This window comes from Lolium rigidum, chromosome 4 (assembly GCF_022539505.1).
Source record: "Lolium rigidum isolate FL_2022 chromosome 4, APGP_CSIRO_Lrig_0.1, whole genome shotgun sequence".
NCBI classification, from domain to species: domain Eukaryota; kingdom Viridiplantae; phylum Streptophyta; class Magnoliopsida; order Poales; family Poaceae; genus Lolium; species Lolium rigidum.
In genome coordinates this window covers 260,781,761-260,908,210 of record NC_061511.1, presented here as the reverse complement: position 1 = coordinate 260,908,210, position 126,450 = coordinate 260,781,761, and the positions used below count along the sequence as shown (strand labels likewise).

The window sequence follows — 126,450 nt, the reverse complement described above, 5'->3', positions numbered from 1 at the left end:
ATCAAAGGTCAAATTGACAGTTCTGCAGAGTTCGACTTTGAATAGGATCTGCGTCGGATCTAGAGCCAGCATGTCTTCGTCGGGAACTCGAAGGACAACTTCTTTGAGGACGTCGTCAACCCGTACATGAACGAGCTGAAGATGCACCCCAAGGAATTGCTGCTCGTAGATGGAGAGTTGCATATTGAAGATGTCCGGGGTCCTAAAGGAGAAGGATGTTTGGAGGACAGGATGGAGAAATTAGAACAAGAGGTCTTCAACTACAAGAAGATGGCTGAGCGTGAAGTGGACATCTTCCACAAAATTGTGTCTGAACTTATTGATGGACACCAGAAGGAGACTGCAAAGCTGTGGGACGATATCTTCTCGCTTCACGACACTACCAACAAGCTCCAAGCTCAACTCTATGATGTTCAGAATCAAAATTGTGAGTATGAAAACAGGTTTAAACACATATGTTATGCTTCTAGTTTCAGGATTCCGGAGACCAAGATGTCGTTTGTTAATGGAGAGCCCCTTCCTTGGAAGTCTGATGATGGGAAGAATTCAACACCGCCGAGGGAGTAATTCATCATCGGTATTGGCACCCCCTTTGGTTTGTTCCAAGCTTGGGGGAGTGCCGCGGTATCACATCATCACTATCTTTTACCTTTTTACTATCAAGTAGAGTCATATCATGAGTAGAGAAGTTATCATATAGGATGTGTTGCAGTATGGAAGTATCTCTCTTTTAGTTGGTTATCTATGTATCCCTTGGTGTGAGTTATCGTTATGGAATATTAATGAGAAGTTTTATCATTTACATATTGCACATCTTATTTTAGTTTGCAATCTCTATTATATGATCGATCTTGTTGTTAAGTATTGGTATCACTTTGGGAGCATTGAGTAAATCTATTTGGTTTTTGGCAAACTTAGCATTGGTCAATAGCAACAACACTTGGAGTTTAAGTAGAAAAGAGGAAATACATGTAGATATGTTATTATCTTTCTTTTTTGTTAGCAATGAGCTTAGTATTCTGAAGTTAAAATTATTTGTGCTTACAAGAAGATGCATGATTGTTTCTATCACATGTATACTTGTTTGTTTCCCTCAACTCTTATGCTTGCTAATCAACCTTGCTAGCCAAATACCTGTACTGAGAGGGAATGCTTCTCGTGCATCCGAACTCTTAAACCAAACCTATGCCATCAGTGTCCACCATAACTACCTACTATGTGGTATTTCCCTGCCATTCCAAATAAATACTTCATGTGCTACATTTAAACAATTCAAAAGTTATTACCTCTTATTTGTGTCAATGTTTTATATCTCATGAGGAAGTATGTGGTGTTTTATCTTTCAATCTTGTTGAGCAGCTTTCACTAATGGACTAGTGGCTTCATCCACTTATCCTATAATTTTGCAAAAAGAGCTGGCAACAGGGTTCCCAGCCCCAATTAATTAACTCTCATTAATAATCCTCTTCACATGTTTTGCTCTGATTCATCAGTAAGCAACTTAATTTTGCAATAGATACTCCTCCATGGTATGTGAAATGTTGGAAGGCACCCGAGGATTCGGTTAGCCATGGCTTGAGAAAGCAAAGGTTGGGAGGAGTGTCATCCTTAAATAAACTAAAGTACATGTGTAAACAAAAGAGAAGGGGGTGATCTACCTTGCTGATAGAGATAACGTCCTTCATGGGAGCCGCTCTTTGGAAGTCTGTTTGGCAAGGGGGTTAGAGTACCCACTACCATTTGTTAACAACAACAAACACCTCTCAAAACTTCACTTTTATACTCTCTATATGATTTCAAAACTTAAAAAGCTCTAGCACATGATTTAATCCCTGCTTCCCTCTGCGAAGGGCCTATCTTTTACTTTATGTTGAGTCAGTAAACCTATTTCCCTCTACCTTAAGCAAGCAATTGAGTTGTTTGGATCAAACCATTTATACTGTGATCTACTTAATCATGCCTTTTATTCTTCCTTGTTCAGTACAAGTTTTATCTGAATGAATATAGCTTTGAAGGTTATCGATGATTATGAGGGGATTATTATGATTGAGTATGCAAGTTTTGCTATAAGCTTTAATATAAGAGCGCTGCTCAATAGATAAGTACAATCTGTTAACTGTTCTTTGACCAAGAACGAAGTTTGCCATCACCAATTATGATTTCCTATGCACCCTTATTTTTGATTTCCATTTACTTGTTTCAAGTTGAGTTATATGAGGAAGTTGTTTACTAGAATGTCTTGTGTGAATTAATAAATGTGATGCTTCTTGTCCGTATTTTATTTATCGACTCTTCACTCCATAAACATGTGGTCTTGTTTACTGAGTTCAGTTTCGCTTGGGGACAAGCGAGGTCTAAGCTTGGGGGGAGTTGATACGTCCATTTTGCATCACTATTTTATATCATAATTTGCTGTTATTCATTGATATATTTCATATTTATAGATGATAATTATGTTATTTCATCTATTTTGCATGTTTCATGATTATTGGAGAATCGCGCACCGGAGTCAGGATTCTGCTGGAAAAAGCACCGTCAGAATGCTATATTTTGGAAGATCAACAATTGACGGAAATTACATGGAAAATCTTATTTTTCCAGAAGACGGAGATAGCCAAAAGGAGGAGCCGAGGAGGGCCGCCATGGCCCCCCCATAGGCCGGCGCGGGCCCAGGCCTGGCCGCGCCGCCTTGTGGGGAGGGGGCCCACAGCCCCCTCTGGCCTCCTCTCCTTCGCGTACTTCTTCGTCCCGAAAACCTAAGCTCCAGAGGATAGTCGCGAAGAGTCACAGCCGCCTCTGCGGGGCGGAAAACACCGAGAGAGAAAAGAGCTCTCCGGCAGGCTGAAATCCGCCGGGAAATTCCCTCCCGGAGGGGAAATCGACGCCATCGTCACCGTCATCGAGCTGGACATCATTGGGATCATCATCACCATCATCTCCATCATCATCACCGCCATCTCCACCGCTGCACCTCGTCACCGCTGTAACATCTAGGGTTGAATCTTGATAGTTTGATAGGGGAAACTCTCCCGGTATTGATTACTACTTGTTATTGATGCTATTGAGTGAAACCATTGAACCAAGGTTTATGTTTAGATTGTTATTCATCATCATATCACCTCTGATCATGTTCCATATGATGTCTCGTGAGTAGTTCGTTTAGTTCTTGAGGACATGGGTGAAGTCTAAATGTTAGTAGTGAATTATGTTGGGTAATATTCAATGTTATGATATTTAAGTTGTGGTGTTATTCTTCTAGTGGTGTCATGTGAACGTCGACTACATGATACTTCACCTTTATGGGCCTAGGGGAATACATCTTGTGTTCGTTTGCTAATTGTGGGGTTGCCGGAGTGACAGAAACCTGAACCCCGTTGGTATATCGATGCAGGAGGGATAGCAGGATCTCAGAGTTTAAGGCTGTGGTTAGATTTATCTTAATTACTTTCTTGTATTTGCGGATGCTTGCAAGGGGTATAATCACAAATATGTATTAGTCATAGGAAGGACGGTGCATTAGCATAGATTCACCCACACAACACTTATCAAAACAATGAAGATTAATCAGCTATATGAAGCGAAAGCACTAGACTAAATTCCCGTGTGTCCTCAAGAACGTTTGGTCATTATAAGTAAACAAACCGGCTTGTCTTTTGTGCTAAAAGAGATTGAGCCACTCGCTGTAATTATTACTCTCGCATTTTACTTACTTGTATTTTATTCATCTGCTATATCAAAACCCCCTGAATACTTGTCTGTGAGTATTTACAGTGAATCCTTCATCGAAACTGCTTGTCAACAACTTCTGCTCCTCGTTGGGTTCGACACTCTTATTTATCGAAAGTACTACGATACACCTCCTATACTTGTGGGTCATCAGCGGAACACCGAGTTTCTACCGGGGAGACGGCTGGAACTTCGACGCTCCGCAGTCGAAACGTTCATCCAATCTGACGCTATTTAACGCTAGATTTGGTCGTGGGAAGCGCCAACGGCTGAGAGATGCTCTGAGCCTACATAATCTTCTCCGGTACTATTTCCGTGTAAATTGCTGGGCAGTTTTTTCCGGCCCACTTCCTTCTATTTTCACGCCAGGACCCAGCGGATCGTGAACCCAGCGAACCAACCCAAAACCTCGCCTCCGCCGCACAATGTCGCCCCCGCCGCCGGTCTTGATGGACGAGCTCGTTGAGGAGGTCCTCCGCCGCCTTCCGCCGCACGATCCCGCCTGCCTCGCCCGCGCCTCCGCTGTCTGCAAGCCGTGGCGCCGCATCCTGGCCGCCCCGCGCTTTCGCCGCAGCTACCGCGAGTTCCACGGAACACCTCCCGTCCTAGGCTTCTTCAAAGAAACCGCCGGCTTCGTCCCGGGCCCCGCCCTCTTCCCCGCCTCGCACCACCATCTCCTCTGGAACGCCTGCTTGGACTGCCGCCACGGCCGCGCCCTTTTCGCCACCTATACCAGTACCAGGTACTACAAAAAAGTGCCCTCGGGCTTCACCGTGTTGGACCCTCTGACGGGTCGCCGGCACCGCATGCCCTTCCCGGCGGGCGGCGGGCTCCGGTTCAGCGCGGCGGTGCTCTGCGCCAGCGCCGCACAAGGCTGCGACCACCACGGCTGCTGCGACGAAGAAGGCCATTTCCTCGTGATCTTCGTATCCGCCGGTGATCTCGACGGAGCCACATCAGCCCGGGTGTACTCATCGGAGACCGGCGCATGGAGCGACCTCGTCTTTATCACTGAACCCAATTTCATGTATGGCTTCCATCACATACATGTGCCTAGTGTCCTTGCGGACGATGCGGTCTACTTCAACAGCCAACACATAGTGAAGTACCAGCTTGGCACGCGCCGCCTGTCGATGCTCGAGAAGCCAGCTGCTGGCGACAAGGGGGCACTCGTGGTGGCAGAAGATGGTGTGCTAGGGTTTGCTGCCATGGTGGATGACACAAATTTGGCCATGTGGTCGAGGGACACCGCTAGACCAGAGGGAGCCGCCGTGGGATGGGCGAAGCTCCGGGTAATCAATCTTAAGAGGCTGCTCCCTTATGGTGCCCTCTTTGCCCCAACACTTCTGTCTGCAATTAGTCGGCGTACATTGCTGAGTGGTGTCGTGGAGGGCAGCCAAGTCGTTTTCGTGAGCACGCTTCGGGGTTGCTACATGCTTGACCTCAAGTCAGGAGGAGCCAGGATGGTATCCTGTGCATACTATGAAAAAATATTTCCCTACACGAGATTCTACATCCCAGGTAAACTTGCTTGCACTAGTAAACATGCGCGCAATGCGCGTCTCAACCAATATAGATTACAAAAACACACTACCTATTCTAAATGGTCATCAACAAATTCATAGATTTCTCAAAAGACACCATGTAGAACTTAGTCCTCAGCTCCATATTTCCCATAATACTGCAAACTAATATAAAATAAGTTAAACTATGAGCATGCTCATAATTATGGATACATTCATTATTTCATTATCTTACAAAACCATAAAGCAGTACTAACTTCCATACATTCATTGGCTCTCCAAACTTTCATACACCCATTATTACTCATGTGCCATAACCTGGTGATGTCTTCCGTAAAGCTATGCACCTTCGTTGTATCTCAGAAACCCTCCAAGGATCAATACACTGGTTACGTATCAAGTAGGTAAGAATTGTTAATACCTCATCTTAAAAATAAACACCAATGTCTTTAATAGACGCTACAGGCAGTAGGGAGCTAATATAAGTACATAACCATCAGATCTCCATGTCTTGCAACTCATGAATCAGCTCATGTCCTTGAGCTATGTCAAAAATACAATTATTGAAATGGTAATAAACACACAGTAAGTAGTCTTTCACATGGCGGAACCTTGAAATTGCTACACAAATGGGACGGGAACACCTAAAAGAAAAAAATTAAGAAGACAAACAAATAAGCTGATTAGGAAAAAAAATGTATACTGCAAGGTAACAATAGTAGTTTTGGATACTTTAGTTAAGCTACAAGGAAGTGCATCACTGAGGCTCAGTAGCAAATAAAAAAATGCATAAGCACATTTCTAAAGTAGCTTCAATACCCAAATGAAGGAACTGCTAGGTCCCGAGCTAGTGCAGTAGCACCACCACTGATATGCAGTTACCTGAGAAATACAACCCATTTATTTGAGGTCATGCATCAGGATGTTGGATATATAAGAAACAATGTATTTCTGCTGATGAAAAATCACAGGTACCTACTAATAAAGACACTACATTAATAGACATAAGTGACAAGCTGAGTTTGGATGTAAATATCAACTATGATTTAAGCTCTGAACCCAGCTTTCTTTCAATTCATATTTTGAAGATTCAAACAAGTCATGTGAAAAAACCTCAAGGAAGATAGATCTGCCTAAGCAGCTATCTTGGGTCACCTAAAAATACTCAATTAAAACCAGAAACATGGAGAACATCAAATACAAAATCGTATGTAACCAACCTAGAACTGCAATGTCAGTGGTTATGAATGGGTAATGCCAGAAGTACAAAATTATGACTCAGAATGACTGGGTAATTAACAAAGACAAACACATATGTAACCAACCTGGAAGGCTGGAACTGCAATGTCAGAGCTGCAAGTTTTAGGACACGGAGCATCATGTAGATATTCATAGTCACTTAGCACCCTTTAGAGTAAAAGCCAGCAGTTGTTCATCCTGCAATCAATCAAGTTGTGTGTAAAAGCCAAACCTAGTCCTAGAAAACAAAAAACTCAAAAGAAAACTAAGGTAGCTCTCGAAGTCATTCAGGGGGCCAAGAGGGAGGATCTCCTCATCTCCATCCATACCTAACCTCACTTTTGTTGCAAAGAACGACAGCTGATCACCTCTAATGCAAAGGCAAAGGCAACTAATCTTAAGAATGCCTCTGATGGTATGGCAATTCCACGACAATACCAGTATCACCACGCATTCCTTGCAAGGCATCAGCGAATTGGCAGCAGCAAAAGCCTGATGTGTTTCTTCCACTGTTACTATCGAGTACTATATGACTCCGGTACTAATCATGTCAAGTAGGCGGTATAGCCCGCCATTAAAAACGTTGCAGCCCCTGCTCAAACCTTTGCCTGAATCATAAGTGAAAAGAGGATATCAAATGCAAATTGAGAAATAAAATAAAACTCAATATGGAATTAAATCTACCCACAGTAGCACAATTATAAGGGCAACAAAAATTGTAGGGCATTCCTGAAAACTTGTCTTACTGCGCACAGTTCATCCTCCTTCATGGATTCACAGGGCACGATTAGGCAGAGCCCAAACTCAGTGGTGGCGATTATGTCAGAGAAGGGATTCGCGACACCGAAGAGCGATGAATCACGCTCTAGCAACGCGGCGCCGGACTGCGGGATCCGTCATCATCTTCCTCTTCCAGAAGGAACCAGTTGATGTAGCGGCGCTCTCCAACAGATCCCAGCGGCTCGCAACTCGGTGGCGGCGGTCGAGGCGGGTCCAAGGGCCAACTACGCTGCAACAATTGGGCAGAATTGCGAATTGGCGGCGCAAGACTGCAGAATTGTAGGAAGGGATGGACAGGAGGTTCACCTGGTGCGATGCGAGGCAGAGTAGGGCGCTGACACGCATGGAGGCGGCGACACGGGGTGAAAATCTTGGCACGCCGTGGAAGGAAGATGGCGGCATGGTCAGGGCACAATGGCGGCGGGCGGCTTGGTTTTTTTTTCTTTGCGACAGGTTGTGTTGTGCGGCAGGGACATAGGGTGGGGGGTATGCGGGTGCGGAAATTTGGGTCGATGGTGGGGAGAACAAAGCTATATGGAGCGTTCGATGTATTTGATAGACGGCTGAGATCTCATTTTCCTACACAACTTCGTGCCTTTATAAGTAGTAGAGATACATAATCAATCATGTACAAAATGTACAATCCTTTTTTGACAATTTGTCAGTGGCACTTAGCAACATGAAATGAAATATGGCACTTGGCTACTATCCATGCGCATGACATATTACCGTCTAGTAGTTTTTAAATCCTTCATTTTTGCAGCAATGGAAGCAGCTTGCACGGGCCAGGAGCAATGAAGGTTCGTTTGAGGTGTTTGGCAAGCTCGAGTTGCTGGAGCAAGTGCTGCTGTATCACTTAGTGGGGACCCGATAGCAGTGATGCGGTACATGGCACAAGCGTTTGCTCTTGATTCGTGAGACTACTTTCGGTCTAATTTTATGGAACTTTGTTTGATAAGTCGTTGCTTCCGTATTTGCAATTTATAGACTTTTTAGTCAGTTTGTAACGGACAGTCCGTGATAGAAGTCTCACAAAAATGTTGGGTCCATTTTGGTTAGGCTGCCGGGGACATGATCACTTGACAGCCGCAAATGTTGTGACCGAAGTGACAGGTGTGAGGCGAGCCAGCCGTCTTAGCTTGATAAAGAATCAAATCAGAGTATGCTGCATAGTTATTTTTTCTTAAGCAAGTGAAGGAAGTGCGAAATCAGCAATACATACGAGTAGCAACAGTATCACTTATTTTGCTGAATATGCATAAGAAGGCCCGGTCTCTGAACACACAAAATGATTGACTCGTAGCATCTGATATGTATGAGCCGGTATACAATATAAGTGATCAGAAAAATATTACGGTACACTACAGGAATCGACGTAGACGCCGACGGCCGGCTGCCCTCGGCGTAGCCAAGCCTGGCCCTCGGCGTAGGCTACGCCGACGGCAGCCCTCGGCGTACCTCGTCGGCGTCCAGGTCCCTCGGCGTAGCCCGGCCTGCCCTCGGCGTAGAGGTAGCCGTCGGCGTCCTCGCTCCATGCCGACGGGGAAGAAGACCCTCGGCGTCGTTGCCGTCGGCGTCTGGCCACGGCGCGCCGTCGCCGTTAACGGAGGTGATCCAGACGCCGACGGCTTTCCCCTCGGCGTAGCCACGCCATCTGGGGGCCGTGGGGCGACGTGGCCAGACGCGAGGCTGCCACGTTTGGCGTCTACGCCGACGGCCGGGCCCTCGGCGTCTGCATGGCCCATGCAGTGGACACGCGGCACACGCGGGCGCGGCTGCCAGGTGAGGCCATACGCCGACGGCAAGGCCCTCGGCATAGAGCAGCTCCTCCTGGCGACGGGCGGGACACGTGGCGCGCGCTGGTGCGGCGGTATACGCCGAGGGCAACCCCCTCGGCATAGCCTCGACCATATGGTCATGCCAGGGGCCTATGCCGACGGCAACCCCCTCGGCATATGGCCTACCATTTGGTTTTCCCGATTTAAATTGGGTTCCAATTCATCTAAATTCAGTTCAGCAGGTCCAATACATCCAAATACATCGAAATTCATCCAAATTCACCATAATTCACATAAATAGCATGAAATCCACATAGTAGCATACAAATACATCCAAATTCATCCATAACTCAAGCCGATGCCTGCACACTGGGCATGGCCACTTACCAGCTGTACACCATCCACATGTTAGGGCGTACCCGGGCATATCATGCATGGTATACTGCAACCAAACTCTCATGCAGAAGTTTGTCTTCGATGCTCGGTCGTACGTCAATGTCCCGTGGTGCCAAGAGTGGTTCAAATCTTCCACAATCGGCTGCATGTAGACACTCAAATTCTTCCCCGGGTAATGAGGGCCCGGAATGATCAGCGACGGAAACATGGTCTTCCTCGTCATTAGGACTCCGGGAGGGAGATTGAGCGGAATAACAAACACGGGCCAGCAACTGTAATTGGCAGTGGACATACCATATGGATTGAAGTCATCTGTTGCCATCGCAATTCTGACATTCCGAGCCTCGGCTGCCTTAAGGCGGTGTTTTGTATCGAAGTTCTTCCATGCCGTACCATCGGATGGATGTCCCATCTTCAACTTCTTGTTTTCGTCCACGAATCTCTTCCCATACTTGTGCCACGTCATCTGTTTGGCTGTCTCCTCGTGCATGTAAAGCCGCTGGATTCTTTTTATGAATGGGAGATATCGAAGAATCGACTTTGCGGTGCTTGACTGCCTCACCTGACCATCCTTTCCCGTTACCTCTTCATACCTAGACTGCTTACAGATGGGACAGTACTTGTCCTCCGCATACTGTCTCCAAAATAGAACGCAGCCTTTCGGACAACAGTCTATCCTTTGATAATCCATGTTGAGGTCCTTCATAATTCTCCTCGTCGCGTGCAGGCTTTGAGGCATACAATGATCTTTGGGCAACATGTTACCAGTTGTTTTCAGACTTGCTTCAAAGCCCTCACGGGTGGTGTTGTACCGGGTCTTGTCGGCTAGACATTGGGAGATGGCATCGAGCTGAGAAATCGCGGCGCCCTCGTACAGAGGCCTCTTAGCCGCGGCAATCATATCATAGAAGGCCTTCGCGGTTGGCTCTGGTTCCTCCGGCTCGCGGCGCTCCGGCTTCGGCGGCGCCTCCGGTTCGCGCGGCGAATCCGGGACATCGGCATGGACGAGATCATCTAGAAAGTCTCTAACTCCATCGTACGCATTGCCATTGAGCCGCTGCCGCATCACCTCACCTCCGTCACGTTCGCGCTCATCAAAGTCGATTTCCGTGACGTACCCATGCATATACCCATATTGCGTAAGGTGTCTATACATTTCATCCTTCCCACGACGTTGACGCTTCACGCAGCGAACACAGGGGCAAAGTGCCCGAACCAGCCCCTTTGTACCACGCGCTAACTCATTCACTAGAAAATGGGTCTTCCTTGTCCACTCATCTGTTTTCTCAGCCGCACTAACACGCTCATTGTACATCCATCCATTATCAGCCATCCTCTCGCTTTATTGGGAGCCAAACCACGTACATAGCATTTATATCAAATAGGAAATTAAATGCATCATATTTTTATTTATTTTACCGGGCGAAACGCATGCATCAACCTACATCTCTACTAGGTGGGCTCCTAGCACCCGCCGGATCCGTAGTTGGCTACGTTCTCCATGCTCTACCCCGGTCCAAGTCAGAATTTCGGCAGTACCTCCCCGCTGCTCTCCCGATACACGTCTCGGCAAAAAGCCGAGAGGATGTGCATCCGGAGAACAACAGGGAGGCGCCGCCGAAATCCCGACTCGGACCGGAGTAGAACATGGAAAACGTAGACAACTACGCATCCGCCGACTGTCCCGTAAATGCCGCAAGCGTTACGGTTCAAAATATGCGGACCACTAATGCATATTTATCCGCGTAACGCTCGCGGACGGGAAGTGACACCTAGGTTACGCAACTGGACTTGGAAAATGAATCTAGTGACATAAGAAAATGCGGAGAAGAAGTTGGAAATTTAGCTCACCCTCGGCTGAAGAGGAAGTAGTCCAACAACGGAGTGTCGATGTCGGCGAACGTCGAGAAGCGCGTCAAAGATCCGGGATCGTCACGCCGGGGTGCTCATGACGAGGCGGTCACCACATGGCCTATTACAAATTCACATTATTAGAACAAATTCACATTTGCATTTCTATTTCCATTATTAAACAAATTCATTTCTATTTCTATTACACATTTCCATTTCATTTCTATTTCTTTCCAATTTTCAAATCAATTTCAATTTCAATTTCTATTTCTTTCAATTTCAATTTCAATTTCAATTACTATTTCTTTCTTTCTATTTCAAATCAATTACACATTTCAATTACTATTTTCTTACACATTTCAATTTCAACAACTAAAACCAATACACAAATTAAAAAAAAAATCTTACCGTGGGCGGGGGCGCGAGGAGGAGGCCGGCCAGGGAGCTCGGTGGGCGGGGGCGCGAGGAGGAGGCCGTCCAGGGGACGGCGGGCGGGGGCGTGAGGAGGAGGAGAGCGGCACGAGGGGGCGCGTGGAGGCGGAGGAGGGCGGCGCGAGCAGGCCGGGCCGGGGAGGAGGGCGGCAAGGGGAGATGGCGACGGGGAAGGAGGGCGGCGGAGGAGGGCGGCGAGGGCAGGAGTGAGGTGGAGGAGGGCGGCGGGCAGGCGGGAGGCGGCGGCGGAGGGCGGCGGGAGGCGGCGGCGGGCAGGCGGGAGCTCGGGCTCGGGGAGGGCGCGTGGAGGTTAGGGTTAGGTGCTGGTCGAGCCAGACCAGCACATAACGTCCCGGCCGACCGTCCCTATGCCGAGGGCCAGGCATATGCCGAGGGCAGCCCTCGGCATAGCCCCTTTTTTCATTTTTCAATTTTTTTTGTATTTAAATTTTATTAATGTCAATTATATTTATTAAATTATATATTTCCATGCAAATTTGTTTTAATCTTCTACATTCTCAAGCTATGCGTATAAATATTTTTACCATATCTTAACTTAATATTCCCCCTGTAGACGAAACCCTAATCCGGAGCCCCGCAGATCTACCCCTTTGACCGACCTCCGATGATAGCTGACCCATGGACTTTTCTCTTCCCTTGTGTTGTGTTAGGTCATCGGAACATGTAGTATCAATAGTTACCCTATCGGCGCATCAATATTCCCACCGGTGGAAGAAACCCTAATCTGGGAGCCCCGCAGATCTACCCCTTTGACCGACCTCCGATGATAGCCGACCCATGGACTTTTCTCTTCCCTTGTGTTGTGTTAGGTCATCGGAACATGTAGTATCAATAGTTACCCTATCGGCGCATCAATATTCCCACCGGTGGAAGAAACCCTAATCCGGGAGCCCCGCGATCTACCCTTTGACTGCATCCCATCGGGGGTCCCCCGGTGGGCATATGCCTCCACTTGAGCTTGGTTAGGTCATAGGTACATGTGGAAACAAGGATCATCCCATATGATCTCAAGTTTCTCTCCGGTTCAACTCCGAGGGAGTTCCCCCCTATACATGCAGAATCTGCCTAAGTGTAGGAACCCCCGTCCGAGAAGCCGGACATACCTGGGGGTAGCCTTGGATATAGAACCATCTCAAATCACTTTTGTGCATTCCATGTGGACACACACAAGTTTTGGGGCCATTCCCTAGATCCGATGCTCGATTTCCGACGAAACCCTAGTTCTGTTGACCGCGCGGTCTACCCCTTTGACTGCATCCCATCGGGGCTCCCCCGGTGGGCATATGCCTCCATTTGAGCTTGGTTAGGTCATAGGTACATTTGGAAACAAGGATCATCACATATGATCTCAAGTTTCTCTCCGGTTCACCTCCGAGGGAGTTCCCCCCTATACATGCAGAATCTGCCTAAGTGTAGTAACCCCCTGTCCGAGAAGCCGGACACACCTGGGGGGGTAGCCTTGGATATAAAACCATCTCAAATCACTTTTGTGCATTCCATGTGGACACACACAAGTTTTGGGGCTATTCCCTAGATCTGATGCTCGATTTCCGATGAAACCCTAGTTCTGTTGACCGCGCGGTCTACCCCTTTGACTGCATCCCATCGGGGGTCCCCGGTGGGAATATGCCTCCATTTGAGCTTGGTTAGGTCATAGGTACATGTGGAAACAAGGATCATCCCATATGATCTCAAGTTTCTCTCCGGTTCAACTCCGAGGGAGTTCCCCCTATACATGCGAATCCGCCTAAGTGTAGGAACCCCTCGTCCGAGAAGCCGGACACACTCGGGGGTAGCCTTGGATATAGAACCATCTCAAATCACTTTTGTGCATTCCATGTGGACACACACAAGTTTTGGGGCCATTCCCTAGATCCGATGCTCGATTTCCGATGAAACCCTAGTTCCGTTGACCGCGCGGTCTACCCCTTTGATCGCATCCCATCGGGTCCCCCGGTGGGCATATGCCTCCACTTGACCTTGGTTAGGTCATAGGTACATGTGGAAACAAGGATCATCACATATGATCTCAAGTTTCTCTCCGGTTCAACTCCGAGGGAGTTCCCCCCTATACATGCAGAATCTGCCTAAGTGTAGTAACCCCTCGTCCGAGAAGCCGGACACACCCGGGGGTAGCCTTGGATATAAAACCATCTCAAATCACTTTTGTGCATTCCATGTGGACACACACAAGTTTTGGGGCCATTCCCTAGATCCGATGCTCGATTTCCGACGAAACCCTAGTTCTGTTGACCGCGCGGTCTACCCCTTTGACTGCATCCCATCGGGGCTCCCCCGGTGGGCATATGCCTCCATTTGAGCTTGGTTAGGTAATAGGTACATTTGGAAACAAGGATCATCACATATGATCTCAAGTTTCTCTCCGGTTCACCTCCGAGGGAGTTCCCCCCGATACATGCAGAATCTGCCTAAGTGTAGGAACCCCCTGTCCGAGAAGCCGGACACACCTGGGGGGTAGCCTTGGATATAGAACCATCTCAAATCACTTTTGTGCATTTCATGTGGACACACACAAGTTTTGGGGCCATTCCCTAGATCCGATGCTCGATTTCCGATGAAACCCTAGTTCTGTTGACCGCGCGGTCTACCCCTTTGACTGCATCCCATCGGGGGTCCCCCGGTGGGCATATGCCTCCACTTGACCTTGGTTAGGTCATAGGTACATGTGGAAACAAGGATCATCACATATGATCTCAAGTTTCTCTCCGGTTCAACTCCGAGGGAGTTCCCCCCTATACATGCAGAATCTGCCTAAGTGTAGTAACCCCCTGTCCGAGAAGCCGGACACACTCGGGGGTAGCCTTGGATATAAAACCATCTCAAATCACTTTTGTGCATTCCATGTGGACACACACAAGTTCTCGGCGCCATTCCCTAGATCCGATGCTCGATTTCCGATGAAACCCTAGTTCCGTTGACCGCGCGGTCTACCCCTTTGATCGCATCCCATCGGGGTCCCTCGGTGGGCATATGCCTCCATTTGAGCTTGGTTAGGTCATAGGTAGATGGTAAAACAAGGATCATCCCATATGATCTCAAGTTTCTCTCCGGTTCAACTCCGAGGGAGTTCCCCCTATACATGCGAGATCCGCCTAAGTGTAGGAACCCCTGTCCGAGAAGCCGGACACACCTGGGGGGTAGCCTTGGATATAGAACCATCTCAAATCACTTTTGTGCATTCCATGTGGACACACACAAGTTTTGGGGCCATTCCCTTGATCTGATGCTCGATTTCCGATGAAACCCTTGTTCTGTTGACCGCGCGGTCTACCCCTTTGATCGCATCCCATCGGGGTCCCCCGGTGGGCATATGCCTCCATTTGAGCTTGGTTAGGTCATAGGTACATGTGGAAACATTTAGGATCATCACATATGATCCCAAGTTTCTCTCCGGTTCAACTCCGAGGGAGTTCCCCCCTATACACGCAGAATCTGCCTAAGTGTAGGAACCCCTGTCCGAGAAGCCGGACACACCCGGGGGTAGCCTTGGATATAGAACCATCTCAAATCACTTTTGTGCATTCCATGTGGACACACACAAGTTTTGGGGCCATTCCCTTGATCTGATGCTCGATTTCCGATGAAACCCTTGTTCTGTTGACCGCGCGGTCTACCCCTTTGATCGCATCCCATCGGGGTCCTCCGGTGGGCATATGCCTCCATTTGAGCTTGGTTAGGTCATAGGTACATGGTAAAACAAGGATCATCCCATATGATCTCAAGTTTCTCTCCGGTTCAACTCCGAGGGAGTTCCCCCTATACATGCGAATCCGCCTAAGTGTAGGAACCCCCTGTCCGAGAAGCCGGACACACCCGGGGGTAGCCTTGGATATAGAACCATCTCAAATCACTTTTGTGCATTCCATGTGGACACACACAAGTTTTGGGGCCATTCCCTTGATCTGATGCTCGATTTCCGATGAAACCCTTGTTCTGTTGACCGCGCGGTCTACCCCTTTGATCGCATCCCATCGGGGTCCCCGGTGGGCATATGCCTCCATTTGAGCTTGGTTAGGTCATAGGTACATGGTAAAACAAGGATCATCCCATATGATCTCAAGTTTCTCTCCGGTTCAACTCCGAGGAGTTCCCCCTATACATGCGGAATCCGCCTAAGTGTAGGAACCCCCGTCCGAGAAGCCGGACACACCTCGGGGGTAGCCTTGGATATAGAACCATCTCAAATCACTTTTGTGCATTCCATGTGGACACACACAAGTTTTGGGGCCATTCCCTTGATCCGATGCTCGATTTCCGATGAAACCCTAGTTCTGTTGACCGCGCGGTCTACCCCTTTGACTGCATCCCATCGGGGGTCCCCCGGTGGGCATATGCCTCCATTTGAGCTTGGTTAGGTCATAGGTACATGGTAAAACAAGTATCATCCCATATGATCTCAAGTTTCTCTCCGGTTCAACTCCGAGGGAGTTCCCCCCTATACATGCGAGTACTGCCTAAGTGTAGGAACCCCCTGTCCGAGAAGCCGGACACACCTGGGGGGGTAGCCTTGGATATAGAACCATCTCAAATCACTTTTGTGCATTCCATGTGGACACACACAAGTTTTGGGGCCATTCCCTTGATCCGATGCTCGATTTCCGATGAAACCCTAGTTCTGTTGACCGCGCGGTCTACCCCTTTGACTGCATCCCATCGGGGTCCCCTGGCGGGCATATGCCTCCATTTGAGCTTGGTTAGGTCATAGGTACATGTGGAAACAAGGATCATCATATATTATCTCAAGTTTCTCTCCGGTTCACCTCCGAGAGAGTTCCCCCTATACATGCATAATCTCGCCTAAGTGTAGTAACCCCCGTCCGAGAAGCCGACACACACAGGGGGTAGCCTTGGATATAAAACCATCTCAAATCACTTTTGTGCATTCCATGTGGACACACACAAGTTCTGGGGCCATTCCCTAGATCCGATGCTCGATTTTCGATGAAACCCTAGTTCTGTTGACCGCGCGGTCTACCCCTTTGATCGCATCCCATCGGGGTCCCCGGTGGGCATATGCCTCCATTTGAGCTTGGTTAGGTCATAGGTACATGTGGAAACAAGGATCATCCCATATGATCTCAAGTTTCTCTCCGGTTCACCTCCGAGGAGTTCCCCTCTATACATGCGGAATCTGCCTAAGTGTAGGACCCCCCTGTCCGAGAAGCCGGACACACCTGGGGGGGTAGCCTTGGATATAAAACCATCTCAAATCACTTTTGTGCATTCCATGTGGACACACACAAGTTTTGGGGCCCTTCCCTAGATCCGATGCTCGATTTCCGAAGAAACCCTAGTTCTGTTGACCGCGCGGTCTACCCCTTTGACTGCATCCCATCGGGGGTCCCCCGGTGGGCATATGCCTCCATTTGAGCTTGGTTAGGTCATAGGTACATGTGGAAACAAGGATCATCCCATATGGGCATATGCAAGTTTTCCAGCGATTCCGACGCTCCGATGGTCTGTATCTTGGAAAACCCTAGGGCGGGGACCCCGCAGATCTACCTCTATAGCTTTCTCCGTGCGAGGGTTTACCAATGGACTTTTTTACTTGTTTTCTTTGTTTAGGACATATGTACATGTAAACCATAGGTTGGGCATACTTTACCATGAAATAGGCTCCGTTTGAGCCGTGGCGGGAGTTTCCACATACAGATCCTAGGGCGGGACCCCGCGATCTACCCCTAGGGTAAGGGTTAGGGTTATAGTTAGGGTTAGCAATGTATGTGGAAACCCTAGGGTTAGGGTTAGAGTTAGAGTTAGGGTTAGAGTTAGCGTTAGCAATGTATGTGGAAACCCTAGGGTTAGGGTTAGGGCTAGAGTTAGGGTTAGGGTTAGAGTTAGGGTTAGGGTTAGAGTTAGGGTTAGGGAATTCTTAAAAAATAGAACCATTTTTTACATAATGCATACTAGTAAATAAATAATAGAAACATAATATAAAGTAATATGAGAGAGAGAAAAAAGAAAAAAAAAATCTATATGCCGAGGGTGGCCGTCGGCATAGGGTGGCCATGCCCTATGCCGAGGGTAGCCCTCGGCGTCTATCTGACGCCGTGAGAGGGCGGTGACGGTGCGGGTGCGAGGGGAGGTGATGGAGACCTCTACGCCGAGGGCCAGGTAGACGCCGACGGCGGCCCTCGGCGTAGGAGCCTATACGCCGACGGTACCTAGACGCCGACGGTCGGCTTCCGGCGCTGCCCTGGCGAGGCCGTACGCCGACGGCCCCGATAAAATGCCCTCGGCGTAGGGTTTGGCCGTCGGCGTCTAGGCCCATTCCTGTAGTGGTAGTTCATATGAAAAAGTAATTGACTCATGTAATGAGAAAACTAGGAAGCATTGGCTTTGTTTGCCTGGAAAACTTAAGGACGAAAATTTAGGTTTTTTCTATAAGAATTCATCTATTATATTATAATTATTTGGTACAATACATACTCAGTTCTTGCTACTAATTGAAGTATATTGTGGTCCCTATAACTTCAGAACACACAGATATGCCTAACTTCAGAAAACACAGATACATGCCTGGAAAACAAAGTCTGAACTCTATGCCAGAGTGACACACAATCAAGGAGATTATACTCTACTGATGTAGCTGAAACAAAGTAAAAGAATGCTAGTACTATTCACCAGTTCAAAAAGGAAAACCTATACAACCAATCGAGCTTTGACTGAAGAACCGAGAATTCAGGAGAGTAAGTCATAACTGTTTGTAACGAATGCTCATGGATTAGTATAAGATCAGAAAATAAAATTGCTTTTTCTTCAAAGATATACAAAGAACAAACATGAACCAAATAATAGGGCCACCTGTCCGCTCTTACATAATCCAAAAATCCAAATATGGCAAAAAAACACGATCAATTAATTTGAGCCCGATAACAAATTGGTAATATGACAATCGACTCCGAGTTTGTACTACATACAGTGCTACCTCCTCTTGGTGCTTCAGGAGGTCATATAAAAGGCCAGTGGTGTTTTAGAAGCCCGTAAATCTGAATGAACTATAAATCATTCTTAACTCGTCACCACCTCCACTCTACTTAAAATATATAAGTTCCTCATGGAATCGACTGGATATACCTTGCTGGAGCAGGATAGAAACAATAGATCGCAGTACAGTAGAGTAAGAAGAAGCCACACATAACGGAGAAGAAGATAATGCATAAAAGAATTCCACCTGACAAAATGACATGGCAATATGTAAAATTCAATGGAAGCTTGTTGGGCACCTCGGCAACTAATTGTATTAAGAGATTGCTCTGCTGCATTTTCTGAAGCTGCAAACTCATCAATTGAATTGTCATATTCGAAACTGCAAGAAATTTGCATGTCATGCTGAACCATCTTGCGATTTCAGTGAAGTTTGGAAGAGAAAACATAGCAGATATTAGTGGAAATCAAGTGACCTAAGAATAGTAATGCCTGAACTGTAAAAGAAGAGCAGAGCAAAACGAATAATAGGTCCATCCGTGGAAGGCTACAACTTTCGCTGCCGCTTAAGCGCTACCCAACGGACGGGCACCAGCTCCCTCATGGCCCTGCGCTCCCTCCGCACCTGCAGGTCTTCAATGGCAGATTCGTCGCCGTCATCAGATGGCGCCCACGCTGATGAGCAGAAAAAGAAGGAGGAGAACAAAGGGAAGACAACTAACCACCTTCACTGAAATCACCCAGCAGCAGGTTTACCTGTGGGGAGGTGGCGGCCACCGCCCACCAGTAGCCCAAAACGGGTCGATCAAGGTTCAGATGGTCACTCGTTGCTATTATAGATAGATTAGTGTAAAATGCCTATCTAAACTTAGCAATCCCAACAGCAGTAACATCACCAAAATCATGCAAAAATCCTATGAAGTTTGTAAAATTGTTGATCATGCAAATGTTTTTACATATTTTACCGATGTAGATGTTTACATTCCACGGGAATATGCCATATGCTGATCATGCCAATTTTCATCTTACATTTTTTACATATCTGTTTACATTCCATAGGGATATGTCATAAGCTTCAAAACAAAGTATCATCATGTGATGCAACCAACATCGCCAAAGGTGTTGTATATTCCACAGGAAGTATCATCATGTGATGCCCACACACAGTTTGCCAAACCCTTCTTAGGCCAGGTACTATGCAATATTCCAGAACTCAACCAGAGCTGCCCATGCAAGGGAACTAGTAAATGACATTCAATATTAGAAGAGTAGACCATCACATCAGGATGACAAATTACACGAGAAAATCTGCAAGAAAGTGGACAATACAACCTATTGCCCTATGTTTAGTAGCATCAGCAACAGGCAGAAAGTGGATAATACAACCTACCGCTCTATGTTTAGTAGCATCAGCAACAGGCTGACTACTAAAAGTACAACTGCAGCTAAGTCAACAACAGGCTGACGATTGGTACAAATACACACATTGAGTCACCAATGGTGAAACAATATGACCCAGCATCTTTAAGGTGGTAGATTACATCAGTCCATCCTAGTGCTCCAGGGAACAGTTCATTTGAAGATTCCATTTGCTGTTTTACGAAGGATGTCTTGGATCTGTTCGACACAACATAAGCAAACAGATTATGGGCAGTATTTGTGTACATAAATGGTACAGGAAATAATACAAGAGTATGCGGAAAAAAAGTCAGCAGAAGAATTACTTGTTTCGATGATAGACCTATATTTCCCAAGTCCGAAAGCTGCCAAAACACGTTATCTTAGAAGTTGACAAATACAACTTATACAAGTGACTTTTCGCCGTCAGGATTAAGCATTTCTCACTACAGAAATCTTACAGATTTGAATGGTCTGGGCGAATCCTCCCGGAGCTCAAGAATGTACTCTGCTCTCTTTTCACCAATACCCTGAAGAAGTGAGAACATTAGTAGGAAAAAGAAAAGGCTGCTATACCATCTATAAGATTATTCTGAAAAGCAAGGATCATACTTTCAGCTGCTGTAGCTCTTCCCTGCATCCATGGTAGGCAAAGTACATAATTAGAAATGATGAAACATGCCGAAACTGTTTAACATAAGGGAATCACACTACTCAACGTAACCATAAAAGCTTGGAGAGTTTGAACTTACTTGTTCGCAACATTTAATAACTCAAGGTATTGTTGAATAAGAGATTCCTGTGTAAGATAGAGACATTTAGAGATCTGTGATGAACTAAAATAGGTTGCTGATGTACAAAATATGAGGAAAATCATGCAGACCTTCAGGTTAGATCCCAGTGCATTAAATTTGTCAAGAGGTGTACCACCTGGAATCTTCTCAACCATATGACATTCTCCTATTGGAGTTTTCGGTTCCACAGAAGGAGGGCAACTGACATCATCAGCTGTCTGCTGCTTGAGAGTCATCACGTTGGAAGAAATGGGGGAGAGCACTTTCCTAATGGGCGATTCAGACCTGTCCTCAATGCAAGGAGCCAACGAAGGAGGGGCCACTGCAAAAAAACATTTTATACGGCTCAGAGTATTATTGAAACATAGATCAAGTTCCAAACACAGAAGTAAATTGCAAGTAGATTGCAGTTACTTTCTTTTGAATAGCGTGTTTTACTTTCTGCTTATTGGCTTACTGATATTTGTACATTCAGAATCTAATAGAAAATATATACTTTTATGCATTTTTCAAACAACATACCCTTCTTAATTGTCTTTACTTCATCTCTTGGGCTCGGTCTTGGTGTGTTTTTGGCTGGAGTATGGACTCCTAAATCGAAAAGCACCCTGTGTAACAGAAAATAAAATAGTTAAAATCTCGGTATAATTGCGATATGTTCTATGTCAACTTGTAGAGTGCAATTGGAGACACTTACTTTTTAATTTTGCCACCATCTCGGTCCATTGCTTTAGCCCTACTAGAAACCAGGGCAGATTTTGGTAGTTTCATATGGCTCATGGAAGAAGGAGTCTTGCATCCAGTTGGGGAGAAAAGCCCATTCGTTCTTTGGATGCTCCTGGTTTTCCCCTTAGATTCCAGCCACACTTGCAATTTAGCTTCCATGTCAACCTTTACTTTTGGAGTTTGCTCCTTGCTTGCGGAAGACATGTTGGTCAGCATATGGCCTGAACGAGCAGCCAGACTCAGTGTTTGGACTGCCTCCTGGTATTCCACCGGATTCTGAAACAAACAGAAGGCTATGAGCAGGGGTCTACTCCGTGTGATGAGAAGGCTGCAGCTGAAACTCACCAGACATGCTATCATCACAGCACGGCTATTGCCTCCTAGCGAGTCTTGTAGTATGCGGGTCAATTTACTCTCCCTATAAGGCACCCGCGGCTCGTTCTTCTTCAGAGCTGAAATGACATTCGACAGGGCAAACAGCGAAGAGTTAATTTTGGAGCTTTCTTGCAGGCGGATCCCTTCATTGTACGTCCTTCTGTTGTCCTCATTCCCTGAAATGAATAACCAACACAGCATGGTCTTAAGCTGGAAATGCGAAGCCTTTACAGGTGATGTGCACATCATTACAGGGAGCCATACCAGCCAGGTCAATGAGGTTTAGCTTCCCTTTGACAGTATCATTACTGATCCGGATGGAGAGCACAGCGTGGCTCCTACTTGAAACATCGTTCAGGCCTGTGTGTGCAACCTTCCTCCTCTGCACACCTATCGAGTAGACTTCCTGAAACTCCTCCATGGACCGCACAGGGACCTTAATAAACCATGAAAAAACAGCAGTAAGTGCACCGCAGAAGCTACGTTCTAGCAAACAGATTGACCAATCCGAGCAGATTACCCATGCCAAGCCCTTGAGCTGCAGGTTGCCATCCTTGTCATCCAAGGCCATTATCTCCTTCGCCTTGGGCTCGAGCAGGTCGTAGCACCGCTCCAGGTACACCTCGTAGTAGGAGATCTCCACGGAGCACCACGTGCCGGTGCAGCGCGCCAGGACGGTCGACACCGACAAGGGGATGAGCCCCGGCAGGTCCTCGCTGCCCTGCACACACAGCGACAGCAAGGTTTCAGAAACAGGTTGGCAACCCAGCTGCTAGTGTGACATTTCGTCGAGCAGGTAGTGGGTGGGACGTGGAGAGAGGATTGGACACCTGCATCGTGTAGGTCTTGCCGCTGCCGGTTGCCCCGTAGGCGAACACGGTGGCGTTCGTCCCCTCGAAGATGCCCGGGATCAGGGCGCTGACCTCCTGGTCAAATATGTCGGGGACCTGGTCGTCTTTGCCGAAGTATGCATCCACCTTGTAACACTCGTTTCGACTGCAGGGTTCAGCATAGATCGAGTCATGAAACGAGCAAGCAAAAGAGAGAGGTCGAGTAAATCATCACTACTTTTTCAAAATTAAATCAGCATTAGTATGGAAGAACGGCCTGTAATTGACTCTGAAACAAGCTAGTACAGTAAGAGGTAGTGGAATCTTAAGTAAGGTGGCATCTGTTGAAGGGAGCTACGAAATTGGGGGAGATGTCGGTAATTGTTCGATTAGCATAGGAAGAGCTCCGCGGGGTCGAGAGGTGGGTACCTGGTGTGCTGGTCCTTGAGCTGGACGGTGACCTCGCCGCCGGGGCGGCTGCCGATGAGGGAGATGCAGGGCGCCGCCGCCGAGCTGGCCTCCGACGGGAGGGGTGGGCGCACCCGCAGCACGACACGCACCGACTGCAGGGAAGATGCGGAGGAGGCGCCGGCGGTTGCGGCTGTGGCGGTCGTCATTGGAGCGAGGTTGAGGGGTCGGATCCGGTGGCGAGGGGAGTAGATCGGGAGGGCGCGAGGTGTTTGGTCGCTCCGGTCCGGTGTGGTGGGGAAGACGGCGAGTGGTGACCGTTGTGAAGCGGCCGGGCAGGTTGTTCGAATTTGAACACGGGAAGCGGTGACATGTGGTGGTGATCAAGACGTGGGCACGGAATTTGAGCTCTGGGCTTGTCCGAGGGTCAGGATCTGCTCGTCTCCTAGTGCATCTCCAGCGGCGCGATGCATTTCCAACGTCCGAAATGTTCATTTGCGTCGCGCGGTGGACGCGGGATAGACCGTTTTTGTCCGCGCGTCCGTTTGCACCTGGGAGTGGCTCCAGCGGCTGTTTGTATCAATTTATGAAATTTTCAAACAACAAAATAAGAAAATCAACGAAGTCATAATTATTACATTTAAATTTTAAAAAGTCTACATGAAAATAAGATAGTATTTCTCTAGGCATGATCTTCATAGCCAGCCAATGTCTACTGATGCTCAATCAGATCCGTCTTTAGCCGTTTGCACACGTTCTCGTCAGTGATTTCTACATTGATATTTAGATACTCCTGCCAAGATGAAGCCCCATGGAGTGGCGCAACTAGCTCACCTTGAAAGTCCCAGTGGTTCTCATTGCGGCCATCAGGACGCTCGTTCTCAACGATCATGTTGTGCATGATCACGCAACATGTCATTACCTCATGCATGGTCTTTAGGGACCATGTTCTTGCTGGGTGACGGACAATTGCCCACCGAGCTTGGAGCACACCAAATCCGCGCTCCACATCTTTCCTGCAAGCCTCTTGCATCTTGGCAAACCTTCTCGTCTTCTCGGAGTTTGGATTACGGACAGTCTTCACCAATGTGGCCCGGTCGGGGTAGATGCCATCAGCAAGATAATATGGCTTGTCATATGCATTTCCGTTGATCTCATAGCTCACACGGGGAGCTTTGCCTTGCATGAGCCTGTTGAAAACCGGTGATCGGTGCAACACATTGATGTCATTGTTGGAACCGGCCATGCCAAAGAACGAATGCCAAATCCATAAATCTTGAGATATGACAGCTTCAAGAATGACAGTTTTTCCCTCCTCATGCCCGCTGTATGCACCATGCCATCCAAATGGACAATTTTTCCACTCCCAGTGCATACAATCTATGCTGCCAATCATTCCTGGGAACCCTCTAGACTCGTTGATAGACAGGAGCCGCCTTGTATCCTCAACAGTTGGCTCCCTACAGTAATGCTCTCCGAACACGGCAATCACGGCTCGGCAAAACCTGTACATGGCCTCAAGGCAGGTGCTCTCACCCATTCGAAGATACTCATCGAATATATCCGCAACCATTCCATATGAGAGCATGCGAATAGCCGCGAAGCATTTTTGGTAGGAGGTGAAGCCTAGCGCACGTGTTGCATCGGGCCTGCATTGGAAGTAGCGGTCGTAGTTTCTGACGCCCCGTAGAATGACCAAGAACAGGTCCCTTGACATACTGTATCGGCGCCGGAACATTTTTTCCGGGAAGATCGGATTGGTGAGGTGGAAGTAGTCCTTGTGGAGGCGGGCCTGCCCTTCCACTCGTTGCGCGGCAGTTTTTGGAGCGCCCCTTCACAGAGCCCCGGTGTTGCGGCCCCGGGTTAGAGGTGAACTCGTGGATCATGGAGGTCGCAGTAGTTGCCAATGTCCGCGTCGACTCATCGGACTCCTCGTCGGAAGAGGAGTCGACGACCTCTGCGCGGAACTTGTCCAACATCTGCCACATGTCCATCTGCGTGGGTACAAACTGCGGATCAATGGCCGCGCACAAAAGCGCCGTAAACACGAGTAAGAAACCTACCGACGCAATTGACCGAACAGGTCGTGGGCGGCGCAGAAGGGCGGCGCAACCGGGAGCGTTTCGCCCGAAAACAGCCGGCAGGTACGTGGCGGAGCCAAGCCCGAGTACGACCCTGCTCTCCCGCGCGGCGAGAACGGAGCCGACGGCGACTTCTGCGGTGCTGCGGCGGGACGGCGGCGGGTGGGGTTGGGGTGGTGGCGTCGCACTAGGGCAGCAAAGACGGGGAAAAAGAAGCAAATCGAAGCGGTCGATTTCGCTGTCCCTGACATGCGGGACCGGGTAAGAAATGGAGGACGCTCGGCGCGACCGCCGAGCGTCCGCGGAGACACAAACCTGGCGCATATTTGGGCCAGGTTTGCGTCTCCGCGGACGGTCCGGTCACTTTGCGTCGCCCCGCTGGAGCAGGCCCTAGACGCATTTCCGGTCACGGCGGACGAAAACGGTCGCTGAGCGTCCGTTTCCGTCGCGCCGCTGGAGATCCAGACTTGGTTCACCTAAATACGGAGTAGTTTTTTCTTATACTCTAAATTATTTATGGTCCTTTTCAAAACTTTAAAAGTTCTGCTCCGTATGACCGTATAGTCACCGCATGTTTAATGTATAGTTTGAGTCACTAGATTTAGCAATTGTTAGCCCCTATGGATCAAAAACATCTAAGACATGCTAGATTGTTTGGCTACTTTATCTAGGTTGCGCCATTTTAGATAGCTGCACCCGACAAAAACTTGGCAAACTGAATGGTGTGTCATGTACACCAGTTAAGCCATCTTACATGGCGTGGATCGTAGAATTTTAAAGTTTTGGGAAGGGCCATAAGTGGTTTAGAGTTTGCAAAAGGGCTATTTAGGTAAAAAAAAAACTCTTCGATCCTAGGTCGTGTCCAGCAATAGATAAAATCACTCATGTCTATTCCAAGGCGTGAAGTGGGAGAGAGGGGATGTGATGATTGAGGTTTTGAATAAGACAGTGTTGGTATAAATATGGTGACGGTTTTCCGCTGATAAATTTAATAACTATATTCTTCTTGTTGTTATTATAACCTACTGAACTTTATATTGATTAATAATACTCCCTCCATCCATAACTAGATGCCAATGATTTATTTAAATTCGGATGTATCTATACACTAAATCGTGTCTTGATACATTCAAATTTAGACAAACTTTTAGCATCTATTTATGGACAGAGGTATTAATATTTTATAATAGGAGAGGCTCTTCACCTCCATGGCTTTTGCAGCCAACTGATATGGTCGGTCCAGATTAGCATCACCAATACTAGCTACTCCCACCGATCCATAATATATGTTGGACATTTATACTAAGTTAGTATAATTTTTATACTTCCTTCGTCTAAAAATAGGTGTTTCAATTTTTTTGAGATACAGATGTATCTATAACTAAAATGTATCTATAGTGAGACATCTATTTTTAGATGGAGGGACTACTAATTTTTTGATACTTGCTAGTTGCTATAGATCAGAGGGAGTACTTGCATTATTTCTCCTGACAACACTGATCCATGTGTAATTCTCTTATTATATTATGTATTTATGTCCATGGTACGTGTACAGTTATTTGCTTGTAAATTATGCCCTCCTTCACTTCTTGTATTGCTCTCTTACTCATCCTATTTTCTTTTGGATATTTTAGCTTGCAAAAAAAAGTTGTACCAATGTTGTGACGAATATAAGGAAATTGAATTTCAGGTTCTACATTCATTTTATTGACTTGGTATGATCATGACATAAATGAAAAATAGGTACGATTTTATCTAGGCTATTTACCGTGTTAGTTACTAACAATTTTCCGTATCAGTATTTTTTTAAGGAGCTGCAACCGGAAGAGATAAAGACATAGCAAGTGGTGAATATTTTGCGGTCTAGGACCTGAAAGTTGATCACCACTTCTTTTTTTGAGATGAGTTGATCACCACTTGGTCTGTCCCGAAACATACAGTCTCAAAACAAAAAGACGCATGAGTATGTGTTTTGGCAATTTATTTCCGCCGCATCAGTTACTAGATTATAGTACTAGCATGATAATTGTATTAATAACGATCAATTACGATGATAGTACTACATAGTTACGACTTACGAGACAACTTTTTATATGATTTTAGTCATTGCGATATTATGTATGACAAGAAAGCAAACTATTCAAGTGTTATCACTTGTGTTGTTACTTAATTATTATGGTTCTTAATTTTCTCTTTATAGCAACAGCTGTGCTTCATGTGTTGGTCTTCAGTCCACAAAGTTCTTGTAGGAGGTTTTGGGCGTAAGATGCTGATACTTGTTTGTTTGTTTATTTGTTTGTTTGTGGTGTATAAGTTCTGCCTATGGTTATGTAACAGGCTATTCTTTTTTTTTTTCTGAGCACTAATAAGTTCAGTATATATAATTCGTCCAACAGGTGGTTTTTAGCCTAGTCGTCAGCTGTTTGTCGGCCCAAAATCCAACAAAGATCTTTTTAAACGAAAGTGAAAGCCAAGGAGCAAGTAAAAAGGTGACCAATGAATCAAAGTGAAAGGCAATTGACTTCCGTACTGATACACACCCATCTCGTCTTTACCATTCCTAGCTCTCTTTTTCATAGAAGAGTTAGATCTTGTGGCGTCGATCCTGTGTTTTCATTTTAGAATCCTTCCCTTTGTCACCTAGTCTTGCTACCAAAAAAAGGAGGACCCGAATGGGCGTCGTGCCGAAGTTCAGAATCTCGTTGGTCGTTGGCTCGTTGCTGTTCTGCAGACGATTCTTTCTTGCAGACAAAGATGAGAAACGGAACATGCGGCATCGGCGACAGCGTACGGCCACGGAGAGAAGACTCGCCAAACCGAGCAGCACCCGACCTCCACATGAGCGTCTTCTTGCTCCGATCGGCAGCTCAGCTGGGGCGGCGTATAATTGGAGTTGGAGGACAGCCATGGAGGAGAGGACACTACAAGATTTTAATGCGACGAGATCGGCCACTCTGGTCTTGTCTCCCACTTATTTCTTGCTCGCTTCTTGTTTTACCACAGCACGCGTGTCAGAATTTAGCCGGGCAGCGTACCCATCTTGTGTTGAGTTCCTTGCTTGGCCAAACATGGCCACGCCGTTAGAGTACCAAGGAGTAACGACATGTACATTAGTAGAAATCTCAATAAGAGGTTTTCGAGAGGGCCAGGTTATAAAGGAGGGAGAAGCTGCAAACCATGAAAATGAGCATCCTCTCTATGTACTAGACGTCATAACTGATGACAATGACGGGAGGAACAATAACAGTGAAGTTGAGGGCCTACCACTGGTGATCCCTCGACCATGGCCGAGCAGCTTGACAGTGATGGCCTGATGGGTATCAAGAGACAGACTGAGATTGGAAGGAAATAAAACCATAGGCTCAGGGAGGAGTATGACCGGGCGCAGTAAGTACAATTATATTTGCAGGAGAAGCTTGACATAACATACCATGTGACACGTCGAAAATAGCAATCCGATCGACGACAATGAGCTTAGTTAGGTAGTAATGTAACATATAGGCTAACTAGATTTGCATTTTTTTATATTTTGTGCAAGACTTTTATATCCGAAATTGATGAGAACACTCCTATATATACACCAGGTGAAATTATTAAACTGTATGTATGAAAATATAGTAGAATCCACATCATTTTATGTTTTTATGTTCATCAGTGATTAGTATATCAAATGTTATTTAAATACCAAGTATACAGCCACATGTTATTAGCTTATTGTTGAGCCCATTGTTACTTCTAACTTCTAAGGCACATTTAGCCACGAAGAAACTAGTAAAGAATCATGTCAACGGTTCAATTTGTATTCCAAAAGTTCCAACAAATTGCTTACCTAGTCATACACTGGAAACCGCTATAAAAGATATTTATTTGGTCTTGTGCTTTAGAGATCTTTGAAATAAATACATATATAGTATATAGTTTATGGGATCCATAGAAGATAATTTAGTAAGGAGGAACTTTTAAAAATGCATTTGAACTTAACACTACACAAACTTATTTGATGATAAGAATTATAAAAGTATGACAAAGAACACAATAGGTACCATCTAGCGACATTGCTATGTGTTTAACTATGTCAAATAAGTATAGAAAAATATGCTTGTTAATATGTAGCATGCAAAACATAATTTCTAAAAAGTATAAAACTTCAATACAAATTGTAATTATCTCAGTTTTTCAAGGAAGCTCATTTTGCTGCAATCATCTCTAGTTCCAAAGCACACATATAATGGATGGGTCACCTGAAACCCTCAGCGCATGTGGGGCTCATCTTCGTAGTGATAAAGTCGTTCACGCGGTCGCTTTTGTTATTGGACAACATCTAGGTTTCCAGTACGTGGTGGTGGATGAAAGTCTAGCTAACCACTCGACCTATATTCCACGATGATGTATGTCGGAAACAACCATATCGAAAGATCGGAGGCATCTTGTTCACGGCAAATAAGACACTTTCAGTGGCTCAAAGTGGCTTAGAAGACGTCATATCGTTGTTTTTTTTGGATTTTCTAAATGCTAGCTTCTTTTGGTTTGCTTCACCCGACGAAAGAGAAAGGTGAAGGAAATGCCAGTTGGATGGCTCTGTGCCCACGGTCTAGAACCTACAAATACTTATCGAATATGGAGTTAAACTTTTTATTCTCTATATATATGTATTATTTGTATATTTCTTTTATCTTTAACATTAAAAAGATACACAACAACGCCTAGTTTGCTCTGATGTTAAACTAAGAATTGTTGGAGTCTAGTCGTGGGTCCACCCCTCAAACTGATTTTGCTTCATTCTTGTTTGCTTTGTCTTATCTTGGTATTATTTGTCAAAGAAAAGAAAAAGTATCTCATACATACAGTGGAGAAAGATGACACATCCGGAGGTGGTGTTTTGCCTCCCATGTGCATATACACCTATTATTAAAAATGCATAAAATAAAATTTTAAAATGTCAAAATATTGTAAAAAGTCGCATGTACATCCGAATATACTATGTTCACACGCAAGTTTCCGAGAAAAGGGAAAATTTCTTCCACCTATGTAAAAAATACCAAAAAATGTCTCGTTAATAATCATGTTGAAGTATCGGAATATCATTTTACATGGGACACAAAAAATTATCATTCTTTCCAAAAACTTGTATGCAAACATAGAATGATAGGAAGTGCATGCGATTTTTTTTCTAAATATCTCAATATTTTAAAACATATTTTCAAACGATGGGTTTATATGAACCTGGGAGCCAAATTGGATTTCCGAACACATCATACTTAATAAGAATCAATCACGTTTTCCCTTTGTTTATCTTCTTGTTTACCAATCATTCTATGTGTCACTGTTAAGATAACACAATTAAATAGTCGGCCGGACATCTAGCCGCCATCTTCATTCTCCCTATTACATAAGTTGGTTCGCCCTTCTCCGTCTGGCCTCGTTGGCGTCGGGAGGGGTGGGGAACCCGATCTATGAGTTGAGTTTTTAATAAAAATAGTTGTTTTCAAGAGAATAAGTTAAGGTTTGGGTAGCCGTCTTCGTTCCGCCTCTGCATCAATGGATATGGCATCATATACAATAAATGATCTTCGCCCCTTCGTTCGACAAAGAGATCTCCTTCTCGACGTCAATGATGATGTTGAAAGATTAAAGTTTCATAGGTATGATCTTTTAGGTCTTGTTTTACAGGTTTTGGAATTTCTATCAAGGTTGTCGAGAGGAGGATGGTCCTCTCAATTTTTTCTTGGATGCTACTTCTTCGACAATGGTGTCCGTACAATCGTCTCCCCAATGACGTTGAAAACAAGGCAGTTCAGTTCCGATTAGTGTTGGTACTCCTGCCGATGTTGTTTGGTTACTTTAATGGTTGTGCACGCGCACGTAGTATTGGCATTTTAGCTCATAAAATTATGGTAGAACCTTCACTGATATCTACAAGTTTTTGGTTTGGTTTCTATGTTTAGTTGTTGTCACAAAAGTACAAGATTGTGTTATGAAAGAAAAAAAATCTTTAAAAACCTCAAAGATTTGCTAGTTTCTTTTAACCTTTATTTTGTAATCGGTGTAGACAACTCTTGTATCTCTAACATGTATTATCTGCTACTATACATATATAATATATGGCATTGATTGCTAAAAGAAAGATAGCACCACTACATGTCTTCTCCCCACGTGTCATGTTTGTTTCTCCTCATTGTTTACATCATTGCTTCTTCCGCCTCTCCAACCTGTTTCCCTTCATCCTCTTTCGACTCCACCATCTCTCCTCCTTCTCCTCCGGCCACCATTAGCATTGGTGATGTCAAGTTAGGACAATGAAACACTCCGATCAAGAATTCCGCTAAGCCTGACACAAAATTCATCACCCTTTCGTCTGACGCCCTTCCTAGTTGTTGTCACCGTCGATTCATCGTCGCCTTCCCCTTCGCTCCCTCGTATTCATCCAATCTTCATTTTCTCCCTCGGCTCCTCCTCGCACTGCTGCAACTACTACTAATGTGATAAGGTCCGAGCATTTGATTCCTATGGCTCCTTTGATTCATAGGATTTTCAACTCACCTCTCGTCCTCACGCAGCATCATCTACTAGTAATTCGATAATTTCCGAGCGAGGTTTGACTCCTAGGTATCCTTTAATTCATTGGATTTCAAGGATTTATGTAGGATTGAAACTCTCGTGAAAATTTTCATTCAGCAGCAGTTTGATTCATCTGATTATATCCCAAAAAAATCATGTGGCAGTCTTGTAGTGTAAATTTCATAAGAAAAAATAAGGTTAGACACAATAGAAAAATCTTTCACCACAAAAAAACCCTCTTCTCACATGATTCAAATAGACATAGAGCATTTTAATCCTAAGGAATTTCTCTTCCTACATGTTTCCTATCCTACGAATCAAGTAGCACTAAGACGTGTCGGTATGATGCGCTCCCCGTTGTTGCCATTGTCAATTCATCGGTGTCTCCACCTTGCTGCCTCATATTCATCCAATCCTCATTTCACCCTCTCCCAGCTCCTCCTCGCTCATCTGCATCTACTACTGATCCGGCAATGTCTAAGCATTTGATTTCGAGGGCTCTTTTGATTCATAGGATTTTCAAAAGATTTATATATGATTGAAATCCTATTTTTTCCTTGAGAAGCAGTTTAATTCATAGGATTATATCCTATATAAACCTTGCAGTGCAAATTTATTGAAAAATAACATAAGATTAGACCTCATTAAAAATTCCTTCACCACAATAAAAAAAAAATCGCTCCTTGTAGAATTCAACTAGACATGACATACAATCATATTGGTTCATATGGTAGGAATCAAAGAGCACGACATTTTGCAGCGATGCAGCGAGATCCGAGGGCTTGAGAAAGATCCTGAGATGCATAGCATAGCTAGGTGGTTCTTAATGATTTTGGGGGCGTCGTGGGTGGCCCATGAAGTGCAGCTCATCGCTCAACAACTTAAATATCGATCGTGTCGTGTCACTGAACTGTTCAGTGTCCTGCATGCCCAACTAACTTTAACTGCTACGATGATCATGATTCATGAGGACACACATGCATCTGTCCTGCTGGGTGTAGGGTGTTTAGTATTGCACTAGCGAAACTGACAGTCCATCCACGATCCGAGCTCCTTGTCAAAACTTGTACTCCTTAGTACAAATTGTTCTTGCCGTATGTTAATGTACTCTTAGTAGGTCTTAGTCCCCCTCCTAGTGCTCTGGATTATTCGCAATTTTCATCATTCCAGGTCTAAACAGGACTAGCGTCTGAATTTACCTTGGCCAGCACCACATGTGGACACGAAGCAGAGTACTGGAGTAGACTACAGTCTCACTCCTGACGTGTGAAAACAGAGCATATATTCTTCTTGGCTACCTACCAATACACACGAGAATGAGATGAGATGGCTACCTCCCGCGTAAACAGATATGCAGCAACCACTTTCTCTCCGACTCTGTACCCTTCACTTTCCTCTCAGGAATATGGAATTCTGGATAACTCCTACCTCCGACAACAGAGTTCTCAGAAAGGAAGAATGGAGAAAGCAATATGTAGTTAGCATTCCTATACAAAATTCCGCTGTTATTCAGCGGAATAATGAGCGCATGGAGGAAAAAGGACAGTGAAGATGCAGCAATTTCCAAAAACCTGTACAGTACAACAGCTGTAGCAGCAAGTGATGTACAATGCTACATGAAAATGACACAGAACAGACCATGGCTTCATCGATGAAGGATTATTTCAGGGGCAGGATAGAGTATACTAAAAAAATGTAAGATCCCCATGGGAAAATGTTCCTTTTGGGAAAATCTATGCTTAATTTGCTGAAAGTTTCTGCTCAACATATAGAGATCTATACCCAAGTCCGATCTATACAGCTCCCCAGCAGAGGAGGGAGACACCGACAGTGAAACAAACTAATTGAACCGAAAAAGAATCAAGACTTCTTTGCAAATTGATCGCGAGCCAACTATAGTACCTGCACTGCAGAAATGGATCGAGCTCGCCGGAGGATCATTGCGCCGCCGCGGTCCGGGACTGCAAGGTGATGCTCCTCTGGCTTGGCATGGCGAGCATGGCGGTGTGATCCAAGAAGTCCTTGAGCTCCACCACGGCCTGCAGTATCCTCCGGAGGTCGTCGGCGCGCACGAAGCCCACGGCGCCCAGCCGGCGCACGGCGTAGACGTAGATGGTGAGGCACCCTTTCCTGAACTTGAACCTGGCCATCTCGCTCCCGGACAGCCCGCGGATTAGCTTCTTGTTGACGTCGCCGAGCGGGATCATGGCCGGCCAGAGCTGGTCCACGGCGCACTTCATGGCCTCAGACTCGAAGACAAAGAGCACCACCTTGGACTTCTTGGTGCCCAGGCCGAGCGTGAGCGTGTGCCACGCCTGGTGCGCCAGGATGGTGAAGCTGGTGGGCATGTAGGCGGTGGTGGACGGGAACGGCAGGCTCTGCAGCTCGCTCAGGTACGACGGCGGGATGTCCAGCAGCCGGAGCAGCTCCAACGGCGACGCGCGCCGCACCGTGAACGACTTGACGATGAACTGCCCGCCGAAACGGATGCCCTTCACGTCCACGCACGGCTTGAAGCTTGCCGACTCCCCCGTCGCGGCCTTGTCCTTCTTCTCCTTATCTTTCTCCTTGTGCTTGTGCTTGTGCTTCTTCTTCTCCTCTGCCATGGCGATGGCGTGCTGCTCCTTTCCTTTCCCCTGCTGCTCCCGATGCTGCTGCTGATGCTGCTGGAGTGAGCCGTGCTGCTAGGGAAAAGGCCGTAATGACGAGCCCCACCACCACCTCCCTTCCCTCCGCCTCCTGCTGGTACCATACCGCAAAGTTTCTTAGTCAGTCAGAGCGAAGGACCATCCACTACACCATTATTAAGGACGAGCTTAATTATCAATTTCTCAGTCCCCTCGGTTAGGCAGAGAACACGGAGGCATTGTCGGCAGCCGATGCCCCCACCTCGTCATATAAAACCATCTTTTAGCTTTGAACGAGTTTGTTAGTATGATTCTTCAAGTACGCGCACGCATACTTTGGCCCATGTGTAGTAATTAGTGTATACTTCTCTCCCTGATGCTCTTTAGTGCAGCCACCATAGCAACAAAACCTAAAGATGAAACTGCTGTGTGCCCGCTTAAAAAGTGGCACATGATCATAGGCTCTGCTAAAGGACACCGAGTAGTTTCAGACCAAATAATGAGACCCTGTTGGTGCCCATTCGTAAAATCTGGTTCCACTTTTGGAATATTTAATTTGTACTGGATGCTCATGATGATTGATGGAGAAGTATAAAACTAGGAATAATTAAGTAAGAAGATCAATCTAGAGCAACCAACGGGAGAATCCGATCATAACTATAACTTGCAAACATGTTACGTACCCGTCGACAGTTGATCCTGAAAGAAACCAATGATCCTTGGTGAGGTGCCTCGAGGAGAAGAAGCAACAATCCTGAGAGGATCAGGGCGAGCAGGTTACTTGAAACTTCCTTTGTGCTTTTCCAGTGATCCAGTCACGGCAACTAGGAAAGCGAGTCCTCTTGAAGGTCTGTGGCCTGTCGGAGACTGATCAGGTGAGGATCTTGACAAATAAAAGGCTATCGACCACAGATGGCACTTCCCACACTTACAAGTATGGTAAGCTTAAAGGCGAATCCATGGAAGAATTATGACAACAGCGACGGAGCAACAGCTAACATCGCTGTCAGTAGAGCTCACTGAAAACTGATACTGTACAGAAAACCCTAATCTCCAACTGATTTGTTCTGTTTTGTATATGTGTCTCTTCTGGACATAGTATCCTGTTTATGTAATACTCCTACTTTCCATTAGTGGATTGGCATATAGATTTTGTGTTTAAGGCAGAATGGTTGCCCTTCATTTCTTTAAGAGAGGCCAGATTGACATATAGATCCAAACAAAGGTCTTGCCTAGTTCAAATTTAAGTGGCTAAGAGACTAAAACAGCATAATTTGTTGATGGTGAGTTCTAGTGTATCTGGCAGAAATGCAGACAGAAAAGGTTTTTTTTTTCTTTTTTCGAGGAATTACAGAAAAGGTTTAACTTATTGACATTTCCAACTTGAATGTTACTGCAGTGGATGACACCCTTTCAGTTTTTTGAAACGAAAAAGATTTTCAGTCGGCTTAGATCACAGAGTGGAGTACTGGGGTGAGGAGACCTAACTCGCATCTGGTGGTTGATATTAAGCCAAGTAGCACATCTCAAAAGTACAGCTGGACAATGATTTTCCAGCGCAACAACCAGTCGTAACATATAAATGCACAGTCTAGATCAATCCTCACTGATGTGCAGTACTGTAGTTCGACATCAATATGTCTGGAAGCCCATGATTTGAAAGCCCAACAGCTATGCTCAGCTCAACTATATGGATAGCAGAGTAGACATCAAAAATGGAGCTGCCATGTCTAGTAGTAGAATGCAAGAAAGTTGTCGGGATTAAGCCGAGAGAATTATGTTACCAACTAAAAGGATGAGCATTAAGATATTTTCACCTTCTGAATTAGGTACGGCTGGAAGTCTTAAAGCACCCCTTGGGAGAGTCTGCATAAACGAAGTTAAAAAAAAAACGTAAAAACAAGTATGCAAAGATACAGAAAATTTAGACACAATGCATATCCTGAAAGTGTCTATTATGTTCCTGGAAAATAACGGCAGTGCTGAACATGTTTAATTGAAATTCAGTGTTATGGCAGAAGAACTGAGAGAACCTTGTAAACACTTTGTTGAGCGCAGAATGTATATTTGTACACAACTAAAGAAAAAATAAGCCCAAGAACAAAGTCACTCAACACAGATCAGATTGCAGTACAGCAGAATTGGGACATTTAAACAGTCACAGAAGAAAAAAAGATAGAGAAAGCACATGACACCTTATTTTTTTGCAGCAACAACACAACTATAACACAAGGCAACAAACAAATATAAACAGCCAAATTTTAGTCTGCTAGGCAATAGGAGCTGTCTCTTTCACCACAAAAGAACATACTTTGCTAAGTTCAGGCAAGCATGCCGCACGAACAGTGCTAACATGCCAGCTCAAATCAAGCCATGAATTCATGCACTGCACCGGACTCGATTCTGACAGCAACACTCCATCCACTGAAAGACACTTAACCCAAAGATGATTTATCCAAAATTGACCCCGAAATGGTGGTTTGGGAAATCAGAGCATCGACGATCCTGCAGCGGAACTATACATGGTAAACATGCTATGATTGCAGCTGCCAAGCAGACGCAATTTCTAACCATGGAAAACAAGCAGAAATACAGCTACAGAAGTCAACCAATGAGCACGAGGAAGCAACGACCACGAGAAGCAAGCTAGAGAGACAAATGATTCAGCAACTGCTGTATCAGAATCGGAGGGGGTACGAGCGAGCGATACCTCCAAGCTTCGTATCAGACGGACCAGGAGGGGTCGTGGGGGAATTCCTCCGAACGCCTGGGCTGCATCTCAAAGCAAGCAAGGAGCCCCGATCACCCGTCCATGGACGACACGCCGCTCTTCAGCACTGGATCGCAAACCTGAAATCGCTGCAAGAAAATTTGAGGATTAGAAGAGAGAAGCTTTCGCGTCGGTGCGAGTCGCTCTTCTCTTCGGTTTGGATGACGACGGCCACCGTGACCGAAGCGCAGAGCCACCGCAGCGCGCGACCGACCGAGCAAGCTACAGGTCAAACCGAGGAGAATGCGACAGGGCTGGCTGGGGTCACCTGAGGAATTCAACGATAAACTCCAAGGCGACCGCCCGCCGCATTGGTGGCCTTGGCGAAGAGACGCGACGCGGCGGTCGGGCTCGGTGCCGGGTGTGATCCCTCGCGCGCCGCCGGTGACACCGCGCCGCACCGGCGCGTCTCCGTCCGTCCGTCCACGGACGCGGAGGGAAGCCTGGTGCGTTTGGGCCGGCCGGTTGGTGGTGGTCCTCGGGCCGTAGCCCGTAGAGGAGAAGGCCACGGGCTTGCGGTTGTGTGTGGGCCTGGACACAAAGAATTGTGTTGACGTCCACCTTGTTGTTTTTTAATTGAGAGACCACCTTGTATTTTTGTAAGATTAATTTCCATCTGTAACCACTTGCAAGTTGCAACAGACTGGGACTGCGAGATGATGCACAAATTGGTTAGCACCATGACCAAGTCGCAGCTTAACGACGCGACAGGAGTTGTTTCACTTGAAACGGCAAAGCGGCACCTAAGGAACAAAAATGTGCACTATGCCCGGGCTACTACGAGGAAATTGCGGAAACAACCACGTATTGCTGCGGTCGTTGCACAAAACATTCACTTCATTTTTATTTTTTTGCATTATGATGAACTATTGGTGTATTATATGTTGCACAGAGGTCTAAATATGTAATTAAGCTACTTAACTGTAATTTAGTGATGATATCCGCTATTATAATTTAGTGTGAGTTTCCAAACTTTTGAAAATAATATGAAAATATTCCGGTAACTGAAATAATATAAACTAACTAATGTGTGATAATTCAAAACAATTTTTATGTCCAACCATAATTTAGTGATTTTTCTGACCTTTTAAAAACAAATTGAAAAGATCCAACTCTTAAAATAATACTCTCTCCTCCCAAAATACAAGGTAATTAAGGATTACTCAAGAGTCAATATTTTATAAGTTTGACCAAGTTTATACACAAAAATATGAACAATTACAATACTGAATTAATATCAATAGATTCACCATAAAGTATATACTTTGTTAATGTGTCCATTCAATATTGTAGACGTAGATATTTTTTTCCTAAATACTTAGTCAAACTTAGTAAGATTTGATTTTTGACTAGTCCTTAGACGCCTTAGATTTTGGGAAGGAGGGACTACAGAATAACAAATCTGGAAAAGTTTTGTACTTACACGCATGGGTGTGGGTGTTTATTCCTAGAGATTCCCGCTCGTCTTAGTAGATGAAAAAATTCCTATATTTCTTCTCATTTTATCTGAATCTCATAGCAAAACGCACGGTGAGATAAACACCCACACCTATACCGGCATGTAACTACAAAAGTATTTCCCTGAAAAGAATTGTACATGCAGCTTGAAAGTTCTGTCACTTTTTGTGAGACTCGGACCATTTTGATGAAAATTTTGAACTTTGCAAAAATTGTAGTAATCGAAATGATATGTTCTCTACATAATCTTGGAAGAAATGATACAATTTGAAATAAAAAAACTAGTATTAGTGGTCCCCATCGTCCGATTTGCTCTTAAACAACTTCATCATAAATTTGGTCGTACACACGTATAGTTGGTGGTCTTTATGTAAAACATGTGAAGTGAGTTTTTTGTGGAACGAGGACATCAACAAGTGGTGGTTTGCGCAATTTTATTGGCTAATAACAAATAAACAAATGGAAAAGATATATTCCCCCATATCCATAGTAAGTATGAGAGTTGTAGTTTAATTTAGCCTAAATCTGAATTAAATACCCGATATTTATTATGGATCGAAGGGAGTGGTATTTTTTTTTGGCTCCGGCGCTCCTTTTAGTTTGATAAAATTGAAATTTATACTTACATGTATAAAACAATCCTAGAATTATAAAACAATGATTTATCCTACAATAATGCAAATTTGCAGCGTTAAATTCTTTGATTTCTATGCTACACTTTTTTTTAAAAAGTTTCTTAAGTTTTAAAGTTTCGCAAGATGTGCACTATTCACTGTACATATGCTTACATCCATTTTTCTTAGAACACAAAGTATATTAAATTGGTATTTTACACATTTGTAACTTGTAAGATATGCTATTTTGAGCACATCTAATTTTCTTTCACTCTCTCCCTTTCATAATAGTTATCGCTGATTTGGACGTATCTAAATACGTTTCGTGTACATCTGAATCATCAACAGCTAATATGTATTGGAGAGAGTGTCATTTTTCAATAAATATCCAGATTCGGCAAATATAGGGATTATTAGAGCTCACGAGCCAGAAAAGACCTCCACGAAACAAAAAAATATAGTAAATTGAGACCTGTCAATTTCATACTAACTCTGTGACTCTGTGCGAAAAATATAGTAGATTTTTTCGCTGGTTTATTTTTTTGCCTAAATGTGCGACAAATATTTAGGATGGAGAGCGAAATTTGCAAAGACTAAATACTGTTTAGATATATCCAAATCTGAGAAACATTGTTAATGGGGAATATATATTCAGTTACAATTTCTTGAGATCGAGATTCGAGTGTCAGCGCCACAAAGCATGAGAGAGTCGCTTTAATCGCAGAGTATGAGGATTACATCTACAGTAGTGAAAATAGCTTCAGCTGCCACAGCAGACATCGCTGATTAGTTTCGCCAAGTTTTACCTCGACCTTGACGAACGCACGTAGGCATGTCGTGAGCGATGACGAACCCTGTCGCGTCAAAACAAACAGGACGGGAACTACGTGCAAGATTAGACAAACTAATCTTCCAAAATTACCGCAGCCGAGGCGGCATCGACCGTCGAGTGAAACCTAACCGCCGCAGTGAATCGGACGGCGTGGAGCGAGCCGCGAACGATCGGACGGGCCCGACGGGAGGAGGAAGCCGTTAGGGGTTTCAAACCTGGTCCGTGCCCGTAACGGTAACCAGCCACCTAAAACCGCATCCGCGTCGGTCGCTACCTGTCCACCAACCAAAGTATACCGAACCAAACCCGCGGGCGGGCGCTGGCTGCCTCGGATCGGATCCGACCCGAAAATTCCCTTTTCCCACGTCGCTTTCCTTTTGTTCCTTCGTTCGCGTCGATCCGTTTCGTTTCCGGATCACGCCGCGTCGTCTTTTCTGCTTTCTCAACACTTCACGTCCCGGTCCCTCGCGTTCCTCCTAATTGCTAACTTTAGGGGGTCCTCTCCGAGCTAACAGATATTCCGTGTACGTGTAGTACCTCTGAATAACTACCAACACGTCACGATACCTACGTGTGTGAGCGTGGCAGTTTTTTCTTTGGTTCATCGGAGAAACACTAGCTGCACACAAAAAAAAAATCTGCAAAGTAAAATAAGATAACTAAGAATCTAAAAAAACGTCTATACCTGAGTTAGATTAATTATAATGAAAGTAACTAAGGTAGTAACATAGTGCTACATACATTGTCAACTAGGAAAACTGATAACATGTCATGACATTAAATAAAGAAAAGGATGGTTGTGGTAAGCTATGTTACCATAACATCATAATTTTCAATGTAGAATGAGTCTAGAAGCTAATTAGTACACTTATGCATGATACTACCATCTAAGTTACTATGCACTAAGAAGGTAGTAACATAGCTTAGTTTTATAAGCATGACGCTACTCTAAGTTATTCCCTACTATGACTAGTCTTACAGACTCGGCACAAACGCGACACATGAGCCACAATGGCACACGGCCCAGTCGTTTTATGTCTCTAGTTACCGAGGCAATCACCCACACATTTCGAGCGTTGCACCAAATCTAGGGCAGCCACCTCACATAACAACTAGATCGATCGAAGTCGAGTCCGTCGGGTCGTCGAACTCGCTGCCAGCAAACCATGTCAGGTCATGGTCATGCCACATAGGACCGACGCAACATAGTATACCGAGGTCGCCGCCTCGATGTACAACCATCATCTGGGGCCGCTTCCGTCATCCACTTCCCTAGACCAGATATCCCACCGTCGAGCCGTCACGAACCCACCACACCATGAGAGTATAAGAACTCCAATGAGACGCCTCCACGAAGCTAGCGCCGTGTTCTGCTGCTCACTACTCGCTCCCGTGGAGCTTAGTTTTTCACTTGAGGCTTCTTGGACCACTCGCTACGGCCCGAATCGAAACCACACAAGGACACAAATACGAAGGAGAATGATGCCCGAAGACGATGCCCTCGTTGGCACCGACCAAAGTTCGTGCAGAGTTTTCGACCGGGGCTTGATCTGGCCCTGTAGCCACAGGAACAACAAACCAAGCCGAGCGGCTTCGTCGTCGTCCACCGAACTTAGACACCGCCGCACATCTCCACTCGCCATCCACGTCCACCACGCACTAACGCTCCTCCCGGCCACCAGCAGGTCAACACCATGGCGACAATAGTTCACTTCCTCTATCTTATTTATCTTTCGATGAAAGATGCCCTAAAGTCAGATATACACATACCTAAGAGCACCAAAGTTGAGCATTGATGTAAATCACATACTAGCATTATGGATTCCCACATTACGAAGCCATACTATCTTCCAACTGAAATTGGAGTAGCTACTCTCTCCGAGAAAAAAAAATGGTGTGCTGTCGCGCTAACCAACCACAAACCCTACAGCCCAGCATGGCAGTAATTCACCGGAAATCCAGGGACCGTTATGAAATATCTCCCCATCCAGGGCGTAAATGATTCCCGTCTCCTGTTCGTCTCGTCGCCCACCTTTCCTTCAACGGGCGAGGTTTTTTGAAAGACGCCTCCTTTCTTCCTTCCTCCCTCCCCCTTCGTCTCCCCCTCCCCAGGCAGCACACAAACCCCAACCCCCGCCACGCCACGCCACGGTTACCCCCAAAGCTCGCTCCTTTGCTGCCCCCGATCCGCCTAGGGTTCCGCCCCGCCCCTCCCTCCGCGCCATCCCCGCCCGCCCCGATCCTCCCGATCCCCCCACCGATCTGGGGGGTTACAACCGGTCCGTCCGCGGAGGCGGCGGCGCCCCTTCCGTTTCTGCTCTCTTCCACACGTTTCCCTCGGGGGTTCCTGATTTGATGTTCTTTCTGTCGTTCTTGTTGTTGCCCTGGCGGTTTCAGGCGGCGGCGGCGGCGCAGTGGATGACGTGGCGATGGTGATGGGCGCGATGGCGGCGGCGGTCAAGGTGGAGGAGCGGGACGGGGGGCGCGCGGAGGACCGGCTCACTCTGGCCTCGCCGACCCCGTCGTCCGCGTCCGAGGGCGGCAGCTACGGCGCGCTCGCAAGGATGTCCCCTTTCGGGTTCGGGTCCAGCCCGGCCGAGGCCATGTCCGGTCGTAGGTACTCCTCCTCCTCCTCCTCTGTCCAACTGTCCGATACTCTGCTGTTCGGTGTACTAGCTAGTGGTTGCCTACCTGACCGGGTTGGGGTTGTGGCTCGGATAGATTCTTTTGGGGTGTTTTTAGTTAGCAGATGCAATTGGGTCGGATTGCGAAATGGTGCACCAGGTCGGTTAAATTTGCCATCTTTGGACGCCTACCAACTGTAGAAAACGTGGACCTTGTGTAGCCGTACTTTGCACTGAATTGGGAAAACGAGCTCGGTTTTTCTGTCTAGAAACTCGCTGTGTTGAGATCAGCTGAACTGAAACATGAGGTGGGTGTGGCTTAGTGAATGGCTATTCAGCGGAAACTGCAATTTCGTTCAGTACCACTACATTTCACGAGGTTTCACTGTTTTAGTGGCTATCCTCTGCTCGGTTTGGATGTTACAAGGCATTACTTCGTAATTCTGCTTTAGATGAAATATTTCGTGCTTAGTTAATTTTCTAGCTGTTGGGAGGAAATTGCTTGGAAATGAAATCGTTCTGAGGCCCCATTGGTGGAAGTGTGCTGGTTGGCTTGCTCAGTTGCCAGTTAGTATGATGGTGCATTGGATAATCTTGTTTACATACTGTTGGCTTAGAAATCAGCGTGAAACTTGCTTTCTCAGTGACCCTCGAAATGAGTGAAAGCGGCGATTTATATTGGTTGTAATGGCCGTGTTTTTCATTGCTTACTGCCTGTAGCTTGCTCTATGCTGTGCTCAATCACCATGGTCTCATAAAGAGAGACATTCTTGTGGAATGGTTATCATATTCGGTGTGTAGACAAATTGTTCCTCTTCTAGAAGATAAAGAAATAGTTCTTTGTTGTCTGCTATGTTCCTGATGTCTTACTCTGCAAGCATGTATGATTTGGTTTCTTTGCACTTAACTTGCTATATATTTCCCATAAATTTGGTGTCACGGAAATATGCGTTTGTAGATAAATAGTTTTTAATAAGGTTTTTTAGTGGTGCATGCTGCTAAAAGTTAGAATTCGGTAGCTCAAACATAATTCCAAACTAATGTAACTATTGATATTTTTTGGGGAGCACTGGGATATGTCAATTTTGGTTTATCATGATGACTATTCGGAAGACAAAGTTTCACCCAGGAGAAACCCCGTTTGAGTTAATTTGTGGTTATATAAACATGTGCTATCAATGAAGGTGGAATAGGCTGATGGGGGCTTTACAAAAAGCTGTCTGACACTTGTGGCATAGTTCAAACAGTCGAAATTTGATGGCTGTGCTTGGTTCATCAGTTGCATGCCTAATCCTAGAAAAAAATCTATTTTTGAAGCTTAGCATGTATACGATGGTAATTTCCTTGAAGAAAATTCATACTAATATATTCAACTAATTATAGGTTTTCTCATGGCCCTGTAGTGATAAGTCATTCCATGCTCATGTGATGTGTTTAATGAGAGAAAAACAGCAGTCATTTTTGAGATTTGAGAAATCCGTGTCACGGAAACTTGCTCACTTGCCCATCTTTTAACCGGAAACTTTGCACTGGAGTATTATTTATGTCGATGATGAAATCTTACATATATCAGGCGAACAAGTGGCCCTGTAAGAAGAGCTAAGGGTGGCTGGACACCGCAAGAGGTTAGAATTTACTCTTTCTAAATAGCTCACTCCTACTTCATTTCCTATCTATTCAGTGTATCTGTAATACAACCGTCAATTGTTAAACTGTTTGATATCTTCCATCTGATATTGTTTTTGGGGTCTTTCGTATTTTTACCTAGCTTTTCTTATTTTGGCTGCAGGATGAGACGTTGCGAAATGCGGTTAATGCTTTCAAGGGTAAAAATTGGAAGAAGATAGGTAGGCTTCTTGTTTGTGCTTTGCATCCTTTTCTCAATGTTCATCTAGCAACTCCAAAAACTAAGGGTTAATAACCATTAACCCTATGGTTTTATTTTATCTTGCAATGAATGTACCTATGAATTATGTGATTGGTGGAACATAGCCTTTTGCACCTTCTGATTGGAGATGTTAATAAGAGACTACAAAACTTTTGATTAATCTTTGATTTTGAAAACAGATGGTAATGCCATCCTTATATGGTCGAACACCTACCCTAGCATGAATATATGCATAAAACCAACTGGGTACTTTGTCTCTAACTTACTAATTTATATTATCTCCTTACTGACATTACTTGCTGATGGACTTGTTCCTCTTTTAACCACATGCCATAGGAGAGAGTCCTCATTGTTTGTTAAAGAAATGTAAAGATGATAGCTAGGAATATATAAGTACTTTGTCTCTAACTTACTAATTTGTATTATCTCCTTACTGACATAACTTGCTGATGGACCTGTTCCTCTTTTAACCACATGCCATAGGAGAGAGTCCTCATTGTTTTGTGTGAAAGAAATGGAAAGATGATGGCTAGGAATATATAAGTAGGCATGAAGCAGGAAATACGTGCAGTAAGGTCTCTCTTGGAAGTTTGCTGAGGAATAGGCTCCTTGACTGTGAATCTAGTAAAGTATTATTAATATACATTAAGAATGTGTCGCATCACCCTTGCTTCGTAGCCTTACTTTGGTCCTTTCCATGTGGAATAATTTTGAAGTTGCACAGGGTTTTTTTTCTTCACGAAAACACAATAGACCTTTGAGTTTTTTTTTGTTACAGTCCTCCTATGAGGTGCGTTACAAACAAGAAACCTGAAATTAATGCACATCCCAATTTGTCAGCAGGACATTTGCAAATCCAAATTATGCTGCCTTAAATGCTGAGGAGCAGTGTAGCATCGTAGATTGTCAGTTATCTTATTTGATATGATCAAAAGGGGACAGTTTGATGAGGATTTATGTGAATATATTTCTTCCTAGATTTATTATATTTGGTTTTGATGGGGTTGAGAGTGAAAGGCATGTTCATTTAAAAAAAATGTAGTCCTAATATATTGAATGTTCGAGGTAGAACTCATGTTGGACCCTATAGAAATCCTAAGACTAAAAGTTAGCATGGGTATATTTCTTGCTTACTTTTGGAAACTGTAAAATATATGTTTAAAAGTGTCATAATCTCATAGAAGAATTTTTGTGTATATGTTTGCAGCTGAATCTTTCCCTGATAGGACAGAAGTACAATGTCTACACAGATGGCAAAAAGTTCTTGACCCTGAACTTATAAAAGGACCTTGGACCCAAGAGGTTCGGCAAATTTTGTTGTTTGTTCTCCCACCAAATCGAAGTCTGCATATTATATGTTATATTATGTGCATTCATTGAGTTCATTTACAGGAAGATGATGCCATTATCCAGAAGGTAAAGGAGCTTGGGGCAACAAAATGGTCCATTATAGCAAGATCACTACATGGTCGTATTGGTAAACAATGCCGAGAGAGGTATTCACCTAATGATGTACCATGTATGATTGTGTAATCAACAAACTATTCATGCAATGCACTCTCATATTCATAGGCCTCGTAATTAGTTACTTTTTTATTTCCTTGTTTAAGATAAATTTTGTAAAATATTGAAAAAATGTTTCTTCCTATACTTCTGAGAGACTGAAACTGGATGTTACTTACTGAGGTTACTGGCTATATTGAGCTGCATTTAGAAACCTTACACATGTGAAGTTCATTTTCTTATTTGGTCCCAGAAATAATCGAAACTCCAGTTCTCAGCGACAAGGGTTCAGATTTTCGTTTATATGCAGGACCCTTAACTAAAGGGTGAACAAGTCATTTAGCAGTTCATAAGATCTTGCTAGTTCAGATTGTTCCCGGGTGTCTAGAGAATGTCCCACAAACATAAAACCTAGTTCCTGCCCACAATACAAGAGCTAATCCCAAAAGGTCCTATCCTCTGATCCTCAAAATCCACTAGTCCAGCTGTGAGCAGCACTCCTGTGCAACTGCATCCTGGGAGCACAGCTGATCTCTTGTCTGACATCCTCTTTTCTGGTTGTTTTAGGTTTTACTTAACATTTTTTATTTTATTTTTGTGAGTAGTGTATGTTTGACTTATCTTCTGGTGTCTTTGACTCTGTGTACTCTGACATAGCCATGATTTTCTGTTGTCGGCTTGTCGCATTGAGCAAATAAGGGATGTTGTGATTTGCCGATGGCCGCTGCAAAGTCAGACTTTCTCAGTTTGAAGCATACTTGAAATGTGAATGGTGTTTCTTAGATCCAAACTTAGATATTTCATAGGTTTAAGTACAACATCAGAAACATCAATGTTTTTTATACATGAGTAAATTTAATTAGAACATTGTTAGTTTGTTACTTAGTTCTGACAAACAACTCTTAGTCATTGGGATAGGTTGAGCTATTAGTTGAATATTATTTACATATTTAATATTTGTAATCGTAGTTAAGTTTCTTGCATACTTGATTTGTTTTATTTGTAAGTTTGCCAGAATAAAGTACATAGCATAACATGCAGCTAACTTTACTTTTGATGCTGCTCATATAATTTAGATGGCATAATCATCTGGATCCGCAAATAAAGAAGGAAGCTTGGACTGTTGAGGAGGAGCGTGTGCTTGTGAAGGCCCATCGTTTGCATGGTAATAAGTGGGCAGAAATTGCAAAACTTCTTCCTGGAAGGTACCAAGTCACAGCATCCTTTATTCCTTCCTCTTGGAAAATATGTTGTTCGTGCATATAATTTATACCTAATCCTTTTGCTTGTCAATTTGATAATATGTGTATAATGTCCAGTAAGAGAAATGCAGCAAGCTCTGTGAATCAACTTGCTGGAACAATAAACTTAGTATGTTTGCATGTTTTTGGCTGCAGCTTGTTCCTCTCGGGGACTACTGTTAGGATTTCTCTTCTGTCTTACCTCACCAACTATAATTTTAGTCAAAGTTTTGTTTGGATTTGGACAGTTTTGAGTCCTTTTGAAGTTTTGGGCTTATTAAGATTGCAGAAATTAGAAAATGGAATAGAAAAAACACATGATTTGGATGTCTTGTACTATAGATTCTTACAGAATCTCCAATGCAGGATTTTTTGCACAAGTTATCTATATACGCATTTATTTATCCTCTTTATTTGAGGGTGCATACCTCTTGTGCTTACCTTGTTATACCAGTTATACTAGTCTGAGCATTTTCTTAATAAGTTGGAATTGTGAATTTTCACCATATACAGGATTTAACCTGTACCTGATATAGTGGTAGACAGTTAGTGGTTCTGCCACTTGCTATTCTGAGCAAACATTGTGGGTTGTGCTGTTTGTGGTTAGATTATTAAGGAGTAAATTTTCCAATATAAGTATGGAAAAATGGAAATACGTGCCGTTTCCTCGAGTATTTGAAATGGACATATGCTTGATTCCCTGTAGTACAGCTTGTGAATGTATTACCGTACTTGTTATTATGCGATGGTCTCAGGCACCAAGAGTTCTTATTTTTCGTTAGTAGAAATTACCTCATTGAATCAAAGAACCGTAACTGCACAACTATTTATATTTTACCTTGTACTGATTTAAGTTTGTTCATCCCTCCAGGACAGATAACTCAATAAAAAACCATTGGAACAGTTCAGTGAAAAAAAGGCTAGATGACTATAATACCGGGGCTGCCCTTCCAGCTCCAGTACATGTCATTCATAATGATGTGAAACAGGTAGCAAGGTTGCTACCTTCTGATAACCATATTGATTTGAATAAAGAACCAGATATCAGTTTGCGAGACCGCTCGGTAATAGTTGGTCACTCTGACCCTACCCATAGTCCGCAGGTATGCAGTCTCAAAAATATCAAGGGCTGCTCAGATTTTCTCTCTCTTTCCCTGCCAACTGCTGAACCAGTAACTTCACGTGAGTCATCAGTAGCTGATGATTCCGCTGCTGCGTTAGCAATAATGGGGCTGAAAATGGTTTCTGGTCACGACAAGGACATGGAGCTAAACTTTGTTTCTGAGAAGGGTCTGGAAATGAATTTATTAAATGAGAAGGTCCTCGAGACTGATCACCTAACAAATAAATTGGAACATTCAGGACCAGCTAAGTCAGAAGGTGGAAGAGCCTTCTTTGGCTCTCTTTGTTATCAGATCCCTATGCTAGAAGATACGGACCTTGTTCATTCCCCAGTTTTCTCAAAATATTATGGACCGGAACACCATGAGGATAAATTTCAGACACCCAGTGGTTATGCTACTCCCTCTCCCACGAATAAAATAAAATCAGATCAGCTAAGCGTTGAGTCAATATTGAAAAGTGCCGCTGAAAAATTCCCAGGCACTCCTTCAATACTAAGGAGAAAAAGAAGGGAGAAACCAACACCTGCGCAAGATGGTGACTTCAAGATTGATATGAACAGTGATACTTTCGACACTCCGCTAGGAATATGCAGTACAGATAGCCCACATTCATATAAAACTGCAGCATTTTTGTCCTTGGGCCATCTTGATGACCAACGGCTGCCTGCTGTTTTGGGGAAGTTTGATGTTTCCCCTGCATATCGACCAAGGTCCAAAAGAATGGCTGTCTTGAAAACTATCGAGAAGCATCTAGATTTCTCGTCTGATGCAATGGATATTTGCGATACTGCCGAGATTATGAAATCTGCTTGCCTGAATTCTGAAAGCATCAATGCCAGCACAGATATTTCAAGCATGCAAAATAAGAAAATGGAGGGGCATATTATCGGATTGGAGACTTTAACCAGTGATTTTGCTCATACAACAAAGTTAGATGCAATCTAATTCTGCTGTGCTCAGGTATGGTAGCATTGTGTAATGTCTTTTAGTTGTGCACTTGTGCATTTACTACATATCTGAACGGGAATAAACAGTCAGCCTCATATTTTATGCATGGAAGTCCTTGAAATGATTTGATCATATGGCCTAACATTTATTCCCCTTTCAGAAACAGTTGACAGTCTACCGAAGAGGTCAAGAACACCCCATGCGTCTCAACTGACTGTTGTTCCTAGACTCTCATAGACAGCATTGACCAGAGAAACACAATCTTGCAGTTTTGTTGATCTATCGGGTAGAAGAATCATTTACCTCGCCATCTCTCCTTGGTGGGGTGTATATTCTAGTGATGCCTTTTGCGACAGGAAAAATATGGCTACTTGCATTATGTGAGCTCACAACTGTATTTCAGCCTTAGAAGGAGCTCAAATATATATAAAAAACCATAGCTTTATAGACTTACAGTTCAGTAAGATTCCTTATAGTGCCATTCAACATTCCTTAGACTCTCTGCCGGTGTGCTCTACAGCGACTAGTAATTATCTCTTCTCATTTTGTAACTCTCACGGCTTTGGGTTGGAATTTATAGTAGAAATGACATGTGCCTGCTCTCCTTTTTTGGTGATGAATGTGCATGCCTACTCGCTTTTTTTCTTGATGAATGTTTGCATTCTTACTTGAAGCTAACGAGATGTGAAATGCTACAAAGCTGGTATTGGCTGTCATTTCTTATAAGTTTGTACCAACGAGTTGCTGGATGCTACAGTTGTTCCTGATAATATCGATAGCCACTGAGGGTGACAGCTGTTCTAGATTTCTAGTCTTGGAATGCCACCATCAAATTTGTCATCACATAGTTCATAGTTTGCTCAATTTAGCAGCCATGCATACCTGGCCTAATGTCGCGTTTGGCACTTAATATGCTGTATACGTCGAGAAAATAAGTGAAGAAGAAACCAGATGTTTTCTTGTTAAAAAAAGGAACATTCTCGTCCAAAAAAAACTAAGATATTTAGAGATTATACGTTCAAGCTCTTAGTGTGATTGTAATGTTCTCAAAACAAAGAGAAGTAGTTTCGCGAAAGAGAAAAAACCAAAAAAAGCTCTGCCCTTCCATCTCTTGGATAGATAGAGAGGGAGGGCAGAGGCCTTTGGTGTCCCGTTCAGTCAAGAATTGGGGCTTCACAATTACTAGCCAATATTTATCTCATGCCTTTCCTCGTTCATGGTTCGATATTCTGGTGTCCTAGGCGTAGAGGAACCACACCAATCCATCCCGAATTTGGTGGTTAAACTCTACTGCGGTGACGATACTGTAGGGGAGGTCCTGCGGCAAAATAGCTCGATGCCAGAATGATAAAAAGCTTAACACCTCTTATTTTACTTTTTCACTATTTTGAAATACGAAAAAGATCCAAATATAAAATGCAAAGGTCGTCTTATTCAAAACCTCAATCATCACATCCCCTCTCTCCCACTTCACGCCTTGGAACGCGCTGTTTTTATAGAGAGAAAGGCGCTTTCCATCTTCTTAACCCGAAATGAAGGGGTACCCCGGGAAGAGATCCAGTGGAGACGGGTGGGCCTGTAGCTCAGAGGATTAGAGCACGTGGCTACGAACCACGGTGTCGGGGGTTCGAATCCCTCCTCGCCCACAGCCTTCCAAAGGGGGAAGGGCCTTTACTTTCCCCTGAGGAAATCATGATCGGGATAGCGGACGTAAAGCTATTGAACTTAGGTATGCTCTTTCCTTTTGTCGAAGTGGAATCGTAGAGCACAATGTGATACGATGAGATAGAATGCAATAGAAATAGAAATAAGGATAGCGAACGGGTTACCTACTCCTAAGGGTCAAAGCAAGCCCTTTAATTCAATTCTTTATATTCAATTCTTTATTCTTACATTAAAGAATGAATCAAATCTCCCCAAGTAGGATTCGAACCTACGACCAGTCGGTTAACAGCCGACCGCTCTACCACTGAGCTACTGAGGAACAAGGGGGGATTCGACCTCTTAGAGTTCAACTCCCGTTCTCAACCCATGAACAATATGAGTCCGAAGCTTCTTTCGTAACTCCCAGAATTTCTTCGTAGTGGCTCCGTTCCATGCCTCATTTCATAGGGAAGCCAAAAGTGGCTCTATTTCATTCTATTTCACTTCCTAGCACTTCCTATCATTTAATATCCATCCCTTTGGTCTTATTGACATAAGAGATGTCATTTATAGTCTATCTCTTTCTATATATGGAAAGTCAAGAAATTCTCATCGAAACATCGAGAAATTGTGCATATAGAAAACTCTAAAGAAAGAAAAAAGGAGACCCATGCCATGATTTTAAAATCTTTTCTATTTAGTAGTCTAAGTTTCTCGATGAGGATAATTAATTCGGTCGTTGTGGTCGGACTCTATTATGGATTTATGACCACATTCTCCATAGGTCCCTCTTAGATCTTCTTTCTCCAATCTTGGATTAGGGAAGAAGGAGATATTCGCGACTACTGGTGGGGTTTCATTATGGGGCAGCTCATGATCTTCATATCGATCTATTATCCACCTCTGTATCTATTCTTTCTTAGCTAAACGGGTGGAGGATCCACCCAGAGTGCCTGTAGGAAGGCCTTTTGCCTCAGTGACGAAGAAGCAGCTCCTTGCCAAAACGGTTAAATATTCCTGAGTTCCTCACCAATAAGGTTAAACTATTATGTATAATTAATGTAACATTTCTTCTAAATTATAACTTATGTAATACCTTCATCGTTATATGCCATGTTTAACATTCCTTTAAGTCCTTTTTTCAATCATACATTATTTTGCTTCTCTCTCAAAACAGGTGTTCACCATGATTTACAAATAAAACCACAACGGCAAAAATGCTAAAAGTGACGACACCGCAATGAGATTGAAAAGAATCAGAGCTCACGCGGGACGGCACCGTCGCTGAGATTGTGGCGGTCAAGGGTTTTCAAGAGTGGAGAGGGTACTCACAACGACGCCTTCAAGAGGATTAGGACAACTGCAAAAAATGCCTCGTGTGTCCAACCGTGTAGCAAAGGATGCGTGCAAGCAGGGTTAAGCCCACACATATGTAGTGGCTGACAATAGCGCTTTGCCGCCCGTACCGTCTAGAATGGAGCACCTCTGGGCGTTGAGTAAATCTATTGATAGTGGGGCATAACGATGTAAAATAAATCTCTTCTCACCATCCCCGTAGTGTACGAGACAAATGTATGCATTTCGATTATGGTTGTATTATATGGTTACGATTCTACCGGATATGTCTTTTTGGTTCCGTCTAAAATATATTTTACGGTATAGGCGCTTATGACCTCCCCCATTCATGCCTTGCGTTTTACACGTGCGCCAATGCTTTTCAAAGGAGCTTAGTCCCTCCGTCCTAAGATAAGTGACCGTGTGGATTTTCCAAGACAAATCATCAAGTGGAGATAAAATTGCATTGGAAAGATGCAAACCAATATCTCTGTCATCTTTAATTGTTTCACCTCTCATGAGCTAAGCCCATGTAAAAAAAAAAATATAACATGTTCTAAAAAATATAGGATTGATTTCCGTGCGATGAGAGAGACATAATTTTTACTACTATAAAGTGCGTTGAAAAGATAGAAGTACACTTCTTTATGGATAAAGTTTGAGGCTAAGAGCATCCATAGTGTTGCTAAAAGCTAAATATACCATGTAATGAAAAATGGCTTTGATGACAAATGGTTAGGTTTACCACATCGTATAAATTGCCAAAAGAATTAATGTTCTCTCTCATGGCCCACAACAAAGAGAGACTAAAGAGAGGAAAAAATTTGGCGGTAGGAGCACCTACTTGCTCCCACACCATTATATTTGGCTATGGCAATACCCTCTACAATCACTAGTGGAGAACAGATCTATAGTCCTATAGTCGCGGGCTGTAAGCGCCTTTTGTCGTGGGCGGCGACCCGCGACAACGGAGGTGGGACAAAAGGTCCACCCTTTTGTCGCGGGTCAGTTACCACCCGCGACATATACTTCAACACGTGGCGGACGCGGGCGCCCGGGGGCATACCCTTTTGTCGCGGGTCGTAACATCACCCGCGACAAAAAGGTCTCTACGTGGCGCACGCAGAACGCTGCTGCTTTAGGGTTTGAGGGGTGCAGCCCCCCCCCCCCCCCACCACCCCGCCACCGGCACCTGAAAGGACACAGATGTCGCCTAGAGGGGGGGTGAATAGGCGATTTAAAACTTTTACGAGATGGGCTTAACAAATGCGGAATAAAACTAGCGTTTACTTTGTCAAGCCCAAAGCCTATATACTATGGTTCACCTATGTGCACCAACAACTTATTCTAAGCAATGGTTCACCTATGTGCACCAACAACTTATGCTAAGCAATACAAGCAAGTATGTGATAGCAAGATATATATAACTTCAAGCACGATGGCTATCACAAGGTGAAGTGCATAAGTAAAGAGCTCGGGTATAGAGATAACCGAGGCACGCGGGAGACGATGATTTATCCCGGAGTTCACACTCTTGCGAGTGCTAATCTCCGGTGGAGAGGTGCGGTTGCTTAGTGCTCCCGAACGCCACAAGAGGCTCACCTTGAGGTGTGGTTGCTCGATGCACACCAACGCCACAAAGGCCTCACCCCAAGATGCGGTACTCACACCACACACCGAACGCCACGAAGGCGCCTCACCTAAATCTCCGGTGACCCTCGCCACAAAGGCCTAGGTCACGGTTCCACTAAGGGATTTCCTTCGAGGCGGAAACCGGGCCTTACACAAAGATTGGGGCACACATCCACAACTTAATTGGAGGCTCCCAACAAATCGCCACAAAGGCCTAGAATCCGTCTAGGGTTCCAAGAACCCAAGAGTAACAACTTTCTTGCTTTCACTTCCACGAATCACCGTGGAGAACTCAAACCGATGCACCAAATGCAATGGCAAGAACACCACAAAGATGCTCAAGTACTTCTCTCTCAAATTCCAACAAAGCTACAAAAGCTATTGAGGGAATAAGAGAGGAAGAACAAATAGGAGGAGGAACACCAAATTTCTCCAAGATCTAGATCTAGTGGATTCCCCTCACAAAGAGAGGGATTTGATTGGTGAAGATGTAGATCTATATCTCCTCTATCTTTCTCTCAAATAGATGCAAGATTCATGGGAGGGAGAGGGAGATAGCAAGCTCAAAGAAGGTCAACAATGGGGGCAAAAACGAGCTCAAACGGTTGGGGAACATTGGGGAAGAAGACCCCCTTAAATAGGAAATCTGCCCGTTATGCACAAAACTCGTGAAAACCGGAACTTCCGGTCATTTGGGGCGGAACTTCCGCCCCCCCGGAAGTACCGGCCAACTTCCGGGTGAAGTCGGGCGTCCCCGGAATGCTTACAGTATAGTTTCTGCGTGCAGATTCGTCATTTCCGGAAGTTCACCGGAAGTAGGGCGGAAGTTCCGGCCACCGGAACTTCCAGCCAACTTCCGGCCAGGAAATGGCTTCACGGAAACTTGAATAACTTTTGCATCCGGACTCCGATTTTGATGATCTTGGGCTCGTTTCAAAGCTAGTAAAAAGCTCTACAAGATCATGCAGGGAACCATCATAGTCCAGTGAGGTAGGATATAAATAAATGATGAAAGGTTTGACCTATCTAAAAAAGACATACCGGTAAAACCTCCAACCTCGAAAATGCAACAACTTGAGTTAGGAAACTCGGATTTAGGTGAAACCAATTTTGTTGTAAAGAAGATGACAAGAGCTACCCCACAAAGAGTGAAAAGCTTAATAACAAGTGGGGTAGGTTTTTCTATGTATTTTAGAGTGAAACCTCTCAATACGAGAAACCGAGAAAAACTCCAATATCGAAAACGCAACAAGTGATTCATGCGGAATCCGTTTTCGATGAACTAGAGCTTGCTATGGAAATAACCACAAGCTCTAAATCACCACATGGATAAGATCCAAATAACAAACAAGAAATATGATGCAAGGATGCAAAGGTTTGAGCTCTCTCCGAACGATGCGATCGAGTTACTCACTCGAGAGCCCTCTTGATAGTACGGCAACTAAACTATAAACCGGTCTCCAACTACACCATGAGACCGGTAAGAAAGAAACCCTATCAAGAGCAAACCTTAACCTTGCGCGTTCCTCTTGAGCTTGATGAAGACGATCTTGATCACAACAAGATGGAACGCCTTTCTTCATTGTGCTTGCTTGATGAAGTCTTGTGGATTGCTCCCCCATAATCCACCATGGGAGAGCTTCTTCTTCGGCACATCTTCACATATCCATGATCACCATATGGATGGCAAGCTTCAAGCAAATGATCTATTAGAGATGGCTCATCTTGAACTTGCACTTAATTTCTTCATTCTTCATCATGTTGATGTCTTGAAGTTAACTTTGAGGGCTCACTTCATCTTCATCTTCAAGACATACTTGATACTTGATATCCTTCATCAATTTCTTCTTAATGCAACCTTGAAGCCAACATATGGTTCAAGCATTGCCTATGGACAACTCCTACAAATATAACTCAATGCAAACATTAGTCCATAGGGATTGTCATTAATTACCAAAACCACACATGGGGGCTCCATGCACTTTCAATCTCCCCCATTTTGGTAATTGATGACAATCTCTTTGAGAGGGTTTATATAAGGAATTGAAGTAACAAACAAGTTGAATATATAGAGCAAACTCCCCCATAATATATGCATGTGTGAATGATCTTGACTTTCATTGCATATATTGGCATTCAAAGCCTAGTGGAGTTTCCTCTAAATATTCAACTATGCAAAGCAACAAGATGCAATGAAATAAAGGCACATGCTTAAGCACAAAGCAAAGACATAACCAAATTCCCTTAAACCCTCCAAACTTCTCCCCCATTGGCACCAATTGCCGAAATGGGTGAAAAATTTAGAAGGCCAATATAGTGAGAGTTCCTCCATAGCGTGTGCATTTCTCATAATTTGAGTGGAATCAAATGCACATATCCCATGACGAATATTCGGAAGGAAACACACTATGGATAGGATCAAAGATTGCAAAAAGATAAGAAAGTCAAGAGGCCTCAACAAATGAAGCAAGCAACCAAATGAACCAAAAAAGATACCAAAAGAAAGATAGATATTATGATAAGGTCAAGAAGATTGATCTAAATAATATGAGGAAGCTCCCCAAGGTTTGTGCACAAAACTAGAAAATTTGAGTTTGGAGTATAAAGTGCACAAACATGGAATCATCACTCCCATAATATCATTCAAAACAAAAGATACCAAGTGAATCAAACTCTAATGATCACCACAAAATAGTGCCTTAAATAAAATGAGGAAGCTCCCCAAGGTACATGCATAAATTAAAATGTTGCATTTGAATGCAGTATGCATAACATGGAATCCTCACTCCCTCATTACCATTTAAAGCACAAACATTTGCAATAGATCATAGATAGAAAATTAAGCTTAACACTTGCAACAAACAAATGGTTGAGCAACAAGTAAGAGGCACCATAATAAAAGGCTCAACCAAGAGGATATGTGAAAGGCATGATAAAGCATATTATAAGACTATTACAAGGATGAGCAAAAAGCATCATCATAGTCTTCAATGAATTATATTGCTTAGCATGACCAATCAACACGCAACAAATAAATAAGATATCGAATGGAGATGTATCATCTCTTATGTGTATAAGTTTCTCTAAGTGAGCAATATCACAAAGATATTTATCCACAAAGAAACATGCACACACAAAATAGATACACAAGAAATATAGCATGATATCCAAGACAAAGTCATGCAATATACCAATAAGAATTTTTGCTTAATAGCATGGCCAAAGGCTCAATTTTATCTTATGGTACATTCATGAACTTCAACCATAAACACATAAAATACATCACAAATATCCACAAGGGATAGAAGATAGTTGGGATGCTTTGAGAAAGGCAACAAGTATCACAAACGAGGATACTAAAAGAAATAACTCAATTTGCACTTTCATCGATATTGCACATGTGAGAGGCTTGAGGAATTGATATGCAATAAAATTGCTAGATAGGCATAGATGCGATGGGTGAATCATGATCATGATTTTATATACTTCCCAACATATGTGCTCATCTCAAATTACTCACATTCGCAATAAAGAGGTTTCGTTAAGATTTTAGCAAGAAGCACAACATTTGCAAATGAAGAGATTCATGCCAAGATGCAACCACATGGTTGGATGCTAGAAAAATATGCATGAGAAGATACTTGTTACCGAGATAGCATTGGTGAGGATGTAGTAGATATGTGTTCGTTGACCATCCTAGCTTGCCTCATGTTACCATTGAGTCACCACTTCTCTCCAAGAGTGAGACAAGCATCCAATGCATATCCATTGTACCTAACACAAAGGTAAGTACAAAAAGGTCCCCAAACTAATTGGGTTCAAAGTAGTTAGACACACTACAACATATAGGACAAACTCCACAATTCTATGTGCATATAGATATGAAAATGAATTTCATGCACATCTTAGCCAAATTAGGATTTGATGGAGTTTACCCTATATATTGGATCAAAGAAAGTAACACATGCCATAAGATATACATATATTAAATATGCATGCACAATACTTTCAAGAACCAAAGGAAGATACAATTTGGACAAAACACTAAATAAATCAAGAGACAATGGTTGCCCAAATTATATCAAAGAAGCAAATCAACACAAGATTGACTCCAAAGAATTATCTCATTATAAGAAGCTAATTAAACCTAAACACAAAGGAATGAGATAACCAACTCCCAAGAGAGCAAGGTTCCAACAAATAAACCAAACCCTCGAAACTTTTTATGATGGCACAAAGTACCAAAAAGAAAATTTATGTCTCCAAAAACCAAATTTTTGATAATGATTAAGAGAAGTTTAAGCATTATAACAAATATAGGAGAGCTCCCCCAAGATTAGTGCATTATCTAGGATTTAGAATATGGATACAAAATGCACAAAACTAGGATCATCACGCTACCTATATCTACTAAAAATGCTAAGAAAGTTTGAATAGACAAATTAGATCCATAAGATGCAAGGAAGACACATGGGAGTCAAAGCACAACACATTCATGGAAATAAATAAGACAATTTAAACACAAGAGCCAATGTAAATATGATCAATAAATTTCTACCTCATAATTTGCCAATTGTCCTAGGACAAGAGGTATTAGGAAATATTTCCCGGTGGTAGTTTGTAAGTATATGTAAGATCATATTTACACCAAATAAAGCATATGGTAAAAGATAAGAGTTAACCATCATGCAAAGAGAGTTTCTTGATAGCTTCAAGTAGTCATACCAACATGCAAAGAAATTAATAGTATTCATACCAACATGCAAAGCAATTAATAGTATTCATACCAACATGCAAAGCAATTAATAGTATTCATACCAACATGCAAAGCAATTAATAGTATGACTTTAAGCACATGGTTTTCCAAAAATGTATTGAGGGACACATTGTGAAAAACCATGCCAAGAAAAACTTTCACAAATAAGATCCACAAAGATATTAGCAATGAAGCCATTTAAGCAAATTGGAACTTGTTTGAGAAAACATGTCACATACGAGAGATAATTTACAATATAAATTCTATGTGACACAACCTCAAATGTTCACATTTCCTAGGCTTGTAATATGCACAAAGCTTATTACTCCCCCATAATGTGATAAATAATATATTTTCACAAGAGGCAAGTAAGATCCAACTAGAGATATTAATGGACATTGGAATTTGAATTTCTCATGAAGATGACATACCACATAGAGACTAGATAATCTTGCAATATCAATTCTAAGTGATATTCCTCATGTACACACATTGTTAGGATCATGAAATTCCCAAAGGAATATCACTCCCCCAAAACGGGATAGTCCATTAATCTCTCATAAGAGCCATATAAGATACAACAAGATGCAAAGAGGCTCCAACACAAACACAAGTACACGGTGTGCAACCCAACATACATAGACTTGATTTCTCAAGAAAAGCAAGTAGGAAGCACAACATATACAAACACATGCTAGGAACAAAACTAACACATGCAAAGGGGCGAGTAACTTTCAATCTAAGTGAGTTGAGAACATGTTACCGCAAGAAGGAACATTGAATACATGATAGAAGCAAGATAACCAAAAGACTTGGCTTGAGATAATATAAATGATGAAGATCCCTTAATTCTTCATGATGTAGCCAAGTCTCCAATGCCCTCCAACAAGCACCTATTGATCAAATTTTTGATTGTTGGTCCCCAACTAAGTTGGGTCCTAAGAGGTTAGTCACAATAGGCTTGGCAACCCAAATGGTTCTTTTCTTGACACCACTTTGAGCACCAACATATTTGGCAAACACATTGCCACCCTCATCCTTACGAAGAGAATAAACATCATCAATGGTGATAGAGTTGGATGAGGTACCAATAGTGCACAAGGAGGAGATGTGGCCCTTCTCACGACATATGTAGCATGTTCTTTTCTTCTCCTTCTTCTCACTAGGTTTCTCCACAATGGGAGCATTGGCTTGTTTCTTCTTGGGAAGTGGCATTTTTTCAACTTGAGGTTGAATATGAGTTTGAGCTTGAGGCCGCTTCCCTTTTTGCTTCTTCTTCAAAGGGCAAGATCTAACATGGTGCCCTTCAATATTGCACTTGAAGCAAACAATCTTGGTCGGGTATTTGACTTGTACTTGGCCCTTCTTCTTGTTGTTGTTCTTGGACTTGTTCTTGTTGTTGGATTTGAATCCAAGTCCACTCTTGTCATTGGGGGATTGTTGCATACTCAACATCGTGTCAAGTTTGCATTTCCCTTCATGACCCTTTACCAAGTCATTCTTCAAAGAAGTGACTTGGGCCTTGAGCTCTTTGATTTCCTCTACATGGTTAGTAACAACACAAGTACTAGAGGAAGTAGAATCTTCATTGTTAGAGCAACAAGGCAAGGAAGATAATTCATCACAAGATTTAGCAATATTATGAGTGGATGAATTACTAGGACTAGCACATGGCAATATAGCATTTTGAGTAGTAGTGCTAGTATCCACATGAGGCTCACAAGGTGTTGCCTTTGACATGATAGCCTCATGAGCTAACTTTAGCCTATCATGAGAGGCTAGAAGATCCTCATGGGAGCTAGAAAGCTTTTCATGATTTTCTTCCAATTTCCCATAATTGCAAGTTAGCAAATCAAGTTGATCCCTTAGCTCAACATTCTCCTTCAATATAGATGCTTCACAAGAAGTAGAGTTAGTAGCATAAGCATCATCACAAGACATACCAAGAATAGAGGGTAACATAGCATGCTCTTTTAAATATGAAGCTTGTAGTTGCTCATATGACTTGGTGAGGATAGAGTGTTCGCTCTCCAAGGCCTTGTGGGCCTTGTCTAGATCATCTAGATCCTTAACAAGTTTATCATGACCAACACCAACTTTGGACTTTTCATTTTTAAGCAATTTTAATTTAGCTTTAGCATGGTCTCTTTCTTTAGTGAGTTTAGCAAATATTTCATTTTGAGACACCTCAAGGGTTTCAAGTTGCTCCTCAAGAGAGGCTATGGTCTCTTGTTCTTCTTCAAGGTCATTCTTTAATGATGCTACATCATCGGCATACTCTCGTTCAAGAGCACCCTTTTTATCAATGGTGTTCTCATGCATCCAAATAAGTTTTTGGCTCTCAATAGCGGTAGTCAAGATTTCAAAGAAGTGAGTGCTAGCAATTTTATCTTTGCAAATAACCTTGAATACGCTCTCACCCTTATCGCGTAGAGAGACAACCCAATCCTCTTCTTCATATTCATCCTCATCCTTATCACCACGGGACATATTAGGTTCCATGGTAGGAGGTACCGTGGAACCCTTGGCCATAAGGCATATATGAGGACCGTGAGATAAAGATGAGGAGTTACTTGAGGCTCCTTTCAAGATCTTGTCTTGACCAATAGAATCTTTAGTTTCCTCTACATTGTTAGACACACAACAACTAGAGGAAATAGAATCATTTTTATCATGGTCACAAGACAAATCAAGCATATCATTATGAGATTTATTCAAGCAACTTACACATGATATGCAAGGACTATCAACACAAGCATGTAAATCATTTCTAGTGCTAGATGTGTTTAAGTCCAAAGATGAAGCATTGCAATGAGATAGAGATGAAGAATCATCAATAGTAAGCTCAATATCAACATTACAATTTTCATCACCACTCACCATATCATTACCTTGTGTCTTACCACACTTTGGTGAAGTGGATGAAGATGAGAACTCATCACGGCCGGAAGTGGAAGCAATACAATCATCCTCAATAATATTGGACACATCATATTTGTCTTGAAGCTTTGTCCATAATTCATGAGCGCTCCCAAAAGGCATGATTGAAGAAGTAACTACATTGCTCACAACAATGGAAAACACATGAGAAGCAAGAGCATCGAGGCAAGAGTTTTTCTCCTCCTCAAGAGATAAATTTTGAGGATCCTTAGGAGAAGAAAAACCCATGTCAAGAAATCGCTCCATGTCCGGGGACATACGCCGCAAAATATTAAGCACATAAATTTTCCATAGAACATAATTTGTGCCATCAAATATAACCAAGTTATTGTGCGCTAATCCCCTAACCGACATCTTTACTCTCAAGGCGGTGAAGCCTAAGAATGAGAGACCTTGCTCTGATACCAATTGAAAGGACACAAATGTCGCCTAGAGGGGGGGGTTGAATAGGCGATTTAAAACTTTTACGAGATGGGCTTAACAAATGCGGAATAAAACTAGCGTTTACTTTGTCAAGCCCAAAGCCTATATACTATGGTTCACCTATGTGCACCAACAACTTATTCTAAGCAATGGTTCACCTATGTGCACCAACAACTTATGCTAAGCAATACAAGCAAGTATGTGATAGCAAGATATATATAACTTCAAGCACGATGGCTATCACAAGGTAAAGTGCATAAGTAAAGAGCTCGGGTATAGAGATAACCGAGGCACGCGGGAGACGATGATTTATCCCGGAGTTCACACTCTTGCGAGTGCTAATCTCCGTGGAGAGGTGCGGTTGCTTAGTGCTCCCGAACGCCACAAGAGGCTCACCTTGAGGTGTGGTTGCTCGATGCACACCAACGCCACAAAGGCCTCACCCCAAGATGTGGTACTCACACCACACACCGAACGCCACGAAGGCGCCTCACCTAAATCTCCGGTGACCCTCGCCACAAAGGCCTAGGTCACGGTTCCACTAAGGGATTTCCTTCGAGGCGGAAACCGGGCCTTACACAAAGATTGGGGCACACATCCACAACTTAATTGGAGGCTCCCAACAAATCGCCACAAAGGCCTAGAATCCGTCTAGGGTTCCAAGAACCCAAGAGTAACAACTTTCTTGCTTTCACTTCCACGAATCACCGTGGAGAACTCAAACCGATGCACCAAATGCAATGGCAAGAACACCACAAAGATGCTCAAGTACTTCTCTCTCAAATTCCAACAAAGCTACAAAAGCTATTGAGGGAATAAGAGAGGAAGAACAAATAGGAGGAGGAACACCAAATTTCTCCAAGATCTAGATCTAGTGGATTCCCCTCACAAAGAGAGGGATTTGATTGGTGAAGATGTAGATCTATATCTCCTCTATCTTTCTCTCAAATAGATGCAAGATTCATGGGAGGGAGAGGGAGATAGCAAGCTCAAAGAAGGTCAACAATGGGGGCAAAAACGAGCTCAAACGGTTGGGGAACATTGGGGAAGAAGACCCCCTTAAATAGGGCAAGAGAAATCTGCCCGTTATGCACAAAACTCGTGAAAACCGGAACTTCCGGTCATTTGGGGCGGAACTTCCGCCCCCCGGAAGTACCGGCCAACTTCCGGGTGAAGTCGGGCGTCCCCGGAATGCTTACAGTATAGTTTCTGCGTGCAGATTCGTCATTTCCGGAAGTTCACCGGAAGTAGGGCGGAAGTTCCGGCCACCGGAACTTCCGGCCAACTTCCGGCCAGGAAATGGCTTCACGGAAACTTGAATAACTTTTGCATCCGGACTCCGATTTTGATGATCTTGGGCTCGTTTCAAAGCTAGTAAAAAGCTCTACAAGATCATGCAGGGAACCATCATAGTCCAGTGAGGTAGGATATAAATAAATGATGAAAGGTTTGACCTATCTAAAAAAGACATACCGGTAAAACCTCCAACCTCGAAAATGCAACAACTTGAGTTAGGAAACTCGGATTTAGGTGAAACCAATTTTGTTGTAAAGAAGATGACAAGAGCTACCCCACAAAGAGTGAAAAGCTTAATAACAAGTGGGGTAGGTTTTTCTATGTATTTTAGAGTGAAACCTCTCAATACGAGAAACCGAGAAAAACTCCAATATCGAAAACGCAACAAGTGATTCATGCGGAATCCGTTTTCGATGAACTAGAGCTTGCTATGGAAATAACCACAAGCTCTAAATCACCACATGGATAAGATCCAAATAACAAACAAGAAATATGATGCAAGGATGCAAAGGTTTGAGCTCTCTCCGAACGATGCGATCGAGTTACTCACTCGAGAGCCCTCTTGATAGTACGGCAACTAAACTATAAACCGGTCTCCAACTACACCATGAGACCGGTAAGAAAGAAACCCTATCAAGAGCAAACCTTAACCTTGCGCGTTCCTCTTGAGCTTGATGAAGACGATCTTGATCACAACAAGATGGAACGCCTTTCTTCATTGTGCTTGCTTGATGAAGTCTTGTGGATTGCTCCCCCATAATCCACCATGGGAGAGCTTCTTCTTCGGCACATCTTCACATATCCATGATCACCATATGGATGGCAAGCTTCAAGCAAATGATCTATTAGAGATGGCTCATCTTGAACTTGCACTTAATTTCTTCATTCTTCATCATGTTGATGTCTTGAAGTTAACTTTGAGGGCTCACTTCATCTTCATCTTCAAGACATACTTGATACTTGATATCCTTCATCAATTTCTTCTTAATGCAACCTTGAAGCCAACATATGGTTCAAGCATTGCCTATGGACAACTCGTACAAATATAACTCAATGCAAACATTAGTCCATAGGGATTGTCATTAATTACCAAAACCACACATGGGGGCTCCATGCACTTTCAGCACCGCCCCTGGTTTGTTTTATTTTTTCTTTTTAAAATAAAAGTTGCATACTTTTATAAGCTACTACAAGTTGTACACGTTCATTTATTATATATAGATCGAGCAAACAAATATTAAAAGCAAAAGTCTATTCGTAGATTCCCCTTACACATATACATGGAGCTTACTACTACCGGGACAAAAGCCCGTCGTCTATTCGAACTAATACATATACATGGAGCTCCCTACTACCGACGCCTCTTTGGACTAAACCGGCCGTTGTCATCTATTACTTTTGTTAATAGAAATCTCGCCAGTTCCTCCGTAATTCCTAGTATGTGTTCCTGTGGTTGGAGGTTCTCCCGCATGTAGTTGACCTATATAGGAAAATGAGATGAATATGATTATATCAATCTTGATAACGAAATATTGACGATAATAAATTAAAGTTGTGAATGTTATTGCTTACGTTGAATGTATTATCGTTGTGCTTCTCAGTGGTTAACATGCGAATGGATTCGCAAACGTAGTATCCACATAGATTCATCCCCTGTGGCTGCTGGGCGCACGGTACAATAGTAAATGTTAGCTGTTCTGCGAAGTGCTCACCCGTAATAATCTCCTTGAAAGATTTCCAAACCCTGCCAGGCAAAAGAATGATAGAATGAATGGATGATTAATTGATATCTCACGAAAGATATAGCGCGACAATGATTGAAATTACGTCTGGAGAATCTCCTGCAAGTCGCGGAACCCGTCCAGGCCTCTATTCAATGGGTCGCTTACTTCAACAATTCCCTTATCAACTTTAATGTTTAGCAGAATCCAGTGGAAACTGCACATGTTTATATAGACGTCATGAATTAGACTTAACATCGAGTAAGAAAAACGGAATGTGCACAATAGATCAGTAAAACTCTCACATGTAGTTGTAAGGAAAGAGTATCGAATCACAGAAGCTTTGCTCCGCTATAAACCTCGTTAGGTTTTCCACCGTTTCTTCGATTTTATTCTTTACGGTTTCATGATGTACTTTATCTGGGTCAACAAACCCAACATTGTACACGTTATTACGGCTGCATTCAACCATCTTTAGTCTGCATAAGAGAACACATATGATATAATGAGTATATGCAATGAACAGGAACAACTGAATGAACATGAACTTATATGTAGTTAACAACTTACAAGCAGTAGCAACTCATGAGAGATTTGTCGAGGGCGTCTAAATTGAATAACTGCTAGAGTTCATTCATCTCCATATGGATCTGCTCCCTTCGGAAGTAATAATCTCCTGGGATATCCGCCACGATGAAACTTGTGTTCTCCTTGCAAGCATTAAGGTACCACTGATGCAAATTCCTCATATGCGTTGGCAGTTTATGCAGCCTCTCTTTGCTGACCAACTCGGCCCCGTAGACAAATGTAGGAGTTGTATAAGCAATGGGTAATACAGCATCTGCGGCATTCAGCAAATCCTCCACGGTACATCCACAAGTCAGCCGCTAGCTTTGCAGCTTCTTCCATATTGATACCACCATGTTCCCGGTACACCTTGGGAACAGCTAAGACTTTGAGTGGTGGGATCAATTGTTTGGCCTTGTTGTCCGAGCTGGGAAACTTCCTTTCCTTTTCCGCTCGCCGTCGCTTGCTTGGCCTTGAGGGGTGCACTTATTGAACTTGATTTCTTCCCGGCTACACTTCTTGCTGATGATTTGCTCGTGCTAGCACTATCCTTCTTCTTACCAGCACTATCCTTATTCTTACTAGCACTATCCTTCTTGTCCTAAATTACCTTCGCAAGTGTGCGTGTATAGTCATCCTTCTTCTCGTGTAAGTCATATTGCGATGGTGTGTTCAAAAAACTAAGAGCATATGCTTTTTGCTTCTCTGTGTATGGTGCTGGGGCCTTGGGTTTCTCCTTATGAAAATGTTCATAATTGTGTTTCTTGACAGCGGCCTCAGTTTCCTCTTCGGTAGTATCGTAAGCAGGGGGGGAACCTCTTGGTAGGGGCGACATTTTGCGGACATGACTCTTCACACGCTTCCGCTTGGGTGCATTCCGAGTCTTAGTGGGCGCTGCAGGCGGCAGCGCAGGAGATGGAGATGGACTAGGGATGTGGTGGTCAAAGTCATGGGGTGATGGTGGCGACATGTGATCAGTCGGAGGAGGTGATGGTGGCCTTCGATCATTTGGAGGAGGTGATGGTGACCTGGTGGGACGACTAGTAGAGGTTGCCATGCCTGGAAGCTTGATGTTTTTCCTTTCCCAAAGAATGATTTCTCCTAGTACGTTTCCGAGTGTATCCCAGCCATCACCTCCAGCGATTACGAGCTCCAATGACTCCCACGTCGGTACAACTGTATCCACCCCGACACGAGCATAGCCAGCTGGAATCTCATTGCCATGCCATGTTGTCGTTGCCGGGTTGCTTTGGGCCTTGGATAAGCACTGACATCATAATGAACTTCCGCTTCATGCACAACCAAGGAGGAATGTTGTAGATACATAGAGTCACGGGCCAGGTGCTGTGACTGCAGCTCTGCTCCCCAAAAGGATTCATGTCATCTGTACTTAGACCAAACCATAAGTTCCTTGCCTCACCTGCAAAATTCGGGAACTCTCTCCCGATGTTTCTCCACTGCCGACCATCAGCGGGGTGCCTCAACATCGCGTCTTTCTTACGTTCTTCCATGTGCCATCGCAACAACTTGGCATGCTCTTTGTTTCTGAACAAACGTTTCAACCGTGGTATTATGGGAGCATGCCACATCACCTTCGCAGAACCCTCTTCCTGGGTGGCTCGCCCTCAACATCACCAGGGTCATATTTTCTAATCTTATACCGCAATGCACCGCATATCGGGCATTTATTCAAATTCTCGTACTTCTCACCGCGGTAGAGGATACAGTCATTAATGCATGCATGCATGCATCTTCTGCACATCTAATCCTAGAGGGCAGACAAGCTTCTTTGCTTCATACGTACTGACGGACAATTCGTTATTTCTTGGAAACAACTTCTTTAATATTATCATCAATTTTTTCAAATCCCGAGTCAGTCACACCGACCTCTGCCTTCCATTTCAGCAATTCCAATATGCTACCCAGCTTTCTCTGCCCATCTTCACAACCTGGGTACAACAATTTGTGGTGGTCCTCTAACATCTTGTCGAACTGCAACATCTCCTTATCCGTGCCACGCTCTCTTCTTGCATCAGAAATGACCCGACGAAGATCATCATCAACAGGATCATCTGGTGCCTGCTCTTCACCTCCTTCTTCTTCATTGTCTTCCATTGCGGTATCATCGCATTTAGAGAACATAGATCGGTACTGGTCATCGTTATCTTCTTCTACATCGCTATCTTCCATCATAACCCCTTCTCCGTGCTTGGTCCAAACATTATAGCTGGACATGAATCCAAACCGAAGCAGGTGGCTCTTAATGTCTCTTGAGCAAGAGTAATCCTTCTCGTTCTTACATTTCAGACATGGACAACACATAAAACCTTGCTTCGACTTGTTGGCCTCGGCCACAAGCAGGAAAGAATTCACGCCCTCTCTGAAAGCGGGAGCACATCGGTTACCGTACATCCATGGATGACTCATCTGCATCATAAGTACAATTATGTATCAGATGCAATCACCTTGCTAAAATTAGTATTGTATGAATTATGTATACGAGAAAATAGTTGCTAACCTTTTAGGATCAAAAGGAGAAGAAATCTTATCAAATAAAATCAAGTGACATCCCTCACAAACATTTCATCAAACACCTCTTGTGCACATGAAGAAAAAAAGGTAGCATAACCCCCACCTTTCACCACCAAGAAAAAAAAATGTAGGGAGGTGGGGGGGGGGGGGGCTGGCCGTGTATATATATAGGCATGACCATTTTGTCGCGGCGTATTACGACCCACGACAAAAAGGGTGCCAGCAGGAGGCGCCAAACCTCAGACCCCTTTTGTCGCGGGTTGTGATATGGCCCGCGACAAAAGGGCGCGACAAAAGGCCCGGCCCGCTCCAAAGGGTTTCGGGGCGATGTGGCCACGCCATTTGTCGCGGGTGCAGTCACGCCCGCGACAAAAGGCTCCCACGAAAGCCCTATTTTCCACTAGTGAATATATGGTAGGAACCAATACCAAAAGCCAAACACAAGATTTGAAACCTCTATGTAGTATACACTGTGGCTACCATAAATGTCCACTTACTTGAGGAGGGAGGGATTAGTATGGAATGAACATAAGTACATAACTGATCTTATTGCAAAATCAGTGTCTTCATAGATTTATTAGAGAGAAAGCTACTCAGTGCGTTACGTCCGTAAGCGCCCACCAAATATTTCCACCAGGTTGTAGCTCACAAAACATAATTGAGCTGCCCGGAGCACCGACCTGCCGGTCTCCGGGACGACACATATATAACCGGCGGGTACGTCGTCTCGTTCGGACAATCAGACACTCCGAGAGCAGCCATGGCTTTGCGATTGCGAGGGTCTCTTTCTCCTTCTCCTGAGCCGTCAATTTGCCCCAACCATCGTGGGAGCATCCTTTGACGGCAAGCGCGCGTGACCAGGGCCGGCGAGTGAAGTGTCCACGTCGACCGCTCTTTTCTTCATGCGGGAACTGCATGCGCATGCAGGATGCTGGCTTCTCGTGGGTTTATGAGAGTAAGTGAAAAGGTTCGTTTGCACCATGCACCCAAGCATGATCTTTTTTTAGATGCTCCCAAGCATGATCTAGCAACGAAAAGGATGCTTCACGTACCAGCTGCCGATCATGCGTGCATGGCCAGTGTACGTACACTGATCGATCAACATGTTAGAATAATAATTCCAAAAAATAGAGATGGCGCAAAGTGTAGACTACTCTTTACCCAAAATAAAACACTTCATCCTTTCTGAATATTTTCTCTCAATGGAACCGGTTTCTTTCTGGCCTTCCAGATGTGCAGAAAACACCAACCCTTATCAAGGAATTTATGACAAGTGCATAACAAAACCATGGATCTACCAAATGCACAGATTATTTAATTTTCTGTTGCAGTAATATTTCTCTTGTGAAATATCAATATGTTTTCAAGTCTTCTGTATGAGATCAAGTGGCGGAGCTTGACGGGGAACACCAATCATGCTTACACTTTGCGTAACATTTAAACATTTAGCATAAATATTAGAGATGTCTTTAAGCATTTTTTTTGGAGTAGGGGGGCCATGGCCCCCTTGCCCGCTCCGCCACTGTGAAGAAGGGACCCTTAGTGTCGTGCAGGGCCGGCTCTATCTTTCGCGTGGCCCTTGGGCGAGCTGATGAAAGAGGCCATAAGACTAACATATATATATGTACGCATACAACTGTATATAGATATTTATGTGCCTAGTTTTACTTGCAAAATATTGAAAATTAACATCCAACCATACACTTATAGTCTGAGATGTCTATAAATAATTGTTAAATACTAAGCAATGTCCTATAATGATAGGAAGACAAAATAGAGTAGCAAAATATAACAAGTAGTATTTCCTGCTAGTTTTATTACCTCAAATAAAACCAAATTCCAATGAATCCATTGATAATAATGCTTTAGTTCTGGGATCATCTATAGATAAAAGAGAATGATCTTGCTCATCACCATTCGGAGCATCAGGCGAAGCCTGCAAATTATCAGCTGCACTGTCATCATTGACATCAACATCAAGATATGCATTTGAATTCAACAAATTATAGTTAGTAAGTTACATTACAAAAATAGATACTAGTTACTTACTGTCATCCAAAGGCTACACATTGACCTCATGATCTGTACTTAAACCGTTGGTCATCATCTTTTTCACGACGTGATTCTTCCGTTTGATTATTGTCATGGGCATCAACACTACTTGCTGCCGAAAAATATCTATTTAAAGCACCACTTTGTGATTCGATAAGTTGATTCACTCTTTTTTTTCATTCCTTTTCAAACTACCCAATTTATGTTTCCGTTTTGGCATTGGAACACCTAATATTATGAAGAAATTTAATAAATCTCTCACAATATTTACAAAGGATGATACGAAGGAATTACCTGCGACGGATCACACAAATTATAATTTGTAAACAAATAAGATAGAGAAGGCAGGCCCTGGGAGCGGATCATTGGAAGGAATTACGTAAACAGTAAGAAGCATGAGAAATCAATAGTGGAAGAAAAAGATCTGCAAGGCCTCGCGCTGGCGATCTGGGAACTTGGAGTCCAGGCGTCCATCGACTGGGCAAGGGCGCGAGGCGTCGGCGAGCGAGGTTCTTCTCCCTGGCTTTTCTCTTCACGTTTCGCTGGGATCATAGGCCATTGGCCCTTTTATTTTTTTCTGCATGAATGCATAGAGGACTGAGGACAAATGCGTTGAGGGGCCCCCTCCAGACGGTGGCCCATGGGCGTTGCCCATGGTCGCCTATAGCCAAAGCCGGCCCTGGTGTCGTGTCTCACTAGGTCCCACAAAATCCATGGACCAGCCTTGTTGATGAAGTATGATATGAATTAAAAGAAATATATGGGTTTTCCCACTCCACTAAAGCCGATGTTCTTCAAGACAAAGTTGATCATATGGGGTGAAAATGTGTCATTTGCATCATGGAACGAAGGACAGATGTTGTTTTTCCTTGTAGTTTTAGGCATTTGGTAAGAGAATTCGCCATAGTGTGTAGTTCCACTTTTGCTTTCTTACATCTTACTTTTATTTCGTAATGATGTTATCTAATTGGTCCTATCTTGTATAGAGTATGCGTAACAAATGTGCATAAACTCTAAGGCTTCCATCAGATAAATGTCCTATATGCAAACAACCTGCTGAGAAGCTAGTAGAGGTAAGCAAGACTGACCTGGTATGTTGTTGTTGCATTCTGTTGTTTGATGTACATAATCCTTCTTAGTAAAACCAGTCGTCAAAATATGTAGTTATATTGATGACCAGGGTCTAGTAATGAATGGTAACACTATTATCTGTCGATGTTTTTGGCAGTTCTCTACGCATAACTATTAGTGCGGGCATGGTTTGTTGAAACCAAAAGTTGTCGAAGTTTTATAACATGACATTTACTGAGAGTTTTTTTATAGTATGTGGCATTTTGGAGCTCAGGTTACATATAGCCCTTTTTTTCTAAAAATCGAAAATGGCATTTCATAATATTAAAAATTATGAACAAAAATTCTAGAGGTAGACAATGGTGTACTATATCATTGTGCATTTCATAATAGTATTTTGGGCTATGCACAATTCAAAAAATCGTGGGTCTGAAATAGTGAGCAGTACAAAATATGAAACCTCCAACATTTATCAGAATTTCTCATTTTTGTGTAGCCTAGAATACAACGTATTTCATCCTGAGATTTTTGCACAGTGGTAGAGCGCATCATTGGCCACACCTAGAATTTTTTGATACTTTTTAACACTTCAAATATTGAATTTGAATTTTGAAAAGAAAACAAGAGCCATGTAACTCAGGGTACATTTGGGGTTTCCGAATTTACTAGTGCTAGGATAGATAGTAATGATTCAAATCAACCGACCACCATTTATTTTGTGGGTATCTGTTTCCTATGATCTGTTTAGGTGTTATTCTTCATATCTCTCACTGATTTTTTTTATTTAACTAAATAGTTTGACTTTTTAATTACAAACCTGCCAAGCGTTTGGCCAACTGGTTCTTACAATGATTCATATACTAGATATGCAAGAAAACAAATATATCTTGTTTAGGGGTCGAAGAACACCAATTATGCTTTAAACTTTGAGTTATAATTAAAAATTTAGCATAGGGCCCACACAATATATGGACCAACCCTGATGCGACATGCCTTAGATTCTAGGAGGACTATAACGAGTCCACATTGTGAGATGGCCAGCTGGTCATGGCGATAATATGGCCATCTGGTCGGGCACATAATGAGGTTTCACTTTTCTTACTCGATTCAGGAAAAAAATCAATTGGTTGTGACCTAACAAAACCGTTTAATTTTTTTATTCAACTAACCAAGTTAACTTACATGTTAAGTTAAAAAAATGCATGAAAATGGTCAAGTTAATTTGAACAAGTAGTTTGAGTAGGCACCTTGTAAACGTGGTTGGATCTGCATGTCAAGGAGGCACATCAATATTAAGTTATCAGTCGGGTGATATTGCACGCTAACATGCTAAGTCTCGAACTATAGTCCCTCCTTCGAAATTTATAAGGCTCTCACTTGTTTTTAGGTTGTTAACAAGAGCAGACACCTCCTGAAAAGCATGCATATTACTTCTTAGTGGACGAAGCTGTATCATCCGCCCAAAATATTGAGTGAAGCAAGTAGATATAGTATAACCACCAATAGTAGAGCTAATTGTACTCCAAATATAGACAGTTGTAGAGCACTAAAAACAGATGATTTATGGCTTCATCAGTGGGAGACAACTTGCATGTATAGTTCTCAGCCCAATTCATTTTCTTCATGTTATCTTAAGTGAAAATAGTATTATTCCAGATCATCCATAGCTGCATTGGAGTTTCTTTTCCTTTAGGCTGCTTAATTAATAAAACTACGTGCCATTTTCCTTTCTTTGTTTTGCTTTATTGTTTTGCAGATTGTGTAATTGGTGGCGGTTTCTTTAATGAAAAATAGCGAGGGGGCTTGTTGTTTTATTAAAAAGTTTTCTTATTGCTTTATTAAAAAGTTGTCTTCCATTGATACAAGGTCATTAAGGATAGATAACCAACCTGAGGTTGGGTGGTTAGGAGGGTGGTTGTACCCCCAGCCCACCAGAGTTCAAACACCAGGTTTAACATATGTGTTTCTCATAAAGGCGGAATATTCATTCAGTGGGAGGCGACGTTCCCGTCGACAACGAGGCGTCAGTGGTGACTTCGTCAATTTCAAGATCCAATCCACCGGCTCAGTCTTCCGGAGGTGCTCATAGGGGTAGGGTGTGCGTGTATGAGTTTATAGGGATGGGTGTATACGAGTGTATGTGAGCATCTACGTTTGTAATGTGTTTCTCAAAAAAGGTCATTAAGGATAGACCCAGTGGCGGTACTTCACCACTGGGCCAAGCTAGTCCTTCATACTAGGTCATTAGTTGGTTGAAATTTTTGAATAACGTCCAAACCATCCTCATCTCCATGTAAGTCCCGTATGTAAATAACATTTTTTTAACTGCACATCAAAGAGTCCAATTCAGACTCACCAGTGTACAATTTTAGATGTCTGAAAAGGGGTTTGTTAACATATGCACACACTGCTTTCCTAATGAAGTATGTAATCGGACTTTTATGCGGACAATATTTCCTAGAGAAAGAAATCTAGACTTTATTTATTAAGCATATATTCTGGATACATACGAGATACCAAAACGCACACTCGAGCTTTCAGTTACAAGAAGCCCGGCAAATTAAGAAAATTCCTCATAACACTGACAAACACGGCCAATCGCCTGCGAAATCAATTAGAAGGGAAAAAACACATCACTATAGGAAAGAAATCATCCCGACCAACTCGCTGGACACGGGCGCGAGAGCAAACACGATCAAAGCGCAGTTAAAGGTTGTTGTGGATAACAATGTCAGGCGGAGGCAATGAAACAACCAATTCAATCTTCTTGGTACCAGTGGTTCTTGATTTTCACGTCTAGCATTTTGGGAGATCCGCCGGCGGCGGCGGGAGCTTCTGCTCCGGACGGTTGCCGTCCAGCACCAGCCACGCCATCTTCAGTCCCCAGCTCATGTGCACCTCCAAGTGGCAATGCATGAACCACACACCTGCAAGAATGCGAAACCAGGTCATATATGAGAATTCCGTCAATGGCGCGCATGCATATCGATGTGTGGAATCATGGCAGGGGAAGCACTGAAGCAGCAAACCTGGGTTGTCGGCGCGGAAGCGGATGGCGACCCAGCCGCCGGCGGGGACGCCGACGGTGTTGCGCTCGACGGGGTCAACGAGGTTGAACCTGGCCGGGTCGCTCGCCGGGTCGTAGTTCCCAAACCCCTGGCCAACGACGAAGAAGTTGAAGCCGTGCAGGTGCAGCGGGTGGCTCTCGGCGCCGATGATGCTCGTGTCCTGCATCACCAGCTCCACGGCGGCGCCGAACGGCAGCACCAACGCCCTGGTCCCGTTCATCACGTTCGTGTTGTTGGGCGGCGTGCCAGTGTAGTTGAACGGGTTCGCCGGGGCGAAGGGGAAGTTTGAGGCGTACACGCCGCCGGACATCCCCGTGTAGTGCGACTGCAGCAGCGCCGTGGTGGGGAGCACGAAGGAGACGTTGTTGATGGACGCCGCGAACCGGGCCGTCCCATTGGGGCCCTGGCACGTGCTCCCGTTGACGGGAACGCCGGCAGCGCATGGGTGCGTGCCGAGCCCGACGGTGAAGAAGAACTCCCGGTCCACGGTTAATGGTACCGCCGCCGGGTACGCGGCGCTCGCCAGGCTGCGCAGCTTCGCGGTGTAGTTGGACACGGCGCTCGTGTCGTTGATCTGGGGCAGCGTGGGCGTGAAGATAGGCAGGTTCTTGTTTAAGGTGGGGCTGGAGGGATCGTGCTCGTACTCGAGCACGCCGGCGACCGTGGAGTTGTCGAACGTGCCTGGGCGCGTGGTGCTATAGGGCCGGGCCAACATGTAGTACCTGGCGCCGGGATAGGTGGGCTTGGCGGTGAGGAGCACGTTGCTGGTCTGGCCGGGCGCGATGAGGAGGCTGTCGACGGCGAAGGGCTTGACGTAGAGCGCGTCCACGTCGACGACGGTGAGCGTGTGGTTGGCGACGGCAAAGAAGAGCTCGTCGTTGAGTGCGGCGTTGATGAGCCGGAGCATGTACGTCTTCCCGGGCCTCACCCTCAGCGTGAACGCGTCCTCCTTCTTCCCGGCGCAGCCGCCGTAGAGCGGGCCGGGGAGGCCGTTGATGGTGAAGGCGTCGGAGACGTTGGGCGCGCCGCCGGAGAGGAGCGCCTGGGCGATCACCGCCTCGGTGTCGTTCCGCCACCACTCGCCGAAGATGACGGGCAGCTCGTGGTCGGGCGTCGGGAACGGGTAGGGCACGCCGGCGGGCGGCAGGATGACGATGGGGCCGTGCACGGTGGCGCGGAGCCAGGAGACGTGCGCGTGCCACCACAGCGTGCCGCGCTGCCCGGCGATCTGGAACCGGTAGACGTAGCTCTGGCCGGGCTGGATGGGGCACTGCGTGATGTACGCTGGGCCGTCGTACCAGCCGCTGAGCAGCTGCCGGACGCCGTGCCAGTGGATGCTCATGTTGTAGGGGGAGTTGTTGACCACGTTGACCTCTACGTGGTCGCCCTCCCGGGCGAACAGGGTGGGGCCTGGGTACTGCCCGTTCACCGTCACGATGCTCTTCGTGCTGCACAGCTTCGTCACGCTCGTCATTTGCACCTGACATCAGTGCATCGTACATGGTAAACTCAGTTAGTTGGATGCATGCCCCGCGATTCTGCTGCAGTGTAATGTTTTATTCGTTTTCATTATGTTATAGTCTAGATCACACTGAAACACGATGGAACTCGAAGGCGCGCACGTGACCAAACGATGTGGCATGAATCTTAACATCGACATACAGAGGTACCATGCACGAAAGAAAAACATTTCTCTTCACTGCGAAAAGATTCACTGATCTAATGATAATTATCCATAGCAGTAAAACCCAATTACTCGCATGCATGGAGCTAGCTGCCCATATATACATATACTGTGTTCCCTAAAAAAATATATATATATACTATATTTGTAGAAGTATTGTTCAGTTTTGCCATGAATGAAGAAAGTGGTGTTTGTTCCGTGCACGGGACCTCCCATGTATGAAATCATTAGGATTTGTTGCATAAAAAACCTTAATAAAATTTAGTAAAATTTTGTCACGGATCTCGAAGTATAAAACAAACAAAGTGGATTCGATGGTACAAACATGTATGAGATGTCCCGTGCACGGAACATATGCAAATCTCCAGAAATAATACTACTACCCCTCCGTTTTATATTTCTTATCGGAATTGTAGTTTAAATTTAAACTAAACCACCGCAAGAATTATGGGAAGGGGGAGTACGTACTACAAGTATATGCATGACACACTTACATCGAAATGGTACTTCCTCGTGACAGCCTTGGCTCCGGGCACCGCCGTCGCGCACAGCACCAGAGCCGCCGCCATGAGGAGAGAGCACCGGAGAACAGACATTGCTACCTTGATTTCCTTGCTGATCTCCGTGTGCTTGGTGATCGCAATGGAGGCGCTCGAGTTCTGTATATATACAGGAGATCAGAGATTCATCCGTCCACAAGATGAGTGGGGCCGACGCAACCTTTACAATCCAAGGTCCCTGTTCTGTTTGGTTACTTTCAGTCGGTTTGGTGTCCGGGTAGCTAGGTTGTGTGTGTGTGTTGGATACTTGGCTGATGGATATGATGATGAGCATGCATGCACGCGGCGGTCGCCTCCACGTCGCGGTTCGCTAGCTGGAATTAGATGAAACTGTTTTTTGGCAGTAGATGGATAGACTTGTAGCTTTGGAGTGTGGCGAAATTAAAGTCAACCTGATGGGGCTGCACTGTTCCATATATATTGTGCCATTGTGTAGATCAAGACCACTCTTCATTTTCGTTCCTTAATACCCAATACACATTATTCTTCCTGAAGAGGAAATAAACTGGCCGAACATTGTGGTAAGTGGTTGCTCGAAAATAACACCCCTACATTGTGTGAGGGTTTTTTTTTTTTTTTTTTAGAACACATTGTGTGAGGGTTGGACCTACTCCAGGATGAAAACACGTGATCTGGCTATAATGGTTAGAGCATCTCCAACATATGAAGTAAATTATACATCATATGATGCATTATACATCACCTATGTTTTTGTTGTTTTCAGATTTTTACATCATCAAACTTTGTCCTTAAAACTCAAATGATGTAAAATATATCACCTTTTCTCTAAAGTTGCTCCACCAGATGATGTATTATACCTTAGCTACAACACTTCAAATATTATTTTTTAACTTTGACATATTTAAATGAAATTTAAACTTTGACAACTTAATTAAATATCCATAGCTCGACAGAGTCACACATATACTTCATACATCCATAGATCGATACAAGACACAATTCGACACTGAACACTCGACACTTCCACAGTAGACACTAGACACTCGACGCTAGTCCTAGAAACCATCATCCTCTTCTGATGATTGCCCGCCGACCTTGCGGACGAGATCATCCCACCATCCGATGTCCATCTCCGTGCTCGAATCGGCGGCGGTAATCGAGGACGATGTATCGGCCATCGACGGGGCGGTAGTAGATGGCGTCGAGGATGGCGCAGAGGCTGCTGCACCGGCGGCCGCCGCGGCTTGCTGCGCGTAGTACTCCAGCTCCGCAGAGACCTACTCCACACGTAGTATCATAGTTCTCATTAGTGTTCTCTATAAGTTTGGCCAAACTCAACATTGTTTCACTTTAGGAGAAAATTTATACGCCTTATTTTATGCAACGGAGGTATTCTTTTGAAACTTTGAAATTCCCTTTCTTAATTTTCTTTTGAAAATCCGGGCTACATGTAGCCCTTGCTCTGTTTGCCTGCCCTCGTACTGAATAATAGTTTGGTAATATTATTTTCTTTATACTTGGTTAAACTTCAAGAAAAACTTGACTTTGACCAAAACTAATACGTGCTACACCTTGGCATAGATAGAGTGAGCACTAGTAGTACATTGCAGATTAACATGGTTGTTTAAGACAAATTGATAGAGAGGTATTAACAGATTCACTATCACTTTTAGCTGGGCGTCGACCTAACCCCATCGAAAACATGTTAAAATAACAGTGGTTGCATCGTCGACCCCTTTTTTGATGTTCTCATCACACACTGCACCACACAAAACACACATACTTTTGAGAGAGGAGAGGAGGCAACCTAAAGCTTAGGCAAGCTAGCTGAGCTGAGCTCTATCCAAGCCCCAACTTACATGGCAAGCGACTGCACGCGAGCAAATCAAAAGGAGCTTGGTGAGACATGGACGTGACCAAGCTAGAGATGGACCAAGGAGGTTGGCAATGGCAATATGTGTTCATCTGTTGCTGCCTTCGCTGGTCCTGTGACTGCAGCTTCGAGCTTTTGTTGTGTGTGTTACAAACAAACATCCTCGGTTCTGAAGCTGCAACTGAGACACGGGAGCTAGTTTGGTCGATGGATCCTGCGTTTTCCTCTTCTTCAAAGGCTCCAACGCACGCGGACAGGCGTAGAAGGGGATGGCTGAACCAACCATGTTTGCTTGGCCTGCTTGAGTTGCTGCTTTGCTTGCTTTCTCGCTCTGCCTTGTCTTCCCTTGCCTTTTCATTCAGCGTGTGTACGTGCATGGAATGGATGTAGAGTAGATGCATTCTAATCAGGTTCAGATAGCATCACTCAGTAGTCTTTGCATTCGCTTCATAGGTATCTCGAACTTCTGTCTATTTCCTGTTTGGTGGCAGATCTTATCCACCAACTCTTTCTAGAGAACACATACTACCTCCGTCTAAAAATAATTGTTTTAACTTTTTTCAGATACGGGTGTATCTACAACTAAAATGTATCAATATCTATACAGAACTAGGACAATTATTCTTACACGAGGTTAGTAGAACCCTATATATGTATATGTCGAGCAAGTTAGAACTACCGGATATATCCTGCCCATGCCTGGCAATACGGTTAGGTCTCCCTGATCAAAAGGCTATGATTAGAGAATCTCATCTCCAATCATGGCATTCCCGCTAGTCCGACCGTAACATCGGATTGCGCTTATGAGGGGCATCGGCACCAACAACCGCGTATGGGGAACGTCTCTGCCTGGTCGACAATATTTGAAATTAGATGGAAATTAAAATTACATTCAAATTTTGTTATACATTGAATAAAATTTGACTACAATTTAAACTAAACTAAACCCTAAAATACCTGCTGTTAGTCGGTGGGAGAGATAGGCCAGCCTAGCCGTCCTCATGGCGCTTCATGGCCCGTGCCCTCCTCTTGGCTCTATCTATAGACGTGTGTGCCCCCCTCTCCGTCTCTAGGTGGGCGGCGAAATCGCTGGTGTGGGGGCGCTTCTTTGCGTTGCTTCGCCTCGCCCCGTTCCTCCATGCCTTCGACCACCTGTGCATCAAGGCCGTTGGTGTGGGCGGTGCTTCCCTGCACCACCGACTCGACATTGCCACGTGCGCCCAACTGCATTCCTCATGCTGGCGACTTGTTGAGCATCGCAAGGCAGTGGCCTAAGAGACACACTCAACGTTGAGGTCAATGATCCCTTGCTGCTCGGCGGCAATAAGCAGCCGAGCGGCCTCCTCCGTTGGTGCCCTCTGGTCGGAGAAGTCCATGACAGAATTGCCACCGAGCGGCCTCCTCCGTTGGCGTTCTCTGACAAGAGAAGTCCATGACGGAATCCACCAGGGCTCGGGCACGGTTCCTCTCCTAGAGCGCCTTCGTGTAGGGGGCGAGCGTCGGCGCCTGCTTCGGCCCATCAGACCACTGAGCTTCCTTCTCCTTGTTGAACTCGTCGTAGTCGAACAAATCATCGTCCGAAGGTGGTGGGCTCTCCTCCGACAACAGGGGGGGTCTGTTGCAGAGGTGGGACACGAGGGCCCAGTATCACGTAGGTGGTTGGAAGGCGGCGAGACATGTTGCGGGCGAGAGGCAGAGAATGACGAGGTGGAAGGTGGATTGGCTCCTCGCGTGGTGGCCGAGCTTTATAGCTGGAGCACAGGCAAGAAATGGTGGGAAGGAGCGATAGTGGGCATTTACGTCACCGTGTGGGGAAGACATAGCGGTGACGTGTGAGAAAGATGAAACGGCGACGAGACGTCTTGCCTACCTCCCAGTGAACCATCGACACCATTAATATGTACGATGAGCAGCCGTGTGCCTATGGCAGGGTTGGCCCGCCTATCGGTATCTGACGTGCCGTCGGCAACAACTTGTGTTCGGCACACCGAGGAGGCCCCCTATGGGTCGGGTAATCTGAAGCCGCTGGACTCTCTTTGCGGTTGCGCCGGACCCAAGCGGCCAACGGGGCCTCCACCTATTCTCTAATTCACCCGATACGAAGAAATCAAAACTGGATAATGAAATGTTTTACTTATCATACTAAGACAACCATTTTGTTTCTTATCCCGGGCTTAGTTATGAGATGACAGTACATGATAGTAATACTGATTTAAGGACATGGTTTCAGTAGGCGAGGGTGGGGGAGAAGCAAGCCAAACATGTTTGGGGGGCACGCCAGTTTCTATCCATTTGAATTTCATTATCGTAATAGGTTTTAGATGTTTCAATATAGATTAGATACAAATCAAAATGAACGTACACACTAAAACGTTTTTAGATATTAACAAGAAAAGAAAAACTAAAAGATGCCCTCTGCTTCTAGAATAAATTGATTGATCCAGCTTCGTTTCTTTCAAAGGAGGTAGCACGTCACATGTTCCAACTCTCTTGTACGCCAGTCTCGTCAGAAGACGAAATCTTTGATAAAATCATGAGGAAATACAGGATTCGTCAAAAACGTTTGGTGGGTGCCACGATACAAGCTTCAGAGCACGAACCTCGACCAGCAGCTCACTGTAATGAACAACAGGGCCACGCCAGCCGCGGAAAGCCTACTGCATTCCTTAACAGCTACTAAAGCCGGCATGGCCGATTAAACAACGAGGGCACTGATTTATACAGTTTTTCTTATGCTGCTGTAACAACAAAACAAGATTATCTATCGGATGAGCGCGTGCCATGTACAGCTGTAAGCTTTTTCAGCGAAATCACGTCGGCACAACGACGTCGGGGAGCGCAGGCGACCCATCATCATCAGGCACCTCGGCGTCCTTCGCGGGCTCTTCTGGGCTCTTGCCTTCTTCATCCAGGAACCCCTGCTTGAAGAGATCATAGTTTGTTAGCTCCGCCGCCTTGAAGGGGCGGTCTCCTAGTACCCTGGTCAGGTCGTCCTGGTGGAGGACCTCCTTCTCCAGCAGCAACTCTGCGATTTGGGCTACTTCCGCCTTCTTCTCCGTCAACAGCTCGACGGTTCTTTTGTAGGCCTTGGCAACCCATTCCCTCACCTCGGTATCGATGATGGATGCTGTCTGGTTGCTGTAAGGCTTGTTCATTTCGAAGCCATCCTCCCTCTGGGGGAAGGATAGAAGACCAACCTTCTCGCTGAAACCATATACAGCAACTTGCGCGTACGTCATTTTTGTAACTTTCTCCAGGTCGTTCTGAGCACCAGTCGAGATTCTTCCAATCAAAACCTGAAGAAAAAAGCACAAGGGCATTTCCATTAGTGTACTTTCACAGGTAATATTGTGCATAAAACACAGCCATTCTTTGAATAAATAGATAAAAAAGATAACACAGTGTGATGCATTAGCTTGATGCAGAGGACATTTATTTTTCCATACAGACATGTTTTTTGCAGTAACTAAGTAATAACCTTAGATTACACATCCATCTTTAAAAAGAAGCCCTGACACTGGTGGCAACTAACTTGACTCAATATCTCTTATGCTAGTAGAACAAATGTCCATATACTACGTAAAATGATGTATGTCAAGGAACTCATGATAACAGATAATTAAATGAACACATACAAATATCAATTTGCATCTCTTGATTGGATTCATTTTTGCTGCATTTTCTGTTAAGTATTCTGATTTACCTAGGCTAACAAAGCTTGCTGCCATAGTGTAGCAATGTTGTTCATATATTCACCAATCCACTAACCTAACAAACCAAAAGTACTGTCTTGTAACGTTTCAGATGCAGCAACTAAGACCGATTTTTCGTCTTTTCAAAGGCAAAATGAGACCAAGGATTCTAGTCAGAAGCCACATATTCATTAAACTTAATCAGTGGAGCTAAATTGTATAAGTTTTGGATATGTCAACGAATCTTAGCCCATTTAATAAAAAGCTCCACCACTAATAATAGTAAAAGGTGTAAAAGGTGTACCTCCTCCGCAGCTCGGCCACCTAGTGTCATGCATGTCATATCGAAAAGCTGCTCCTTTGTCATTAGAAGATTTTCATTTGGGACATATTGTGCAAAGCCTAAAGCAGCTGTACCACGAGGAACAATTGTAACTTTCAGAAGAGGCTCTGCATGTTCCAAAAACCATCCAGCAACAGCATGCCCAGCTTCATGGTAAGCAACAGTACGGCGCTCCAGTTTGCTAATTACCTGCAATTGAGTGGCATACAGATACCATAATCAACATCTAAGGAAGGTGACCCAACTTTGTCGCAAAATGGAGTATAAGGCATACTACATGCATGTAGAATTGCAGGTCTGCTTATTTCTCTCTTAACCTTGTTTATCTAGTTCTCCCTCCAAAACAGTTACTTATGACAACCTACAGACAATGAAGTCTCGTATTTCCAGAGCACTTACTCGAGGTCCGATGGAAATCGAGCTAAAATTGTCTTTCCATGTTTTGTTTCTCAGCCCACCAAGAGCATAATTTTCATTGTACCCAGTCAACATAAACTATAATAAAGAGCATCATATCTGCTCACTTGGAACAATTATAAAACTCACAGAGTAATGCATGAATTCTCCCTCACAAGAAAATGTTTAAATCAGTCGTTTTAGAACTTTCTGAGATTGCATGTCACTTTGTAAAGATTACTACTATTGCTAGTAAATTGGCATAATTGTATCTCTACCCTGTGAGTTTGCTTTCATTGGTTGCAATGGAACATGGGCTGCTGCCCCTATGGGCGGAAAATATTAAATTGTTGTATGGCCACATTACCTTGTTTTTCTTCTCCAAACCACCAATAATCCTGTCGATTGCAGATTCAAAATGCTGCATTGTAATCTGGGTTTCATCGGTTCTTGCAGCAATCAAAGCGGCTTCATTACATACATTAGCAATGTCAGCTCCAGCAAACCCAGGTGTCAAAGCAGCTAGCCTCTGCGAGTAAAATGTTGGTTCCTGGTCCAATTTAAGCTTTGTAAGATATATGCGGAATATCTGGTCACGGCCCTTTATATCTGGTTTGTCAATTGTTATCTGACGATCAAACCTTCCAGGCCTTAGCAGTGCCTTGTCAAGGATGTCAGGCCTATTTGTACCAGCGAGAACAACAACACCAGCGGTGGTACCAAATCCATCCATCTCTACAAGCAGCTGGTTCAAAGTACTTTCACGCTCATCATTTGAACCAGAAAAACCTCCACGGCCTCTCGCGCGACCAATTGCATCGATCTCATCAATAAATACGATACTGGGTGCACACTGACGAGCTTCTTGGAATAAGTTTCTCACCCTGGATGGTCCAACACCTACAAACATTTCCATGAAGTCGGAACCGGAAATTGACATGAAGGGCACACCAGACTCTCCTGCTGTAGCTTTAGCAAGTAGTGTCTTTCCAGTTCCAGGAGGACCTACAAGCAGTGCACCTTTGGGTATCTTAGCTCCCAACTCTTCATACTTCTTGGGATTTTTCAGAAAATGCACAAACTCCATTATTTCTTGTTTAGCTTCATCGCAGCCAGCTACATCCTTGAAATACACCTGGAGCAACAGAAAAGCAGTTGTCAGCAAGATACAGCCAATAACATACTACCTCCATTTCAAGGAATAAGGCGTCCTCGTTTTACGAGCTTTTTGTTTGACCAAGAATTACTTCAAATAGATAAGGATTATTTGTATGAAATTAATATCATTAAAAAGTACTTTTCAATACGAATCCAACGATACTAATTACATATAATATAATCAAGATTTTGTTGTTCAATTTTTATGGTCAAAGTTCATCTTGGAATGCGCGTGCGCCTTATTCCTTGAAACGGAGGTAGTATAAGCCAAGCTAATGCTCCTGCAAATCTAAACAATGGCAACTATTGGAGCTCCAGAATTAGGTTCAGTGGACGTAAATATTTTGGTTGCCTCTTGTGGAATTTAGAAAGGAACATTGAAGAAATGGCGGCACGGAACAAGAAGGAACTAACCTTATTTTTTGTATTTTTGTCCATCTTTGTCACTGTTGCTTTTCCAATGTTAAAAATACCACGGCTACCCTTCCCCCCAGGACCACCTCCAATATTAAATCCACTCTGCATCCTTTTCCCCATAAAATATAGCAGTCCAACAAGGAATGCTGTTGGGGCAAATCTCATGATTTCTTGGAACCAGTTTACTTCAGCAACATAAGTTACTGGAACATAATCATGTGAATCTATACCCAGAGTTTCCTGGGCTTCCTCTAACTTCTCTTCAAACGAATCAACACTTCCAATATTGAAGAAATACTTGTATTTGCCAGGAACTTGTCTGCCTGGAGCATCACTGGTCGCAATATCGGTAGTTTTTTGGCCTTCAACATTCGCCTGTGGTGTGCTCCTGACGTAGACCTTTGCCACTGTTTTGTTTGTAACAACAATGCGCTCAACTAAGCCAGGTTCTAGTAATTTGTTCTTGAATTCTTGGAAGCTTATCTGCAGAAGTGACAAGCGATGTTTTTCATAAACATTGAACTAAAGAAAATGCACCAGCCATACATTCAAAGCAAAAAAACATATTTAAACCAGACAACAATACCAAGTTACAATTAATAAAAACTAACACTAGTTCTGAAGATTGCATTAACGTTCAAAGGTAAGAATAAAAAACTACAGGTACACGCCACAGGGTAGAAAATTCAACACACCAGGTATTGCGTAAATATGTATGCAAGGGAGAAATAATTAGAGTAATAACTTCTCACTGGACTATATTGATCAAATATCAACTACTCTGCAAAATAGCATATCATCTCTACATCTTTTTGTACACGTTATAAGATTAGGTACTCCATTTGTATCAGCGCCTGATATCTGCTATCTGGTGTAGGCATAACATTAGTTAAATCATCTAAAGAGAAAGCACAGGTATTTTCTCTGCCATTAGCCAAACCCATGAGAAGACCACATGACGATAAACACGATCTCAATGTCTGCTCTGCTACTTTTCATGCTTAACTAATCTTCGATTTTAGATTGTAAGTGACAGGGCAAGTACATCATGCAGAGGTCCTTATGGAAGCAATAAGGTTGTTTTATCTTTCTGGAGTTCTCACGGCAGAGCAATGATTTAAGGATTCAACAAATCAAGCAAAGATATTTGACAAGAGAACAAAAACTTGGCAGAATTCTTGGCACCAGAGTAAACATACTAGTAGTAGCATTTAAAAACACTCCCAACGACGGTCAATTTGCCAGGAAGGGAATGAAAATTACCTCCTTCTGGTCTGATGAGCCAGGAGACAAGGATGAGAGCATGAGGCCTAGAAGCAGTAGAGGTCCAAGGACATTCTGTATTTGCTTCCAAGTACCGTCCTGGAAGCTCCACTGATCGTCCGTATTGGATTCCTCTGCACACACAGAATTGCAATTTCATCACTCTTTCGGTGGGTAGCGCTTGAACTGGCAAGTTAAACTGCAATCTCACACGGTTGTGACCAATCCACTGCCCAGTCGAGTTGTACAAACTATTGATTCATAGCGCGACGGAATTGTGGTATAGTTGTTCGTCTTATTGTTCACACATGGTCACTAAGCCCCATGGATATACTAGCTAGTGTGTGAAAGTGATACTCTACTGAGATCGCGACGCAATCACCGAACAAAGCATGGAAAAGATGGGCGACTTACGCTTGGAATCCTTGTTGCTCCCTTCCCCTTTGGGCGCCTCCTTCTTCCCCTTGGGGTAATAGTTCTCGTAATCTGAAAATCACAAAATAAAAAAGAACAAATCTTTCGGCGTGAGGGGGAGCCTAGCTGAAGTGACAGAGAAATCAAGGCGTGGTGATGGCGCGCTTACTCTTCTTGGAGCCGCTGGAGAAGAGCCTGCGGAACTGCGGGCTGGCGAGGAGGTACCTCCAGTCCGAGGTCCTCGAGGCGGAGCCGGCGGCGGCGGGGCTCCCCAGCGAGGCCGTCAGGTACCCGCGGACGAAGCCCAGCGTCCCGGCATCCCCGCCGTGGGCCGGCGGGAGCGGCGGCGCGGGCGGCGCCCGGAGCCCGCCGAGGGAGAAACCCTAAAGAACGGCACAGAGGAAAAAAAAAGTCAGACCTTGGGAGTCGGTGGGCCGATACAAGCGGGGGATACGGGGAGAGGGGGCTTGCCTGGCGGTGGCGGGAGGAGCGGGCGGAGCGGCCGACGGCGCGGGCGAGGGTGGAGAGGCTCATGGCTGTGGCGGCGGCGCCGTGCGCATGGGACGGAGGGGCAGGCGGGATCCGGGCGGGAGACTGTGCGTGCGGCCGGGACGAGGGGCACGAGATGCGTGATGTGTCCTCCTTTTCTTGTTCTGGTTCCGGTGGCTGGCGTGCGTAGGAGGTCGGTGAGGAGGAGGAGGCGCCGCGGCGGCGAGGAGGGTGAAAGGCGTAGCCTTTTTTACCGAGAGGGGAGGAAGAGAGAAACGAGATGCGGCTGGCTGCGGTTTCGACGCGCTCACGGGATCGCCGGTGGTTAGTGAGGGCTTTTTCTTCGGATAAGATCGAGTTTACCAGCCCGGCCCGAGCTGTTTCCTCCCATCGTGGGTGACGTGGAATAGAGGGGTCCGGCTCGAGATGAACCAAGATGGAATATAGTCGGAAATTCATCGTTAATATTTGTCAAAAAAAACCATCAATCTATTAACAAGCATCAACACAAAGATCTCTAAAAGTTAAAAAGAATTATCAATGGATTTTTGGACCACCTAGCGAAGACTACATTGGAGCGAGTCGAAGGCGCGCTGCCGTCCTCAACGGAGGGAATTGGCAAAATTTACCCTAGTAGAGCTTCTTCTACTAGACAGACGGTAAGTCATAGTGCTAACGTTCCAGAAGACGAACGCAATAGACATCCGGTAAGTCATCAACAAGGATGAAAATCATATATCCAAAGAGACATGCATGCAACCACACCAACTAGCGCGAACACCGACCGGGTCTCAGTAGATCCGTCAGGAAGACAACTCCACACGCCCTCCACCGGCGGTAGGCGCACCGCCGTAACGGGGATATGGCAGGAAAGACTTTGTTCTAACTTCAGGACGTAGCCACCGCATCACCATCGCGAAGAGACACTTCAAATACCTTAAAAGAATATCTGAAACCTCCCGTCGGTGAGAGGTCGTAGTCCGCCGCACCTCCAAGACTCCAAGGCTATCGAAGACGAGGTGGACTAGCGGCGGAGCCAACGAGAGGGACGAAACCCTAGATTGGTTTCTCTGGGTACTGATTCTGCTAGCGGAAATAACATTATAAAATTTCAACAAAAAAAATCGAACAAATACTTTGTGCGCACATCAAGTTTCGCCAAAAAATAATATTGTTTATGTCATGTATAAAAAATGTCACGTAAAAGCTTTTCTATCATCGAACTTCGTCTTTTCTATGCACGACATAAATAATACAGATTTTTGTGAAACACATTTGCGAACATATAGAACGTCGAGATATATGCGCGAATTTTTTTGTCTATATTATTAAACATTTTAGAATTCCTTTAAAGGCCATTTTCAGAATTTAGGAGCTCCTAGGTGCCAAAACGTTTCGTCCTAATATTCTTACTTCGTTTCATATTAGTTGTTGCTGATTTAACGGAGAAAGCAGTTCGTTTTATAGCTCTGTTTTGTGAATTGTGATTCCGTTCGATAGTCGGTGATTAATTTCTCTTCGCCCTTGCAAAAAGGGAACCGGGTGAGAACTGAGAGGTGGAAACAGAATATCAGCTCAGCTTGGTGCCCCAGTGACCAGCTTCTTCTAAAACTTCTCCGTTTCCTGCTATGGAGTACGAGAGGCGGTGTGAGCAAGAGCGTGTCAGGTCATGGTCCAAGAAGGCCAATTCACTCGCGAAAACGAAATGCCGGCATCCGAATAAAGATGTTGTTATTAATCAGTGTTCTCCTATGCTGACACGAGATATCCGTCTTGTTTCCCAAGAAAGGATGATGCTTGATCAACTTCCACATTGTTTTCCTTCGTATAGCAATACAAGTCAAACAATGATCGATCTCGGTTGCCAGAGCGATGCGGCGAAGGTAGCAAAGCAGTGACGTCCGGGTCAGACGCTAACTGAAACTGGAGCCGCACACCACACATGACACAACATCTGATGACTGATGCGAAGCGAGCAGCTCCACCATGCCTTCCCGCTTTGCCTCCTTCAGACAGTCCTTTTTTTATGTACGTAGTGCCTTTCAGCTCTAAAACTCAGCCAGGACTCGGGAAAATCTTTCTTAGAATCTCAATATGGAGCATTTAATAATTTCTTCCTCCCCGTTGCTTTCAATGTTGCGCGAGTTTTAGCAAAAATCTGAGTCACCGACGAACAGGCAGGTGCCAAACGCCAAGATTTCCGGAAACAGCCAAGTTGTCGTTTCGTACACGAACAAACAGGAGCAGGCACTACACAAGAGTTCAATGTTGTAGAACGATAGAGAGGGAGAGAGATTGGCGGAATATGTTGGATATATTATTGAGCCTCATGTGCGAGTATATATAGGCGTACAGAGATCATTTTGGAGTGCAAGACAAGACACGAGATCTATCTCTGTCCTAGACTACCTAAACCGTACGTATACTCTAACACTCCCCCACAGTCGTAGCGGGAGCGTCGTAAACAACATGAACGACGTGGACGGTCAGACTGAAGATAAACTGAAGTGGACTCCAGAAGGCTGACACTCCCCCGCAGTCGTAGCGGGAGCGTCGTGCATGGCGTCGCGTCGCGGATGCTTGGACTGTAGAAGAAGCCGATGTGCTCATGCGAGGTGATAGCCCTTTGTGCCGATGCCGAGGTAGCCGAGAGCGTGTGGGTGTTGCAACTTTGGTCGGGGTAGCCGCACGAGGGGGGGTGCCGTGGTCGATGTTGTGGTCGGGTGCCGGTTTTGAGGTAGCCGCACATGAAGCCGCAAGCGCATAGTGCGCAAGGAGAGTGACGGAGACACGTCGAGGCAGTCGTGGAGGTTGTCGATGCCGAAGTCGATGCAATCCGAGCCGTCGAGGACGAGGTGATGCCCTAGTTTTGCCAGAACTAGGCGCACGTCGGGGACGAAGGCATACTCCGGTTTTGCCAGAACCGAGTGCGCAAAGACGAAGTCGGCGACGCGGTCGAGGCAGTCGTATAAGAGTCGATGCCGATGAAGACGTTGTCGAAGCCGATGAAGACGAGGCGCTGGCCCGAGCTTGCCAGGCTCGGGGACGCGCGTCGGGGACGAAGGCACGCGTCGGTGTTGCCAATACCGGGGGTGCGAGGGAAGGGACCATCATGGACCATGCGCCAGTGTCAGGAGCAGAGGAGGCCTCCAGAGCGGTGGTGAGACGCAGAGCGGCGAAGCGGGAGAGGTGCCGATGCAGTCCGCGGTTGTCGATGACGCTGGCGACGAGGTCGTGGTGGACGGAGACGTAGAAGGCGGCGGTCGCAGCAGCGGCCTGGAGTGGTCATGCTTGACGCCTAGATGGGCGTGGAGGTGGCCATGCAGGTTACCTGTGGAGGCGCGGCAGCGGTACTCGAAGCAGGCGAGGAAGAACCCGGCGGCGTGACGAAGACCATGCGCGGACGGAGGCGACCCGCGCCGAAGGGGTGGCGCTGTGGTGGCCTCGGACGTTGGTGCGCGGGGGACGGCGAAGGTGACTGTGTGCGGCGACGCCACGGCCCGAGGGGGCGGCGTAGCTGTAGAGCGCGAGTCGGTGCAGCGGCGGGACGCCACTAGCGACGTACACGCCTCGGAAGGCGCGTAGTTGGCTAGCGGCGTGGACCAAAAGGCGGCGGCGCTACGGCCCGAAGGGGCGACGCAGCGGCAACCCGATGCTCGATCGGTGGTAGGCGCGTGCTCGGGGACGTGATTGGCGTAGACGTGCGCGCGATCGGTTGATCAGACCGACGGCAGCTGTGTACGCGCCATGGCAAGGACGACGCGCAGATCAGAGTCGATGCGGCGTTGTCGTTGATGTCCCGGGCGATGACGACCAGCGATGGAGACTGCGCGGGCGAGACAGCCTGCTGCGTCGCACATAGGCGTCCCGTGTGTGACGCGTGCGGCCGCGCGGTTGATGAAGATGGCCGGTGCAGTCGACGCCGAGGTTGGAGTAGAGGCGCGTGGTGACGACGGCGGTGGGCGACTCAATCCGATCTATGATCGGCAAAACCAAAAAAGAAAACGCCGGTCGAGCGACCGGCGGAGCAAAAAGAAAACCAATCTACGGATTGGAAAAAAAAAGACTTGAGGGCAGCGGATCAACGGATCGGCGGACGAACCCTCATACGGGTTGCGCGGCCCCCGGAGTAGATCATGGAGATCGACCTCCCCGGGGGCGGCGCAGCACGAAAGCTTGGGCGGCGGCTAGGTTAGGATCGGCGCCGCTCTGATACCATGTAGAATGATAGAGAGGGAGAGAGATTGGCGGAGTATGTTGGATGTATTATTGAGCCTAATGGACGAGTATATATAGGCGTACAAGGATCATCTTGGAGTGCAAGACAAGACACGAGATCTATCTATATCCTAGACTAGCTAAACCGTACGTATACTCTAACAAAAAAAATTCGATAAAGGAAATATATTAATAGTATACTCTAACAAATGCAAGAGATCATTCAATTCCAGCGCAAAAATGGCAAAATGGTGAAAAGCACAACGTAATTGGCGTGAGACTTTGTTGCAGACTAACTCAACGAAGACTGAGCATAATTTGCTAACTAAAGGCTTCACTCCTGCGCAAAATTTGCGAGTTTGCAAGAGTGAGTCTTTTTCTTTGAAAATCATGAGCCACCGTCCTTTTAAATTTGCATTTTGGGATGGTATAACTCTATGATTTCAAGTTAGTATTTCCATATAAAAATACTGAGCATAATTTGCATGTGATCTTTTGAAACAAGGCGATAGATTTCTCGTTTTCGTTAATTAAGGAGGAGTTAAAAAGCAAGTGCCTAGGACATGTCATACCTGTGATTGCTCTATCCTCCTTGATCATGCTTGTGTCATGGGAAATACTATGAAAAGACCAGGATCAAAAACACTATGAAAAGAGTGCAATGCAAGAGATCATTCCATCCCTCTCATCCGATGGCCGAGAACACAGCAATGAGGGACTATATGACACTTCAAACCATACGTATCGATCACTGACTTACTCCCATTTTCACAATAACCTATTTTTTGTCATTTATTTATTAGAATCATATGTGTCTTTTTTTTTGCAATCAATAACATATATATTTGTAGTAGCAAACAGTACATGGTACATATACATGAACTATATCCAGCGATTACAAGCAGAGTCATTGCTTCATCAACAACTGGAGCTTCATCTTCAGTGGCTTGATAGCCTCCAAGTTGTTGCCACTAAATCTGGCCTTGATGATGTCCCCCGTTAAATTGACCCTCCAAGTAAGGCAGGAAGTCGGGGGCCCGCCTTGCAGTAGAAAAAGGTCTTCAATCCTCCACCTTCTTGGGGAGGTGCGGCGTAGGATACTCGGCGTTGGGTCGCCGTTGGAAGGAGATGGTGCCACACTGGAGGAATTTCCCATTTGTCTTCTACCCTTATTCCTTGCAGCAGAAGAAGTAACGAGAGACAGAGGGGGGCGATATATGGCAAGGCAACTCTCGTGGGCAGTGGTGAACATGGCAACATGGAAGATTGAGTTGAGTTCATGTCGTGAGGCCGCAGATGGAAGTAGCTCAGAAATTCCCGAAGAAATTTGGTTTCTAGGAGGCGTGAATCCACGGTCCATCCAAACCATGAAGAAGATGTATTCACCCGGATGGGAATTAGGGAGCATTGCAGGCACGCGCAACCCGCCGACGGACTCCTCCGCCAAAACACCATACACAACGAAGTCTTCGAGGAAGAGCCTGCCGACAGTGGAGCACGAGAAGTTGGAGCTCGTAACCCACTCCTTCTTGGCCTTGCCGGCCACGGCTTTCGGAGCCAATGGTGATGGTTGTAGGCAGAGATGGATAGAGGAAGAAAAGAATTGGACTTTTTTTTTGAGGTGAAAAAGAAGTGAACTTTGGCGAAGCTTACCAATGGCGATTGTGGCATAAGCGAGGAACAAGAAGAGACTGCGGGTGAAATGACTAGGGCTAAAACTCTCTAGTCATTTCCTCGTCTAATATAATGAAGAGGAAAATCACAGGATTCACTACCTCAACTAATCTATCGAGGCGTATTCGCATGGTGCTGCTTACGAGAAGCCTGCGGTGGAACCGATCTGATGCGAGAAAACACAAATCCCTAACGCAGTTATTTCTGACGGCTTTTATTTGTCGCATCAACGCAAGCAACGAAAATGTGTGTGCCTCAGCGTTTAAAACCGCCAGAGCCCGCCAACGGTGTTGTAGTGCGTGTGCATGTTGTCAACTTGTTATGAACTCAACTTGCAAGACACATTTATCCACGGTTCAATTTATACTCTATAAGTTTTCATGATATGTAACTAATTATACACTAGAACCTACTCTATAAGTTTTCATGATATGTAACTAATTATACACTAGAACCACCGCAAAGATACTTGTTTAACGTTAGGATTTCTATTATAATATTGTAGGTTATTATAATATATACTAAACAAACATACATACACAAAAATACAAATGTATTCACTACATAGTTTATGCAACTCTGAAAAATAATTTAATGAAAACGTCCATTGCAACCTAGAATTTAAAACTAGCATGAGCAAAGTTTGAAGCTATATACATAACAATTATTATAACAAATAAAACACTACAGTTAAGTAGTGTGAAACATCCTTATGTTGTCAACTGTGCGATCTAATAAAGATGTACTCATTAAGAATATGATATGATATATGTTTAAGAAAAGTATAAAAGTTTAATACAAAATATATTTATTTTTATTTGCCTTGAGTCAAAATTTATTTTGGAACCGGCTTTTACCGTAGTGTGGACTGGCTCCAGGTCTGACCGTCTATTTGAGGATGTGAGGCGGAGAAAAATACGAGCTTCACGTTGAGATTGTCCATGACTGTCTTCCATAGGTAGCTCATGCGGTTCCCTTCTTGATATGTCGTATGGATGATTTATCTAAAAAAGATTTGCGGGATGTAAATCATCCGTTCTACGTGAGATAAAATGCCCCATTATCGAGAATTTATCGGCAGAAATGGATATTAAGTCTGTGTCTGTGTTTAGTGGAAGGCAAACCTAAGACAAAGTCAGTGCCAATGCCTGACTAAGCTGGTCGTGGAATTGGTAAAGAAGTGTAAAGTCGTTCAAGATTAAATTTGGACTTAGCTTGTATGCATGTAATGCACAAATGGACAAAGCGGTCGTGAGAGCATGCACACACTGACTTCTCACACATCCAAAATGATCCACCAATCTAACTTCATGAGATTCTCGTGAAATAAAAGTCGAAAGACACTAAAAGTGTTGTCATTAGCAACAAATTCCATGTCAGCTCAAGGTCCAACTGTTGTTTCTCCTAAAAGAAAACGAAACCTGGAAATTCTTCTAGACAACAAGATACCAACATGTGAAGAAGACATCCATTAATTAATGAGTGTCCGATGCTCTTGCGACTCCAAAGGATTCATCTTGTTTCGCAAGAAAGGACTGCTGCTTATTCATCTCCAACTTGGTTCTACTCGCAAAACAAAGACAGATCTTTGTTGGTTGGTTGGCATGAGTTGAACGGGTGCGTCAGGAAGCAAGATAGCGAAGCAGTGTCGTCACCAGGAACTGCAGCCATACATGGGCACCATCCATCCATGCCTCCTTAATTGGGACGAACATAGTTGACGTGCCTGATTTTCTGTCCGTACGTACCTTTGGACCATCTTTGCCGTTTTCGAACACTTGTGAGTTGTGATGGACGGGGACCATGTAAACCTTCTTCCTCTCCCACCTGTTGTTTTCAGTGTGAATAGATTCAGCAGAATCTCGGTCACGCGACGAAAGGTTGGCCCTCTTTGTTCTTGTTTTCGTACACGACAGAGATCAAGGCACGTCACTACAACGCAAAGGTTTTTGTATAAACAGGGTTTGCAGTTTTGCACAAAAGCATCTCTACCATACACCCATTCGGGCCAAAACTGAAAAATAACTGTAAATTTACTGTACCAGATCGAAAACGAGTTCCACGTAGATATGACAAAAAAGTCCAGCCCTGATTTTTTTTTTTGTAGCAACCCCTGTCGCGGCTCCATATGTTGGATATACTTAGACCCGCAGATACGGTTTGGTGTTTTCCCATCGCGTCGAAAATCACCCGCCGGAAATCACCCCCACCTAAACTTTTAGCTCGGCTCTACGCGGAACCCTCACGGTGCCACCACCGCCTCCAGCCCTAGATATCGCACTCTCCTGTCTCGCCGCTCCACCGAGAAGCGCACCCACTACCAGCACCTTCGTTCCCCGTCGCTAGAGCCGAGGCGCACTTGCTATTTCATCTTCTAGCGCAGCCGACCGCCGCCGCCACAGATTCCGGTGGAAGTGGCAGCGGAGCCTGCACTCGGGTCGTAATGTCTCTTTTCTAGGCCTCTCTGATCCCTTCGTCTATGGCCCTCGTTCGTGCCCTCGGCCTGTGCGGCTCCTTCCGCCCTCACTACGCTCGGCTCTCTGCTCTCGTTCGTCTGCCTTGCCGCCACTCGAAGGTATGATTCCGCCCGTACTTTCGATTTTATTTCATTTAGCTACGATTTGTTGATATATCGGGCCGATTCGTGGAAATAGATGATTTTGTGGAGCGAATCGTGGAGTTCGGTGAGGAGCCGTGTGTCCTCTTTGCGAAGAAAATGATCTGTTTCTTCGGAGAAAGTATCTCCGAGCTCCGAATGAGGAGGACACCAAGCTGATGATGGCTATGAATAAGGCAAGTGGCTGGCCAAAGATGCTTGGAAGCATCGATTGTATGCACTGGACGTGGAAGAACTGCCCGACACCTATAACCATTGTGCTTGAAGCAGTGGCCTCGTGATATGTTGATTTAGCATGCATGCTTTCTTTGGCTTTCCTGGATCTTTAAACGATATCAATGCTCTGCAAAGATCACCTCTTTTTGATAAGCTTGTCAACAGCGAGGCACCGGCTTGCAACTTTGCCGTTAATGGCCATCAATATACAATGGGGTATTATCTAACACACGGGATCTATCCAAAATGGTTCACATTTGTGAAAACCATCGCCAAGCCCGCAACCAAAATGGAAGATCACTTTGCAAAAATGCAAGAAGCATCTCGGAAGGACATAGAGAGAGCCTTCGGTGTTTTGCAAGCTAGGTTTACAATTGTTCGAGGGCCGGCTAAATTTTGGGATAAGAAGATCCTTCATGATATCATCACTGTCTGCGTGATCATGCACAATAATATCATCGAGGATGAGAGGGATATGGATATCACTTTTGAATTTGACAATGTCGATAGTCGTGTCAAACCTACCAGAAATCCTAATCGGATCAAAGCATTCCTTGAGACATACAAGGAAATTGAGGACAACAAGAAGCATATGCAGCCGCGAGATAATTTTGTGAAGCATCCTGGGAAGTGTTTGGCCGCAAATTTAGTTTTCCTTATTCCGTTCTTAATTTATGTGAACATGTTGTTTTCTCCTATTTGAACCATTCATTTGTTTGTTTAATTATTTGATTTGAAAAATTATTGTAATTTGGATGATGTTTGTATTGTGTGATGTTGGAACAATAATCTTATATAACTAAGAAGTTCATCCCCACTAACATATTTCTCTAAGCATCCTCCCGTCCACATCATCTCACATGCAACCTCAGATATATCTAACCCAAAGCCAGCCGATGGGAGAAGAGATGGTTTACAATAACTGATATTTAAGCCTTCCATGTATTCTTAAGCCGCACCATCAACAGTGTGTATTATTTTCTCCTCCACTCTTCTGCACTCGGGTGTGCCCTCTCCTCTTCTTCTTCCACAAACACATCATTAATTTTCATGTGTCCTTCCAGAGATGCCTCCTTTCGTCTCCCGGGCTATCATGTCTATATGAATCGAGTTCTACACAAGCTGACTCCTCGCAGATGAAAACTGCCAAGGCAGTGGCGTTCTTCTTCAATCTTTTATTGGTTCTGCTGCTCCTCCAGCTGATCTCCTATCCCTCCACCGGATTCCACCGTCATGCCACCGCACTACAGCCCTGTGATGTCCTACTAAGCTTTAGCCACGTCCAGACGTCCTCCCAGCAGAAGCCTCGATCAGTCGATGGTTGCGCTAGAACAACATGGCTGCAACTTTACCAGCCCACAGGACCTGGAATTTCAATCACATCAGGAGGTTTCCTTGAAGATCACCATCCCTTGCGGGCACTACTATCGTATTGGAACTGCAGATATCGAAACCATCTGAGTACTTATTGTGATTTCCTAAATACTTTTAAATTTAAATAATTACAACTGCAGAAATCAAAGTCATCTTCGTGTAGTACCTTCCCATGTGACATCTAGATTTCTCCTCTTTTGTCCATCGTTTCCGTGCATTTTCTTTTGATTCCTTTGGCGCTACTCGCTGCATCTTTCAAGTCCAAGGCCTCCCTTTTGTTTGTGATTGATTCCTGCCAGTTCTTTTGCTACACTAAATTTGTTACAGCTTTCCACCAATTTTGATTTTGAGCAATTACTTTGAAAAACTCTTGCAGGAACAAAGAAAGATCTGTTTACACTACTGGGGTTAATGTTAGAATAGACAAACTGTATACGTACCGTATACGTATAGGACTCTTGTAATTGTACCCATATATAATGAGAAGAACCATACCCGACGAGGCACGTCGGGACGCACACATCTTACGTTCCTTACGATTCTTTCATGGTATCAGACGCCGCGACCTGACCTAGGGTTCTCGCGCCGCTGTCTTCCGCTTCCGCAGCTCGTCGCTGCCATGATGGCGTCCGGATCGTCCGCCGACTCCACGGCTTCGACGTCCGCTTCTTCCGCGGGGCTCTCCGTCCCGCCCGCGGCCTCGGTCGCCGGATCGCTCGCGGCATCCACTCTGAGCGCCGGCCCTGGCGCGGTTCCGCCGGGTGCGCTCCAGCCGGGCGCGGTTCCGCCAGGTGCGCTCCCAATCGCGGCCCCCGTGGCCTCATCTGCTGGCGCGATCCCGCCGATCCCGTCCGTGCAGATCCTGCCGCTCCCGTCCGGCACGGACGTGACTCCGTCAGCTTCCACCACGATGGCTGCAATTCTATCAGATGCATCGATCGCGGTATTCAGATTCCCTGGCCGCGTCCATGCAGCATATGGAAGGGTTTGGTACATACCCTGGGTACAACAACTACCCACAGATGGCCGGGCTTGGCACGTACCCTCTAGCGCTCGGGTTTCCACGGCCGCCGCTGCTGCCTCACGCCGGCACGCCGTCGCTGCCGTATACTGGCACCATGCCCTACAGCACGCCGCCCGGTTTTCGGCCTCAGCCGCAGCAGCCGCCATCTTACGGCGCCGGACCGTTCAACAACCATGCGTTTCCCAACATTGTCACCATCGCGTCGGCTATCACCATCAAGCTCACTAGCGATAACTACATGTTTTGGCATGCTCAGGTTGGTCCGCTGCTCCGCAGCCATATGTTGATGGGCTATGTTGATGGATCCTTCGTCTGCCTCGACCCTCATGTCGTCGTCAGCCACGCCGGCGGTCTACACCAACAGCCGAACCCGGCGCACCAGCACTGGATTCAGCAGGACCAGGCAATCCTCTCGGGTTTCGTCTCTTCGATGACGGAGGGTGTCTTGGGTATGATCATGTTCGCCGGTACTTCTCGCGAGGCTTGGGAGACCTTGAGTGACGCTTTTGCGTCGACATCTATTGCTCGTGCCTCGGCCCTCCGGCAAGAGATGGCTGACTTGAAGAAGGACAACAAGACCATCAATGTCTACTTCCATCAGATGAAGGCCCTCTCGGACTCATTGACCAGTATTGGGATGCCTCTCCGCGATGATGAGTTTATCTCTTCTCTCCTCGCCGGCCTCGGTGAAGAGTATGATGCCCTGTTCGAGGTGGTCAATGCTCGTACCACTCCTATGCAGATTCGCGACCTGTTTTCGCAGCTTCAGAGCTGCGAGCAGCGCAAGCTGGCGCAACGCCGCACTCACGGAGGTGCTGCTCACTATCCGGCGGCGCACGCTGCTGCCTCCACTCCCGCCGGACCTGTCGCTGCATGGACTGCTCGTGGCAGCCCCCGACCCTCTGCCCCACCGCCAAGGACGGCGCCCCCTCCCGCGGCTCCTAAGCCGACTGCTAGGCGTGGCAGTGTCGTCTGTCAGCTCTGTGGAGTCCCTCGTCACACTGCTTCTCGGTGCTACAAGCGGTTTAACCGTGACTTTCTCGGCATCGGCAATGATGGGCGCGACACCGAGAAGCAACTCTCCATGGCGATGACTGCTTCCCATGGATCCTCCTCTGGCGCTCCTCAGGTTGCAGACCCGGCATGGTATGCAGACTCTAGCGCCACTCATCACATTACTCATGAGTTGGACAAGCTTACCTCTCGTGAGCCCTACCACGGCACCGACCAGGTTCACACAGCCAATGGTTCAGGTATGCGCATTCATAATATTGGTCATGCTATTTGACCTACTCCATCCTCTAGGTCTCTAGCCCTTAATCGTGTCCATGTTCCTAAAGCAACCCGTAATTTGTTATCTATGAGTAAACTTTCATCTGATAATAATGTATTCATTGAACTTCATCCTCATGATCTTTTTGTTAAGGACCGGGACACGCGGGCACCCATTCTTAGAGGTCGTTGCAGTGGTGGTCTCTATGAGATTAAAGCTCCTATCATCAAGCAAGCACTTAGCAGCGTCAAGGTGTCTCGTGATATGTGGCATCGTCGTCTAGGACATCCAGCATTACAAGTCGTTCAACATGTTCTTCGTAGTCATGAATTACCATCCCTCCATGAGTCCAATAAGATTGAGTCAGTTTGTGATGCACCGTCGGCAAGGGAAGAGTCATCGGTTACCCTTCTCCTTGTCTACTCGTGTAACAAAGTTTCCATTAGAGATTATTTATTCCGATGTATGGGGTCCTGCCCAAACCTCTCGTTAGTGGACATCGTTTTTATGTCAGTTTTGTTGATGCTTATAGTCGTTTCACTTGGCTCTACTTACTTAAGCGTAAATCTGATGTCTATGACGTGTTTCTTCATTTTCAGAATCATGTTGAACGCCTGTTAAGTCGCAAGATTATTCATGTCCAAACTGACTGGGGGGGTGAGTATGAGAAACTTCACCCCTTCTTTCATAATTTGGGTATCTCACACCATGTGTCTTGTCCTCACACTCACCAACAAAATGGCACTGCCGAGCGTAAGCACCGTCACATTGTTGAGACCGGTCTTACCTTGCTTGCTCATGGGTCTGTCCCCTTATGCTACTGGAGTGATGCTTTTGCTACTGCCTGTTTTCTCATCAACAGGCTTCCTAGTCGCACAATCGATATGAAAACTCCTCTTGAGCGTCTTCTCAAGGAAACACCGGACTACACCTTTTTTAAGGTGTTTGGTTGTGCTTGTTGGCCTCATCTTCGACCATATAATGATCATAAACTTGAGTTTCGATCTAAGAAGTGTGTGTTTTTGGGCTATAGTTCTCTTCATAAAGGATACAAATGTCTCCATGTTCCCTCCAATCGAGTCTATATATCTAGAGATGTCATCTTTGACGAGAATGTTTTTTCCTTTTGCTAACTTGCCCAACTCACATACCCTACCACCTATATCGGAGTCGTCTTTACTTTCAGCTGACCAATTTATGGATGATGCATATGCCTCGCCGTTGCTTGCTAACCATGGTGTAGGTACTAGACGAGGAGGTCGACTGGAAATTTTAATCCCGCACGCGCCGCCACGGGACGTCGATCAACATGCCCCTATTATGCATGGCTTGCTGCCAATGCATGGCTCGTCCTCGGGCTGCGTGCAGCCATGCACTCCAGCCGCTCCAGCCAGCCTCGCCTCGGGCTGCGTTGAGCTATGCAGTGGCTCGGCTGGAGCCTCAGCCGGCTCCGCCTCGGGCTCCGTGCATGCATGCGAGCACATGCACATGCCCGCACCTGGTCTGGCTCCTGCTGCTCCTGGCAGGCCCGTGCATGCTCCTTCCTCCCTGGACGAGACGGGGAACCTGCATGCGACGCGCCCGGCCGCAGACGCGACGCACACGCCAGCGCGTGCTCCTGGCGCGGTCGTTTCTGCCGGGCCGCTGGATGCGACGCGCACGCCCGCGCGTGCTACTGCTGACACCAACAACACTGTTGATGATGGCCTGCTGTCCCCTGCTGCTCCGACGTCTGTGTCCCCTGTCTCCCAGACAGTGACACCGCCTGTCTCCTCGCCTGCGACAACTACTTCCTTGCCAGAAATTGCACCGCCCGTTTCGTCTGCTGCTCCTGTTCCTCCGCCGACTGGCCCTGTGACACGCCTGCGTCGAGGTATTCAACATCCTAAGCAGCGCACTGACGGTACAGTTGCTTGGAATTGTATTTTTCAGGCTTATTCTGCGTCGAAGCATACTCAGGAACCCCGGGATTATAAAGAAGCTATGCGTATTCCGCACTAGCGTGATGCTATGGAGGCGGAGTTTTCAGCTCTACAGGATACTGGCACTTGGCGACTGGTCCCTCCTGTTCCTGGTGTTAATTTGATTGATTCCAGGTGGATTTTTAAGGTCAAACTTCATGTTGATGGCTCTATTGAGAGGTACAAGGCTCGTTTAGTTGCTAAGGGATATAAACAACGTTATGGTCTGGACTATGATGAGACTTTCAGCCCTGTGGTGAAACCTGCTACCATTCGGTTATTACTTGGTATGGCTCTCTCTCACCGCTGGTACCTTCGCCAGCTTGACATTCAGAAAATGCCTTTCTTCATGGCTTTCTCGATGAGGAGGTTTACATGAGGCAACCTCCTGGCTTTGTTGATTCTGCTCGACCGGATCATTACTGTCGACTGATCAAATCACTATATGGACTGAAGCAGGCACCTCGTGCTTGGCATGCTCGTCTCAGTTCAGTTCTTGGCTCCTTGGGTTTCTCCCCGTCAGTGGCAGATACGTCCTTGTTCATTCTTCGTCGCCCGGATGTGACTATCTTTTTGCTGGTCTATGTTGATGATATCATTGTTCTCAGCTCATTGGAAGGTGCTATTCCCAGCTGATTGGCAAGCTTCGGTCTGAGTTTTCTGTGAAGGATCTTGGTGCTCTCCATTATTTCCTGGGTATTGAAGTCTCATCACCTTCCGCTGGTCACCTTCTGCTTCAACAGCGTAAGTATGCTTTGGAGCTTCTTGCGCGCGCTGGTATGTTGAAGTGTGCTCCTGTGACTACTCCTATGGCATCTTCTGAACGTCTGTGCAGCTCGGATGGTGATGTCCTTTCCCCTGATGAGGCCACTCAGTACCGCAGTATTGTTGGAGGTCTTCAGTATCTCACCGTGACACGACCAGACTTATCTTTTGTGGTCAACAAGGTCTGCCAATTCCTTCATGAGCCTCGTACACCTCATTGGTCTGCTGTCAAGCGGATCCTTCGCTATGTGAGTCACACTATTCATTGTGGCTTGCATTTTCGGTCCTCTTCCTCCACACTACTGTCGGCTTTCTCTGATGCTGACTGGGCTGGCAATATGGATGATCGGCGATCCACGGGGGGATATGTTATATTCTATGGAGGAAATCTGATCGACTGGAGTGCACGGAAACAGTCTACTGTCTCGAGATCGAGCACTGAGTCTGAGTATAAAGCTCTTGCTGATGCTACAGCTGAGCTTGTTTGGGTCCAATCCTTATTGAGAGAGCTTGGTGTGATCCAACATCGACCTCCAGTCTTGTGGTATGACAACATTGGTGCAACTTATTTGTCATCCAATCCAGTTTTTTATGCGAGGACGAAGCATATTGAGGTGAATTTTCACTTTGTTCGTGAGCGTGTGTCTCGGAAGCAACTTCAGATTCGGTTTATCTCGTCTAAGGATCAAGTTGCTGATATCTTTACTAAACCACTCCCTTTACCTTTGTATGAGCATTGTAAGCGCAATCTCAATCTTTCATTAGTTGAGATTGACGGAGGGTGTTAGAATAGACAAACTGTATACGTACCGTATACATATAGGACTCTTGTAATTGTACCCATATATAATGAGAAGAACCCTACCCGACGAGGCACGTCGGGACGCACACATCTAACGTTCCTTACGATTCTTTCAGTTAAAAGCTGTTCCGTAATTTGCTACACTAAAACTTGCGTTCGGCTGCTGAAGACGACGCAGTAGGTGACACTGAATCTTATTCATGTGCAGCAAGGAACCCATGGTTACCCCCTTTCCCAACACAATCCTTGAAAATTCTAAGGCCATGTATGGATTCTAGGCCCCGACAATTTCTGGTAAGGAAAGGATGAACATCAACTGATCAGTTTGCATAACGGTGTCGAGTTCTTTTTCATGGATTGCCAGAATTGCAGTGAACTTTTGCTAGAAGTACGTGGATAGTTTTGCTCTAGGTGCTTACCATTGTTTATGTTTATGTTCCTACTCTTTTAATTCTAGCGCACTTAAACAAATGAATTGGTACTCATGACAATTTCTGTTCTTAATGCAGATATGAAGATTGATTTTCATCGAGAGTGCGTATAGCACAATAACTCTTAACTTTCTGTAGTAATAATATGTGTGTAACCTTTTACTTTTCTTTCAAGCAAGAGGTTAAGTCCTGGCTTCTAACGAGTCGAGGGATATACCGAATTCCAATTGTCAGCATGTTTATATACTTAATTATGTACGTGGTCTCAGATTACTTATATATTGTACAACTGCATTTAGCAATAAACTTATTCACAGAATTTACTTTTGTGCCATATTTATAATTACATGAATATACAATTATCACTACTTCGTCTTTTGATTGTATATCTTTAGCACAAATAACTATTTTATCTATGTTTAAGATTAAAAGTTTCCGCAGCAAGACGCGGGGCATCATCTAGTAATTTTAATTTGTATTACTATATACTAAGGTTAAATATACAAAAAAAAACCCAGCAAAACCCTGTTTTGTGATGCCCGACGATTCGGCGGAACGGACCGGGCATACTCGAAACCGTAAAAAGTTATTCCAATTTACGGTAATGGTATGCGAGATATGTTTTACGACGACACTTTGAGCATTAAAAAAACCGATGCAGTTAACCGCATCCGCGTTATGCTGTTCGGTCAGATGTGGTATCTGCTAGAGATGCTCTTATTAGATTTGGCATATTGCAGATTGAATGCAACGGTACACGAGTGGCTGTCTCCATGCTTGTAAGCGTTGGAGGGCGAGAGGACTGTGCTTCAGGGCTCCTAGCGCGAATACGTTTTCGACTGCGTGGCAAAGTTTATGTTAAAATAGTGTGCTTGATGATTGTGAGGAGGCTGGTGATCAGTGTTCCACAATGATCTTCTTGCCAAGTGAGGGCGGTAGCATGAGTTGACTTCGTTCTCTGGTGGTGCTCCTGTAGCACCAAATCTCGATTAACGTGGTGAAAATCCTAGCTTTCATCGGTTGATTGTATTGTTTGGATATTGTTCGAATTTTCCTGGGGTGAAACCCCCTAACCCGGTTTTGGTTGTTAGATCAGGTGACAATGGACTTCTGCATTGTTCTCTTCTTTGATGTGTTGTTGTAGGAGAATTACTTTTGCAATCTCGATGTTATCTACGGTGGTGGTTGTTTACTACCACTGCGGATCGCTGATCACTTTGTTGGGACCTTGTTATTCTATTTTTTCCTCTTTATGTTCTTTTGGCTGTGTGAATCTTTATTGTCTCGACTAATATTTCTTTGTTTTGGAAAAAAATACGATTAGTTCTTGATATTACGTTATCACAGGGAACGGGTATCAACCACTGTGGGTTTTGAAACTTCTGAATATTTCAAGTATCTTCTGCCAACTCCTTCATTCGCTTGCCTTCTACCTTTCTACTTGACTGAATAGGCAACAGTTCTGCATATCCACCTGCAAATTGGACAGGCAGTAACAAATTTAGTTTAACCCAAGAACGGAAACAAGAATCACTGTAAGAGCATCCATATAAGCAATACCCGAATGAGCACCAACTGCTACCAATAAGGCTGGCTACTTTCACTGGTTATGCATAGCAGTAATACTCAGATTTGTTTGTACTCAGCAAACTGGGCTTCACCAAGTAAATGTACGAATTTTTTTGTAGGAACCATGATGAAAACCCTTTCTCCATCCTCCAGTTACTGAAAAACGAGGATTTACAATGCAATCCTACTCTACTAAGACAAACATGTCAGCTGATTTTGATTTATAGTACTTAGGTTACATCTTCAAGGTTAGCTGCAGATCATCTGCTGCTATTTGTTTCAGCCAGCAGTCCGCTTTATGTTTTGATTGGATAGCTGCATCTGCTAAGTTGGATAGTGTCATCGTATTGGCACTGTTGTGGCTGCCCATCTAATTGCAGTTAGGCTGGGCTCGAGAAAGGGCGTAGTTAATTTTTTCTTTTCTTTTTGAGCATACAAAACCGGGACAAGTTTGCACTTCGTAACAAAATCAAAATAGGGTTGAGCTGTGTCATCCCGTTTGGCCCACGAAGCCCAACTCCCGGACGTTGTTTGAGCCCGTCGGCGAGCACTTGGGACTCTGGGAGGCAACGTGCCCGAGCGAGCTAAGTTGGGTGTTTAGTCCCATACTGCTTACTAACAGAGGGATACACCTCGGATGATCCTTTATATAGGCCACCTGGTGCTACCTTAAAACTTACTTACCTGGACGGGGTCAATGGTTGATCAAGAAGATCCATGGCCTGGATTAGTGGCCTCCATTGCACTTGGGAGAATCACTACTTCACCATCTCCTCTTGAGGAGTATGGACGTCATAATTTGTGATAGAGGGGTACGCGTTCGCGCGGCCCCTACCAATTTTCAATTCAAATGTTTTGAATCTGATGACTAATATTTGCCTAATGTAATCCTTCCTTTTGAGGTGAACACGAGCAACGAGATTCTATTGATTAAAGCATACACGCTTGTTTGTGTGTTAGCATTGTTGTTTCTGATATATAGTATACACTTTATTATGAACTTGCACACGATATCTGTATTCCATTCCAAACGTCCTGGAAAGTCCTGGCAGGTTTCAACGTCTCACACAGAAATGACTGGGAGTTCTGCTTTTCAGCGCGTTCTGGGGTTTTCTAGCTGACGGCTTTCGGAGCGAATTAAAGGTACTGAAGCTCAGCATATCCATTGCTAACTGCAGCTGTTTACAAGAGAGAACATCGGTCGTTTGCCTTCGTCATGTGCTCCAGCGTTTTGCTGCACCGGCGCACTAAATTCTCCGCAGTACCAAAAGACGCTTGCCTGCCTCCTGGGAGGTAGTAGGGTTTAGGACTGAAGGGGGAGGTGGCACGAATCTGCGACACTTTTGCTGTTGCGGCACTGTTGTCAGGGGTCTTCGAAACATTTCATGGTCCTGTTGAGGGGGACGAGGTAGGTCGAAAACACGTGGTATACTACTCCAGTCTCACGATATATAATATCGGCCGGGTTCATCTACTACCCAACCAATGAACCAAACCAACCAACGGAGACCGGACAACTACCTAGCTGCTTCTCCCCGTCAGGTCGACCTCCAACGTTGCGTCGCTGCTGTTCTAAAACGTGATCCTGTTCCCGTTGCGGAAGAGGGAGAGAAAAGAATCGCATTGCACCTACTCCGTACGTAGCCGGTGTGGTGATCATGGATTGGCCGGGCATCCGTTTCCTATGGATGGCCTCATGCATGGTTGTTGCTAGTTACGATCACACGACAGCTTATATTATTCAGATCATCGTAATCCTCGGGTCATAGACAAATGGCGGTATTGTTTGCAGAGTTTGTAGCCGTCGTGGTCCGAGCTGTGGTCCTGGTACAGTGGTACACCGTTGGTATTCTTGGTTCCTATGTTTATCTAACATATTTTCTCTGTTTCATAAAAGTTTTTCGATAAAGGAAATATATTAATATCAAGAAGATACCAATTACACCCAGCCTCTGCAACAACGCACCACCCTAATGGCACTACGGATGCACACAGCCAAAAAAAGGAAAAGAAAACTAAGAAACAAAAGTCCCGCTACAGTATCTCGGGCCTAACAACAGCAATTACATCCACCGCCAAGACAACACCTGAATTACGGACTCTCCAAAAACGACGCCTCCAAGAAGGGAACAAGTGCTCAAACACCATCGTCGCCCGATCAAAGATCTTAGGTTTTCACCCCGAAGATAGTTCCCGTTCTCAAAACAATGCCTCCACCAAGGCCATTGCCGGGCACAACCGGTTAAGGCCGGACCTTGGGTTTTCACCCCGAAAGGTAGGACTCGCGCTTCACCCGTGTTGTCGCCCCCACTTTCATACCGCTGCTGTGAAGCCCGGAACACCAAGCCAGTCTCTCAACAGCCCGGAGAATTGAACCTCCCTTAGCTAGTCCTCCCCTCCGGCCTTCATGAAATTCTCTTCTTCCGACTTTCATCATGGATCCATAGTCACTTGATGTCAACACAGAAAAAGAGCTTCGCGCCGCTCCCTCCAGAACCAATCGGTCGGAATAAAAGCATGGGTGCGCACGACCGAATACCTCCGATCCAGGCAAACTCCAGGCAAAGCACTGTTACATTCGCCGGCGGAGCCTTCCGGAACTCAACCCTCCGGCCGGATCACGAGTCCAGGCCTCTGGTAGGTCCTCCTCTTCACGCAAGAGAGGCCCTAGGACCGCCGCCTTTATACAGGTTGGACCCCCACGTCGGCGACCATCCCGGGCTGGCCAATCCAGCCCTCCACCGGCGACACCATCGCCGGCTTCCATGCTCCTCCATCTCTCCGCCGGATCGCGGTGATAGATCAAAAGATCCACCACCACCAACCGCAGGCCGACCCTCTCCGGCGCAGAAGAGAGCCACCTCCTCCGTCGAACCCAAGGCTGCTGCCCCGGGCGCCCTCGTGACGCGGAAGAAGCCCGAGATCGCCTCCACGACCGACTAGAGGCGGGGGGGGGGGGGAGGGCATGGCGCAGACCGAGGGCCTAGCCGCCGCCCACCACCAGCCCCTGCCGGTGTGCTGCGGATGGAAGCCTACGGGAGGGGAGGGGGGACCGCAGCGCAAGAGCCGCCGCTGCCCCATCACCATCCGCGCCGGCCGCCGCCGCGAGCGTCTGTTGACGTCAGAAACCCACCGACGGGTAGAGACGGGCAACACCGTAGAGCCGGGAACAACTAGGGCTGCGGCTGGCCCTAGTCCCTCTGAGCGACGGCCCGCAAAGCCTCCTGGTCGCACGCACCGATGTTTATCACAAGGGCGTGCCACCCGACCTATACCGGTCGGGAAGGTGTGGATGATGCCTCGCTTAGTTTCCTGCGGGGCACACACGTAAACGTTAAATACGAGCCTCGATCGGCTCTCGGGTTATCTCGTGAATCGGCTCAAAGAGCCGATCCACCCATGATTCGGACGAGGTGTCCGAATATATGGTGGTCCCGCTTGATCAAGGTAAAGCTAATGAGATCTACGACGATTTAGGGTTTTCACCGCATAATCGGATCATCCTACTCCAGGTTGGGCCTCGCGCTCGCGCACGGTGATCGTAAGCCGATCCTAGACAGGGCCTAAAAACCAACACGAAGTTGATCCCCGGACATCCTTTCTAGGGCCAACGAACGACACCCTACGTGCCGCTGGATCCCCCCCCTTTGTAAGGCCTAACTATTGCAGATATTAAACTAATCCTTGTAGAACAAGGAGCAACCGTAACGGATCAGATCTACCAAACTATGATCAAGCGGGGTGCCGCCCCTACACCCAAGATAGGTGTAGGGGCGGCTAGACATGCAAGGGTTGCACTACGAAAGCATGCAGCATGAAGAACAATGCTAACCCTAACATGTCTAAGATAACTACGTTGCTCGCCATCAAAAAGGCTTCAGTACGAGCAACGCGTGAACAACGTTGTGCTGCCTAGATCGCAAGATGCGATCTAGGCAGCATGACGCTTACCGGTAGAAACCCTCGAGACGAAGGGGTTGGCGATGCGCCGAGATTTGTTTGTGGTTGAACGTTGGTTGTTGTTTATTCCATAAACCCTAGGTACATATTTATAGTCCAGACGGACTTTCTAATGTGGGCGTGCACTAAACCGTGCACGAGTAAGATTCTATCTCTAAACTAAGATGCGATCTAATATGTTACAGATACACGGGCAATTAAGCCCAACTTGGTATAAAAGGCCGATCCACGTATTCCTTCTATATATATTTCTTCAAACCCATCTTGATCGCGGCCCACCTCCGACTCGGTCAAATTCCGGTGATAACACATGCTCCCCTGGTTTTGGAAATGACATTTCCAAAATCATTACGCTTTCTTTCGTCGGGTCATGTCGTGGCAGAAGCAGAGCTGCCGCAGAATCCCCATCATGATGCCTTGCCCCTTCCACTTCTCCACGTGGCCGTAAAATTTTCCTCGTTGGGCAACATCTCCTCGGAAGCTGCTGTGGCATTGAATCTCTCTCATATCCCCTTTATTTAACCGTTCTAAACAACTTCCGCCTCCTTCGTCCTCCTCGCATTAGCACCAAAAAACCCTCCGTGCCGCCATGTCTTCTTCCTCTTCCTCCGAGTTTTCCTACGGGTCCGACTCCTCCCGCGAGACGCCGCCGGAAATTCGTGCCCCGGAAGACTGGGACGAGGAGAGCCATGCCTCCTCCATTTGGTCTGAGGACGACAAATCCTTGACCAGCGGGGATGAAGATCTTCAGTTCCTCGCCGATGGGGAACTGGAGCCAAAAAGCGAGGACGACCGGTTCTCCCGGGACGGCTGCCCCACCTCCGAAGAGGAGGGAGAAGAAGACGACGACGACGACTCCCTCGAGGGCTACCCGCCGGCGAAGCGTCTCCGCATGTGGTGGGACGACGACAAGCAGCGACGACGAAGACGGGGATGAAGCCCCCGTGGAGGGCTACGGGAGTAGCGACGAGGACCCCATCGGCAGCAGTGCCGATGAGAGTTCTGAGGATGATGATGAGGGCAGTGACGGCCCGTAGATTAGGATCCAATGGTATAGGCCTAGCAGTAGTAGATTGGTCAATAGACCCTTCTTTTGTTCTTCCCTCCTCGAGCAATCGGCTCCCCATTGTAAGAAATCCCAATACTAACGAAGAATTCCCTTAGCTTGATTTCGCCGATTTCTTTCATGCTCGAGCTTGTCGATCGTTGGCCTAATCCATGCTCGGTGACCGATGGCAACGCATCAGTTTCATAATAATCCGCGAGACAGGCCAATTTAGCCATCCCTCCGAGCTAGCTGGCTCTGCCGATGACGATGACACAGCCGATCTTGGTAAGCTGGCGACTTGATCCTTGAGCAGGCGACTTAAAAAGAGCCCTGGAACTGCCTTGGATGCTCAAACTGATGACTCCGTAACAGAACACCGCTCTCCAAATCAGTTGTGTCATAAGGCCAGCCGATTCCAACCAAATCGGCTCCCAAGAGGAACAACCTTTAGGGCGAGCTGCCCCCCGAGCCTTAATGAAGGCGAATCAGCCACATGTGCCGATATTAGCCTTAACTCATGACGTAGCCCCAAGCAGAGAACCTTCAAGGTGAGCTGCCCCCGAGCTTCTTCAGTTCCTGCCGGCCAGATCGGCTCCTTTCCTTTGGTGGATCTGATGCGCTCCATCCTTGCCCTGATCTGTACGTCCAGGCTGCTCTTGGCCTTTGCCCTTGAAGAGAGGATCCGAGCTCCATTGAGGAGTTCTTCCATTAGTGCTCCATTGACCCTCTGATCGTAACAGTTATTCCTCTTGAGTCGATGGTCATGCATCGGCTTTTATATCCTTAAGTCGATGCCTGCTGCATCGGCTGTGCTCGAAAATTTTCAAATTTTCAGATTTCACGGCCGACTAGTGCATCGGCCCCCCATATTCCAATACCCATCACCAAAGGATGAGACAAATTTTCAGATTTCACGGCCGACTAGTGCATCGGCCCCCCATATTCCAATACCCATCACCAAAGGATGAGACGCTTCCATTGCATATCCTCGTGTTCTATCCACCTGGGTGCCCCCCCGAGCCGATTCTGTCAAGAGATTTGATGATATCGGCTCTGTTGGATAACATGTCGAACCTAGGCAGAATGGATGGTGAGGATAATTTTGGCCGATTGCTGGAATCGGCCTCCACGTTGCTTGTTCGATGAAGGTTTTGTAATGTCCCTTCATAAATTTTTGGGGCCGATCACAAGGATCAGCCTCGCCATGTTTGCTCATTGACGTGTTCTTGCTACTCGTCCAGGCCGGTAGACAGAACCAGCCCAATCTCTGATTTTATCATGTTGGTGCGCTTGCTGTTGTCCACCTTGGATGTATCGTGTAACCGTGGAGCACTGAGCTTTGTCGGAAGAACGAGCACCATGTTTGTGCCAGCCGATGTTTCATCATCGGCTTTCCTTTGCTTGGGGCGCCACTCCATTTTCCGTGGACGACCCTCTTCATCCAGGGTTCGCTGAACCTTTGCAGCCAGATCAGGCCTTGCCTTCCTCAAAGTATGCAAGTATAACCTCTCGGCTTCTTCCGGGCCGCGCAATCGTTGAACCCTGCGTTTCGGGAACGGCTGAGTCCGTCGGGGCACCACCTTGGCCGGTGGTACTGTCTTCTTCTTCTCCCTCGAATTCTGAATCTTCGAGATCTTCCAACCGAGGGGACTTAGCTCGTTTGCTCTGTGGCGGGAGAGGTCCTAAGCGCTCGAACACGGACACGTTGGCTGCCTCCTTCTTCTTCCGGTTGCATTCTGGCAATTGCCGATTGTTGGCAATCGGCTCATTCCCGAATCCCGAGCAGTGTCCGAAGAAAGGACAATCCCAGTGCCTGTCCTCGTCGTCTCGCTCCCTTGCCTTTCCCTTGGCACAACGCTCGTGCTCCTCCTCATCGCGATTATGCCGACGATGTCTTCTGGCTTCTCCAGCCAGACGATCTCTTTCATCATCATTGCTGGACCGTCGGCGTTGGTCGTACTGACTCACATACTTGTTGAGGAGGTGATCAGAGAGAGGTCGCTGATATCTTATGTTCTTCACTTCTCCCTCTGTTATGTAGCGCTTGCCGTCTTGGCGGAGCCGATCGCGTGGAGCGGCTTCCTCTGTTTCTTTGCTATGAGAGCAGCTGCCCTCATCTCTATCTTTGCCAGCGTGGTGTCCAAGATCTAACATGTTGATATTGCACAGGAAACCCGGCTGGCACCCTGCATGGCAAGCATATTCCACCATGTTTACGGCGGGGAAGGGCCGGGTATCGACCTTCATGGCGTACCGGTTGAAAATTAGACGCCCGTTCTCTATCGCCGCTTGGATGTGCCGACGCCACACCCTGCAGTCGTTGGTGGCATGGGAGAGCGAGTTATGCCATTTGCAGTATGGCTTTCCATTCAGCTCTTGCGCCGTGGGGAATTTGAGACCTTCAGGTATCTTCAACTGATTTTCCTTGAGTAGGAGGTCGAAGATTTGCTCAGTCTTGGTCACGTCAAAATCAAATCCCTGGGCGGGCCTGGTGGCTTTACCCATTTGCGGGACACGGGGTTCCTCCCCGAGTCCACTCAGCCACTGCTACTTCTTGGTCTCCCGCAGGAACTTCGTCTTCCTCTCGCATCGACCGGGGCTACTGCACGCTTGAACTTGTCTTGGTACGGGTCCGGGTGGCGCTGTTCATATGCTGAAAGTTTCGAACCACGTGCGCCGGCGAGGGATAATCTGCTTGGGAGGCCATGTCCTTGAGCCGTGTTGCAAGGCCCGCTACCGCCAACTCGATCGCTTCCTTTTCGGTTATACGAACCGAAAAGCATCGGTTCCTAATGGTCCTGAAGCGCTGGATGTATTCTGTCACGGTTCTCCGCGCTTCGACGTAGTTGTGCTAGATCGGCAATGCTAGACTCGGAAGCTTCGAATGAAACTGCTCATGGAACTGCTCTTCCAAGCTGCTTCCAAGTTTGGATGGAGTTCGGTGGTAGCGATGTGTACCAACCGAAAGCCGATCCTGTGAGGGACTCGTGAGAAGAACCTCACGCGCAACTCATCCGACGCTGAGATCGTGCCCAGCTGTGCCAAATATCGGCTCACATGCTCGATGGAGCTGGACCCGTCCGATCCACCGAACTTTGTGAAGTCCGGGAGCCGATATTTAGGTGGCAGCGGGATCAGTTCGTAGCTGTTGGGGTACGGCTTGGTGTAGCCGAACGCCTTCCTTTTCGGCATCATACCGAACCGATCTTTCGAATTGTACAAATCTGATCCGTCGTGATGGCTGAAGGTGTCGAACCCCGAAGATTCGCCGGGGTGGCATACTTAACCAGCCATGCTTGTTTTTCCGGTTCTAAGCCAAGCTGCAGGAGCCGGGCTTTGGAGGTTTGTCGGGCGGCGTACTTAGCCAGCCCCGACCGCTTCTCGGGATCGGCTCCCGACATTCCTCCCTGCCGTTCCGGAGGCCGCTGTTATTGCAGCCTGGTTCGAGAGTGCCCAGGCGTTGCCGTCCGGCACGTATGCGCACGCGTATCCGTGCGGGACCTCCTTAGGTGGCTCAGGCAGGAATTGGTAGTCACTAGGATCACCACCAATCTTGTAGACGACATATGCCGATGAGTTCGGCAGTTCCGGTGCTACCCATGCGAACGGCTGGGGCTGGAGCGGCATCTCTCCTTTGAAAGTCCCCAGAGCCGGCCCCGACGGGGAGTACCGGTGACTCATGATTTCCTGGACGACGCGCAGAGCGACACGCTCCAAGGTGTTCACCAGGCTCTCAGAGTGGCGGTGCAGCGAATGAGCCACCATGTAGTTGATCTCCTGCCGCAGCGACCTGGGGCGTTCTTCTGACGGAGCGGACAGGTCTACTCCATCGAGCGCGCCTTCGGGTGTGAAACCCTTCCACCTGACGCCATGGGAGCGGGTTCGGTGGAAGGAGCCGATGAGTTCGGCTTCGAGGGTTGCCTTGATCTCGTCATGCTTCTTCTTGAGCTCATCAGGCAGATCCGCGTATGTGACCGGAGTATCTTCCGCCATCTCGGATGTAGATGGCGATGTCGTGGATGTCGTCGACCGTCCCACCGGGCGTGCCAGAATGTGTTGACGTCAGAAACCCACCGACGGGTAGAGACGGGCAACACCGTAGAGCCGGGAACAACTAGGGCTGCGGCTGGCCCTAGTCCCTCCGAGCGACGGCCCGCAAAGCCTCCCTGGTCGCACGCACCGATGTTTATCACAAGGGCGTGCCACCTAACCTATACCTGGTCGGGAAGGTGTGGATGATGCCTCGCTTAGTTTCCTGCGAGGCACACACGTAAACGTTAAATACGAGCCTCGATCGGCTCTCGGGTTATCCCGTGAATCGGCTCAAAGAGCCGATCCACCCATGATTCAGACGAGGTGTCCGAATATATGGTGGTCCTGCTTGATCAAGGTAAAGCTAATGAGATCTACGACGATTTAGGGTTTTCACCGCATAATCGGATCATCCTACTCCAGGTTGGGCCTCGCGCTCACGCACGGTGATCGTAAGCCGATCCTAGACAGGGCCTAAAAACCAACACGAAGTTGATCCCCGGAACATCCTTTCTAGGGCCAACGAACGACACCCTACGTGCCGCTGGATCCTCCCCCCCTTTGTAAGGCCTAACTATTGCAGATATTAAACTAATCCTTGTAGAACAAGGAGCAACCGTAACGGATCAGATCTACCAAACTATGATCAAGCGGGGTGCCGCCCCTACACCCAAGATAGGCGTAGGGGCGGCTAGACATGCAAGGGTTGCACTACGAAAGCATGCAGCATGAAGAACAATGCTAACCCTAACATTTCTAAGATAACTACGTTGCTCGCCATCAAAAAGGCTTCAGTACGAGCAACGCGTGAACAACGTAGGCAGGCTTGTGCTGCCTAGATCGCAAGATGCGATCTAGGCAGCATGACGCTTACCGGTAGAAACCCTCGAGACGAAGGGGTTGGCGATGCGCCGAGATTTGTTTGTGGTTGAACGTTGGTTGTTGTTTATTCCATAAACCCTAGGTACATATTTATAGTCCAGCGGACTTCTAATGTGGGCGTGCACTAAACCGTGCACGAGTAAGATTCTATCTCTAAACTAAGATGCGATCTAATATGTTACAGATACACGGGCAATTAAGCCCAACTTGGTATAAAAGGCCGATCCACGTATTCCTTCTATATATATTTCTTCAAACCCATCTTGATCGCGGCCCACCTCTGACTCGGTCAAATTCTGGTGATAACAGCGTCGAGGAAGGAAGAGCCCGTCCGCCGTCCCCCACGCCGGCGAGGAAAGGCCCCCGCCGCCGCCACGCCCCGTGGGTCTTTCCCCCGGCGGCGCTACCGGCGGCGGCGGTGGTTAGGGTTGGGGAGGGGTCGGGAGAGGAGAGGTTGGGGAGCGCTAGATGGATGTATGGATGGATGTATTGTTTCATAAAAGTTATCTGAGATTTATCTCAATACTAAATTTATGTAAATCCTGATACATCAGACCTGGTACATCATATATTCGAATTTAGACAAAATTCGGACAAGTTTTATGGAATAGAGGGAGTGCTTTGGCGCCACACCTCCTACCAGACACGTACCCACGTTGCAACTTTCAGCTTATGCATGCATAGTCTACAGTCTACGGAACATCAGGCAATTATTTTTACATCGTGTAACTTCAAGGCTATGCATCATCCAGTTTGATAGATCATCTGTTGTTCTTATCTAGAAAAAAATGATTTTATTGAAATTAGAAAGCACGTCACTAATGGCAGGCACAATAGGATGATGCCAGCCTAGGGCTGCCACGTTGGATTTTTTGTTTATGTGGATGAGATAGAACGAAAAAAGGTTGCATTTTCTTAGCTAAGGGAGGATCCCTTTGAAAATAAGAACAATTTATTTTCTGCATTGTACCATATGTTTTTTATTATTAACATATTTTTCTAATAGGGATGACAATACAAGATAACACATTGTATAACTTATTGTTATTGCCTTTCTCTAGTTGATATGGATGGCTAAGAGAAGACTCGCCTTCTCCACCATTGTACATGCTCTAAGAGAAGACATATTATAGAAGGGGGGAAATAGCAAACTCCAAATAGCGGAGCTCGAGTTCCATGGAGCCCCATTTTAAGAAGAAAAAACTAAAAATTCCACATAAATCTTTTTCTAGAGACACACCCTAGAAGGTTAATCATATAGAAGAAAGGACAAGAAGACCAGTACCTCGCCAAGAAGGCTACAACTTCTCGCACCCAACACCATACAATGCCAAGCGGCAAACAACACACCATCTACAAATCCGATGATAAATGATTCGCCATGCGTAACATCCTAAGACAAATGGCGAGAAGAAGGAGCACAAGGTTTCAGGACCGTGTCATGAACAAAGGAAGACACATTGTACCTCAACCCCAAATCTAAAGCGACCCGGACAAACGTACCCCTATTGTGCCTAGAGGAGTCGGCCAGTAGAAGGGAGGATCTTGACAGACTCGGTGAAATCTTCGATCTGGATTATCAGATTATAGTATTATTGCTTTTAGTCTAGAGATATAAGTTTATCTAATTCTTGGAAATAATGCTTTTGGTGTAAGATCACCGAAGCAAGTCTTTGAGACTCTGTTTAGTTGTTTTTCACCGGACCTATTGTTTTCTTTTGTTTGTTTTGTATCAATGGATGGAGATAGACCAGGGCTAAGGCTTCAGTTGCAGTTATGCAATAAGAAAATGAGATAACAGAGACAAAATGAAGAACACGTGTGTTAGATATATAATTATATGCGCAAATATACTGGGCAATGCATTCTAATGACACCATAGGCTGCATGCAGCATACTCTATGGACCAATTATGCAATAAGAAAATATACAGGGCTAAGGCTTCAGTTGCAGTTATGCAATAAGAAAATGAGATAACAGAGACAAAATGAAGAACACGTGTGTTATATATATAATTATATGCGCAAATATACTGGGCAATGCATTCTAATGACACCATAGGCTGCATGCAGCATACTCTATGGATCAATTATCCAACCATGAACTCCACATAGTCTAAGGAAACACAGTAATTAACGTAAATAGATAAAAATATAAAGATCTACAACGCCACATGTAATCCTTGACAAGCTTCCACACCACTTACCGATATCCACACTAACATCTGGGTATAAGAGACGGATGATACAATTACTATCATTTTCACTTCAATACCTTTACCAATCTTTTGAAGCTTGGGTATCTGTCAAGTCCTGGGATTGAGGCAAAATACTAAATACAATAGATGGATCTTGATTAACATACTACAAAATATCCCATAAATAAAATAGATGCATTTATTGCAGCGAAGCTAGGCCTCAGCCCTCAATATGTGAGGACTACTTACACATGATTAGATTAACAATCATAAACAATTTATTATAAATCTTTAATAGATGAATAGCAAGTATTCTTGCAATATCATCAATCACGATGGAATGAGTATTACAAAGTAGATGAGACTGGATATAGTGATGGAGATGATGTAGGGCAATGGCGCTGTTGGCGGCGACAACAAAGCTTTAGTGGACCTGGAGATCTAACTTGCAGCGGTAGAGTGGTGTTTTTGCGGTGCTCTGGTTCTACAATGACCTAGGTGCCTTCACGGTAAATACCCGTTTTGACGAGACGAAGCCACAGGAGAATGTGTGGTCATCCAGTACGGGCAGGGATGATGGTACGATTGGTCGTTAAACCCCATGTTGATTGTTTTGAGGCGTGGTTGACTTCGTGATAATCCCAGCTCATGGTGTTTCCGCTCATGGTGTTTCCTTAATATGTACTATATATTAAGCGTGGAAGGAATCATGGCCTCATAGAGCTCCACAGTGCATTGTATAGCCACAATTTTGTCCAAACAGAAGCCGCCACATCATCCTTTGGTATAAATATACGTAATTTGCTTTTACGTTTCCTTCTTTTATTCTTTAACAATAACTTTTCGAGATAACATTCCGGCTGTAATTTCTCACCGGTACTTACCCCCACGGTATATCCTCGACGGTGAGTAATTCTTCGACGATAATTTTTTGACAGTATTTATCTAGCAGTAATTTTGACACATTTTCCCTGCCGTGATTTCACCAAGTAATTTCAATAGTGATTTGATGATTTTTTTATATCTATTTCTCCACAATGATATTTGGCCTCAATGGTGATTATTCGACATTAATCTTTCGTCGGTGCGCTGGAGTGCGACATAAATAATCAGCTGCAATAGTCATTTCCTTACGATAATTATTTAGGGAATTTTTTCAACGACACGACTTCTTAAGCGGTAACTTTCAGATGTGCACGAGCAGCAACTTTTAGCAGTAAATTTTTAGCCTTAGTTTTCAAAGGTGCACGGGCATGGCAGTAATTTCATGATGATTCCTCTCTATCTATATCAGCTGACTTATTCTATAGTAACTTCATGGTTCTCCTATGATAACTGTGAGAAACAAAATATTCCACTATTCATCCTCTCTTTTAATCAAAAAAAAATTATTGTCTCACGGTCAACTTACGGAAATACTACTACCTTCTATCACACCAACTTTGACAAAATATTACTATATTATCCATTGCCTTTTCTATTCGTGAAAAAATGCTATTGATATAAAAAAAAAATTAATCGCGTCATGATTACCCTATGGCCACAGCGTGTCGCCGTGTCACTGCTTCCTAGTTAGCTCTAATTTCCTACTTAAAAGGCTCATTTCTGCATAGAAATAAATAACCAAAGAGATTTGCACATTATGCAACAATTAATGATTAATGCCACGTATAGAGAGATATTTCCATCATAATGGTGAATAATATCTGGTTTAAACGACGATAAAAATGAGTGTTTTTAGCATGCATCAACATCCCCGATCTTAACATTGATCATCCGCGAGCAAGAAAAAAAACTCTTTAAACCGAAATAATGAAAAGACAAGTTCACATACAATTGGTAGTCATGCCTCACACTTATTCACCTGAAATCTTAGTATATAGAGTAATGGAAAAAATATTGTGCAAGCTTTGTTATGCGAAGACAACTACATCGAAGTTTTTATTCGCAGGGACAATGAGATGAGCACTTCTTATTCTACTTTTCTGTAGACAACACTCGCTTGCTAATGATTGATTAGAATTTCAAACTTTTAACAACTAAGTGCGAGAGGGAATGGTAAAAGAAGCATAACATTAGAATATCTGATTAAACGTATATAGTTAACTCATGGCTCTCTAGCACTTCTTTTTTGTTCATTGTTTTCGAAAACTTCAACTCTTAGTAACGAGACCATGCTAAAAGATGTAATATGTTCCGACTGAATAAACTATGAAGGAATACTAGTGACCATAATCTAGGTGATGTCCTTTTCAGTCTTGTGATTCTCACGCTGATCAGAGGACTACCCAATTTCGTTTGCAACACAGACACATGAGGAAGTCGAGATCCACCCATCATAACATTGTTGTTACAGATGTTTAATCAACTCATAGCAGAAATCTATGAGTTATCGCATGGTAGATCGTTCAATGGGCAGCGGAATTGTTGACCTCCCACCGTGTATTGCGTCAGTATTGCAACACATACTTAAAGCAATATTTCACTTTGATTTAAACAAGACTTTTTTTTATCATGTATCCCGTTTACTGTTAAATATTAATTCCATCGAAAAACTCTCTTTAAAAGTGATATCAAGTTGATCATTGATTTATATATGGAGTCTAGTATCATCACTTGGGGAAGACACTGACTAAGATGCTTCCGCCTTGCCGTACATAACGCACCGGAAGCCCAAGCCTAGGGCAGTGGCCAACACCGGCAATGCATCACATTGCCCCGTTCTCCGAATGTCGCATCGACCACCCCGAGATGGTCTAGACGATGTCTTCAAGAAGACAACGACACCGTGGTGTCGTTGATGCCTGGTCCAGTAAACATGAGCTGATATGCATAACTTGCTGCCTATTAAGCTTGAAAAATAGAAGTATGTCATCGGCGAAAAGGAGATGGGACACATCTGGCGCATGCGGACACACCTTAAGTGGCTGCACTAGATCATTCACAATTCACAACATGTTTCAGCAGTGCTGAAAAACAATCAGCCATGAAAAGAAACAAAAATAATTGGGAGAGTGGGGCCACCTTTCCTTATAAAAAATTAGCCCATGTGACGGTGCAAACAAAGTTTGACGGAATATCTGACCGAGGTAACACATCTCATGATATCATTAAAAAAAACATTTGAAAAAACACCCTATATATACAATGTTGCAGCGTCTTATTGGTCTTAAATGGGAGACACTAGTAGAAAAAAGGCCTTCCGTCCAGCCCCATTAGTCGCGAACATGCAAGAACCGCGACCAATTGGCCCTTTAGTCGCGGTTCGTGAAGCGAACCGCGACCAAAGGCCTGGGCCCAGCGCGCTCGGTGGCCAGCTGGTGGACGGGAGGGCCTTTAGTCACGGTTGGCCAGGCAAACCGCGACTAAATGTCCTCAGGGGCCTTTAGTCGCGGTTTGCCTGGCCAACCGCGACTAAAGCCCCTCCCCTATATATACCGACCAGCCCACAGCACTTAGCCATTTGGTGCCACTTCTCTTCACAAACTTCACAAGGGGGTGTTGGTTTGCTTTTGGCTCCTCTTATGCACACAAGGTGTTTGATGAAATGCCCCAAGAGCATGAAACCAACATGATATGAAGTGTCGGAGCCACACTTGATCGAGCTTCCTCATTTATTTTTTCCTCCTCGATCGCGGTTAGCAATTAACTTGAACCTTTCATATGTGTCATTGATAAAATATGCATGTGTGTAGTTCATTAATTGTTTAATTTCTATTTAGTCGCGAACAAATGCATGATGGTTAATTATATATTTTATATTATAATAATGCGGATGAATCGGCAATGGATGTACGCTAACCGACTCTCCGGCGAATTCACTACGGGTTTGAAAGATTTCCTCGTAGTGGCTAATGCGAACAAGCGGGGGGTTTTGTTATCTGTCCATGTGTTGGCTGTAAGAATCGGAAGGGTTACTCTTCCTCAAGGGAATTTCACTGCACCTGATTCGGCATGGTTTCATGCCAAGCTATAATTGTTGGACCAAGCATGGAGAAAGAGGGGTTATAATGGAAGAGGATGAAGAAGAGGATGATATCATCGATGACAACTATCTTGATCATTTCGGTGATACTTTCATGGAGGATGCTTGAAGGTGGGGAAGGTGAAGGGGAAGGTGATCAAGAAGAGGCACGTGATGAGCCCGCCGATGATCTTGGTCGGACCATTGCCGATGCACGGAGTCGCTGCGAAACTGAAAAGGAGAGGGAGAATTTGGATCGCATGTTAGAGGATCACAAAAAGTCGCTGTACCCGAGGATGCGATAATGGTCTGAAAAAGCTGGGCTGCACACTTGGATTTGCTGAGATGGAAGGCACATGAAGGTGTAGCTGACTCGGGATTTGAAAACTTGCTGAAAATGTTGAAGAATATGTTTCCAAAGAATAACGAGTTGCCCTCCGGTACGTATGAAGCAAAGAAGGTTGTCTCGCCCTCTAGGTTTAGAGGTTACGAAGATACATGCATGCATCAACGATCTGCATCCTCTACCGCGGTGAATACGAGAATTTGAATGAATGCCCGGTATGCATCGCATTGCGTTATAAGATCAGAGGCGATGACCACGGTGACGATGTCGAGGGCCGAAACCCGGGAAGAAGGTTCCCGCCAAGGTGATGTGGTATGCTCCTATAATACCACGGTTGAAACGTCTGTTCGGGAACAAAGAGCATGCCAAGTTGTTGCGATGGCACAAAGAGGACCGTAAGTCGGACGGGGAGTTGAGACACCCCGCGAGATGGAACGCAATGGAGAAAGATCGACGAGAGAGTTTAAAGATTTTGCGAGCTGACGCAAGGAACATAAGATTTGGTCTAAGTACGGATGGCATGAATCCTTTTGGCGAGCGAGCTCCAGCCATAGCACCTGGCCCGTGACTCTATGCATCTACAACCTTCCTCCTTGGTTGTGCATGAAGCGGAAGTTCATTATGATGCCAGTGCTCATCCAAGGTCCGAAGCAACCCGGCAACGACATCGATGTGTACCTAAGGCCATTAGTTGATGAACTTTTACAGCTGTGGAGCAGACCTGGTGTCCGTGTGTGGGATGAGCACAAAGAAGAGGAATTTGACCTACGAGCGTTGCTTTTCGTAACCATCAACGATTGGCCTGCTCTTAGTAACCTTTCGGGACTGTCAAATAAGGGATACAATGCATGCACGCACTGCTTACATGAGACCGAAAGTGTACATTTGCCAAATTGTAAGAAGAACGTGTACCTTGGGCATCGTCGATTTCTTCCGAAAGGTCATCCGAGTAAGAAAGAAAGGCAAGCATTACAACGGCAAGGCAGATCACCGGCCGAAGCCTGCGGAACACACTCGGTGCTGAGGTATTTGATATGGTCAAGGATTTGAAAGTCATCTTTGGAAAGGGTCTCGGCGGACAATCGAGTTCCGAAGGGAGGCTGACGGGCACGCAGCCATGTGGAAGAAGAAATCTATATTACGGGAGCTAGAATATTGGAAAGTCCTAGAAGTCCGCTCTGCAATCGACGTGATGCACGTTACGAAGAATATTTGCGTGAACCTCCTAAGCTTCTTGGGCGTGTATGGGAAGTCAAATGATACAAAGGAAGCACGACAGGACCAGCAAAGTTTGAAAGACCCTGATGACCGGCATCCGGAACGGTTTCAAGGCACGATCGGAAGGAAATCAACGATATGTATGGACGGCCATTCTCTGACTGAAGCTCACCACACAGTTCTGACCAATTCCAGCTTGGTGGCTCCGTACTTTGAGAAACACAAGAATATTTTACGCTCGGACAACCCGGGGAAGCCTGAATCCTGGATTAGGAAGGCCCACATGGAGACTTTCGGCGGTTGGTTGAGAAAGCAGTTAATGAGTGACAATGTTGTTGTAGATCAGCTCGTACATGTTGGCCAAGACACCATCTTCGACTATAACGACTTTCCAAGGGTACGAGATAAATGGGAATACATTTTACACGATCGCCCAAGATAAAAAGAGCACCAACCAAAACAGTGGTGTCCGCTTTGATGCAGCAACCGAGAATGGGCAAAAGGTCACATATTATGGTTACATAGAGGAGATATGGGAACTTGACTATGGACCCTCCTTTAAGGTCCCTTTGTTCCGGTGCAAATGGTTCAAGCTAACAGGAGGTGGGGTAAAGGTGGACCAGCAATACGGAATGACAATGGTGGATTTCAACAATCTTGGTTACCTTGACGAACCATTCGTCCTAGCGAAAGATGTCGCTCGGGTTTTCTATGTCAAGGACATGAGTAGCAAACCGAGGAAACGGAAAGATAAGAAAACGATCGGTACATCATGCGATGATCCAAAGCGCCACATTGTTCTTTCGGGGAAAAGAAACATCGTGGGAGTGGAGGACAAGACGGACATGTCGGAAGATTATAATATGTTTGGTGAAATTCCGCCCTTCAAAGTGAACACCGACCCAAGCATTAAGTTAAATGATGAGGATGCTCCATGGATACGGCCCAATCGTAAGCAAGCAGGGACACAAAGGAAGAAATGATGTGTAATAATTTATTGTACCAAACTTTGTTGAATGGATCATGTGAATTATATTATCCGTGATGTGTTTTCGTGTCCATTTTCGAATGATTCGATTGATTCGAGATAGCACTGATGATACATGAAATTTGCAGTGATTTAGTCATACTCCTGCCTAGGCGTATAATATGCATACTCGTAGTCTTCATAGTCGCCGCCGTTGTACTGGTAGTCGTCGCCTTCTAAGTTGTCGCCGTCGTCGTCGCAGCTGTCGTCGCTGTCGTCGGGCGGCGCTCGTGGCTCGAACTGAGGGTAGCGCAGGCGGGGAATATCGCCGGCCGTGATGTAGTCCATGACGCTCTGCAGAGTCCGGCCGTACCACCATAGCCGATGGCCGGCCTCGTGGAAGTTCCCAGGAGGCAGACCGTCCTCCTCATACTGGCGAGCGCCCTCTCACGCCGATTGATGAAGAAGGCGTCCCAAGTATGCTTCGGTTATCGGGATGCCGGCGGGATTCACCCGCTGCTCCGGCGTGAGGTCGAGGTAGTAGTGGTTCGTGATGGCCGCCGGCGCGCGGTACCACGAGGGACGGGAGGGACCGGCACGCCGCCGGCGCTTAGGCTCCGGCCGGCGGGGACGCGGTAGCCCGGTGGGCAAGGGTAGTTCGAGGCGCAAAGCTCCTCCACCTGCTGGTAGGTTAGAGTGGGTGCGGTGGAAGCCATGAGAGAGTGATGAGAGATTGTAGAGATGTGATAATGCTGGCCAAGCCGGGCAACATATATGTAGTGGGAAATGGCGGGAAAAATGGGAGCGGGAAGACAGGAGGCGGGAAGAAAGTGGCGGGAAGAAACAGGCGGGAAGACATGGAAGAAATGGCAGGAAGACATGGAAGAAATGGCGGGAAGAAGAGGATTCCAGAGCTGGTCATCTAATCTGTCGGCAGGATAAGGACGCGTGGGTGGACGCACTGCTCCTCGGAAAGACAAAGGCGGCCGGGAAGAACTGGCGGGAAGATGGGGCCGGCGGAAAGACAGAGGCGGGAAGAGGGGGCCGGCGGAAAGACAGAGGCGGGAAGAGGCGGAAAGACAGATTTTTAAATGAATTAGTTTTATTTTTCTGAATTTTTTGATATATTATTTGTATTTTTAAGATTTTTAAATGAATTAGTTTTATTTTTCTGAATTTTTTGATATATTATTTGTATTTTTAAGATTTTTAAATGAATTAGTTTTATTTTCTGAATTTTTTGATATATTATTTGTATTTTTAAGATTTTTAAATGAATTAGTTTTATTTTTCTGATTTTTCTGATATATTATTTGTATTTTTAAGATTTTTAATTGAATTAGTTTTATTTTTCTGAATTTTTTGATATATTATTTGTATTTTTAAGTTTTTGAATTGATTTAGTTTTATTTTTCTTTATTTTATGATATATTATTTGTATTTTTAAGATTTTGAAATGAATTAGTTTTATTTTTCTGAATTTTTTGATATATTATTTGTATTTTTCACATTTAGAAATGAATTAGTTTTATTTTTCTGAATTTGTTGATATATTATTTTGTATTTATAACATTTACAAATGGAAATAATTTCGAAAAAAGGCCTTTAGTCGCGGTTGGCCCGAAAATTGGGCTTTGGTCGCGGTTGGTGTGGCCAACCGCGACTAAAGGGTGACCTTTAGTCGCGGTTGGCCACACTCAACCGCGACCAAAGGTCGCTTCCTATATAAAGGCGCGGCGCGATCCGCCGCGCCAACTCTTCTTCTCCGCCTGTGCGGCGCTGCGCGCGCCTGTCCTCGCCGATCGACCGCTGCGCCAACGCCGCCGACCGCCGGCCTGCGCGCCTGCGACGCCGCCGCCCCGCCGCTCGACGCCGCCGCCCCGCTCGACGACGCCGCCGCCGTACGTGTGCTCCGCGCATATGCGCGCCGCCGCCGCCCGCCGTACGCCGTCCGGAGAGAGGGAGGAGAGAAAACCGCGCCGCGCCGGACTCTCCGCCGCCGGCGCGCACGCGCCGCCGCCGCCGCGCACGCGCGCGCCGGCCGGAGGCGCGCGGCTGGCCGCCGGCCGGCCACACACGCAGTACAGAGAGAGGGAGAGAAAAGGAGAGGCGCCGGCCGCCGGTTTTTTTTTTTTGAGTTTTTTGTTCTTTTTAATTTTAACTTAAAATTTGATAATTTGACTTAAAATTTGATAATTTGACTTAAAAAAGATGTAAAAAATGATAACTTAAAAAAGATGTAAAATTTGACTTAAGAGGTTGTCTAAAAAAAGAACTAAAATTTGACTTAAAAAAACTAAAAAATGACTTAAACATTTTGTCTCAAAAAAGAACTACGTACAATTCGCCACCGCTTCGCCACCGCCACCGCTTCGCCACCGCCACCGCTTTCGCCACCGCCACCGGTCTCTCGGTCACGCGGTCACTGCGAGGTCGATCGTCCGCATATACACATCTAATACACGCGTCCCCCTGATACGTCTCCGACGTATCGATAATTTCTTATGTTCTATGCCATATTATTGATGATACCTACATGTTTTATGCACACTTTATGTCATATTCGTGCATTTTCTGGAACTAACCTATTAACAAGATGCCGAAGTGCCGGTTCCGTTTTCGCTGTTTTTGGTTTCGAAATCCTAGTAACGAAATATTCTCGGAATTGGACGAAACGAAGACCCAGGGGCCTATTTTTCCACGGAGCTTCCGGAAGACCGAAGAACATACGAAGTGGGGCCACGAGGTGGCGACACCACATGGCGGCGCGGCCAAGGGGGCCCGCGCCGCCCTATGGTGTGGGCCCCTCGTTAGCCCCCGACTCGCCCTTCCGCCTACTTAAAGCCTCCGTCGCGAAACCCACGATGCGAAAAACCACGATACGGAAAACCTTGCGAGACGCCGCCGCCGCCGATCCCATCTCGGGGGATTCACGGAGATCTCCTCCGGCACCCTGCCGGAGAGGGGATTCATCTCCCGGAGGACTCTACACCGCCATGGTCGCCTCCCGGAGTGATGAGTGAGTAGTTCACCCCTGGACTATGGGTCCATAGCGGTAGCTAGATGGTTGTCTTCTCCTCATTGTGCTTCATTGTTGGATCTTGTGAGCTGCCTAACATGATCAAGATCATC

At 45.5% G+C, this 126,450-nt stretch overlaps 5 protein-coding genes and 3 non-coding genes across 11 annotated transcripts; 3 read left to right on the top strand and 5 right to left on the bottom strand.

The window, feature by feature from the left end:
* Nucleotides 1-19,931: 19,931 nt before the first annotated feature.
* On the bottom strand, nt 19,932-23,434 carry LOC124648662 (kinesin-like protein KIN-10C). The gene is made up of 13 exons (XM_047188383.1): nt 23,247-23,434; nt 22,818-22,983; nt 22,508-22,708; nt 22,252-22,423; nt 21,958-22,163; nt 21,584-21,888; nt 21,409-21,494; nt 20,976-21,208; nt 20,845-20,891; nt 20,705-20,726; nt 20,554-20,622; nt 20,419-20,457; nt 19,932-20,311 (listed from the first exon to the last, which is right to left on the bottom strand). Exons 1-13 carry the CDS (start codon nt 23,432-23,434, stop codon nt 20,267-20,269), a joined length of 1,779 nt encoding a protein of 592 aa, XP_047044339.1. The 3' UTR covers nt 19,932-20,266.
* Nucleotides 23,435-33,487: 10,053 nt separating this feature from the next.
* LOC124650387 lies at nt 33,488-37,306 on the bottom strand. Of its 3 annotated transcripts, none has more exons than XM_047189918.1 (4): nt 37,202-37,306; nt 36,309-36,357; nt 35,175-35,348; nt 33,488-34,606 (listed from the first exon to the last, which is right to left on the bottom strand). In XM_047189918.1, the coding sequence occupies exon 4, from the start codon at nt 34,468-34,470 to the stop codon at nt 33,802-33,804; it is 669 nt and encodes a 222-aa protein (XP_047045874.1). In that variant the 5' UTR covers nt 34,471-34,606; nt 35,175-35,348; nt 36,309-36,357; nt 37,202-37,306; the 3' UTR covers nt 33,488-33,801. The 3 variants fall into 3 exon arrangements, with proteins under 3 accessions (XP_047045874.1, XP_047045875.1, XP_047045876.1); XM_047189919.1 differs by having other exon boundaries at nt 33,488-34,603; XM_047189920.1 differs by lacking the exons at nt 36,309-36,357; nt 37,202-37,306 and having other exon boundaries at nt 35,175-35,470.
* A 5,303-nt stretch (nt 37,307-42,609) lies between these two features.
* On the top strand, nt 42,610-50,113 carry LOC124648661 (transcription factor MYB3R-2-like). Its single transcript, XM_047188382.1, has 8 exons — nt 42,610-42,834; nt 44,346-44,414; nt 44,579-44,636; nt 45,885-45,979; nt 46,070-46,173; nt 47,257-47,385; nt 48,293-49,505; nt 49,654-50,113. The coding sequence occupies exons 1-7, from the start codon at nt 42,610-42,612 to the stop codon at nt 49,488-49,490; spliced, it is 1,878 nt and encodes a 625-aa protein (XP_047044338.1). The 3' UTR covers nt 49,491-49,505; nt 49,654-50,113.
* Nucleotides 50,114-51,061: 948 nt separating this feature from the next.
* On the top strand, nt 51,062-51,139 carry TRNAR-ACG. The gene has a single exon. It is a non-coding gene; the product is annotated as a tRNA-Arg (tRNA).
* A 266-nt stretch (nt 51,140-51,405) lies between these two features.
* TRNAN-GUU lies at nt 51,406-51,477 on the bottom strand. The gene has a single exon. It is a non-coding gene; the product is annotated as a tRNA-Asn (tRNA).
* A 22,781-nt stretch (nt 51,478-74,258) lies between these two features.
* Nucleotides 74,259-81,312, bottom strand: LOC124707618 (laccase-12-like). 2 transcript variants are annotated; one of them, XM_047239286.1, is made up of 4 exons: nt 81,280-81,312; nt 76,709-76,735; nt 74,492-76,010; nt 74,259-74,389 (listed from the first exon to the last, which is right to left on the bottom strand). In XM_047239286.1, the coding sequence occupies exons 1-4, from the start codon at nt 81,295-81,297 to the stop codon at nt 74,259-74,261; spliced, it is 1,695 nt and encodes a 564-aa protein (XP_047095242.1). In that variant the 5' UTR covers nt 81,298-81,312. The 2 variants fall into 2 exon arrangements, with proteins under 2 accessions (XP_047095242.1, XP_047095241.1); XM_047239285.1 differs by lacking the exon at nt 81,280-81,312 and having other exon boundaries at nt 76,709-76,816.
* On the bottom strand, nt 81,031-86,825 carry LOC124648660 (ATP-dependent zinc metalloprotease FTSH 8, mitochondrial-like). Its single transcript, XM_047188381.1, has 8 exons — nt 86,763-86,825; nt 86,461-86,674; nt 86,292-86,363; nt 85,878-86,011; nt 84,612-85,097; nt 83,407-84,174; nt 82,605-82,832; nt 81,031-81,904 (listed from the first exon to the last, which is right to left on the bottom strand). Exons 1-8 carry the CDS (start codon nt 86,823-86,825, stop codon nt 81,419-81,421), a joined length of 2,451 nt encoding a protein of 816 aa, XP_047044337.1. The 3' UTR covers nt 81,031-81,418.
* An 18,555-nt stretch (nt 86,826-105,380) lies between these two features.
* Nucleotides 105,381-105,539, top strand: LOC124650824. Its single transcript, XR_006987235.1, has one exon. It is a non-coding gene; the product is annotated as a U1 spliceosomal RNA (small nuclear RNA).
* The last annotated feature ends 20,911 nt before the right edge of the window (nt 105,540-126,450 follow it).

What these genes read in the sequence shown, in the direction of transcription:
- LOC124648662 (XM_047188383.1), bottom strand. Translation starts at nt 23,434, where the DNA reads ATGACGACCGCCACAGCCGCAACCGCCGGCGCCTCCTCCGCATCTTCC. An exon ending in CTCAAGGACCAGCACACCAG is followed by an intron (nt 22,984 to 23,246) that starts GTACCCACCTCT and finishes TGAACCCTGCAG; the next exon opens with TCGAAACGAGTGTTACAAGG. An exon ending in CTGTGATGATAGCATGTCTG is followed by an intron (nt 21,889 to 21,957) that starts GTGAGTTTCAGC and finishes TGTTTGTTTCAG; the next exon opens with AATCCGGTGGAATACCAGGA.
- LOC124650387 (XM_047189918.1), bottom strand. Translation starts at nt 34,470, where the DNA reads ATGGCAGAGGAGAAGAAGAAGCACAAGCACAAGCACAAGGAGAAAGAT.
- LOC124648661 (XM_047188382.1), top strand. Translation starts at nt 42,610, where the DNA reads ATGGCGGCGGCGGTCAAGGTGGAGGAGCGGGACGGGGGGCGCGCGGAG. An exon ending in TAAAAATTGGAAGAAGATAG is followed by an intron (nt 44,637 to 45,884) that starts GTAGGCTTCTTG and finishes ATATGTTTGCAG; the next exon opens with CTGAATCTTTCCCTGATAGG. An exon ending in AAGGACCTTGGACCCAAGAG is followed by an intron (nt 45,980 to 46,069) that starts GTTCGGCAAATT and finishes GTTCATTTACAG; the next exon opens with GAAGATGATGCCATTATCCA.
- LOC124707618 (XM_047239285.1), bottom strand. Translation starts at nt 76,810, where the DNA reads ATGTCTGTTCTCCGGTGCTCTCTCCTCATGGCGGCGGCTCTGGTGCTG. An exon ending in CGAGGAAGTACCATTTCGAT is followed by an intron (nt 76,011 to 76,708) that starts GTAAGTGTGTCA and finishes CACTGATGTCAG; the next exon opens with GTGCAAATGACGAGCGTGAC. An exon ending in CTTCCGCGCCGACAACCCAG is followed by an intron (nt 74,390 to 74,491) that starts GTTTGCTGCTTC and finishes GCATTCTTGCAG; the next exon opens with GTGTGTGGTTCATGCATTGC.
- LOC124648660 (XM_047188381.1), bottom strand. Translation starts at nt 86,825, where the DNA reads ATGAGCCTCTCCACCCTCGCCCGCGCCGTCGGCCGCTCCGCCCGCTCC. An exon ending in GTTTGGAGAAGAAAAACAAG is followed by an intron (nt 82,833 to 83,406) that starts GTAATGTGGCCA and finishes ACTCAATTGCAG; the next exon opens with GTAATTAGCAAACTGGAGCG. An exon ending in GTGGCCGAGCTGCGGAGGAG is followed by an intron (nt 81,905 to 82,604) that starts GTACACCTTTTA and finishes TTTTTTCTTCAG; the next exon opens with GTTTTGATTGGAAGAATCTC.